Source organism: Tasmannia lanceolata, unplaced genomic scaffold (assembly GCF_043159265.1).
Source record: "Tasmannia lanceolata isolate RefF3 unplaced genomic scaffold, GAP_Taslan_0.1 ptg000008l, whole genome shotgun sequence".
In the NCBI taxonomy this organism is placed as follows: Eukaryota; Viridiplantae; Streptophyta; class Magnoliopsida; order Canellales; family Winteraceae; genus Tasmannia; species Tasmannia lanceolata.
The window spans coordinates 3,075,739-3,178,270 of record NW_027518685.1 but is presented as its reverse complement, the minus strand read 5'-3'; the positions used below and the strand labels follow the sequence as shown (position 1 = coordinate 3,178,270).

At 38.4% G+C, this 102,532-nt stretch overlaps 11 protein-coding genes, 1 long non-coding RNA gene and 1 pseudogene across 26 annotated transcripts; 8 read left to right on the top strand and 5 right to left on the bottom strand.

Moving 5' to 3' along the window:
- Positions 1–2,038: 2,038 nt before the first annotated feature.
- On the top strand, positions 2,039–5,912 carry LOC143882549 (uncharacterized). Of its 2 annotated transcripts, XR_013252263.1 has the most exons (5): positions 2,039–2,363; positions 2,466–3,100; positions 4,875–5,060; positions 5,176–5,349; positions 5,475–5,912. It is a non-coding gene; the product is annotated as an uncharacterized LOC143882549 (long non-coding RNA). The 2 variants fall into 2 exon arrangements; XR_013252262.1 differs by having other exon boundaries at positions 5,176–5,912.
- Positions 5,913–8,361: 2,449 nt separating this feature from the next.
- LOC143883951 (F-box/LRR-repeat protein At3g26922-like) lies at positions 8,362–10,600 on the bottom strand. 3 transcript variants are annotated; one of them, XM_077387284.1, is made up of 4 exons: positions 10,255–10,600; positions 9,101–10,167; positions 8,846–8,992; positions 8,362–8,753 (listed from the first exon to the last, which is right to left on the bottom strand). In XM_077387284.1, the coding sequence occupies exons 2-4, from the start codon at positions 10,058–10,060 to the stop codon at positions 8,484–8,486; spliced, it is 1,377 nt and encodes a 458-aa protein (XP_077243399.1). In that variant the 5' UTR covers positions 10,061–10,167; positions 10,255–10,600; the 3' UTR covers positions 8,362–8,483. The 3 variants fall into 3 exon arrangements, with proteins under 3 accessions (XP_077243399.1, XP_077243400.1, XP_077243401.1); XM_077387285.1 differs by having other exon boundaries at positions 9,101–10,156; XM_077387286.1 differs by having other exon boundaries at positions 8,484–8,719; positions 9,101–10,600.
- Positions 10,601–15,877: 5,277 nt separating this feature from the next.
- On the top strand, positions 15,878–28,547 carry LOC143883950 (F-box/FBD/LRR-repeat protein At5g56420-like). Of its 6 annotated transcripts, none has more exons than XM_077387281.1 (5): positions 15,878–16,051; positions 16,605–17,734; positions 18,731–18,898; positions 23,873–24,065; positions 28,314–28,547. In XM_077387281.1, exons 2-4 carry the CDS (start codon positions 16,679–16,681, stop codon positions 24,035–24,037), a joined length of 1,389 nt encoding a protein of 462 aa, XP_077243396.1. In that variant the 5' UTR covers positions 15,878–16,051; positions 16,605–16,678; the 3' UTR covers positions 24,038–24,065; positions 28,314–28,547. The 6 variants fall into 6 exon arrangements, 5 of the variants coding, with proteins under 5 accessions (XP_077243396.1, XP_077243398.1, XP_077243397.1 ...); XR_013252612.1 differs by lacking the exon at positions 28,314–28,547 and adding an exon at positions 20,027–20,486 and having other exon boundaries at positions 15,881–16,051; positions 23,873–23,891; XM_077387283.1 differs by lacking the exon at positions 23,873–24,065.
- On the top strand, positions 28,402–29,079 carry LOC143882441 (putative F-box/LRR-repeat protein At5g38386). Its single transcript, XM_077385933.1, has one exon. The coding sequence runs from the start codon at positions 28,402–28,404 to the stop codon at positions 29,077–29,079; it is 678 nt and encodes a 225-aa protein (XP_077242048.1).
- A 237-nt stretch (positions 29,080–29,316) lies between these two features.
- LOC143882440 (uncharacterized) lies at positions 29,317–31,366 on the top strand. The gene is made up of 3 exons (XM_077385932.1): positions 29,317–29,472; positions 30,534–30,701; positions 30,939–31,366. The coding sequence occupies exons 1-3, from the start codon at positions 29,317–29,319 to the stop codon at positions 31,248–31,250; spliced, it is 636 nt and encodes a 211-aa protein (XP_077242047.1). The 3' UTR covers positions 31,251–31,366.
- A 312-nt stretch (positions 31,367–31,678) lies between these two features.
- LOC143883949 (FBD-associated F-box protein At5g56370-like) lies at positions 31,679–36,833 on the top strand. 2 transcript variants are annotated; one of them, XR_013252611.1, is made up of 2 exons: positions 31,679–33,234; positions 36,379–36,833. XR_013252611.1 is itself a non-coding variant. In XM_077387277.1 (2 exons), exon 2 carries the CDS (start codon positions 34,532–34,534, stop codon positions 35,561–35,563), a length of 1,032 nt encoding a protein of 343 aa, XP_077243392.1. In that variant the 5' UTR covers positions 31,968–33,234; positions 34,446–34,531; the 3' UTR covers positions 35,564–36,371. The 2 variants fall into 2 exon arrangements, 1 of the variants encoding a protein (XP_077243392.1); XM_077387277.1 differs by lacking the exon at positions 36,379–36,833 and adding an exon at positions 34,446–36,371 and having other exon boundaries at positions 31,968–33,234.
- A 607-nt stretch (positions 36,834–37,440) lies between these two features.
- LOC143883948 (F-box/FBD/LRR-repeat protein At5g56420-like) lies at positions 37,441–41,586 on the top strand. The gene is made up of 3 exons (XM_077387276.1): positions 37,441–38,568; positions 40,933–41,106; positions 41,208–41,586. The coding sequence occupies exons 1-3, from the start codon at positions 37,666–37,668 to the stop codon at positions 41,457–41,459; spliced, it is 1,329 nt and encodes a 442-aa protein (XP_077243391.1). The 5' UTR covers positions 37,441–37,665; the 3' UTR covers positions 41,460–41,586.
- A 1,700-nt stretch (positions 41,587–43,286) lies between these two features.
- On the bottom strand, positions 43,287–48,664 carry LOC143883946 (putative F-box/LRR-repeat protein At4g15060). Of its 3 annotated transcripts, XR_013252610.1 has the most exons (5): positions 47,641–48,664; positions 45,041–45,214; positions 44,660–44,949; positions 44,322–44,435; positions 43,295–44,037 (listed from the first exon to the last, which is right to left on the bottom strand). XR_013252610.1 is itself a non-coding variant. In XM_077387274.1 (4 exons), the coding sequence occupies exons 1-3, from the start codon at positions 48,601–48,603 to the stop codon at positions 44,671–44,673; spliced, it is 1,416 nt and encodes a 471-aa protein (XP_077243389.1). In that variant the 5' UTR covers positions 48,604–48,664; the 3' UTR covers positions 43,287–44,435; positions 44,660–44,670. The 3 variants fall into 3 exon arrangements, 2 of the variants coding, with proteins under 2 accessions (XP_077243389.1, XP_077243390.1); XM_077387274.1 differs by having other exon boundaries at positions 43,287–44,435; XM_077387275.1 differs by lacking the exons at positions 43,295–44,037; positions 44,322–44,435 and adding an exon at positions 44,513–44,640 and having other exon boundaries at positions 44,685–44,949.
- A 3,247-nt stretch (positions 48,665–51,911) lies between these two features.
- LOC143885736 (5S ribosomal RNA) lies at positions 51,912–52,031 on the top strand (annotated as a pseudogene).
- A 913-nt stretch (positions 52,032–52,944) lies between these two features.
- Positions 52,945–68,279, bottom strand: LOC143883945 (F-box/LRR-repeat protein At4g14103-like). Of its 4 annotated transcripts, XR_013252609.1 has the most exons (6): positions 67,136–68,279; positions 62,897–63,181; positions 62,517–62,806; positions 61,320–61,385; positions 54,173–54,239; positions 53,283–53,355 (listed from the first exon to the last, which is right to left on the bottom strand). XR_013252609.1 is itself a non-coding variant. In XM_077387271.1 (5 exons), the coding sequence occupies exons 1-5, from the start codon at positions 68,165–68,167 to the stop codon at positions 52,960–52,962; spliced, it is 1,935 nt and encodes a 644-aa protein (XP_077243386.1). In that variant the 5' UTR covers positions 68,168–68,279; the 3' UTR covers positions 52,945–52,959. The 4 variants fall into 4 exon arrangements, 3 of the variants coding, with proteins under 3 accessions (XP_077243386.1, XP_077243388.1, XP_077243387.1); XM_077387271.1 differs by lacking the exons at positions 54,173–54,239; positions 61,320–61,385 and adding an exon at positions 52,945–53,177 and having other exon boundaries at positions 53,246–53,355; XM_077387273.1 differs by lacking the exons at positions 54,173–54,239; positions 61,320–61,385 and adding an exon at positions 52,945–53,177 and having other exon boundaries at positions 53,246–53,355; positions 62,538–62,806.
- A 3,037-nt stretch (positions 68,280–71,316) lies between these two features.
- On the top strand, positions 71,317–71,952 carry LOC143882439 (uncharacterized). Its single transcript, XM_077385931.1, has one exon. It carries the CDS (start codon positions 71,317–71,319, stop codon positions 71,950–71,952), a length of 636 nt encoding a protein of 211 aa, XP_077242046.1.
- Positions 71,953–72,172: 220 nt separating this feature from the next.
- LOC143882438 (putative F-box protein At1g49610) lies at positions 72,173–79,579 on the bottom strand. The gene is made up of 4 exons (XM_077385930.1): positions 78,614–79,579; positions 75,940–76,020; positions 72,542–72,733; positions 72,173–72,451 (listed from the first exon to the last, which is right to left on the bottom strand). The coding sequence occupies exons 1-4, from the start codon at positions 79,577–79,579 to the stop codon at positions 72,173–72,175; spliced, it is 1,518 nt and encodes a 505-aa protein (XP_077242045.1).
- A 15,771-nt stretch (positions 79,580–95,350) lies between these two features.
- Positions 95,351–101,723, bottom strand: LOC143882437 (F-box/LRR-repeat protein At3g26922-like). Its single transcript, XM_077385929.1, has 4 exons — positions 101,669–101,723; positions 100,714–101,570; positions 95,846–96,130; positions 95,351–95,755 (listed from the first exon to the last, which is right to left on the bottom strand). The coding sequence occupies exons 1-4, from the start codon at positions 101,721–101,723 to the stop codon at positions 95,537–95,539; spliced, it is 1,416 nt and encodes a 471-aa protein (XP_077242044.1). The 3' UTR covers positions 95,351–95,536.
- Between the last annotated feature and the right edge of the window lie 809 nt (positions 101,724–102,532).

Below are 102,532 nucleotides of genomic sequence, written 5' to 3'. Positions count from 1 at the left end.
TTTACAAATGGATGTTTAAAACACGAAATCACAGTAAGATGTGAAGTTTTGTTAACTTATCTTTTAAGAACTAGTTGATTTTCAAAAAAAAAAAAAAAAAAAATTTGAATTCCTAATCCACTACAATGTTAAATCATTGATTTTTCAAAATTATTCCGCAAAATGAACACAATGCTAAAATACTTATCTTATGAAAATTGGCCAAAATGTCCATATGTCATAGAAAATGCACAAAATGACTATAGATCATGAGAAAATTACCAAAGTAAACCTCTTGTTAAATGAGCAAAATACCCTCATACAATGATCAAATCACCTCGATCTCATGGGAAATAACAAAAATACAATGTCTCATAAAAACAACCAAAACACCCCTATCTCATGAAAGATGATCAAGATAATAATGTCTCATGAAAAATTACAAAATTACAAAATTACAATGTCTAATAATTTTATGACCTAAGCATGGTTTTAAATTTCGGTTTCGGGATGCGTTTCGGCCCTCATCGAAATCCGGTACACCATGAAAAAAGAATATTTTATTTAATAGAAAATTTCGACCGAAATTACTGCTGAAATTTCAAGAAAATATTAACAAATTTGAGACCATGCGTTGATATACACAGCTGACGACGACAAGGGTTTGCAACCATTTAAGAATCCCACAGCTCAAAAACATGCTCATTCTTCTCCGATGGAAACTGCGACTAGTAATCTGATTAATCTGAAATGAAGAAACCCTGCTATTAATATGAAACATATCATTGAATTCAACACAACCATTGGGTTTGGCAGGGGTTTCTTTATAAATTTGTGTAGTATTCTGTAGATTTCAGACGGAATCTTATGATGAAAATGAAATTTCGGCCGAAATCCGGTACCGTTTCGGGTATTGGCGATTTCGGTTTCGGTGTTGACCGAAATCCGAAATTTCGGCGAAATTTAAAACCATGGACCTAAGTAGTAAGTACCCCTCTCATATAAAATAACTAAAATGCATCCATCTTATATAAAATGATCAAAATATTAAAACAAGAGGAATGCTAGCAAAATCCCACGTGGGTAGTCTACTAGATCTACATGCTCTGATGGAATGATGGGACCCATCATTTTATGACATGATAAGTGTCACAGGCCTTGTATTCGGTATCTTATTTCAATTCTGCCCCGATTCCAGGTTTAAAAAATTGAACAGAATCAAGAGGTGAAATTAACAACGAGATGAATGCCGAAATCTGTTTCCTGCCATAAGATGTGGCATTCTGATTCTACCCCTGTCAAAATAGAATTTCTATTAAAAAAAATCAATTAGGGCAAAAGACGAAGTAATTACAAAAAAAATAGGATTTATGAACGGATGGAAGGCATCATACGGTTCACAAGACCATTTTACCCTCTTCTTCTTCTTATTCCTCATCTCCTAGGGTTGAATCACATGGTTTGTGGTGCAACAAATACAGCCACAAGCTGTGAAAATGAAAAAAGGAAAAATAAAATAAAAATTAAAGGGAATGAAGAGCGAAAACTAGTTTTTGGACAGTACGACACCCCTTCAGAGTAAATGGAGCTGAAATTTTCAAATTAATTTTTTTATTTCAATTTCTTCTCATTCCGTTTACAGGGAATCAGAGTCCAATTTGGCAAACCAAATCCAGCCTAAGTCCTCAAAATTTGAGACAGCCTAAATCATAGTCCAATTTATGCCATGTAAATGGATATTGACCAATGGGGGCGCCCATTTGCACCCTTAAATATCCATTTATGACAATTATGATTGTGGATATTGACCAATCGGGGCGCCCATTTACCTTTTTATTTGTGAGGGTCCCTACAAGCCTAGCACTTTAAAAAAAAAAAAGGGTGGCCAGCAAGAGGCTCTCGCCATTGCAAGGTCTGGGGAGTGCTAGATGTACACGGCCTTACCCCCTGCTTTGAAAGCTTTGGAGAGGGGCTATTTCCATGACTCGAACCCGTGACCAGCATGTCACAATGGAGCAGCAACCTTACTGTTGTGCCAAGGTAGTCCCTGCGAGTCTAGCATTACTCAATTAAAAAAAAAATACACCTTTCATTCCAAAATTTTCTTTAACTCTGGTCAGACATTTCTGGAAATTTTCGATCCTCAGCCGAATTATTTCAGAATCCATTCTTTTCTGAGTATCATACAAAGTAGGCAGCTAACTCATTTGAGAATCCAAGCGACCCCTCAGTAAGCATACGAAGGGCTCTAGACCTCTTAAAAACGCGACCTTGGTGCCCAATCGTGCCTTTTCGTGCTTACAAAAGCACGGCATCTCTCTCTCACCTCTCTTCACACTCCACAGGACAGAACATCAGCATTTTCCTGCCTTTGTTTACAAGTGGTAAAAGCTTTTTACATTTATCTAGCTTTTCTTTGTTCTTTATTACCTCTTTTTCTGATCTTTTGAATCGTTGTTATTTCTTTTCAAATCTTTGATTAACAGATAGTAATAAAATCATGGCTGGTAGAAGCAACAGTTACTCAACAGAACAAAACCGCGATCAGATGAGCGATTTACCAGACTCTTCTTTTTCACACCCTCTCATTCATGCCCACAAAAGATTCAGTCAAAACAAGCATTTTATCAACAAATTGAAAGGCCTTCTTGAGAGTATTATTCATGCTAAAGTTCTTGCCATCTGCTCTTGGTGTTTCTTGGCAGTTCCAATTGTTTACTGTATTTTTCCTTTTTTAGTAGATTAATAACTGCTTAACCCAAAAAAGATGAAAGGGTGTCTCTCGAACAAGAGCCGATATATTTTTCCTTTTTATTTTCATTGAAGCCTGTTGGCTCAAGTTTGTGGACAAAAAAGGAGGGCATTTGCAAAAGGGTGCAAATGTGTCAAGAGGGGACCACAACTCACCTCTATTTGATACATGGCAGCCATTGATAGGCCCAAGTACCCCACCTCCCTCTATAAATAGAGGAGAGGGAGGCCTTCACTTGAGCAACTTTTGATCCTTGGAAAGAAACAAGAGAAAGTGAGGGAGAAGAAGTTCCTCTAGCCTAAGGAGGTTGAAGAAGAGTTGGGAGAGCGAGAGATTCTTTTATGGTAGTAGAGGAGAAGTCTCTGGATTGTATGATCATCCTCCCCTCCTTATTTCAGCTTGAAAATTTCTCTGTTTCTGCTCTGCCCTTTTGTTTTAAGATATCTGAGAATTTCATAATGCCATTCCTTGTCTTCTTGTTAAAAGTTCTCTGTTTGTGTTTTCTTTAATTCCTGAGTTGAATACAACCGAACAGCATATTGGATGAGTATTAATATCAACCAACAGAGAGTTAAACAAGCATTATACCTTGTTGCTGTTAGTTACATTCCCAAGCTCATACTCTTGTTCACAACTTCTGTCCTGCACTGTACATTTCACCTACGACATGGTAGCGACAATGGAATGCCTTACTGTGGCCATTTTTAGTTCTTTGCTGCCATGTTGAATTCATGTAGAATCGAAGTCCTAAGTTTTCCTCTTCTTTATCTTGTTCACCACACGAGCACCAACAAAAACCTCATTAATCTAGCATGCAGATCTGAGCTGCCGTGTGCTTTATCTTTAGCATAACTTACCTCCCATTACCTAATGCTCTGAAGACATTGCATCCTATTAAAACTTAGGAATACCTTCATCAAAATCATGAGCATAGCTTATTCATTTGGATGTTAATTTCTTGTGGAAGAGTTTGATCCTCACTTAAGTAATCGTTTCTTTGCACCTAATCAACAAGATCAACATCAGATTAATTTTATGGGTTTGGAGGAAAAATTTGGAGGAAAGAAGATTAAAATGATGAAAGGCGGGCTGATCATTACTTTTTTATAATGTTCGGTGATAATTGTTGAATCAGCCCTTTACATTTGCTTGTTGCAATTCTATGCACACTATGTTTCTACAGCAAAGTCCAATGTGCATCTTTTGCCCCAAGATAATGCTACTGAATAACATATCTGCAATACTTTTTCCGTTTTAACTTTCAATTTGCACCTAGCAATTTGGATTATTATAGTTGTATAGTCAGTGTGATTCAGCTGTGCAAGATCATTTCTCATAAGAAAACCCTAATAGAAAATAGTAGTTCCTTATTTCTTGCGTAGAAGTAGGAAGACCTTGAGTGAACCTTGGTACTCATATCCATGCGACAAATCATCTCTTTCTGGACCTATACATGGACTTACATTGGCCAGATGCCTCTTATTTTTTATTTGATGTGCTTTCCATGGAATTCATGAGCTTTTGCATGGCTTTAAAAGTGTGTCATATGACATGGATGTGGCACTGATAGATGTCGTAGCTGTTTGTGTTTGGATACTTGAAGGCACTATCAATCATCTCTATGGATGCCCAATGCGTTGGTATTGGAGACTCCAACATCCTTTATCTATGTTTTATCTATGCGTTGGTATTGGAGACTCCAACATCCTTTATCTATGTTTTATCTATGCGTTGATATTGGAGACTCCAACATGCCCAATGTTAGGTTTATCTATGTTTATCTAAGTTTTAGAAAAAATAATAATTTGAATTAGTAGTTTTTATTCATTTTTAACAACAACGATAATAATATTAATAATAATAATGTGTGTGCCTGCATGGGGAATTATAAAAAATGCACTTGATTATTTATGCCACTTCATTAGTTTACCTTTCCAAAGTACTTGCTTAAAGGGCTCTTTCTAGAAAATCAATTGGAAATGCTTTCTCCTTGGTTTTTGTCATGATTTCAATAGAGACATTGATAAGAATAAATTCTGTTTTTGTATTTCACATTGTCACCAAAGCAATCACGTTACACACATGTAGAGTTTTTGAAGGGAGGAAGTTTAACACGCTTTTGGATTTTGACTTTCTACATAAGTTAAGGAGATAGGTAGTGAAGAGATACAGCTGTGGAGACATAAGAGTTGTCCACTTGATTTCCTGCAAGAGGTTTCCAAGATTGGGTTGGACCTCTAAAAGCCAAGTGCCAAGAGGTGTCCAAAGCTGGGTTGAATTCTAATAACATTACTATGGTTGAAGGACTTTTATCCTAAAGTCCAAGGAGGTGACAAATCAAGAGCTTTTAATTTTCATTTTGCTTGGAGTAGAGATCAAAATTCTCAACAAGCATGCCTTTTCTCCTTTTTTCATTTTTTCACATCTTGTTGTTCTGTGTTAAGGTGGCGTCTACATGGGAGGTAAAAAGACTGGCCGCTCCCTCCGTTAAATGTAAAAGTATGGCATTGGAGACGGAATTGCGGAAATGGGAACTCCCAGGGATTGTTAGTTTACTGAAGAGTTCACCCAATCTTGAGATCCTCATTATAAACATAACTTTGACATGCCGCGTTAGTGTGAGTACCTCTCAATCATGTGCCTGGCTCATCTTGCTTTGTATTTGACCATTAATTTACACTTCAATGATTTCAAGCTGCATATTTCCATTGAAGTCAAAACTGTAATGTACTTTCATCTTCAGTTTGATGATGAATTTACGAGGACACATGATTTTGATCAAAGTGAATACTGAGAAATGCAGAAGTCTCTTTTTCCTTGCCGGGTACACCACCTCAAGAATGTTGAGATACATGGATTTATGGGAGGTGTTCGAATTGTGAAGATTAGAAATAGAGAACTTACCAATAAGCAAGAAAGCCAGTTAAAGCTAGTGAAATTTTTGCTGAAGAATTCGATTGTCTTGGAGAACATGACTATCTGCCTCGCTGAGGGTTTGGGAAAAAAATCAGCGCCAGTAATGAAGATTGCTGAAGAAATTTCAGGCTACCCTTAAGCTTCTTCTCGTGCAGAAATAGTACTCTCATACATGTAGAACAACATCGTTTTTTTTTTCTGTTGTTTTTTCTTCTCCTTATTTGAATGGATGGCTTGTATGTCTCAAATCTTTGAGTTTATCTCATGTGCAATATCTGATACTAAATAGATTGAAGCCATTTTTATTTGTATGTGTTTAGCAGTTAATCTGACAATAAAATCCGCCTTCTCTTCCCTATTCCGAATCATCTTATTCTCTCAGTTGGTATCCCCCTTTTTTTTTTTTTTTTTTTTGAAAGGTAACAGATTCATTTCAAGGTAACAAAAATTTACAACCAAGGGGACAAGCTGTCACCAAAAGCATGATACAAATCAAAACGCCCTACACCAGACAGACAGAAAATCCAAAAGATACACAAATCCTCAAAAGAAACAATAATTAACCGGATACACCAATGAGCTACATAGTGTATCCTTAAGGTTATCCGGCACCTTCCAGTGGCACTCGCAGGATTACATCAACCGGTGCCAAATCCACACCATCCTTCGCCAATTGATCAGCGTTCTCATTGGCTTATGTGCACCAAGTCTCGAATCTCTGCAGTGTTGTTTTCAAGCTTCCAAGGTCCCATGCACTTGTTAGATGCCCGTTAACGGATTCGACGAGTCGCTGTCAATAATGAGGGGGCCCAAATTGTGCTTCGCATATCATCTTTTAGACTAAAAAGCAAAGCTTGTTTGTTTTGGATTTTGAGAATCGATTGAATAAAAAACTGATTATTGGACTGAAAATGCATTCAATTTTTTAGTCAAATAATCAGTTTTTAACTTAAAATCGATCTCAAAATCCAAAACGAACATTGCATATAAGATTTGGCATCAATCGGATCATGGTCCTATAGGCCACTTGTTGCCATCCCTTTGCTAGCTTTCAATTTGTTTCTAATCAGTGTGTAATGGTCCTCTATAACGATGGTTTTTCAATGCAAATTTTGACAAGTTACCAACTCTTGAGGAGCTATGTCCAGAGCAACAAAAGCTCACGATGCAGACATTTTTATAAACTGTGCAGCATAAGTTAAAAACTCAAAATCAAGGAGAGAATAGTGATGACTTCGTGAGTTTACATTTTCTTTTCATTTATATTCACTGTGAATGTGCACCATATTGTATGTTCAATGTGAAATCTCAGTAAAGTTTTGGGTGGGAATGATTGTTCCAACCCTTGTTTATATGGTTGACCTGAACTCTGAGATACACCCTCCTATGAAAGTCCTGAAATCCTTGCAGATTATATGTGAGAACTCTAAGTATGACATGTGATTGGAGATTTAAAGTTCACATCCTCTATCAATGGAAAAGGAAGTGGGCTTTGAAAGAGGACTGTCGTAAGAAAATTTAAGACCATGATAAGCTCCACTTCAAATTATAGATGCTGGATTCTCAGGTTATAAATTGATTTACTGCAACCAAAGGGGTGAAGGGGACTTAATTCTGAGACCCATTTCCTGAAAGACTGATTCATGCCTTAGTCATGGGTGTTTGACATAAGGTTATTGGAATACCAGTGTTTTCATGTCTGCATTTCTTCTCCAACCACAGTCCAATGATCTCAGTAGCTGCTAGGAGGTCCAGGCCTAAGAACAATTGTAAGCCCTCAGGTAGACTTCCTCCACTTTGTGGTCATCTCTTAAAAAGCATAGTGAAACCATGCACTCTGGGATCCTGAACATCACAGCATGTGTTGAAGCTTTACCCAGGCCACCATTTGCTATAAGTTAATGTAGGACTGTGAATGATAACTTTATCTGATTTTCGATCAAATGCTGTAGTCATTTCAAGGCTCTGAACATTTGAACCATGACAAAGTTCAGTTTGCACATAGCAGCAAATTATTTGCATCTTCTGTGCCAAACGGTAACCATTTCTGTTGTTGCTCACCAGTGCGTTTCACTTTTCCAGCACATATACACACGGGATTGTATAGTTGTATTTTAGGGTATTGGATTTCCTAAAAGATGAAGATTGAAACTACTACTCAAAACGAAAGTTCATACCCTGTTCAAACAGGGGATCTTATATAACAGCAAAATGTGGGATAAAGGATTATTTCCATGCCTTATTTTAAGTTTAACAGGGCATCTACAAGCTAAAAAACTGTGAAGAGTATGATCGATTCCTGAGTTGTTTAGTCTTTGATCCTTTACAAGATGAACCAAATTTGTAGTAGCTGAAAATCATGAAGAAAATCCCTATTAGTTTTATTGGCACACATCAAAATTTAAATTAAACTACATTCATCTTCTCTTCATAACTTCAAGCCTTCTAGTTTCTAGTGACCTTACAAGAGGGCAATATCCATCAGACAACAAAAAACAAAGGAAAATGATATATTAGTCCCTTTTTCTTCCATGGGACAGCCCCTTGTAGTGTAAAAGAGTAGTCATGAGGTGGCTGTCCCACGGAAAAACGGCAAATATATCACTTTCCCCAAAAATGACTTCTTATTTTGCAGTTACTCACAAACTGCACCAGAATGAAATTCACCCTAGCTGACCCTATATGCGTTCCATAAATGGATAAAACACCCTGTGGAAGATAAAAAAGATATGCCTAAACTTTTAAGATTGTCTCCTAATGTAACAGTACATAACACAGATTGAAAAAAGTTGTCAGCCCAAAATTTCAAAGCAAGAAACTAACATTGCTATCGGCTTTAGCATATCATTATAACAACACTCGAAGATGACCGTGGAAATGATACTAGTTTCCAGCAAATCTTGTTCCGCTTCTCTTCGTCAACTCGAGACAAACATCTGATAATCATTCTCTCCAATGCGGGTGTAAAATTCAAGAGAAGTCTCACAAATTCAACTTCACCCTCCCCTCCCAAAAAGCCAGTGATCTCAACTTTCTTGAGTTTATGTAAAAACCCCCAAATATCTTCCATGTCTGAATATTTTCGATTATTATTTCCGTTATGATGCTAGAATATCAAACAATATATCAGGAAAAAAGTGTTAAAGTGGCTAAATACTTAGAATGTGATATCAGAAATAGTAAGTGCTTGATGATTACCAAATGAATGACAACATTCAGTAGATTCGGACAGTTGGCAATGAAATAGCTTATCACATCCAGATGACTGAAGGTAGGCGATGCAGTCAATTCCAAATACTCGAGGTTAGGGAAATGCTGCAGCAAATCCTGTTCATCTACAAGAAACTGGACATATAAGAAGGTAAAAGAGTAAGCATCCGAGAAACTGAACACACACACGGAAAGCCAAAATTAACTATAACAAATTAAAAATAAAGAAAAATGACAGCATACATCAATGCATTGATTGCATAATGTAAGAGCTTTCGCATCACACAGCTTTTCGAAAATCTCGCTGAAACGATCTAGCAATTTTTGCCCCTCGACAGAAGCATCGTAACGACCATTCATCCGCTCCCTATGATATGAGCCTATAAACTTAATGACTGCATTGACTATAGAGGGAAGGTTCTCTATAGAGTAATCTTGTGCCATGATAAAAGTTATGTAACTGAACCGTTTGAGACTTGGCGTAGACAATTTCAGGTTGCACTCACTAAAATCAACACAAGAGTCGATAGTCAAGCTCTTAAGTGCATGAGCAGTTATATTGAAAATCTTGGGCTTGCCTAAGTTGCAATTTTTCATCTTAAACTCTTCAAGATGAGGACAGTCTGAAAATATCTGAGAAACCAGGTTAGCATCCAAAATTCTGATCCCAGTAAGATGCAAGGTTTTTAGCCTAGGAATACTCAATGAGAATTTGATTGAGGTGTTCAAACTCAATTTCAGCACCTCTAATGATTCACAATTGAAAAGGATACGAGGCAGTTTAATGCTTCTTTCATAAAGCATGTTAAGATCAAGCTCCCGAATGCCACGCGTTACTGCATAACGAATCCATGCATTTAAACGATAAATATGACAATAATTCCCAAATGAGAGACATAATTTCTCTATACTCGGCCCATGATGAAGCATTAGCACCAGATCCACAAAATCCAAAAATCTAGTATTTATCTTTTGGGTGTTATGAAGAAGGAAGAAAGTATCATCAAAGTCCAGATAAGGGATTTGAGTCCATTCATGTCTCCATCGTTTAGATAAAACACTAGTCTGAACCACATATTTCGTGGGCAGAAAAGAGAGAATGTGATGAAGAAGAGTAACATGTAAATTGCTGAGTCTGTCTCTGCTCTTGCCAGCCCTCTGTTTCTTAGCCTCCTCGTACTCGTTCGCTATTTCTACCTCCATTAGAGTGAAGAAAGCAAAAGATGAAGGAAATTTGTGAGGCCCGACCCCACTGTATAAATATTTCCCGCACTCGGTGGGGCCCACTCCTTGGAGATGCTGAAAATGGTCTTAAACAGGGAGAAGGAGAGTTCACAAATATAACCCAGGAACTAACCACAGAAACCCCATTGAATGAGAAGCAATGGTGATGTTACCTGGCTTGAAGATGGCCCCCTCTGAAAATGGTGATCAAGACCTTGACTCAGGTAGAGAGAGCTATATGAAAGACATTATCTGGGGCTGTCCAACAGAATGAATGGGAAGCATTTTCTACTTGGGCTTTTTCTATTGGCGTTTCAGTAGTTAGGGTTTTCAGTAGGAAGATGACAAGGCCTTGGACTAAGTCAGGAGACGATTTTGCCATTCTTTCATGGTAGAGCTGAGTTCAGGGATCAAGACCTCTCTGTTTTAGGATCGGGTTTCTAGGGCTTTCTTGAAGAAACGAATGTGAGGAAGGAGGGGCGAGTTTTGCCTTGGACTTTAATTTGTCAAATTATTCTAGCAACACTCTATTTAAACAGAGACGGTCGTTTCTTTTTCTATAAAACTGTGAAAAGGAATTTAATTACTCAGTTACTCTTTCCAAGAGAAGAATTTTGGTGCCCGAGCCACAGGGGTGCTACTCGGGTCGGGTCGGTCCGGGTTCGGGTTGGCACCTAACCCGAGTTCTGATCCGACCCATAGTACTCCCTTTTCCAACCCGACCCCAACCCCACCTGAGTTCAACCCAACCCAACCCTAGTCTTTTTTTTTTTTTTAAATGGTCCCAACCCTAGTCTTTATACTTAGTAAAAACAAAAATGATTAAAAATGTCCGATTTTACTCAGGTCGGGTCGGTTGCTCACGCCTTCAACCTAAACCCGACTCGAACTTAACCTGGGTTGGGAAACTCAACCCGATTCCGAACCGACCTGACCTTTTTTCGGGTTGAACCTGACCCGAGTTGCACCCTGGTGTGCGAGCGTGGGCATGTACAAGCTATAAAACTGTGAAGAGAATTTTGCCTAACCGCTGGAGTCTGTTGTGGTCGGGCTCACCTGATGGGAGTGGTTTAAGGGTGATTACAAGCATCTGTAGGAACAGTCCCGCCCTAAAAATTGTGGTGGGTAGATGGGATACCCTATGTCATAAAAAAAACAAAACAGTGGGAGTTCTAAATATTGTAACAGGATTAAGTCATCTTCATCCAAAGCATGGGAGAAGGTAAAGTGCTTTTAGAAGTAAAGGCCATGGGAATAAACTATCCGTAATCAAAGGGTGCGTTTGGAAATGTTTTTTGGGTAGGCTTTTGGAAAGAACTCTCTATCTACTATCATATGTTCCATGAACTGAAAGGGTAAATTTATGATTTTAATTTTTCAATAAATTACACTAACGGCAGTTAACGAAGGTTCAACTTTACGGAACTTTTAATTATTAGTAAGGACTTGGCAGCAAAAACCTCATTCTGTAAACGGTAGCAGAAAACCCGTTTTTAATTATTAGTAAGGACTTAGCAGCAAAAATCCTGGGAGTCTGAATACCTCCATATTTCGATAGATGATGGGTTTCGATAGCAAAAATCCCACATGGTTACTTTAGCTACAAACCTCTATATTTCATTTCGAGGAGTGATAGATGCAAGGGCTCCCACCAATCAAGGGCCCTTTTCCAGCTCTTTATGCAAGGGTGCATATATCATTGCTCATTTCCCATAAATCCCATTATTAGCTATTATTTTGATAGGGGTAGAATCAGAACCATGGTTTTAAATTTCGACCGAAATCCGAAATTTTGGTGGAGACCGACACCGAAATCAATCAAAACCGAAACGGTCATTTATTTCCGCCGAAATTTTGGAATTTCGGCCGAAATTTAGGTTTTTCCAAAATTTGACCCAAAAAATCTGTTTTTTTAATATTAATTTAATATTTCATCAAAATTTCGGGCCGAAATTTAATAATGAATAAAATATTATTTTCAGGTTTTGTACCAGATTTCGGTCAATTTCGGTTGAAATTTCAAGGTCCAAAACCGGTACCGAAACCGAAATTTTAAACCTAGATCAGAACCCCAACAACCCTAACCCAACCCGAGGCAATACCAACCCAACTCCAAAACTTAGAAACGTGCCTTTCGGGGTCATGATGTCGAACAAGATTTTAGGGATTCCTAGGGTATTTTCATTCCACGCACCTGACAATAAGGTAGAATGCATTATCACGATGGTCACCGAAACGTGTTCTTTCCAGAATTTTCTTCAACTGTTGCCCGATATTGCACGAAATTTTCGAACCTCAGCCGAATAATTTCAGAAACCAAACTTCATCATACAAAGTAGCCATACAAATCATTTGAGAACCCAAGCGACCCCTAAGTATACGGACTCTAATCATTTATTGATTTTATATGCATAGACCTCTTAGAAACACGGCCGTCGTGCGAATTGTGCCTTCTCCTACTTATAAAAGCACGAGATCTCTTTCTTAGCAACATTTTTCTCCCTTTGTTTACAAGAGGTAAAAGTTTTTTTTTTCTCTTATCTTACTTTTCTTTGTTCTTTCTTCCCTTTTTTTTTATGTTTTGAACCTTTGGTATTTGTTTTCAAATCTTTGATCATACTCTTGTAACAGAGAGAGTAGTGAAATCATGGTGGGGAGTAGCAACAGTTACTCAACAGAACAAAACCGCGATCAGATAAGCGATTTACCAGACTCGCTTCTTTTTCACATCCTCTCTTTCATGCCCACAAAAGATTCAGTCAAAACAAGCATTTTATCAACAAGATGGAGAGATTTGTGGACTTGGGTCCCAACCCTAGACTCTCATTATTATCAATTTGTGGGCATAGGAATGATGGATTTCATTAATTTCGTCGACCGATCCCTAATTCTCTACCAGGGTTCCAACATTCGGAGATTCTGTCTCTCTTTTGGGTATCACGACCGATTCACTTCTTATACAGATGCTTGGATACGTTTTGCAGTAAGAAGGGAAGTTGAAGAACTTGATTTGGACTTTTCTGGAGGAATGGATAATTATCATTATGTGTTGCCTGGTTGGCTCTATAACAATGCAACGATAAACAGTATCCAAGTAAGCAGCAGATGCTGTCTGTGGCCAACCTAAACATCATTTCAAGATTTCAATTACAGGAAGTCAGTAACTGCAGCATTTGTAGAACTTGAGCAACATTGCAGACACTGAGCACAACGGGCAGTTAATAACTATCTCCCCAGCCGAGTGAAGCAAAATGCTGTGTCCTTGTGTCAGGGTAGATGCAATATTTTAGACATGATGTATGCTCTGTAAATAAGAGCTTGGAAAAATTAAAATAAATGACAGCTGGCTCCACAGGGTGGAGACTTGCAAGTATGACACTCACGGCTTGTATTTACTATTTCACTTTGATCAACCTGAGTTGTCTACATGGTGGTCCACTCTTGGATTCCCAATGGTCCAGATGATCTTAACCATCTAAGAAATGGGTGTTTTGGCTATTGAATGTAGAATTTCGATTGCTGCTGTTATTTGATTCCTCCTTTTACCATGATGATTTAGGAGAAAGTTACTCCATTGGGTACATTTCATTGATTAGTTAATATACAAATGTAGTTTATACTTAATACTTTGTTTATTGAAGAATCCCTTTCTACATGCGATTGCTATTCATTGTCTTTTCTTATGCAAGTTTCTCACCAAGGTATCAGATTTGCTAGAATGTCTTCCTACACCACTATTTAATAATCTGAAGTGTTTAAAACTGCCGACGTGGTTCGACAAAGACGGCATCAGAGTGATTATCTGCTTGCTTCGTAGCTTTCCTGTCCTCGAATCTCTTCTCATACGTAATCTTAAGGTAATCTAAGTGTGGTTACAATGTCAGCTACTGTAACTATTACAGATTTAACTCTTACCGGTATGAAAACTCTAATAATTTGAGTTCTGATTGTCTCTTGGTTATATGGCTTTGACGACGGTTGTTTGGAAGTAGAGAAGTTTCATTTTGAGAATTGTATGGATCACCTTGTGGAAGTTCAGATCGAAGACTTTATGGGAGGTCAGAATGAACTTGAGTTTCTGAAATTTTTGTTGAACAAGGCAAGGTTCTTGCAGAGACTGATTCTTATTCCTCGCAGCAAGGCGTCAACATCTTCATACCATTTAAAGCTTAGGAAACAGCTGCTAGCGACACCGAGCTTTTACAATAAAAAAATTAGGGAGCAGCTGCTAGCATATCCACGGGCCTCTTCTAATGTTGCAATACTGTTGTAGAACTCCTCACCCTTCTATGAAAATTGAGTGTTTTGAACGAGACTTTACGCTGTATAAAAACTCCATATAAAAAATGTAGTTGCTTTATATATCATTTTCTAAGCATCTTGGTGTATTTTCTTCAAATTCCCTGTTCCTTTCAAGGAAAATCCTTCCCTAAGCAGATAGAGCGAGATTGGCTACAGATCAATCATCGGCAAATGACACAGATGGCTTGTCGTCTGTTGGATCTTGATTGGAGGGCTTATGGACAATGGCCTCTTATTGGAGGTCTTCTAATCTTCTATGACATGGAGATCAATATAAACATTGGTGAAGTATATTTTTCTAATGCGGAGGAGCAGCATAGAAAGAATCAAAATTCTGTAGATTCTCTTTATGGATGAGGGAAGTCTCCCCATCAGTACCTCGACCTCCATCTGTTCAGCTTTTGATTATCTCAAGCCGAAGGTTAAGGGCATTGATATTGGCACCACCATGTGTTTGATAACTGGCGGGCAAAAGTCATCAAAACTGTTTTGATTAGCTACCAAATCTATTACTGTAGATTTCATATTATCAAAAATTGCAATTCACACAATTGAAAAGATGCTATTTTTGGGCAACGGATATTTGCACAACAATGTTTTAATAATTGCACTATCTCATCTTGATTTTTTTTCAGTTAAACGCCTGTCAAAAGCTACTATTTGGTTCGCGAAATGCTCCTGTAAACAATTAATAAATAAAAGACAAGGCGAGCTTTGTGCAATTATTAAAACATGGTAGTGCCAATATCAGTAGCCTATATTTGGATTGAGGGAGTCGTGAATCAGTTCATATTTGAAGAATTAAAAATAAAATTTAATTCAATACAAATTTCATTCTGACCTGGGCAGAATAAAAATAGTACCTGTTTGGGTAGGAAATAGATTACAGCATTTCCCCCTTTAGATTCCTCCCTAAAGTCAATTCTTACGCTGATTCCATTAGGGCCCGTTTAGATACCTCATATATTGTATTTGGATTTGGAATTGAGTTTTGAATACAAAACGAATAAATCCGCCTGCTCATGTTGAGGGAGGGAGAGAGGGAAGGGGGGACCTTCCTACTAGAGGGGAGAGGTTGAGGAGCAAAGAGTGTAAAGGAAACTATCAAATCTATGGATTTCCAATTAGTTATTTCCATAGCATATTTGGAAATCTGATTTTTTTCACTATCACTTGCTGATTTGGAAATGTAAGGATTTGATCCGGATCCAAATCACAACACAAAAAGGGCTACAAATGTGAGAAATGCAAATAAAAATCTTCTCGGGATCCAAACGGGCCCCTAAGTTTTTTAAACAAAATGCTGGAATCAATGATTGACTCAACGAGTTATCTTTAGACTTGGCCTGGTTGAAGAAGTTTTGATTGACTCGGGCAAGTCTGAAGGGTTTTTATTAACTCGATAGAATTAAAACCGAGTTGACTCGATCAATGAGACTCAATGGTTGAATATCGATTCCGATTCCTGAATCAAGGGCATTTCCGTTATGAAAAGTGAAAACCTCTCCACATAAGAATGATGATGGGTTTTAGAGTCGGTCTTGAAAACCCAATAAGGGCATTTCCGTTTTGAAAACCCTCTATACTCTCTATTAGGATTTAGGGCATTTGCGCTTTGAAAACCTCTCTCTGTTCCTCAGCACACAGAAGAGAAAAAGGCCGCTAAAGGTAAACTTGTCTCTCTCTATCTTCATCTCACTCCATAATAGGAAACGAGCATGTTTTGATTAGGGTTCTATTCCTAGATTAGCCCAAGAAATCTGGGTGTTAGGGTTTCATGAGAATAGTAATATTCATTTGTCTAGTGGGGAGGGGATTATTCTTTGCCCCTTGGTTCGGTTGCTTCAATCAAGGGCAGTTCTTGGATGAATAGTATTTGAATAGTAATATCATTCGTAGGCCGAATGTCTCGTTGATTGGATTATCTCAGCCATTTGATCAATGTCTTGCAAAAACAAACATTGAACTAAACCAAAGTCGTCTTAATCGAGGCGTTGTGATTTCCACATTGTTGTAATGTTCGGGTTGCATCTTCATATTTTAGACCCAAAATCAACAATCTTGATCATGCCATGATAGTATGGTAGGAATGGCAATTTAAAAGAAGTCTGTGAAATGAGTGAAGCGTTGTAGTGATTTCCTTGTATTTTTTTATACTAATTGATTTCTTTTGTCTTTTTACATTTCCTTTTGATGCTCACATGACTTCCTTTATTATTAGGAAATCACAATCAAGATTGGAGTTCAAGAGAGGTCTGTTCTCTGTGCATCACTAACTCTTCCATCCTCCACCAAATGGAAGTAAGAAATGTACTAGAGCCTAGTGCTAAGAAGTACAAGTCTTCTAATGCATCGACTGCACGCGAGATTAACGATATAATTAGTGGTTTACCTGACACGATTCTTCATAACATTCTCTCTTTCCTTCCGACAGACTATGCCGTTCTCACCAGCTTTTTGTCCAAAAGATGGAGATACTTATGGACTTCTATTTCTTGTTTGGACTTTGACCATAAGCTATTTTATTCACCCTTGTATTTACAATTGGGCGACTATATATTTCCTTCTCTTCTAGCGACTACAGCTACAAATGATACTTTTATTGAATTTGTTGATACGGTGCTTATGCTCCATGACGCATCCAACATACAGAGATTTTGTCTCTCCTGTTTTTATTACTCATATAAATCTCACGTCAACACGTGGATTCGTGTTGCAATGATGCATAATGTTCGGGAGCTTGATTTTTGTATCGATCGAGAAGAAGACTATGATCCCTATGTGTCTTTGCCTGGCTTCTCTTCGGAGGAACCAGTTATGTTCCCTCATACCCTCTTCACTTGTGAATCCTTAGAGGTGCTGAAAATGAATTTAAAATGGTCTATTCTCAAAATGCCTGCTACTATGAGTTTCCGTGCGCTCAAAACCTTGGATCTTGTAGAGGTTGCGTTTTCAGAGGATAACTGGATGACGGAGCTCATTTCTAGCTGTCCGATCCTTGAAAGTTTGAGTATGGAAGGATGCACACTATATGGACACCAGAATCTCAATATTTATGGTCATAAACTTAGGAGCTTGAACATAAATGGATGTTATGGTTTGATGAAATGCAAGATCGTGCTTTCAGCGCCGGTTCTCTTATCATTCAAGTACATGCGGACCTCCATGGCACAAGACTGTTCTCTAGAAAACCTTTCCTCTGTGGTCAATGCAGACATTGATTTTATTGGCCCTTCATGGTTTGAAGATGATGACTTTAACTTTGATGAAGATGCTGGTTATCATTTGTGTAAGATTCTTAGAGGCCTTTCCAATGTAAAAGTTTTAAAATTATGCGCCTGGTGCATTCAGGTATGTTCCTTTCTTCTTATCAATCACTCTTTGGTTCTGTTGGATTTCTTGATTGTACGTTATGCTTACTGAATGGAACATGTTGTCCTTGAAAAGGTGAACATTCTTAAGGGCCTATTTGGTGGAAAAACTATCCCCAATTGGAAAATTAGCAAAACCCTCTCCTTTTTATCGATTGTGTGGATGCTACTTAGTTCATGTTGATTCTAGACTGATGTCAACACAAGATTGATGAATAAAAGGCTTTGTAAAATTTGAGTTTATGGTTTGCTTTAGCTTTTTCTCATATTCTTATCTTTTTATTCAAAATTTTTCTGAGTTTTAAAAAATTTGAACTTCTGTAAATTATTTTGCACCTTTACCAAAACAAAACACAAAACTGCAGAACGTTGAAAATTTCCCTTTCTTGAATGGAAGCAGAATCACCCACTGGAGTGTAATTGACAACCATGTTTCTAATTTTACTAAAAACAATGGCTAAATAAACATAAGGGCACATAGTTTATAATCCTCTTGCCAGAACAGCTATGGCATTGATGTGGCGTTTTATTATATGGTTTAAGGAGGGAGAACTGGCTTGCATCATGGTAGATGCAATATTTTAGACATGATGCATGCTCTCTGTAAATAAGACTTTGAAACAAAATGACAGGTTACACCACAGGGTGGTGTGACATGCAAGTATCACTATTTCACCTTTATCCATCCGAGTTGTCTACTTGGTGGGCCACTCTTGGATTCCCCATGGCCCAGATGATCCTAAGTTCCTAACCATCTAAGCAGTGGGTGTTTTGGCTATTGAATGAGGAATGTCTATTGCTGCTTATAGTTTGATTCCTCATTTTACCATGATGATTCAGTAGAAAAAATGCTCCACTGGGTACATTTCTTTGATTAGTTAATACACAACTGTAGTTTATATTTTGTAATTTGTTAAATGAACAATCAAGCCCTTTTTAACGTGCATTTTCTTTTTGTTGCCTTTTCATGTGCAAGATTCTCTTCCAGGTTCCAGATTTGCTAGAATGCCTTCCTATACCATTATTTAATAATCTGAAGTATTTGAAGCTGATGACATGGTTCGACAAAGACAACATTAAAGTGATTACCCGCTTGCTTCGTAGCTTTCCTGTCCTCGAATCTCTTCATATACATAATCTTGAGGTAATTCAGTATCTGCTTACAATTTCAGCTAGGTGATATATTCACCCATTTTTCTTACTTGGGACAGCCCCCTCTAGTGTAAAAAGAATAGTCATAAACAAGGCTTTAAACTTCGGACCAAAATTTCGGGTTTCGGTCAACCCCGAAACCGAAATTGGGTAAACTCGAAACGTTACAAAATTTTGACCGAAGAAATTTCGGTCGAAATTTCATTTTCCCTGAAATTTTGGTCCGAAATTCAAGGAAAATCTTCAAAAAAATCTGGATTTTATTCTTTATTTAACATTTTTCAAAAATTTCGGTAATTTTGTTCGAAATTTTGTACGAGATAAAATATTATTTTATTTGATTTCGGTGAGGAACGAAACGCATTCCGAAACCGAAATTTGAAACCATGGTCATAAATACACTAGAGGGGGGTCTGTCCCAAGTAAGAAAAGGTCACTTCCTTTTTATCTATTGCCTTTAGTGTAACTGTTGGTGCTGAAATCTGCTTCGCGGATAACGGCTTTGATAGAGGCTTGATCCTTGCTTGTCCTGCACTCAAAGAACACGCGTTAGGGGTCCCGTAGTTTGGACTCTGGGAGACCACTCTGACGCTCAAGTCAGAAATCGGCACATGAGCAGGAAATCAAACAGTAGAGGAGCAAAATAACAATGCTTGGGAGTGGTGTGTGATTGAAGATGCGTATAGGGGGTCTATTTATTGAGTTTGGAGTCATTGGCTGCTTAGGAAGCTTGCCATTCTCAGAGACTTTCCCATTGGCCGGTCTTCCTAAGAAGTCGGTTTCCATGTTTATCTTGGACATCTTCCGAGTTTCCTCATGGGACTCGGATACTTATTTTAAATCCTGAAAGTATAGGAAGGTTGCTGTGCGAGGATAGATTTCCCTCCTAGGGGACTTTCCTAATCACCCGGGGTTGCTATGTTTGGAGAATCGGCGACATGGCTTACTTGCCATTGTTTCATAACGGCAAGTTCAGTTTCCTAAATAGGCTAACCGCCACATGTCCAATTCTTACTGGAGGTGCAGTTTCCACCTAACAGTAACCATTTACAGATAGAACTCTCGACGGTATGAAAACTGATATAGTTTATAAATTAATTTGAGTTCTGATCGTCTCCAGGCTTTTTTTGTTCACGAAGATTGTTGGGAAGCAGAGAAGTTTCCTTTGGAGAATTGTATGATGGATCACCTCATGGAAGTTCAGATCGAACTCTTTATGGGAAGTCGGAATGAACTTGAGCTTCTGAAATTTTTGTTGAACAAGGGAAGGTTCTTGCAGAGACTGATTCTCTTACCTCCCAGTGAGGCTTCGACATCTTCATACCATCCAAAGGTTAGAGAACAGCTGCTAGCAATGACAGCATGTTCAAACAATCAAAAGATTATGGAGCAGCTGTTATCATATCCACGGGCCTCTTCTAATGTTGCAATACTGTTGTAGATCTCCGCACCCTTCTATGAATGTTGAGTGCTTTGAACTTGTGCTGGCAGTGCAAGGCTTAGTTAGCAGTTGCTAGCATATCCGCCAGCCTCTTTTAATGTTGCAATATTGTTGTAGAACTCGGAATCTTTCTATGAAAGTTGAGTATTTTGAACTTGTGATGCTAGTGGAGCTTTTTTTATATCAGAATTTCTGCTCATTTTATGGCAATTCTGTTAGTGATTGCTGTTGCTTCGCCTAATCTTTGATATCCATTATAAAAATGAATAAACACATTTTTTTTTATCAAAATGAGTTGGATAATCCATTGGTTATTTTATAGGAGATTGGAAAAATTACCAAAAAAACCTTTGGTAAAGATTTTTGTTTTTTATAGGTGAGGGAGGGAGGGCAAAAAAGTGAATATATATTTTTGTTTTCTCATATAGAGAAAACGGTTCCTACATATGTACATATGAGAAAACGGTTCCTACACATGTGTAGATAAGTTATCTACACACTAGCTTAAAATACAGTGGGGGCCACATTATTTGGGTGATCCAAACCATTCATTTTTAAGGCCCTTACATAGATAGGGTGTCCATAAAAAATCAGATCCATAGGATCATCCTAACCATTCGAACTGTGGAAGCAAAAAATGGACTAATTTGTGAAGGTTTAAAGACATCCATTTTACCTCCCCAAATCGTAGGGTTGGGATGATCCTATGGATTTGATTTTTTGTTGACACCCTATCTATGTGAGGGCCTTTAAAATGGATGGCTTGGATCACCCAAACAATGTGGGCCCCCTTCACAAATCTGTCCATTTTTGCCTCCACAGTTTGAAGGGTGGGGATGATCCTATGGAGCTGATTTTTTGGGCACACCCTATCAATGTGAGGGTCTATCAAATGAATGGTTTGGATCACCCAAACAATGTGGGCCCACTGTATTTTTAGCCGTTGGTGTAGCTAAGTTAGCTACACGTATGTGTACCTTCACTTAACTCTCTCTCTCTCTCTCTCTCTATATATATATATATATATATATATATATATATAGAGAGAGAGAGAGAGAGAGAGAGAGAGGAAAGTGAAGCTACACTACCACTTAGCTACACCGCCGGCTTAAAATACAATGGGCCCACATTGTTTTGGTGATCCAAAGAATTCATTTGATTGGCCCTCACATAGATAGGGTGTCCACCAAAAATCAGCTCCATAGGATCATCCCAACCCTACGATTTGTGGAGGAAAAAATGAACGTGTAAAAACCTTCACAAATTTGTCCATTTTTGCCTCCACAGTTTGAAGGGTTGGGATGATCCTATGGAGCTGATTTTTGGTGGACACCCTATCTATGTGAGGGCCAATCAAATGAATGGTTTGGATCACCAAAACAATGTGGGCCCATTGTATTTTAAGCCAGTGGTGTAGCTTCACTTTCCTCATATATATATATATATATATATATATATATATATATATATGAGAAAACGGTTCCTACACATATGTGAGTTATCTACACACTAGCTTAAAATACAGTGGGGGCCACATTATTTGGGTGATCCAAACCATTCATTTTTAAGGCCCTCACATAGATAGGGTGTCCACAAAAAATCAGATCCATAGGATCATCCTAACCATTCGAACTGTGGAGGCAAAAAATGGACTAATTTGTGAAGGTTTAAAGACATCCATTTTACCTCCACAAATCGTAGGGTTGGGATGATCCTATGGATCTGATTTTCTGCGGACACCCTATCTATGTGAGGGCCTTTAAAATGGATGGCTTGGATCACCCAAACAATGTGGGCCCCCACTGTATTTTAAGCTAGTGAGTAGAGAACTCTCTACACATGTGTGGGGGCCCACATTGTTTGGGTGATCCAAGCCATCCATTTTAAAGGCCCTCACATAGATAGGGTGTCCACAGAAAATCAGATCCATAGGATCATCCTAACCATTCGAACTGTGGAGGCAAAAAATGGACTAATTTGTGAAGGTTTAAAGACATCCATTTTACCTCCACAAATCGTAGGGTTGGGATGATCCTATGGATCTGATTTTTTGTAGACACCCTATCTATGTGAGGGCCTTAAAAATGGATGGCTTGGATCACCCAAACAATGTGAGGCCCCACTGTATTTTAAGCTAGTGTGTAGAGAACTCTCTACACATATGTGTATGAGAAAACGGTTCATACACGTATGTGTAGAGAGTTCTCTACACACTAGCTTAAAATACAGTGGGGGCCCACATTGTTTGGGTGATCCAAGCCATCCATTTTAAAGGCCCTCACATAGATAGGGTGTCTACAAAAAATTAGATCCATAGGATCATCCCAACCCTACGATTTGTGGAGGTAAAATGGATGTCTTTAAACCTTCACAAATTAGTCCATTTTTTGCCTCCACAGTTCCAATGGTTAGGATGATCCTATGGATCTGATTTTTTGTGGACACCCTATCTATGTGAGGGCCTTAAAAATGAATGGTTTGGATCACCCAAATAATGTGGCCCCCACTGTATTTTAAGCTAGTGTGTAGGAACCGTTTTCTTATATTTATATATATATATATATATATATATATATATATATATATATATATAGCAGAAGAGAAAATGATGAATTTTTTCATTTATTTGAAAACTCTGTGCATTTAACACGTTAAGGTGGTTGATTTTTACCGTTTTAAGGCTCTTCCCGTGTATCTATCCAGCCATTTCGTGGGGGTAGTTTTGCCCTTTCAGTAGCCTTATCCTGAAAGGAGAAAAATAATGAATGTATGTAATTTAACACATCAAGGTTGTTGCAGAGATATTTTCCTTTTCTATTCAACGTGTCAAGTCATTCTAAAGATATTTTTCATTTTTTTGTCTCTAGTAACACAAGACAAGAAAGAGGCCTTGATTTCTCCTCTCTCGATGGCTATATAGAAGGGTAAAATCGTACCTCTACTCTCTTTAATATGTGTCCTCCGTTTCTCTCTTTCTGGAAAGTCAGAGATATTTTCTCCTCAGCAACTTCTGTGCTTAACCCAACACATGTCCTTTTCTCTCTTCCATCTGTCCCCAAGAACCCTAATATCCCCACTGTCCTTACTTTCAGCCAGAAGAGGAAAGCCAAACTGTTTTCCCTATTTTTTTAGACACATCGATATTCATCGCTATTAGAGTTTTGAGAGAAGAAACCAATATATACTGGCCAAGAGATCATGGCCAATACTTGAGCTTTGAGGATGACTTCTAAACCATGTAAAGGGTTTAGAAAATAGAAATCATGTTTTCCTTTCATTCATTTACTTCCTTGATGAATGAAAGATACTATGCTATATTCTTTTTTCTTTTCTCTGTTCAATTTACGAGCTCTCTGTCTTGCTCAATAGGTTTTTTTTTGTTTAGCATTAAATTTTTTCACTTTTTTGTGACTAGTTTAGAGATTAATCATTTATTTGCTTGGCTTGTGGAGGGATTTCAAGTCGTCTATCTAACTAATTTCTTGCCTTTGTTCTTCTTTGCAACGGATAACCATATATTATCAGCTTCTTCTCCATTTCCTGCGAAGAGACGTTTTGGTTGTGCTATCACTCATAATTGTAATTTCCAAAAATCTATTGACCTGGCACTTATGGCAAGCAATTTCTTGGAGGATGAGAGCATCAGGACTGATTCGAGTTGTAGTACTGATGCTACTCTGGTTTTATTGATCTTACCCATCTAGCCAACTAAAATTTGGTCGGTACTATTTTCTATGCACTTTCTTCTTTTATGAGTTTTTGGATTAATATGTGAATTATTTATATTTCTATTTTGTGGATTTGATTTTACATTTCAGTTGTGTTTTGAGTATAGACATTTTAATTTCACCTGTGTGGATTTATCTCTGCTGCTTTTATCTTTGCTCTGTGTATAACAAAGAGATCCATGGATTATGAACCACTTATACAAAGTCCAGTTATGGATTTGCTTGCATTTTATAAGTTTGTTGGGTCGTTGATGCTTCTTCTTGGCTATCAAGAAAAATGCTCAGGCTTTAGCATCTGCTTCTTTGACAAAAAAGTGCAGATTGGTCATTATACATTTTAGTATGGATTTATTAGATGCACGCCACTGATTTGATGGAATGCCTCAAAAAAGATATTGGTTCACCGGATTCGATTATTATAGCAAATTTATTCATGCTTTGATCCATTACTTTCTTTCTTTTTTCTTTGTCATTTTTTACAAATTAATTTTTTTGTTCGTTTGGTTAAATTTGTCCCTAAGATTTAGCCCACTTAGGGACAAATTGATTTTACAAATTGCTTTTTCTTTGTTTTCTTTGCTTTAATTTTGTCCATCTTAGGGACTGTTGAGGATTATTACTTTCAAGGAAGGGATCATCTTATGGAAATGATTTTTGGGGCACAACCGTTGTGGCCCATCAAATGGATGGTTTGGATCATCATATGGTTTGCCGTACAGTACTTTTTGAAAAATACTGAACTATGCAAGGTTACACCAGATAAAAGCTCTAAAATAAGGGGGTTTGGGAGTATCATAATCCTACCCCTAAAATTCTTGGGGCACAACCTATTTACATCTGGACCATCAAATGATCCTCCATAGGATGATCCTAACCATCCTTTCTATAGTGGTTTCCATAACACCCAGTTCCTTTTTAGATCGAAAGGCTAGGATCATCTTATGGTAATGATTTGTGGGGTGCAACCTATTTATATTGTGTCCTATCAAATGGATGGTTTCGATCATCCTATGGTGTTTAATACAATACTTTTTGAAAAATACTGAGCTGCAAGCTTACACCATATAAAAACTCTAAAAATAATGGGTGTGGGAATATCATAATCCCACTCCTAAAATTCTTATATAAAGGGTAAATTTGTCATTTTAAAATTTAAAATCAAATGTGGAAAGTAGGTTACTGTTTTTAGTGCATAGTAGTTTACTGTTTTTAGCCAAAACTCCTACTTTTTTTTATTTCTTTGGTTAAATTGAGCCCATTTTAGGGTCATTGATTTTATAAATTACTTTTTTCCGCTATTTTCTTTGGTTGAATTTAGTCCATATTAGTGACTGTTGAGGATGATTACTTTCTAGGAAAGGTCATCACCTCATTTATTGTTTCCATGTAAAATTTAATTTTTAAGAAGATTTTAATTATGATTCTTTTTTTCATAGTAGTCTACCAGCCAACCTCTATATTTTCATCGCTTTTTTTACTACTGTATATATATATATATATATATATATATATATATATATATATATATATATATATATGAGAAAACGGTTCACATATGTAGGGCTGCAACTCGGGTCGGGCGGGTCGGGTTTTGGAGAACCCAACCCTACCCGAGAAATATCTCGGGTGGGGTCGGGTCGGGTTTTTTTTCGGAAAACCCACGATTCCCAAACCCGGCCCTACCCATGATAAATCTCGGGTCGGTTCGGGTCGGGTTGGGTTTTTTCACATTGACGCAAATTTTTAAGTAAAATTCTTGTTTGGCAAGGCAACTCAACTCATAGAAGCAGAAATTACACTCACATTACACTTGAATCAAACAATGATGTAATTACACTCACATCACACTTGAATCAAACAATGCTGTAATCAAACAATGTTGTAATTACAATCAAACAATGCTGAATCAAACACTTGAATCAACTCAACTAATAGAAGCAGAAATTACACTCACATACAGTAACAGTGGGTGCGTGGGTTTTCACTTTTAACTTTGGGATAATTACATTTACACCCCCTCTAGTTTCTGACACATCCACTTCCACCCCTATAGTTTAAAACGTGACAAATACACCCCTGTAGTTTCAATTTGTTTAAGGTTTGCCCCCTCAGCTGAAGGTTCGTCCATAGATTGAAGGGTTAGGATGATCCGATGGAGCTGATTTTTTGGGCACACCATATCTATGTCAGGACCCATCAAATGAACGCTTTGGATCATCCAAATAATGTGGGCCCCTACCTGAATCCAAACACTACCAAAAAATCATCCAAATAATGTGGGCCCACATTGTTTGGATGATCCAAAGCGTTCATTTGATGGGTCCTGACATAGATAGGGTGTGCCCAAAAAATCAGCTCCATCGGATCATCCTAACCCTTCAATCTATGGACGAACCTTCAGTTGAGGGGGCCTACCTTAAACAAATTGAAACTACAAGGGTGTATTTGTCACGTTTTAAACTATAGGGGTGGAAGTGGATGTGTCAGAAACTAGAGGGGGTGTAAATGTAATTATCCCTTTAACCTTTAACTAACAATAGAAAAAAATGTACATACTATAACTTATGTAACTCGGGTCGGGTTGGGTCGAGCCCCTTCAAACCCGGCTCTACCCGAGATTCATGCGGGCTTTTGAATGCTGAACCTGGCTCGACCCGAAACCCATGAAACCTGAACCCGACCCAGGCTATTTTCGGGTCGGGTCGATGCGGGTCGGGTAAAACCCGGCTCGAGTTGCAGCCCTACACATGTGTAGAGAGCATCCTAAAATATCTTAACTACTAAATATATTCCTCCCCAGCGGGACCGTCTAGGCACGTAACATATTCTTATTAACTCTCTCTTCCGCACTGTAACTTAACCCCCATCACTGAAGAGGAAGAAAAAGCCACAGATAGCAGTCAGATATAAGGTAAATTTCTGTTTATCATCTTTTTACTACATCTTAGGAAACGAGCATGCTATGATTAGGGTTCTATTCCAATATAAATAGTTTCAGTACAAGAAAGAAATCTGTGTGTTAGGGTTTCCAAGTGTAAGAATACTAATATCATTCGTCTACGGGGGATGGAAGATTATTCTCTCTCCCTTTATTTCTTTGCTTCAATAAAGGGGATCATGACAATTCCTTGCCTCTTGGATGAATAATATTTGAATATCTCTATTTTCTACTTTGTGGCTTGTTTGTAGACGCCATAGGCTGAAAAGCACTCCGAAATATCTGGCCTTTAGGTGGACAATTAAGGGAAAAAAATTGATTACCTGTCCACATTCAGTCCTCTAATCGAATGGTTGGGTTTTGTCCAATTGGAGTGATTTCATGGTATCTACGCATAAGGGCTCCAGATCGTGCCGATGTTACCTGTAGTGTTAACTTACCAACTTCTCCAAAAGCTTAAGCTGTCGGAGAAAGGTGTTATTTATCTTTTATACTTTAACACTCCCCCCCCCACGTGTGACCCACTTGGCAAACACGTGGCACATGTGGTCCCACTACATGGATTTTGCTATCCGGGAGGTTTGAACTCGAGACCTTTGGCTCTGACAACATGTTAACTTACCAACTTCTCCAAAAGCTTAAGCTGTCGGAGAAAGGCGCTATTTATCTTTTGTACTTTAACATGTAGCCCTTGGATGAAGTTTCTCATGTGCTTTTAACATGGGGAGGATATCATTGTTTCATTCCTCTTTGTTTTGTGGTGGGAGATGTGAATTGACAAATAGAGGAAAAAAAAAGGATAGGTTTTCATTTGGTTTTTCTCAATTTATACATTTACTGTTTCAATCCTAGCTGTGGAACTGCTAAACAACCAATTACTCCAAAAGCTAACATGTTTCTTGATTGAGGGCATTGATTTGCTGAGAAATCATGTGGATGAGACATAGGCCGAATGTCTCATTCGTTGGATTATCTCAGTCATTTGATCGATGACATGCAAATGGATCGTAAAAATATGAGAAAGAAAAATAAAAAGGAAGCAACAAAGATTGAACTAAACCAAAGTCATCTTGATCGAGTCGTTGGACTACCGCATTGTTGTAATGTTCGGGTTGCCCATCCATATTATAGACCCAAAATCAACAATCTTTATCATGCCATGAGTGTGGTAGGGATGCCATTTTAAAAGAACTCTGTCAAATGAATGAAGAGTGTTTTCCTTGAATCCTTTATACGAATTGATTTCTTTTGTCTTTATTACTTTTCCTTTTGATGCTCACATCATGTCCTTTATTATTAGGAAATCACAATCAAGATTGGAGTTCATGAGAGGTCTGATCTCTGCTTGCCCTTCTCCGTGGATCATTAACTCTTCCATCCTCCACCAAATGGAAGGAAGATATCTACTAGAGCCTAGTGCTAAGAAGTACAAGTCTTCTACCACATGGACCGAAGGCGAGATTAGGGACTTAATAAGTGGTTTACCTGACACAATTCTTCGTAACATTCTCTCTTTCCTTCCGACACACTATGCTGTTCTCACCAGCCTTTTGTCCAAAAGATGGAGATATTTATGGACTTCTATTCCTTGTTTGGACTTCGACCATAAGCTATTTTATTCACCCTTGTATTTACAATTGGGCGACGATATATTTCCTTCTCTTCCAGCGACTACAGCTACAAATGCTACTTTTAGTGAATTTGTCGATACAGTGCTTATGCTCCGTGATGCATCCAACATACAGAGATTTTGTCTCTCGTGTTATTATTACTCATATAAATCTTATGTCAACACGTGGATTCGCGTTGCAGTAATGCATAATGTTCGGGAGCTTGATTTTTGTATCCATCAAGACGACCCCTATCATTCCATTGAGACTTTGCCTGGCATCTTTTCGGGAGAACCTGTTAGCTTTCCTCATATCCTCTTCACTTCTGAATCACTAGAGGTGCTGAGAATGAATTTAAAATGGTCTATTCTCAACATGCCTGCTACTATGAGTTTCCGTGGGCTCAAAACCTTGGATCTTGTAGAGGTGTTACGTTTTCAGAGGACAACTCGATGAAGGAGCTCATTTCTAGCTGTCCGATCCTTGAAAGTTTGAGTATGGAAGGATGCACACTATATGGACAACAGAATCTCAATATTTCTGGTCATAAGCTTAGGAGCTTGACCATAAATAGATGTTATGGTTTGAAGAAATGCAAGATCATGCTTTCAGCTCCGTTTCTCTTATCATTCAAGTACATCCGGACCTCCATGGCACAAGACTATTCTCTAGAAAACCTTTCCTCTGTAGTCAATGCAGTCATTGAATAGCCGTTTTTGTAGCCTTTTTTGTCCATGGTTTGAAGATGATGACTTTAGCTCTGATGAAGATTGTGGTTATCGTCTGTGTAAGATTCTTAGAGGCCTTTCCAATGTAAAAGTTCTGAAATTATGCAGATGTTGCATTCAGGTATGCTTCCTTTCTTCTTTCTTTCTAGTTTCTACTTTATACCTACGCCAATAGATATGTGGAAAAGATTTACAACCATACTTATAAATTCCATTTTGTTTTGTGGGATTTCCTGATTGTACGTTATGATTACTGAACGGAACATGTTGTCCTTAAAAGTTGAATGCCCTTATGGGCCTGTTTGGTGGAAAACTGTCCCCAATTGGAAAATTAGCGAAACCTTCTCTTTTTACAGTTTATGTGGATGCTACTTAGATCATGTTGATACTAGACTGAAGTTAACGCATTATTGATGACTAGAAGGCTTTGTAAAATATAAGTTTATGTTTTGCTTTACCTTTTTCTCGTGTTCTTATCATGTTATTCGAAATTTTCTAATTAAAAAAAAAAATGAACTTCTGTAAATTTTGTTGCACCTTTACCAAAACAAAACAGAAAACTGGCAGAAAGTAAAAAATGTACCATTGTAGAATGAAAATAGAACCCCCTCTGGGGTGTAATTGACAACCATGTTTCTAATTATACTAAAAAGAATGGCTGGAAAGATAAGGGCTCATAGTTTATAATCTCTTCGTCAGAACAGCTATGGCATTGATGCGGCATTTTATATGCTGTAGTAGTAAGAACTGGCTTGTTTCATGGTAGACGCAATATTTTAGACATGATGCTTGCTCTGTGTAAATAAGAGGTTGAAAAAAAAATGATGGGGCACCACTAGGCTGTAACATGCAAGTGTAACACTCCAGGCCTGTATTTACTATTTCACCTTTTGATCGATCTGAGTTGTCTACATGGTGGGCCACTCTTGGATTCCCCATGGCCCAGATGATCCTAACCATCTAAGCAATATGCATTTTGGCTATTGAATGTGCAATGTCGATTGCTGCTTATAGTTTGATTCCTCCTTTTAGCATGATGATTGTGGAGAAAAAATTGCTCCATTGGGTATATTTCTTCGATTAGTTAATATACAACTGTGGTTTATATTTTGTAATTTGTTAAATGAGCAATCAAACCCTTTTGACATGCATTTTCTATTCGTTGCCTTTTTCATGTGCAAGTTTCTCTCCAAGGTTCCAGATTTGCTAGAATGTCTTCCTACACCATTATTTTATAATCTGAAGTATTTGAAGCTGATGGCGTTGTTCGACAAAGACAGCATGAAAGTGATAACCTTCATGCTTCATAGCTTTCCTGTCCTCGAATCTCTTCACATACATAATCTTGGGGTAATCTCAATCTACTTACAATTTCAGCTAGGGATATGATATATTCTCTACTTTTTCTTACTTGGGACAGCCGCCGTGCAAATGAATAGTCATAAATACACTAGAGGGGGCTGTCCCAAGTAAGAAAAGGTCAATTCCTTTTAGCTATTGCCTTTCTCAACCATTTACAGATTGAACTCTTAATGACATGAGAACCAATATAGTTTATCTATTAATTTTAGTTCTGATCATGTCTAGGCATGTTTTGTTCACAAAGATTGTTGGGAAGCAGAGAAGTTTCCTATTGAGACTTATAAGATGGATCATCTCATGGAAGTTCAGATCGAACTCTTTAGGGGAAGTTGGAATGAAGTTGAGTTTCTGAAATTTTTGTTGAACAAGGCAAGGTTGTTGCAGAGACTGATTCTCTTACCTCCCAATGAGGGCTCAACCTCTTCACACCATTCAAAGCTTAGTGAGCCGCTGCTAGCATGTTCAGACAATCAAAAGAATAGGGAGCAGCTGTTAGCATATCCGCAGGCCTCTTCTAATGTTGCAATACTGTTGTAGAACTCCTCACCTTTGTGTGAAAGTTTTGAGAGTTTTGAACTTGTGATTGCAGTGCACTTTTATTTTATCAGCATTTATGCTCATTTTATGGTAATTCTGGTATCCTGATTCTAGTAGATTCTCCTATTCTTTTATATCCTTTTATTTTCACTTAAAAAATGAATAAATATATTTGTTATCAAGATGAGTTTGCTAATCCATTGGCTATTTTATACGAAATTGGAAAAGTTACCAAAAAAAAAACCTTCTAAAGTTAATGGTTTTTAGGGGCCATAACGCACTTACAGTTTGCAGACGACACCTTGGTGTTTCTGAAGGAGGGTCACCTGTACATGCAGAAATTGAAGAGGTTATTCCGTTGGTTCGAAATGGCATCTGGACTCAAAATAAATTTCGCCAAGAGCATTATTGCCGGAATTAATTTGGAATCCAATGCTGTGCAGGAACACACTATGATTCTGGGATGTGCTGTGAATTCTTTCCCAATCACATATCCAGGCTTACCTCTCCCCTAAGACTGCTTTGTGGAATTCTGTGATTGAAAGTATAGAGAGGAAGCTCGCCACTTGGAAGAAGAAATATATATCTTTTGGCAGATGAATCGCGCTTATCAAAGTGGCACTTGCAAATATGCCGGTGTATTATATGTCTATATTTAAAATACCGCCGAACTTGCAGCGTGCATTGAGAAACTACAACACGATTTTCTCTGGAAGGGAAGGGAGGGGAGGGGAGGAGAAGAGATTGAAACGCCTATTGAAGTGGGAAAAGGTGAGTAAATCAAAACGGCTTGGGGGTCTTGGTATTGGAAAGATAAGATTACGAAACAAATCGTTAATGGGGAAATGGCTATGGCGATTTGGGATCGAAGAGGAGGCACTATGGCATTCTATTATCGGTGAAAAATATGGGCCGCGGAGGCGATGCGGTGATTGGGACTGTGGTGCTCCTTTCAGACGAAAGGGATCGGGTGCTTGGCGATCCATCTACTCCACTTGGGATCTATTCTGACCTCTGGTCAGATTCAAGGTGGGGATGGGTGACATGGTGCGTTTTCTGGAGAGATCTTTGGATAGGGGATTCAAACCTCGGCAACTAATTCCGGGGGATTTATCGTATTGCAATTAATCAGCAAGTAAAAATATCCGATCACCCCATTCACAATAATACTCACGGGACGCGAGTCTGGGACATTCAATTCCGTAGAAACCTCAAGGACGATGAGATTGACTGCTTCACCTCTCTCCTTAATGTTCTAAAGGGCGTCTGGCCCTCGGGCATGTCTCTCTGTCGATCAAGATCGCCATTATCTAGTGGGTCAAGTGTAGTGGGAGATTACCATACTCCGTCAGTCATACTTTCTAGAGATATCATACTCATGAACTCCATATTGATTAGTACAGAATGGTAAAAACTAAAATAAAAAAAAATAAAAATCAAAGAATTTCAATAAAAATTTCACTCTGACCGGGGCAGGATCAGAATACCACCTCTTGGGGTTAGAAAAAGATTCAACATATGCTTGACCAAGTTGATGAAGTTTTGATAGACTCAGGCAAGTTGAAAGGTTTCTGATTAAAAACTGAGTTGACTCGAAAGAGTCAATGATTTGGGCCCGCTGGATTTCCATGCCATTTCTAAACCCAAGTATTTGACAGGGGCATCCTAAAAGATATCTATGTAGATTTTATTCGCCAAGCTACCAAATATGGCTAGTCTATATAGATTTTATTCGCCAGCTGAAACCGAGTTGACTCAATCATTAACTCAATGATTCCGATTCCGATTCCGAATAAGGGTATTTCCGTTTTGAAAACCTCTACATAAGGAGTTAAGGACAGATGAGGGGGTATTAGAGAGTCAGTTTGAAAACCTAACAAGTGGATTTCTGTTTTGAAGACCTCTACTGAGTCATAATATTCTCATATCTCTCCCTTAGCTCACAGAGGAGGAAAAGGCCACTGATATCGCTGAGAAGAGGAAGGTAAACTTCTCACTCCATTCTAGGAAACGAGCATGGTATGGTTAGGTTTTATTCCCGGATAAATTGCTTCAGCACAAGAAATCTGTGTTTTAGGGTTCCCCAGTCTAGGAATACTAATATCTTTCAATCAAAGGGCCTCATGAAAAGGGGCGAATTTATCTATTCTCTGTTTGTAGATGCCCTGTTGGAGCTTAAAGGAATGAGGGCTCTTGATCATGCTGATGTTATTTGGATAGGCACTCGATGAAGTTTCTCATGTGCTTTTAACATGGGATGGTTATCATTGTATCATTCCTCTTTGTTTTGTGGTGTGAGATCTGAAGCAACAAATAGGGAAAAAAAACATAGGTCTTCATTTGGTTTTTATCAATTTATACATTTCCTTTGTGCTGCACTGATACACTATCTTAGCCATGGAACTGTGTTACGTGCTCATGTAGATGGAATAAAGTTGTTTAGATTTGTTGCTTTTAGGATTTGCTTTCTTAGTTGTTTGTTATGGCTAGGATTCTTAGGGATAAGGGTTAGCTATATGGTAGAGATTTTCTATAAATAACATGTACTTGGCATTTTTCAAATTAGTGAAGAAAAATTATTTCGAGAAACTGTCTTGTGCACAAAGGAGGACGACCCTTCCCTCGAAGTGGGTCAAGAGGCCGATCTCCGAGAAGATCAAATCCGTTGCGATCCGAAATAGGTTCGTCATAAACTGTTAAACAACCAATTACTCCAAAAGCTTATGTGCTAAGTGATTGAGACTTAAGAGCATTGATTTGCTAGAAATCATGTGGATGATCCATTAAACAACCAATTACTCCAAAAGCTTATGTGCTAAGTGATTGAGACTTTAGAGCATTGATTTGATAGAAATCATGTGGATGATCAATTCGGCGAATGGCTCATTGATTGGATTAATCTTAGTCATTTGATCAATAACTTGCGAATGGATCGTAAAAAAATGGAAAAAAGAAAGAAAGAAAGAAAACAGAAAGCAATAAGAAACATTGAACTAACCCTAAGTCATCCTGATCGGGTCTTTGGGATTATCACTTTGTTGTTATGTTGGGGTTGCCCATCCATATCGTAGACCCAAAATTGATAATCCAGATTATGCCATGAGATGGTGTTTTCCTTGTATCTTTCATACAAATTGATTTCTTTTTTCTTTTTACATCTTCTTTTGATACTTACACGATTTCCTTTGTTATTAGGAAAGCACAATCAGGATTGGAGTTCAAGAGTGGTCTGATCTCTGCGTGTCCTTCTCTATGTATCACTAGCTCTTACCCTCCTCCAAATGGAAGTAAGAAAGCTATTAGAGTCTAGTGCTAAGAAGTACAATTTTTCTACCACATGGACTGTGGGTGAGACTAGCGACAAAATTAGTGGTTTACCTGATACAATCCTTCATAACATTCTCTCTTTACTTCCCACAAAATACGCCATTCAAACCAGCATTTTGTCCAAAAGATGGAGATACTTATGGGCTTCTATCCATTGTTTGGACTTCGACCATAAGCTATTTTATTCATCTGTGTATATCCCATTGGGCTACGATGCATTTCCTTTTCTTCCAGTTCCAGAGACTAAACATACAAATGCTAGTTTTATTGAATATGTCGATACAGTGTTTATGCTCTGTGACACATCCAAAATACAGAGATTTTGTCTCTCATGTTTTTATTACTCATATAAATCTCGTGTTGACACATGGATTCGTGTTGCAATAATGTGTAATGTTCGGGAGCTTGATTTTAGTATCCAAGAACCCTACGACCCCTACGTAGAACCCTATGATCCCCATGTGGATTTTGCGGGCATCTCTTTAGAAGAACCTGTTAGGTTCCCTCATACCCTCTTCACTTGTGAATCATTAGAAGTGCTGAAAATGAATTTGAAATGGTCCATTATAAAAATGCCTACTACGATGGGTTTCCATGGGCTGAAAACCTTGCATCTTGTAGAGGTTGCATTTTCAGATGACAACTCGACGAAGAAGCTCATTTCTAGCTGTCCTATCCTTGAAATTTTGAGTATGGAAAAATGCACACTATATAAACACCAGAATCTCTTTGTTTCTGCTCATAAACTTAGGAGCTTGACCATAAGTGGGTGTGTTGGTTTGAAGGAATGCAAGATCATGATTTCAACTCCGATTCTCTTATCGTTCAAGTACATGCAGACCTCGATGGCACAAGACTATTCCCTAGATTACAGTTCCTCCATACTCAATGTAGACATTGATTTTGATGGCCCTGATTATCCATGGTGGAGAGATGATGACTTTAGAAGTGATGTAGTTATTGATTCATGGCTATCGTTTGTGTAAGATTCTTGGAGGCTTTTCCAATGTAAAAGTTCTAAAATTCTGCTGGTGGTGCATTCTGGTATGCTTCTTTCTTTTCTCTCTCTAGTTTCTACTCCCTTTAGTTCTGTGAGATTTCTTGATTGTATGTAATGGGTTACTGAACGGAACCTGTTAAAAGGTGAGTCCCCTTAAGGGCCTATTTGGTGGGAAAACCATCCTAATGGAAAATTATTAATAAAACCCTCTCTTTTAATAGATTATGTGGATGCTACAAAGGCCCTGTTTGTTTGAGATTCTGACAACCGATTGTGAGCCCCCACACCGATTATTGGATTCAAATTACATTAATTTTGAGTCCAATAATCGGTGTGGTGGCTCACGATTGGTTATCTTAACCTCAAACGAAAAAGGCTTTAGATTACATTGATCTGGATTTATGTTAACACAATATTGATGAATAAAACATGGTTTTCTTCTTTTTCACGTTCTTATCATGTTATTCAATTTTTTTTTTCTGATTTTTTAAAGAAAGCCAAACTTCTGTAAATTTTGTTGCACCATTCTTCATTGAAACTAGAACCCCGACTCGAATGTGATTGACAACCATGTTTCTAATTATACTATAAACAACGACTAAAAAAGAAGGGCGCATAGTTCTTATATGTTTTTATAATCCCCTTAGAAGAACAACTATTGCATGAATGCGACATTTTATATGCAGTAAGGAGTAAGAACTGGCTTTTGTCAGCTATTGTAACTATTTACAGATCGAACTCTTACCAGTTTGGAAAGTGAAATAGTTTTTCTATTAAAATTTGAGTTCTGATCGTCTCTAGGTATATGGCATTGGTGAAGAATGAAGATGGTTGGGAAGCAGAGAAGTTTCCTTTTGAAGATTATATGATGGATCACCTCATGGAAGTTCACATCGAACTCTTTCTGGGAAGTCTGAATGAACTTGACTTTCTGAAATTTTTGTTGAACAAGGCAAGGTTCTTGCAGAGACTGATTCTCGTCCCTCCCAATGAGGCATCAACATCTTTATACCAACCAATATCTTAGTGAGCAGCTGATAGCGACAGCACGTTCAGACAGTCAAAAGATTAGGGAGCAGCTGCTAGCCTATCCGCGGGCCTCTTCTAATGTTGCAATATTGTTGTAGAACTGCACTCTTTTATGCAACCTTATGTCTTCTTTGAGGACTATAGGAGGGTTGCAAAACTATTGTTTGTTTTCAAATAGTTTGCGATCATGTAATTTATGCTATTTAAGTTGATACGTCATTTGCTTACGTTTGGCTCTCTATTTCTTTCTATTTCCTTGTAGTTTGCATATCAATATTCACTAGAACCATTATCGTATCTCACTAACACTAATTTAATTAAATGTGGCATCGGTAAATCCTTTACCGGCGGATCTTATGATTTTTACAGTCAGTTTTGATCGCTGGTAAAAATAAGCTTTCTTGTAATGAGCATTACAATTCATATGCATGAGTATTGCAATTCATAACTTGGAAGTTGTGAGAGCTATTTGGGAAACTCTTTAATTACTAGAAGACAAGATATCAAAATATGGCTGTGAATGTTATCAGCACAACCATATTTTGATCTTTGCACAAGCCCAACTGTCTTTTCTTCTCTAATTAACTTGTGAAAAAGCTCTTTGGGAAATGTAATGACTTTTTGACAGCTCTTTAATTACTAAAAGACAAGACATAAAATTATGGTTGTGAATGTTGACAGCACAACCATATTTTGATCTTGGCACAAGCTCAGCTGTCTTTTCTTCTCTAATTGACTTGTGAAAGCTATTTTGAGAACTGTAATGACCTTTTCACAGACAAGATATCAAAATATGGTTGTGCTGATATCATTTACCTTTCTTAATAATAGGGCACTGTTTGGATTGCAAGGAAATCATTTCCGGCGGAAACTTGTTTTTCTTGGGAAAATATTTGCTTTCCACAAGGATATGATATGGGTAAAACGGGATTTCGTTTATACTTGGAAAATTTAACAGATGGAGCAAGAGTTTTTAGGTTATTTAAAATCGCAGTTTTCGCCTCATTTCGCAAGGTTTCGTAAGGCGAAGAAAACAAAGATAACTTGGATAACTTGTCCATGGAGAAATCGGAGCAAAACACCAGCATTAGCGATTTACCGGAACACCTCCTCCTCCTCATTCTCTCCTTCCTCCCTATAAAAGATGCTGTTAGCACATCATTTCTTTCAAGAAGATGGAGAGGCCTTTGGACTTTCATCCAATCTCTCGATTTCGATCACACCCTAATTCTCCCCCAAACCTCATACTCCTCCTCCTCAGAAAACCTTCGTCTCTTCTCAGAGTTCGTTGACCGAACCCTAATTCTCCACGAAGCTTCCAAAATCGAAAAATTCCGATTATCTTTCGATTACGATGAGAACCGTTACGCATCTCATGCCGATTCGTGGATCCGATTTGCTATCCGAAACAACGTTCAAGAGCTTGATCTGGACTTTCGTGGCGATCGGAGAAGCGGTAAGAGCCCTAACGAAGTGTTCTATGATTTCTCTCTTTCTGCTTTGAGTCGTGGACAAGTTAGGGTTTTGAGGCTCTGTGAAATCGATCTATACCTTCCTACAGAGTTTTGTTTCAGATCTCTCACAGATCTGTCTTTGATTGAGATCGAATTAACGGATGAGATTGTTTCTGGTCTTGTTAATGGCTGTCCTCAGCTTGAGAGTCTGGTTTTGGATTACTGTTATGGTATGCAGCATCTGAAGATCTGTTCTCCTAGTCTTAAGAGGCTCTCTCTATTACATTATATAGATGAGAATAGCTCGGTTGAGATCTGTGCTCCGAAACTCGTTTCGTTTAATTGCATACATTACAGCGCAGATGATTATATTCTAAAGGATGTTTCGTCTTTAGTTGATGCTGATATTCTTTTTATTCATTTTGATGAGTATTTTCCTCGTTGGAGGAAGATTATTGAGTTTCTTGGCCATGTCAGGAGCTTAACTGTGCAGAATTGGTGGATGAAGGTATGTATTTGGTTTTCCTTCTCATTTGCTGCTTCTTTGATCTGCTGTAATGCCTTGTTTCTTCTAATTGAATGGCAATTTATCTATATATGCAGTTCTATTTGATTTTTTTATTATTTTATCTTCAATTACCTTTGATTTCTGTATAAAGGAATATGTGCCATTTCTTTTGAACTTTATCCTGCAAGCTTTCAATGGGCTACGCAATGTTTTCGTGAATTTGCCTAACCTTTTTTTTTTCTTTTTGAATGGAAACGATATAATGCACACACACACATATGTATGTATCAAACGGGGCAAAGCCTGGAGACCAAATGTGTCTAACCTTAACAAAAGCAACTTGGTTCTTGATATCGACTCTGTGGAGAGAGAAGTAATTGTATCATCCGAAATTTCTGAAAGAAGTTTCTAACCACATCTGCTTAGGTTAATGGGTCAAAAGTCCTACACTTTGGAGATGTATTGGGTTTGAAGAACAATGGATGTTAAGGAACTTGGTGATTTCCTTTTCATATAAAATTAAACAATCCAAACATGTTTTTTTTTTATTGAATTACAGACATTCTTTGAGAACACTCAACAAAAATTCCATCGAGGTGATCGAGAGACTTTCTTCTATTTTGTTTTCCTTTTACAAAGTCTGGAATCTTTAGTTAATAGAAGTTGTCTAAGAAGCGGGCCCCGTGTCTAAATTCCATGGGGCCAGGGTCTTTGATTCAACAACAATTAAATGAAGTTCAATTTATTGAAGCTGCTTGCTCTCAAGGTTGACAAAAAAATTCTTCATTGATCTTCCTAAGTTAATAGATCAAGCCTTTACCATGTTCAGATCGAGTCCAAATTTTGATATTAGTCGTAAGTTGTTGCACTTGATCCTTTATAACATGTCCCAGAATCAATCTGATCCAATGGTTAGATCTGTCCTGATTACCTAGGCAGTTATTGCACTTGATCCTTTTTGTTTCAGTTTGTTTCCATAAGCCTATTTCCTTTATTTCAGTCGTAAGTTGTTGCACTTAATCCTTTATAACATGTCCCAGAATCAATCTGATCCAATGGTTAGATCTGTCCTGATTACCTAGGCAGTTATTGCACTTGATCCTTTTTGTTTCAGTTTGTTTCCATAAGCCTATTTCCTTTATTTCAGACCCTCTATAGCCACTTCTAACCATCCTAAACCTTACTATTTTCCTTTCATTGCCTCCTAAATTGTCCACGTCATGAGATCTACAAGTTTAGTCAGATTTGACAAGGTGAAAATTTTATCAGCCTGGGCTCAAACCAAAAAGATTAAGAACAGAAAGGGAGAAGACACGAAAACGATTTGATTTATTATTAGAAGTCACATAAGTAACTTTTATATTTTGGTCCTATCAACTGCATACGATTTTATTCGGGAGGGAGTTATTTAAGTCCTTGGGTTTCCTTTTTTTTTTTTTGAAAGATGAGTCCTTGTGTTCCTCTAAGTCTTTGGATTCCTCTAAATTGGGTCTTATTTTTGTTTATGACTTGGGTTAGTTTGGCTGTTATAGAAGCTATAATTAAGTTGTTTTAAATAGTCTTATGTAGGACCTATCTTTATAAAACGTAAATAGTATTTGGTCTTTTGATTAAGGTTTTAGAAATTAGATAAAGATCTCGGATTATATCTAGTGTATATACTAAGGTGTGCGCATGTGCGTATAGAGCATTATGAGAAGATTAGTCAAGAACTTATAGCATCCTTGAGTTTGCTGCCTCATTATTCATCAGAGTAAGATTATTTAAGGAGCTTGGCTTTTCTTATTTTTCTCCTTGGGTAAGCACATGGTATACTCAGCAATCAAAAACTCTTTTGACTTAGCCGAGTCAATAAAAAAACTTGATGTGTCAATTATTGACTCTCCCAAGTCGACATGGTTTCAGCTTTAGCGTAGGTAATTGTTTCAGAATGTGTTTTTTTTTTGGTACTGGTTCAAGTATCTGACATGATCATGATATACATTTCTCTTACTTCTTTGGGGTATCTCACACTGTTCTGATATTAATCTCTCACTCATTGGAAGTATATGAGTTCCACACATACCTACTATTCTGCTACTCATTGAAGACAAATTTTCACTTGTCTATGACTCGGAAAATTAAGTACAAAAAACCTATGGTGAGCACAGCCAAAATTGGACTTAGGGCTTGGCAGTGATCCTTTGAAGTAAGTTCCTGCTAAATAAACTCATGTATTTTGAAGTTCTTAAATGAGAATCAGATTGTTACAAACACAAGGACATCATTGGAGTGGTGATTAGCTTCTGTTTGATATATTGTTGTGGAATATTGCACATTGTTTTTGCTGACTGACCTAACAATCATTGCTTCTCATGTGCAAAGCTCATGGAGCAAAAGACTGATTTCCTTGAAAAGATTAGGCTCGATAATCTCAAGCATTTGGACTTTCTAACGGGGTCTACCAAAATAGAGCTCCTTGGTTTAGCTATCTTGATCAGGATTGCCCCCAATCTTGAAACCATGGTCTTACAAATGGTTTTCGAAACAGATGACAATGTAAGTTCCAAGAGTAGTTCCATTACTTGTATTTTGGACACCCCATTTACTTTTCTCCACATCATTGTTGGTTTACTTATTTTTCTTGTTCAACTTCTCAGAAGGCCTACCTTAACAAGTTCATAGACAAGCTGCTTTCCGGCAGTCTACTACACCTCAAGAAAGTCAAGATAGTCTTTTTTGCGGCTACCGAGAATGAACTGCAGTTGGTGAAATTTCTGCTCAAGCATGCTGTTGCCTTGGAGAAGATGATTCTAGTCCCTGGCGAAATGGAGGAAGCATCCATAGAAAGACTTAAAATAATGCAATCTTTTCATAGATCCTCTCCATGTGTTGAAATACTCTTCTCATAGAACTTTTGAGATATGTTCTGAACTTTTCCATTTTGTTTTCCTTTTCCTTAGTACTTGTTATTTGAGAACCTTTTCATGGTTCCTACTGCCATGGTTTTTAATTTAGGTTGAAATACTGAAATTTCGGGTTTCGGTCTGGACCGACACTGAAAGTACATAGATTTGGTGTCGGTCGAGTTTTGGCAATGAAAAATTTGCAGAAATTTCTGAAATTTGTTTTTTATAAAAAATAATTTCGGTTTTTCAATTCTACCTTCATATGATATGCTAATAACCATCTTTTTACCAAAACAGAAGTGGAATGGCACAACATTCCATGGCGACAAGTGGTATCTAGACTTCCAAAGCAGGTGATGATCACATTGACCGAATAATCTTGGCTCTCATTTGCAAAAGCTTACTCATGGTAGGCAATGATATGGGCAACACGATTCATCTTACTGTTTGAGCAATTTTATTTCCTTTTCACCTCCTACAATTGGCTCCCTACGTTCCTTCTCTCTCACCCCTGCTTTTCTCTTTCAATCTTTTTCCTGTAGACTTATCTCATCTCCCACCCCAACCCACTCTGAATCTCTAGCCCTCGGACGTGAAACATTCTCTTTCCTTACAGTTTGCTTTCAAGGTTTTTGATGAAATGGAGAGACGTTTGAATACACCAACTTGCAATGAGAAGACAAAAGACCCTTCGCTCTGTGGGTAAGATTGAAAAAGGCAATGGTGGTTAAGGTTTTTCACGAGGTTTTTTCATTTAACCACAGGTCCAAAAAAATGTGTTTGCTTTGGGGCTAATCCAATTTCCATCAGAAAAAACAAACAACAAGAAACACACAGAAGGCCAAAGAAAACGAAGATAAACTAGGTCAGCCATTTAATCTCTGATTCAAAGAAAAATAGAAATCTTTTCTTTTCTAATTTGTGGGTGGTGATGGAATTCGGGTGGACGGTACATATTAAAAAGAGAACTTATATGATGCCCGACCGTCAGGTTATAAAGGGCGGAGAGAGAAAACCATCTCTCCCTTGATTTTTAATCCAAGAGAAAGCCCTTTTTTTGACTTTTCCTTGGTTCAAAAACTAAGGTAGCAGGTTTTGTCTCTACCCGCCCTTTACATTCTTACGGTCTGGCATCATATAATTTCTCTTTAAAAAAACCCAAATCCTATATATTAATGGCATCATATAATTTCTCTTTAAAAAAACCCAAATCCTATATATTTGAGTTCTCTTTTAAGACGTGAGAAGAGTCTTAGCATCTATAACTAACCATACCCCTTCAATTTGGTGGACAAAGCTACAAAAAGTTGAGACTTACTCGAACTAACTATACCAAAAAGAACCCACCTATGTTAAAAGGGATTTGCTAAGCTCCATCACAAAAGGCTTTTCCCGGCTGGTCTGTCGCAATTCAGACCAGCCACCAGCTTGTTGTCTCCATTCACGAGGTGGCTGGTCTGAATTGCGACAGACCAGCCGCGAAAAGCCTTTTGCGATGGACGCTAGCAATTTCCATATTAAAATAACAGATATTCTATTCAGGTTCATACTTGTGCGTTAAAAGAAAGACCCACCTAAGTTAAAAAAAAATATATGACATATAATCCATTCAGGTTCATACCGGTGTTAGGTAATATGCTCACACCATACAAAATATGAGGAGGGATAGTAAAATATTGAAAATCCTCTCAATTTGTTTGCCTGTAAAGGATGCTACTAAGCATCCTATTCTCTGCATAACCAACATGAAGCTCACTAACAAAGATACAAAGCAGATAGAGAGTCACATACTAAACTACTGATTGCTAACCTACTTTTAATGTAACAAATCAATCTAAGAACTGTGCACAAAATTTTTAAAATGCTGAACATAACTCTATCTATGTCTATAGAATTTCTTGGATAATCTTATCTGGTATGTGTACAATTTCATCTAACAGTAGCATGCCTGTCACAACATAGGCAATTTCCTTCATTTCAGTGGATCCCTAGGTCCTTTTCGCCGCTTAAAAAGTGGCTTCCATCTCTTTATCTATAACACTATTCTGATGGTACCTGAAGAAGTCGCGGTAAGTGCTGATCTACGCTCCCTGTCACGCACCGGCCCCACTGTAATTATTGTCCAGTTCTAGGTCTCCTACCCTCCCCTTTTTTGTTCTTCAACAGAACTACTGTCCTCGACCCACCCCACAGGGCCGGACCCTTAGGGATGCTGAAAACGCATCTAGAGAGAGAGAGAGAGAGGGATAACTCACATATATAGCCCACAAACTTTCTCTCCCTTTCTAGTGTGAGATCTCACACTGATCCCACACTTCGCAAGGCAAAAATGAGAGAAGCCTTCAAGAGAATGGTTGCTGAACACTCCCATAGGGAATGATATGGACAACACGAACCATCTTACTGTCTGAGGCCATTTTATTTCCTTTTCACCTTCTACCATTGGTTCTCAGCAAATTCTGTCTCACTAAAACAGATAGTTTACTCCTAATTTCCTTCTCTCACCACTGCCTCTCTTTCAAACTTTCTCCAATAGCCTTCTCCCATTATCCATCTCAACCCACTCTCAAGTATCTTGCCCCTGAGGTGTACGCAAAAAATCAGCTCCATTACAGTCTTACTCTCTACTGATATCGACAACAAAAGCTATTTGTCGGTAGCTATACATAGCTTATATTACATGGCCTTTGCTGGTATCTAACAAATTTCTTATGACAATGTCTAGGTGACTTTCAAAATAATAGACATGGTCAGACCCAACTGTTGTGTTCAATTCATGACCATTAACATTGGAATCATTTGGATCCATCGGACTTAGACCGACCCCAATAAGATACTTCAAGAATTCAATAAAAAAAAATATACCTCACATTGAACAAAGGTCAAATGAGTTGTTGCGAAGACTCCCATTCATGGTCACCCCACTCTCTTCAATCCACTACTCCCCTTGGTAAATCACTTCAAAGTGAATTTGATTTTCTGCGAAGTTTAATTCTAAGTTTGAAAGTATATTTTGGGTTCTTAAATAATACCTCCATTTCCAAACAAGACCAATAAATTACTTGGAAAATTGCAACCCAAGCATGCATGACATTAAAATTTTAACAATGGAAAATCCCCATTTCTAAGAGAAATTTGAGACATTAGTTTGATAAAGTAGAAGAAAAATATTAAAACGAAAATAAATAAATAAATTCTTACACCTGTAAAAATTTTAAAATAACAATATTTCGGCACTCTGAGAGGATCTTGGAAAAGCTTGCAATTCTTGAAATCTTTCTGCAAAATGTTGAGGTGGAACAGATGCTAATCCTGTTTTACTAGGAACGAGAATTATCTTTTCCAAGGTCAATCCATACTTGAGCAGATATTTCAAAAGCTCTAGCTCATTATCCGTCGCCATAAATGATGTTATCTTCAGTTTCTTCAGGCAAATGGGACTGCCGGTAAGTAGCTTTTCTAGAAAGTCTGTGGTGTATATCTCTTGGGAAACCTAGAAAAGAATCAGAGAACCGTGTTAATGAAAGCGGAGAGTAAGCAGAATGGCCAGAAGTGAAAGAGCTTCAAACACAGCTGATGCTTACATTGTCGTCTGTCTTTACAACCATTTGCAGAACCATGATTTCAAGATTTGGAGAAAGCCTGAGTATTCTGGCTATACCTAGGAGCTCCATTTCACTCAACCCCGTGACCAACTCCAAATATCTGAATTTAGAGGGGCATATCTTTTCAGAGCATTCACCGTTTTGTTGTGGATGCTATGCATATAAAAAACAACAATGTAAGTTGGTAATTTGATTGCTAGGAAAGATTGAATAGCAAGCATTTCAGACCCATTCTTAGATTAGTCAGGAAATCAATGATCAATACAGAGCTATCAATATATCGAATGCGTTGAGATGGAAAAAATGATATTTTAATGTTTCTGTACAAATTCATTTGATTAGATGGTTGAAAATTGCAACGTTCAAAATCCATGATATTTTAAGGGAAATGATAAATGCACCGCTTTTCATCACTAGGGACACCCAGCAGCAGTGTATCAATGACTGCAGACGGGCTGATGTACTTCACGTTGGAAGGATTCAACGGATTTGATTGCCACGTACACTGCAGTTGGGTGTCCCATGTGATGAGAAGGGGCGCATTTATCATTTCCCTATTTTAATGTGATTTTAGCATTGTGTACACTGTTTCTGTTCCATTTTGGCTCGTAAGCACTCAGTTTCTAATGTTGACAATGAAGCAAAAAGTCTGTCTCAAATTTAGTAGCAGAAACTACTGAATTCAGTTTCTATGATACCCAGATTCCAACGAAATAATTGATATCCACACACATACATTAACCGCGCAAATATAGTTACCCGGACACATCATAATGAGTGACAGGTCCATATTATACATGTTTCGATATTTCATGTTAAATATAAATTCTATATCATGTTTAAGTCAGATACTTCAATACCAGTTATAAAATATGGACCCATCCATATCCAAGCCACATCTGGAAACTATAAGCTAACTTCTAGTGATGGAAAAGGTTGTAGAAGTATAATAGAAGAGAGCTTTCTTTCAGCACAGAAAAAAGTTATCAAAAAGAGTTCCAAGTTAGCCAGTTATAAGTGCCTCAACTTATTCATCATACTTATTTCATTGTACCTTGCAGGGCAATGTTGCCATGATAATCATATCCTAGAGAAGCGGCACAGATGACTAATGAAATGTTAATCATGGTTAAAAAATCCAGGAGTCGGGAGCTGAATTGCATGGAGCCAATTTTTGAATTTTAAGAGCTAATGCGATGAATCGGTTGGATAATTGCATCTTTAATAAATCAGCAAACCAAATTCTACAAATATGAATATTGAATGAAAGAATTCAAAATTACCAAAAACAAAAGGAATTTGAAAAGATTTTAACTTAATCTTTTGGGTATTTTCATTTAGTTATAATAAAATAAAGAAATAAACTAGAATATTAAGAAAAATACATTGACACTGCTTTAAAGAGTTGAAATTAGTTAAAGCAACTCTTCCCATCTCATAGTCCGTTTGGATGCAAGGACTTTAGAAGCAAAGGAAAGTAGAAGAAAAGTACAAATAAAGTAGTAAAAGTAAAGTTTACGTCGTATAGAGTGTTTGGTTGTCATGGGAAAGAATTCAGAAAATTAGAATTGGGTGTTTGGTAGGTAGGAAGGATAAGGAAATTGAATAGAAAGTGTAAATCATCCAAAAAAATGTGGGCCATGAAATAGATAGTCCCCACATGGACAGTGAGTCATTAAACCCAAGCAAATAGAACAATCTTTATTTTCTTGGTATTTCACCACGGCCCAGTGGGTCCACCCGTAGTTACCAGGGTGGGAGACGAATTCGGAAAATGAAACGTGAAACGGAAACGGAAACGGGAAACGCATGAAAAAAAAATATAGGGGAAACGAGAAACAAGTAACAATAGAAAGTCACACGAGAAATGTCTTAGGAAATAATGTGTTTTTTCCAAAATGATTTTCGTAAGTTCCACACATGTTTCCTCCACGTTTCATATGCGTTTTCTACGAGTGTTGCATACGTTTATCATGCGTTTACACATTATTTACATAAGTTTTCCATATGTTTCCAATGTGTTTCAGAAACATTTCACCAAATTTGTATCATATTTTGGAAACGTTTCCGAAACGTGACGAGTTTCTCAACCGCGAGAAACGCGTTTTAGGGGACTCCCACCCGCCCAAGGAGTTTCCGGCAACTATGGGTCCACCATTGCTCCCATTGCTCGTTGCATTCGACTGCCCAAGGCAGAGAATTCTGAAAGTAGTTTTTGACGAGGATGGTTTGTGGCACATCTAACAAAATAATAACAGTACAACAAGAAAATTGCAGAAAACTCTGTACTTAGTTCGTGAGGTTGGAACTTGGAACAGATCCAAGATGATCGTAAGGGTTGAAATGGGAAGCCAACGACCTTACATGAAAATAATGTCAAGATTCACAGCTCGTTTGGAAATTATACAGCAAGAGGGCATAGAAGAACTGATTGGAATCATTTTCGAAGTAAGAAACTAAAATCTGAAGAAAACTAGTTACCGTGATCAAATAAGATAGGAAGATAGAATGTTGGAGTTGCACCAAAAAAAAAAAACAACATCAGGCTCAAACCAATGAAGCATCAAACAGAAACATACCTGCATCCCCCACAAATTCTGCACCTTGAGACTACGAACATGACCAAGAAACTTAATAATCTTACTCCAATGTGGAAAAAACTTATCATCCTGTTGCGGAAAAAGAACAACAGCTTCTTCAAGAGACGAAACATCCTTAAGAGTATACTCATCCGCGATGTAATTTATACAGCTAAAAGACACAAGATTCGGAGCAAGAATATCCACCGAAGTAATTTCACCATCTCGCTCGTAATTCATAATCGAGAGAGTCTTAAGCTTAGCCGAGCAAATCTTAAGATGAAGCATCTCACCAAAAACAGAGTCGAGAACCAGATTCTCTAACTGAGGACAGAAGGTGAAAAGATCTGGAATAGTATGATCCATCAAAGCATATTGTTTCAGATGAACGGTCGTGATCGAGGGGAATCGATAATACGGCGGTGGATAAAGACCCCCAAAACAGACCTTCAAAACCCTAACCGAACCACGAATCAAACTAGCCTCGTTGAGAAAGTAAGGAGTAGTGTAGGAAAATTCAGGATCTCTCATGTCTCCAGATAAGTCCAAATCAAGCTCTATAACATTTCGTCGGATCTCGAATCGGATCCATGAATCGATGTGAGATTCGAACAGATCGGGGTCGAAATCGAACCATATTCGGAGTCTTTGGATTGAGGATCCTTGGTAGAGGAGTAAGGCTCGATCGATGAAATTTGCGAAGAGTTTACGACTTTCTGAGAAGGAAGGGTTTTGGGGGATTATGAGACGCTGATCAAAGTCTAGATTTGGGGTAAGAGTCCAGAGGAATCTCCATTTTTTTGAGAGGAGGCTTGTATTTATAGCGTCTTTGATGGGGAGAAATGAGATTATGTTGAGGAGAAGGTGGTCTGGTAATTTGGTGATGAGATTTTCTTCCCTTGTAGGTTTCCAATCCATGGTTTCTTTAACTCCTTTGTTCATTATTTCTTCTTCTACTTCCATGGGAAAAAGGAAAAAGTTCGGGAACGAAGATACAGAGACACCCTACCAAGATTCTCTCACCCTATTAAAGGATTCGAGGGGAGAGTGGTGGGCCCACTTAGGGGTAGAGATGGTAGGCTCCACTGTATCTAAGCCATAGTTACCAAAGCTTCTTTTTAAACAGTTTATTTAAAAAAATGGGAATGCTAAAGTTAAGGGCATCCGTGCAAGAACGAGATGAAAGGGTGCACCCAACTCAGCTCAATTCAACTAAGCCTTTGTCCTAAACTAGTTGAGGTCCGCTAATGAATCCTTTAGAAAATTTTCAAGAAGAAGGTGAAAGGATCTACCCGGCTCAAAATGACTAAGTCTACTCCTGACATTAGTTAGGTTTGTTTACATGGATTATTATTTTCTTTCATTCTATTCTCTCCAAGGTCATGTTCTCTGTTATGTTCCTTGCACCAAGTCTTTCCTCACTATTTCTACCCAAGTTGTTTTCGGTCTGCACCGACCTCTCTTCACTCCATCAACTTGGCGCAAGTCACTTCTTCTCTCTAGAACATCCAAAGGCGTACGTTGGATATGCCCTAACCATCTTAAGCAGAGCTCTCTCACCTACTCCTCTATTGGTGCCACCCCTACATTTTTATGGATGTCTTTCATTTTTACGAATGAAAGGGCGCACCCATTGGTTGCAATTCACCAAAGTGCATTTATAATATGTAAAAGCCAAAGAACGTTAATTACACTGGTGCAACAAATGGGGGCCCCTTTCATCCCATTTTTTTGCAACGACCTTTAAAAACATGTGGTTTGCCTAGGTTTAAAAATTTTGCATTGGTTTTACTGGGGGGAAAACATTTAAAAGGCTTTTTAAACGTTTTAAATGCATTTTTTCATATTTTCATTTATTTGACCATTTTCTACTGAGGAAGTCTAAAGTGAAGGGAGCCCTTGCATATATATGAGATGAAAGGGCGCCCCATTGGTTGAAAGTTGCCAAAGTGCATTTAATCCTTTGACTTTTACATTTTCAGTGATATTATAAATAGTTTCAACCAATGGGGGCTCCCTTTCATCTTATTTATGCAAGGGCGCTCTTCACTTCAGACTTCCTCTTTTTTACTACATTTTTTTTACCAATACCATATTAAACTTGAATTTTCCCGTCCCATTCTTCTTCCTTTTTCCATTTCAGGTTTTTGTAACTACTATGACCAAAACATTAGGTGTAAAATGGTGGCCCCCACCCATGCTGCTATGCATGGGTGTAAAATGACGGGCCTCATGACGTCAAAAGGTGATATGCATGGATTTGGGTGGAGATGGTAGGCCCATCCATAGGCGTAAAATGGTGGGCCTGGGTAGAGATGATGGGCCCTACCACCCATCAAAACATGGTAAAAGTGATGCGCCCTATCATTTCAAAAGAATCTGGTATAAAATGTTGGGGCCCCAGATGTAAAAATATCCACCAGAGAAAAAAGTCCAATAAAAATTCTCATTAAAAAAGCTTTTCAATAAAATTTCCTTATATGCTTGTTACCTAAAAGTAACACTTCATTTATATTGGCTCATATACTATGGTTAATGGGGCCCATAATTATGCTACTAGTGGAGCTTACATAGAGGGTCTAATGACAAAAAAAAAAAAAAAAAAAAAAAAAAAAAGTATCTGAGATTTTAATATTGACAAATTTAAGATTTTCACTAATTTTGAATGAATTACAATGCGACTAACGACTGTTTAAATAAAGAGGAAGTCTAAACTAGGGGTGGCCAACCGGTTCGGTTCTTGGTTCATTTTTTTTCGGTTCTCGGTTCCATGAACCGTAAGAACCGAACCGAACCGTAGTACACAGTAGGACCGAACTGAACCGGACCGAACATAATCAGTTCGGTCCAGTTCGGTTCTTCGGTTCTAATGGCTAATTATTAATTATAATTTATAAAAACTTTTAATTAAAGTTATAATATAAGTTACTTTCTTATTATAAGAATAGTATTAACTATTACTCATTAATATTATAAGTAATTTATATTATTAAGTATATGTATAATAGAAATATAAAAATATTATATATATATATATATATATATATATATATATATTCAAAGTTCACTTCCGGAACCGAACCGAGAACATTAGACCCGGAACCGAACCGAATAAGTTCGGTTCTTCATCAGTGGAACCGAACCGGACCAAAAATATTTTTTTACAGTTCGGTTCCGGTTCGGTTCTTCGGTTCTGGTTCGGTTCTGGCCACCCCTAGTCTAAACTGAAGGGAGCCCCTGCAAAAAAGAGGTGAAAGGGCTCCCCCATTGGCTGCACATCACCATCATGTTTGACTTTTCAACCGTTATTAATGCATGATGGTGATTTGTAGCCAATAGGAGAGCCCTTTCACCACTTTTTTTGCAAGGGCTACCTTCAGTCTAGAATTCCACTTAAATAAAACACTCAAATGATAAAGATGGAAATAGTTTAAAATAATAAAGGAAAGAGATAATATTAATCAAACTAGCTGCCTAACCAAACCAACTTACCTCAATTTACGCTCAAATCAAATCTAATCTAATTTCCCAATTTATGTAGCTTGCGCCATCTAACCTCTTTCCTAATCTACTACCAAGATGATCCAATGGTGAGATCTACACCCAATCCAACAGTTTATCTCACATATTCTAACAAATATAGAAAATTTTAAGACAAAAAATGAGTATTTTCCTTTCCACACGGATATCATTCTTTTTGGTAGGTTACATGGATATTCCTTTCTACATTGGAAAGCCTTTCCTTGTAGAACCAAACAAAGGAAAGAGGCAAAAATTAAGAAAAGGTTTTCCTTTCCACTAGTTTCACCACTCTGTTGCTAACCAAATAGGCCCTCAGGGAAGACGCACCGCCTAACTTTTGGGGTTGTGTTTATTTTAACCCAAATGCCAAGCAAAATCCCTAAGCCATCCCTGCTTTTGAGGGATCAAACAGACCTAGGGAGAGGGCGTGGTCCCAGCCACTATGGAGGCACCTTCACTAGTGAAGCACCATCCACACCGTGAACTCTCCCCTCCAAAGATTGCCACCTATTGTTTTAGGGATTTGCTAGGGACCATAGCAGAAGGCATTTCGCGGAACGGCAGTTGCATGAGAGTGCAGCCATGTCAGAAGAATTAAATAAATAAGACAAAATCTGAGCCTATGTGGCTGCACTCATGCAACAATGTTCCGCGAAATGCCTTATTATGTGATGGTCCCTAGCAAATCCCTTGCTTTTAAAATACATTTTGGTAATTTTAATGAAAGCATCTCTAAAGAAGAAGAAGAAGGGTGCTATCATACTAATACAAATGCACTAGATCCCAACTAAACTCTCGAAGTTAACTGTGCTAAGGTAAGACTAGAACTGGAATGGGTGACCACCCGGGAAATTCTAGTGTTGCACCCCTTGCTCTTTGCCTTAAATAAAATCATCCACATATAAGCATTCCACCAAAACCAGGGGTGGCATCTTTTGCACCTCAAGTATGTATAAACGATATTGTCATACTAAAACACTTGTATTCGCCCATCACCAACCAGTCAACGGTTTCTAATCACATTTATAGACACCAAAATGTTTGGTCCATCGATATAAGGTCTAGCTTTCTAAATCGGGAGGAGAACAGGTATTTTCTTGGATAAAAGTTGAAAATAGGTTGGGAACAGTCATGGCACTCCAAGCAAGCTTCATGAATCTTCATTCCCGCCATTCGAAAAAAAATAAAATAGCTTGATTCACATCAATGAAAGACACCTATGAGATGAGTGGAACTCGAATTGAATCTGTACTTGACGAGAACAGCCTTAAGAAAGTGCCAATTGAAGTGATCAAAATCTTTAGCCATGTCTATATTTATGCAAATGGCTCCTCCATAGGCCAGACACGACCCTTGATAAAAGTGGGTTGGCTTGAGTAATACGGATTGGGAGCATTTAGAAATTCTTGAAGTTATGATTTTATTAACAATTTTGTAGGAGAAATTGCAAAGGCTAATGGGCGTCTGAGCATCAGCATGGGAGTGCAGCCGGAGATTTGAGAATGGAGCTCCAAGATGCATGAATACTTTCACTTCAGAAAATAGACTGGACAGAAGCAGTAAGGCTAAGCTGGATAATATTGCAACAGTCCGGATAGAAACTAGCAGAAAAGCCATAAGGATTTCGCAAAATGTCCAGCTTGAAGCTGAAATCAAGGCATTCTACAACAAATCAAGGCTTTATTTGTCTATGCAAGATCCAATAAAGACAATTATACTATCAGAGTTGGAGATACCTCCAACATCCATAACATGGATTTCGATGCTTCACCCATTATGATAACAGGTGTAAATACACTAGAGATTGTCAATCAATGGATTTTCTTTGCAATGAAGACCAACGTCAAGGAACAGAGTTATACTGACACTTGCACCTAAATTAGAAACTTGAAAAACAATGCCTGGTGATAAAAAAAACCTCATTCGACTCTCAGATGACTGATTCCAGTCAGTCACCCAGCCACATGGTGACTTCATGTCCAAGTTTGAGTTCTTGAAAAATGGTAGAGAGGACACTGCAAGTAATGAACCTAAGACTTTAAGAGTTAAGAGAACTGCAAGTATTAGAAAAACTGAAAAATACCTGCAAGTGGGTTCTTTGTAGGCGTGGCATTGACAAATTGATTTAGGAATCGCGAATCAGCCAACTGATAGGAGAGAAGGGAAGAAAATGATCCATGTAGACGAACCCAACTAGTGTCAGGATTAGACCAAGTCAATTTAAGCAGTAACTTTCTATCATCATACATACACTCCATATAATATAAGATAAAATCAAACTCAATCACATCTCATTTTCAAAACGAAAAGTAACATTATTAACTGTGAAAACTAAAATTACAACACAAAACAATCACAAAGTCGCAATGCATTTCAAGTTTTCAACTAGTCTCACCAAATTTAGGGAAAAGAAAGAAGAGCTAAGGTCGTGTTTGGATTGCAGGAATTTTCTATAAGTTCGGGAAAGATATTTTTTCCCAAAATTTTGTGCTTTTCCATTATTTGATTACACTTGAAAAAACAACTAATTTGAACCATGCCAGTTCAAGTTTTATTTTCAGGGATCTTCAATTTATAATGATATCCCTAAAACTTATCATTTCCCTCTAAATTGTGGAAACAAAAAAAAATTGCTAGAAAAATTTCTTTCCGGAAGAAATGTTTTTCCTGCAATCCAAACAGCGCCTAAGTGCTTGATCAAATGTGCTACCATTGAAATAATCAAAATTAGGATCCTGCGAAATGAGCCATTATTAGTTTCTACAGGCCAATTGAAGGGTTTCCAAGGTCATGCTTTTGGTCTGACCAAAAAACTGCTCGAGCAATTCTGTTGTAAAGAAAACATGCTTCTATAAAGAAAATGCTTTAAGATTCAGCACAAAAAACTTCTTGATTATTTACATCATTCTCCGGCCTACCTTCATGGGAATATGTTAGGGAACCAATCTAATGTTCATGAAAGATTATCATTGTGCACCACAACCAAAACAGTAATATATTTGTAATCTACCTCAATCAACGTCAAAAAAGCATGGTTCCAGTGTCATTCCATGCATCTATAATGATCTCGATCTTATCTGGAAAAAAAAAGTTAAAAGGAAAAGAAGAAAAATGGTGAAATATTAAAATATATATATATGAGGAAACTGTTGGTGAGCTGCGCACCAAACTTATGGTGCGCTTAAGCTCCCCAATCACATGGGTCCTACATTTTCTGTGGTGATCCAAACCATTCATTTGCAAGGCCTTATGATAGATAGGGGGTGTACCAAAAATCAGCTCCATAGGATCATCCTAACCCCTCCATTTGTGGAGGACAAAAAATGGGCAGATTTGTGTCTGTCCATTTTTGTCCTTCACAAATGGAGGGGTTAGGATGATCCTATGGAGCTGATTTTTGGTACACCCCCCATCTATGTAAGGGACTTTCAAATGAATGCTTTGGATCATCCTAACAAAGTGGGCCCCCATGTGATTGGGCGGTTAAGCTCACCATAAGTTTGGTGAGCTTAAGCGCACCAACAGTTTCCTCTATATATATATATATATATATATATATATATATATATATATATATATATATATGAGGAAAGTGAAGCTACACCGCCGGCTTAAAATACAATGGGCCCACATTGTTTTGGTGATCCAAAGAATTCATTTGATTGGCCCTCACATAGATAGGGTGTCCACCAAAAATCAGCTCCATAGGATCATCCCAACCCTACGATTTGTGGAGGCAAAAATGAACGTGTAAAAACCTTCACAAATTTGTCCATTTTTTGCCTCCACAGTTTGAAGGGTTGGGATGATCCTATGGAGCTGATTTTTGGTGGACACCCTATCTATGTGAGGGCCAATCAAATGAATGGTTTGGATCACCAAAACAATGTGGGCCCATTGTATTTTAAGCCGGCGGTGTAGCTAAGTTAGCTACACCAGCGATGTAGCTTCACTTTCCCCCCCCCCTCTCTCTCTCTCTATATATATATATATATATATATATATATATATATATATGAGGAAAGTGAAGCTACACCGCCGGCTTAAAATACAATGGGCCCACATTGTTTTGGTGATCCAAACCATTCATTTGATTGGCCCTCACATAGATAGGGTGTCCACCAAAAATCAGCTCCATAGGATCATCCCAACCCTTCAAACTGTGGAGGCAAAAATGGACAAATTTGTGAAGGTTTTTACACGTTCATTTTTGCCTCCACAAATCGTAGGGTTGGGATGATCCTATGGAGCTGATTTTTGGTGGACACCCTATCTATGTAAGGGCCAATCAAATGAATTCTTTGGATCACCAAAACAATGTGGGCCCATTGTATTTTAAGCCGGCGGTGTAGCTAAGTTAGCTACACCGGCGGTGTAGCTTCACTTTCCTCTATATATATATATATATATATATATATATATATATATATATATATATAGAGAGAGAGAGAGAGAGAGAGAGAGAGAGAGAGAGAGAGAGAGAACGGTTCCTACGCATATGTGTAGATAAGTTATCTATACACTAGCATAAAATACAGTGGGGGCCACATTATTTGGGTGATCCAAACCTTTCATTTTTAAGGCCCTCACATAGATAGGGTGTCCACAAAAAATCAGATCCATAGGATCATCCTAACGATTCAAACTGTGGAGGCAAAAAATGGACTAATTTGTGAAGGATTAAAGACATTCATTTTACCTCCACAAATCGTAGGGTTGGGATGATCCTATGGATCTGATTTTTTGTAGACACCCTATCTATGTGAGGGCCTTTAAAATGGATGGCTTGGATCACCCAAACAATGTGGGCCCCCACTGTATTTTAAGCTAGTGTGTAGAGAACTCTCTACACATATGTGTAGGAACCGTTTTCTCATATATATATATATATATATATATATATATGAGGAAAGTGTTTCTACTCGGCCGAGTAGAAAAGCTTATCTACTCCTCCCTTTAAAAAGTACAGTGGGCCCACACATTGTGGATGATCCAAAGCATTCATTTGATAGGTCTTAACATAGATAGGGTGTGCCCAAAAAATCAGCACCAAAGGGTCATCCTAGCCCTTCGTTTTGTTGGGCCTTGTAGAAACAGAATGGACGCACTGTGTAAGATGCGTAAGATGCGTCCATTCTGTTTCTACAAGGCCCAACAAAACGAAGGGCTAGGATGACCCTTTGGTGCTGATTTTTTGGGCACACCCTATCTATGATAAGACCTATCAAATGAATGCTTTGGATCATCCACAATGTGTGGGCCCACTGTACTTTTTAAAGGGAGGAGTAGATAAGCTTTTCTACTCGGCCGAGTAGAAACACTTTCCTCATATGTATATATATATATATAACAAGATGAATGCTAGACTCGCGGGAGCCCTTGCAGAAAAGGGGCAAAGGGCTCCATCATTGGTCAAATTCCGTTGAAGAAAATGGGCCAAACTTCAAAGTGATATGTTACTAGAATTATAATAATTGGGAAATGATAAATGCGCCTCTTTTCATCAAATGGGACACCCAACTGCAATGCATGTGGCAATCAAATCCGTTGAACCCTTCCGATGTGAAGTACATCAGCCCCTCTGCAGCCGTTGATACACTGAGGAATGTGTTAAGGGAGATGTACTCAAATTTTTCAGAGAATTCCATGACGGTCTGGATTTGGATTGTGGTATAGGAGCTTTTTTTATTGCTTTGATACCTAAAGTAAAAGGAGCCTCGTCAACATCCGAATTTCGCCCCATTAGTCTAGTTGGTAGTTTGTACAAGGTGATCGCCAAAGTGCTAGCAGAGCGGGTGAAAAAAGTCCTTCCATTATTTCTGGTAGCCAAAGTGCCTTCGTGAGCGAAAGGCAAATTCTAGACTGCTCTTTGGTAGCTAATGAGTTGGTGGACTATTACTAAAGACCGGGTGGAGAGGTATAGTGTGCAAACTGGACATGGAAAAAACCTACGATAGAGTTGAATGGAAATATATGGACTATGTTATGGGCAGGATGGGGTTTGGTACGAGATGGAGATCTTGGATAGCAAAATGCATTTCCTCATCACGGTTCACAGTTATCAATAATGGGGCGCCTAAAGGCTTCTTCAAGTCTTCGCAAGGGAAGGGGATCCACTTTCTACCTTTCTGTTTGTCATTGTTGCAGAAACTTTGAGTGGGTTAATTCAAAAAGGGAAATCGCGTGGTTTGATCGAGGGCTTTAAGATTGGTGAGGCTGACAATGAAATCGAAGTCTCTCAGTTACAATTTGCAGATGATAGCCTCCTTTTCAGTTCACCTAATCTTTGTGATACAATGAACTTGAAAGCAGTTTTAAGATATTACGAGGTAGTAATGGGTTAAAGATCTAATTTTCATAATCAGAGAGTATGGAATTCACTTGGAAGAGGAGGAACTGAAGGGCATTGCTGGAATTCAGCGTGGCTAACCGTATTGAATCCAGACTATGTTGCAAGGATTCTTTGCCCCCCCTAGGCCGAATCCGTGTCGACACGTCTCCGCATCCGAATCGGACATGGATTCACGTGGGACACCCCCGGATTCTTGTCGTAGCCGTGTCCCGCACGAATCCTTTTTTTTCGGGTGAATCCGATTCTTCTTTGTCTCTTTTGAAATGTGAATCCTGTATATTTTCCTTTTAAACGTATTTTCTTAACTTTTTTTATATGAAAGCACAACCCGTACTTCTTTTAATAAAAACCCTAGCGCCTCGACCCTTGAACATGACCCCCTTCCTCCTTCAACTCTCTTAATACAAAACCCACCTCAACCCTCTACTCTCAATTTTTTCATGAATATATACGCATAGAAAATATATATATATATATATATATATTTTTTTTTTTTAATTTTGAAAATTTTATTTTATTTAAAAATTACCGAATCCGAATCCTACTTTTGGGGGTTTGCCGAATCCAACACCTCGAATCCGTGTCGGATCCCGACACATGAATTCGAATCCATGCAACACTGAATCCAGAGGAGATTTCTTTTTTCCTTTTTCTTTTCTTTCTTTCTTTCTTTCTTTTTTTTTTTTTTTGGGGGGTGGGGGGGGTGGGGGAGGGGGAGGCGACAAACGTGGCATACCTTTGGTTAAGTGGTAAGAGGTGTGCATGCCAATCAAAAGCGGAGGTTTAGGAATTAGAAGAGTTAAAAAGATGAATTATGCTTTATTAGGAAAGTGGCTTTGGAGATTTGGCAAAGAAGAAGAGCATCCATGGGCGAGAGCAATAGAGGGCAAATAAGGTATTGGGCCGGGTCATTGGCAATCTGAAGATAATTTTAAAGCTCCAAGAATGACAATTTGGAAATATATCATGCGATACAATCCCGAGTTCACTCTCGGCAGAAGGTATAGAGTATATTTAGGGGATATGATTCGGTTTTAGATGGACAAATGGTGTTCTGATCAGCCTCTTCGGGAGTTGTTTCTGGACTTATTTGCCATTGCTTTGTCAAATAATTGTTTTGTCAAAGAAAACATGGGAAGAGAAAACGGAAGTGTGGTATGGATGCCTCAGTTTTACACAAATTTCTTTGAAAGGGAATTTGCATATGTTGCCAGCTTGATGCAATTGTTGACAGAGGTTTATATTAGTCAAAACAGAACAAACAAAAGGGTATGGATTTGGGATTCTCCAGGTGAGTTCTTCGTCAAATCTTTTTACCACAATCTAGTGGCTAGCCCTGCATCTTCCAAGGTAGCTAGAGTGTGGTCATTCCAAGCTCTTCAAAGAGCGAGTATTTTCTCTTGGGCGGCTTTGTTGGGAAGGATTCAAACTGTGTATTCCTTGAGAGAATGAAAGATTCTCATAGTAGATCATTGCGCATTATGTATTGAGGATGGGGAATTAGTAGATCACTTGTTTTTGCATTCCAAAACCACAAGGGTCGTTTGGGGTATGCTTTTATGTAGATTTGGGATAGAATGGGTGTTTTCACCTAGCCTCATGGATTTTTTCCAAGCATGGTCTCATGTTCCATGGAAGAAAAAAGGAAGAATTCTTTGGAATATGTCCTTTGTTACAATCTTGCGGGTTCATTGGAAAGAAACATAAGAATTTTCAAAGGGGTGTCTAAAAGCCCATCATCTCTCTTCATCAAAGCAATAGCGTTAACTATAGTATGGGTTAACTCAAAATTCAGAAAGGAAAAGGTATTGGATTTTCTTTGTACTGTATCTGAAATGAATCCTGATTTAAATAAGGAATCGCGGGGCATTTCCAGATATATTACTCAAAAGAATCGACACAATACACCTAGTCGATTGGAATTGAGAAAATTATGTCCTTATTGTTACAAGCATACGATTCATGGGAAGATAAAGAAATGGATCAAACAGAATAGAATGTCTGTTCCACCCTTCCAAGGAACAGGGCGAAATTACATACAGATAGATATATAAAATATAAACAAATCAAGTACTATTACTATTTCGGTCGGATCCGAAACCGAAATGAATGTACCCATGTCCTAGCTCTTTGGAGAGCTAGATTCGCATCAATTTCTTGCTTCTTGCCTTCCGTTCTACTCAAGCTAGCTTCGGCTATTTCAAGAGTTACCTTTCGCGAAGTATGTGCCCGGATAGTCCAAAGTCTCGATAGTTTACCTCTGGATCTTCCGATTGATAAACAACATCAATGAAGATGTATAGGTGCACTATTACGTTGTGGGGATTGTAATTTTCCATGAATTTCCCATTTGTCACTCAACGATGAAACTTTGCTTATTTCTTTTTTGAGGATCGACGAATCAAATGATATTACTGTTCCAATTTCTGCCTCTTACTCTCCCTCTGAATCAAATTTTTCCATGCCATAATGGTTCAGTTCCTATTATTATCAATGATACGGGTCAGATCTTAGATGTAGAAATATAAGAAATATAAGAAGGGGGATCCTCCCCCTTCTCAATCGAATCAAATTTGATTGTCGCTGATGTCCATTTGTACGTAGATCGTATCTATCACAAGACTTGTGATAAGAGAGAGATTTCTGGTCGGATCCATTTGTGAAAGAATAGAGTGAGTGAGAAACATAGCTAAGCTCATTTTGAACCACCGACGAAAAAAGAGGATAAATGGCTAGGCGGGGCCAAGCCAATAAAGAAACAAATCGATTCAATGAGCAAAAGGAGAGAGAGGGATTTGAACCCTCGATAGTTCTGAACCCGGTTTTCAAGACCGGGGCTATCAACCACTCGGCCATCTCTTCGAGAGACAATCTCTATTTTATTCCCCCAAATAAAACATGGCCATATGAGCGGATCTGTAGAAACATCCCAGGTGTAAATCTATATTTCGATGTATCTAAATGTCTATCGAGATATATGACATATGCATGATGCAGCATGCCCATTTGTTAAGTAAATAAAAATTTCCCCTCAACTCCCTGTCCGAATAAAAATAAAATAAAGTAGGGTCAGGTCCACTTACTTTTTATTTTCTTGATTTTTTATACTTCCCTGCTTTAGATTTGTATCCACTTATGATCTTTGAGAAAGGTGGAGAGAAGTTTGTTTCAGTGTGGAGGCTAAACAAAAGGTGGTTCAAGTATGGGGGCCTCCTCCTTCGGGCTTCCTTAAACTGAACTTTGATGGTTCTAGTTTGGGAAATCCAGGTCCGGACGGCATTGGAGGAGTCTTGAGAAATGACTTGGGGGAGGGATTATGGGCCTATGCTGGACCCATTGGGGTAGCAGACGCATCGGAAGCGAAAATTCGCGCAGTTTACCAAGGGATAAAACTAGTTGATCAACATCATTTGGCTTCCTTGGTTGTAGAAGGTGACTCCTTAAATGTGATCTGATGGTTCAAAAGATCGCAAAATTGCCCCTGGAGAATCAACAGTATTTTTTATCAAATTTTTTATAGGATTGGTTCATCACCCATGCCATTTTTGCATGTGAGACGATCTGTGAATTCGGCGGCGGATGGATTAGCGAGGGAGGGCGTATCCAAAGATTCTTTAGCATTATTTGATTCCCTCCCTCCTTGATTTGTTGTTTTTTGGAATAGTTGTTTTTCTTTATTTCCTCCTTTATAATCTGACCATCTCGGTCCTCTTTTTTTAATATATTCTTGGCTACCATTCAAAAAAAAATCAATGATAGAGCTTAAAAAATTCAACACACAGCCTTAATTGTCTAAAAAACATACCTCAAATTGAAAACTCCTAAAACGGGTTGTTGATGAAGGCTCCCATTCAGCAATCCACTCTCCATTCTGCATTTCCCCTTGTTTAATGGTTTTTATATTTAAAATTGAAGTGAGTTTGAAAACAAGAATGATTTTTGATTGAAGATAATGGGAAAGCCCCAAAAATGGGTCTCCTTGTAAGAAACGTCCCATGTGATCCTCATGAGTGTTTTGACTGAAATGGTAATGTTGCCGAATGTTTCAACCATTGTCCATTTACTTAAGATTTACATGTAAATAACGGAATACCCCCCTTTTGGATTTATTAAAAATAGTTTCAACACCCAAATCTAAAAGGAAAAAAAGTCAACTCTCCAGTTCTAGTACAAAATTCAAAGAAAAATGGTCGGGTCAAAATTTTAACTTTCTTAACTTCCAAACGGTGGGGTATTTTTCAAATTTTAAAAATTCATAAAATCTATTTTGTCCAAACATTATTAAATCCCAAAAGTCCGGTAAAAAAAATCTCATTATTTGGTCTCTAAAAATTATTCATCTTGTCAGGCACTGGTCAACACATTGGTAACAGACTTTTTTTTTCTAATGAATGATGTATTGATACCTCATGTTATGAAATATGGAACTTGATCACGTACCCACGTACCCGTGTCGTGTCGTACCCGCACCCTGACACATATTTTGGACTATTTATTAGTTTTTCATCTTTTTCTATTGATTTTTTATTTTTTTGAATTTTTCTCATATTTTTTAATATATTTTTTGTGTGAACGAAAAGTTTCGACCGAAATGCACCGAAATGACCGAAATCCCACCGAAATTTCGTTTCGGTGGCTAAAACGAAATGGCGACCGAAACGGAATTTACAACTATGGTTTCAACCCAAATAAGCAAAAGATTCCCGAAGCATACCAAAGCGAGCGAGAAGCATTACAAAATTGCATGCTAGTTTCGTAGCGAGGTATGCCAAAATGACTAGGTTTTGGGAAAATTTAATTCTGTGTCTAAAAGTAAATTCAGTCGTCTCAAATGATGCATTGATCTTCAAACAAAACAAATACTTGGAAAATTGCAACCCAAGCATGTGTACCATGAAAATTTTAATAATGGAAAATCCCCAAATTCTAAAAGAAATGCTCATTGCAGTCGTTGGTTTAATAACTTAAAAGAAAATTAATAAAATGGAAAAATTACTGAGACCTGTCAAAGTTTTGAACTAACAGTATTTCGGCATCCCGAGAGGATCTTGGAAAAGCCTGCAGTTCTTGAAATCGTTCCGCTAAATGTTGAGGTGGAACTGATACTAAACCTGTTTTATCAGGGACAAGAATAATCTTTTCTAAGGCCACCCCATACATGAGCAGATATTTCACCAGCTCTAACTCATTATCTGTCGCCAAAAATGATGTTATCTTTAATTTCTTGAGGTATAGTGGACTTCCAGTAAATACTTTTTCTAAATCGTCCCCCGTGTAGCTCTCCTCGGAAGCCTAACAAAAGAATCACAGAACCAGTTGTAAAGGAGGATACTAAGCAGAATCACATGAAGTATAAGAGCTTTAATCACTATTGATGCTTACAACATTGCCGAGAGTCTGGTTGATGCTAGCATTGTTGTCGAGAGTCTGGTTGATGCTTGCATCGTTGCCGAGAGTCTGGTTGATGCTTGCATCGTTGCGGCGAATCTTGTTATATATCATGTAAACCATTCGGTTCTCTAGAACCAAGGTTTCAAGATTGGGAGAAAACTCGAGCATTTTAGCTAGACCAGGAAGCTCCATCTTTCTCAACACCATTGCCAACTCCAAATACCTGAATTTATAGGGGAGGATCTCTTCAGAGAATTCACCCGTTTGTTGCTGATGCTTTGACATAAAAAACAACAACATTAGTTTGTAATTAGATTTCTATAAAGGAAGGGACAGAAGGAATTTCAGTCTCATTCATAGATTAGTCTGTAAATCAACAATAAATGCTAAGCTGTCATTGTATCAAACATGTTGAGAGAGATAACCAAGATATCTTCCATTCCATCAACGTCATTGTGTTCCTCACGTATGTGCGTGTCTGCTCATTCAATCTCTTTTGTTCACCAAAATGTGGTTGTTATCTTGTAAAAAATCATTTGATTGGCGGTTGCAAATTGCAATTTCAAAATACATTATATTTTAATGTGATTTTGGCATTGGGTCCACTTTTTTCTCTTCTGTCTTGACTTGTGAGCACTGAATTTTTATCTTGACAGTGAAGCACAAATTTGTCTTAAAGATATTTATGAAATAGCATATAAGTGTTGCATCCAAAAAAATATATAGAATGCAAGTGTCAGACACTTAAAAGAATCAGTTAAAATATCCATACCTACAAATATCCATGAAGCATACATGCCATATCCAAACAAATATAGTTAACAAGACACAACAAAATGAGTGATAGATCCATCCAATACATGATTGGCATTTTGAAACTTGACCATGAAGAGTTTTTGTGTGCTCTGTTTACAACCATAGCAATTTTTAAGTAACATATCAATGTGGCAAAAAAAATGTGATTTTTTGTCACATCGACGTCATCAATAATACAATTCAAGAAATTGTGAACCTCGCTGATTGTAGACAATTCAAGAAATTGTGAACCTCGCTGATGCCATTCAAAAAAAAAAAAATCCCATGGATATACATATTTCCTCCAAAAATAGGAAGTTTGCATGAATAGGTTACTACATGTCTATTTCTAAAGTTCTTGAGGTAGTGGCAGACAATTTCAAAAAGCTTTAAAGGACATGCTATGGAGAGGGATGCCACTCCTAGATGGTCATGATATTACTTGGAAAGAACTGTTGGCGAATTTTCAACATCAAATTGTAGAATTTGCTCCGTTTTTTGACATCCTTAAATCCAAATGAGAAAATGTGTTATCCCCTAACCCTTCAAATGCTGGATAAAAAACATAGGAGTCGGTGGTGGAATAGCTGGAGACATGACCGAATTTCCTTAATAATGTTAGTTTCTAATTTGTCAATGGTTTAAAAAAAAATTCTTGGAATGATATACGACATGCAGGTGATACTGCTGCACCACTTTCCAATTCAGTTCTAGAAGCCAATACCAAAACACCGTTGGTGGGACTTTCTTGAGAATAGTCATCTCCAATAATTGCCTCATTTGGGCCCTCGTGCTAGTATAGGTCCTTTTTCCATTAACGAGAGAAATTTTAGCCCACTAACGCATGCTGGAAGACACTTGCATTCCATAATCACAGGATTCGGATGAGAAAAACTAAAAAATCCTTACTCCAAGAAATTAGGAGATATGGCTCCTCATGTCCTACAAAAAAACACTCCGAGTCCTTCTCCCCAACTTATGCTTTGGCGCTTCCATGGCTTGCTACCAGGAACAAAGCACTCATCATTAATCAATTTTGAGGAAATTAACATTGCAGTCAGAAAAACAATGTCCTTGTATCATATGTGAAACTTCTAATAACACCAGGCGTCATCTATTCATCCAATCTGCATAATCCAAACAAGAAAGTTTTCCTTCTTCGCATTATCTAATCAATTTAAATCGGGCTGATTCTGTCTCTACTTTTTCAGTATGTAGAATATTTCCTTCTTCACTGAGAGGATGGGATGTTTGTACTTTGCGGCACATTTTATCCCCATTGTGATTAGGTTACCTTTAAATGAGAAGAAACTTGAAGATCCTCACAAGCATAGTCTCCTCGGCATCGAATATCACAAAAGGAATCATTATTGAGAATATTAACCAAGCCAGGTCTCCAGCTTCGCTTTAGCATCTTTTTGAGGGGTGCTCTGATTGAATCCTGTATTATTGCTGAAATGCCCCCAAAAAAGAGGACAGCCCAGTGCACGAGGCTCCCGCCATTGCGGGCTCTGGGGAGGGCTAGATGTAAGCAGCCTTACCCCGAGAGGCTGTTTCCGTGACTCGAACCCGTGACCACCAGGTCACAATGGAGCAACCTTATCACTGCGCTAAGGCTTGCCCTCTATCGCTGAAATACCCCAAAACGCCCAATAAATCCGAATGTAAAATTCGACTAAGTGGGGGGTATTTTTGTCATCTTTAGGGCTGAGATTAGGACTCCTTGATGAGGTGTATAAATACTAATAATAAGTTTTATTTCCCCATAAAAAAATCCTAATTTGGAGAGTGTGGAGGTTGCGGAGGATTTCGAGAGAGGAGAGCCGATTTCCAGAGGTAAGAGACTCGATTTTGATTTTGTTCTCAGTTTTCGATCTCCATACTCCATAAGAAATAAGACATTAAGATCCAAACTAGGGTTTGTGTGCTGTTTTGTTAGCCAAAGTCCGTCCAAAAAGTTTTGAAACGAAAATGGAAGTTTGGGAGCAAGAAATCACGACCCTCGAACGGATCTTGAGGATCTGGTGAAAGGATAGTTGTTTTGTTTCAGATTAGGGAAGATTCCAGTTTGTTGGAGTCGTTTACTTCCAATTACCTCCAACGAACTTTGTGTTGGGAAATTCAATCAAAGCACAGATCCGAGATGATCAAACACTAGTGTGTTGGAATGATTTTCATATGAGGAAAGAGTGAAGTTTTGAGGTAAAAGAATCACCAAAAAGAAAGATCCCGCAATCGGGAAAAAAAACCCAAATCACATGTTCGGTCGACCGAACCCGATAAGAGTGGTTTTATAAAATAAAACTAGTACCTGCTGTCTAGTCGACCGAAGATCAGTTCGGTCGATCGAGCTGGTTTGTTTGACCGATTCTTGGAATTGGCTCCTGGAGTGTTTTGTGGGTGTAGTTCACCCCGAAAGACTTTTTTTCTATCCTAAGATATTAACCTAGGGTTAATAATTGTTGTAGGATAAAGTTCACAGAAACTCAGAGGTCTTGCCTGTCAAAGAGACTTCGGATAATAACGAGGTGATTAGACTTGTTCTTATATTAGTTGCTCTTCGTCTAATTGATGATCTTTATGCAAGGGGATGTATGAGTTAAAGTATGTTTGGTAAAACAGTAAAGTATGTCTGTCAAAGAGACTTCAGATAGCAACGGGGTGATTAGACTTGTTCTTATTATTTATTTACAGATGCTGAACAGTAGGAAATCGTATCTCGCAGGATTTGGGAGCCAGCAGGATAGACTCTAGGACTCATGTTTTTTATTTATTTAGAGGCAATAACAAACTTAAGATGTATAGGATTCTGCTTTCTATATATATATATATATATATATATATATATATATATATATATATATATATATATATAGGATTAATTGTAGTCCAGGTTGAACAGATGAGTTTCCATAGTAGACTCCTATTGATGACAGATCATTTAACTTGATTATTTCTTTTAGTTTTTTTTTCTCCGTATATTGCATGATTGTAGGAATTCCTTGTATGTCTGTAGACCGAGGTTCTTGGACATATAACGCTGTTGCATGCTTGGACTGAGTCCTTGGTTCGGGGCGTGACAATCACTTTAGCATCCTTTTGAGGGGTGCTCTGATTGAACCCTGTATTATAGTGTCTTCGAGCGAAACATTGAAGATATTTGTTTCAAGTGTATCTATCTACCAAACAAGATAGCGTTGGAAATTTGGAATTAAATATAGACCAAAAATAGGATTACAGATGCTGATTCAGTTTCATTTCAGTAAATAAGAATCCTCCAGTGAATCCAGACTTGTGCTAGGTTTTATTTTATGTTCCTAATCATAATACCGGATATTTTCATTGAATTTAAAACATGATTGCAGTTAGTTTAGAGAAGAGAAAAAGAAAAAAAGTAATCACACCAGCAAATAGAGAACGCAAATAGAAACATACCTCCATCCACCACAAATTATCGATCTTGAGCCTACGGACATGAGTAAGACCATTCAGAGTCTTCCTCCAAATTTGGAAATTGTTCCCCAACAAAAAAATAATAACAGCTTCGACCAGAGACGACACATCCTTGAGAATATAATCATCCGCAACATAATTGTTAAGGGTTAGAGATAAAAGATTGGGAGCATCAATCTCAACACATCCATCCATTTGCAAAGTATTCATGATCGAGAGAGTCTTAAGCTTCACCGATGAGATTATGAGATCAGTCATCAAACAAACATGATCCAGAACCAAATTCTCGAGATTCGGACAGAAGGTAATCAGATTCGGTATGGTGGAGTAATTTAATCCGATTCGTTCCAAATAAAGAGTCGTAATTGAGCCAAATCGCAGATCCGGAGTCGGATCGAGACCAGGCAAGCAGAGTTTCAAAACCCTAACCGAACCACGATTGAAAACGTAGTCATTAAAAAGGTAGGGCATGGAGTACTGTGGAAAACCATTGTCTTTCCAGTCCCCCCTCTCGAGTTCTAAATCGAGATCTTTAACGTTACGAAGGATAGCAAAACGGATCCATGAGGATAAGTGTGATTCGTAGAGTTTGTGATCGAAATAGAACCAGATCCGGAGTCTGTTGATTTCGGATCCTTCGTGGAGGAGTAGCGCCCGGTCCACGAAGCCCGCGAAGATGCGACGGCTTTCTGATTTGTCTTCGGTTTCAGAAACTATGAGGCGTTGATCGAAATCGAGATTTGGAGTAAGAGTCCAGAGGTATCTCCATCTTCTAGAGAGAAAGCTTGTATTTATAGCGTCTAGGATGGGGAGAAAGGAGAGGATTTGGATGAGAAGATTATCTGGTAAATTGGTGATGAAGCAATGTTCAGGGTTAGGCTCCCAATCACTGTTTTCCTCCTCCTCCTCTTCTTCTTCTTCTTCCTCGGAACTCGAACCGTTGTTTTGTTCTTCTTCTTCTACTTCCATGTTTTCTTCTTCTACTTCCATGTTTTCTTCTTCGTCTACTTCCATAGAAAAAAGAGAGAGACTACTCTGAAAGCAATGCAAATAGAATAAGATTTTACGAACGACTCTTTTGTTCTCGTGTAGAATCCTCTGACGTGATCAAGAGCAACGGGCCCGCCTCGTTTTGAGTTTTTATACGGTGTAAGCCCTTATGAGATTTTATATGGGGGTAAGGGCTTACAACAGTACGGTAAGGGTACCGCCCTTGATATTTGATCCAACAGCAGCTCACTTTCCGAGGAGCTGCTGTTGGATCAGATATCAAGGATGGTACTTTCACCGTACAAAGGCTTATTGTCCTAAGCCCTTACACCATATAATTTTCAGCTCTTATATAAGCTTATTTTTAAAAAAGTACTGTACGGACCACAGTATAGGATGATCCAAACTAGGGGTGCAAGTTTGGCCCTATCAGCCCTGACCTACCCCTAAGCCCAAACAGAGTTAGGGCTGGATTTTCCAACTCTGAGGGCGGGTCAGGGTTCATTTTGTTAGACCCTGTCTCAGGTTGGGTCGGATTCTAGGTTAATGCCTCGGGTACCGTGACCCGGCCCGACCCTAAGTTTTCTATTATAGAATTGAATCATCTGTGCATGTTTCTTTTGCTAATGTTTTCTATTATCTTGGATTGATGTTTCTTTAGATTATTACTATTAATTGTCTATGTTGCCCGTGATGTTGTTGAATTCATATTGTTTTATTTTGTTCCCTTTCTCTGTTTATTGATCATTTTGTTCTATATGATAAGTGGTTGCTTTATTTTTGGCACTCTTAACAGGTATTGCACTAGGGTCAATTAGGGCCGGGCCAGGGCTAGCATTGAGCCCTGTAGAGCGAGCAATGGGTTGAGGTTTTTCGGCCCTGACTCAGGGTCAAGGCTGGTTAGGGCAGAGATAATGGGATCCAGGGTTGGGCTAGGGTTTTGAAAAACCTGACTCAACCCGACCCTGTTGCTGCCCTAATCCAAACCGTCCATGTAATGGGCCACAACGTAAATAGGTTGTGCTCAAAAATCATTTCTATAGGATGATCCCAACACTCCGATCTATTGAGGAACTGCATATTATAGAACTTCTATAGATCGGAGGGCCAGGATCATCCTATGGAAATGGTTTTTGGGCCACAACCTATTTACATTGTGGCCCATCACATGGACGATTTAGATCATGCTATAGCGTGGTCCGTATAGTACTTTTTGGGAAATAAGGGACTATATGGGCTTACACCATATAAAATCTCGTTTTTGGGTGATTAAACTAGTAGTAAAAGCCCAATGTTCATCTCTTTTCAGTTTTTAATCTCAGCCATTAATAGAAAAGTGAATGAGCTGATTTGGAGAAACACATTTAGTCCGGAGGGAGGTGAAATGCTTTCCTTTAGAAGTTACGGGGAACAACTTTTATGAGAAATTATGTGATACCAGATCGGGCATGACCTTGAAAAAAGCGCCACCCTTGATATTTGATCCAAGAGCAGCCCCTTTAAAAGACGAAATTTAGGCCTTCTGAGAACTTGATTTTTTTTTTAAATATAGAATTATTCCGAAATTTTGGTAATTTTGGCCAAATTTTGGTAAATAATTAAATAATATTTTTGTCATTACTGGATTTCGGCTGAAATGCAACTACCGAAATTTAAACAGAAACCGAAATTTAAAACCATGGTTTCAACAGTATTTTCCCATCTTGAGCTTTGTTCCATATCAGTTTGCAGGTTGTGGATTGCAACGGGAGGGTTAAAAGAGCACGTTCAATGATTATGTTTCTAAAAACTTCCAGCAGACAGTTGGGGATGTTTCATTCCTTGATTTCAAAATTAATGAGAGCTAACAGGGACAATGGGAGAGGAACCTCATCAGGGAGAGGCTCCTTCAGCCAATTGCCATACTAAAACGCTTATATTTGCCTTTTTTTTATATTGATACACGAGGATGACCATACAAGCACGGAAACAAGGCGTCCGCACCGTCTTTAGTTTAGCTTGTCTGGTTCTTCGTTGGCCAATCGCCTGCTATGCTGAATCGTAGGCTTAATATGCTCAACAAGGTCCCTTGTTTCCTCAATGATATCCATTAGCTGCTATGTGCCCTTTGCTTTGTTGCTGGCCCAAGCTAGTAAGTTTCCTGAGTCACCTATAATAAGGGAACCCAAACCATGCTCCGTGAACTATTTCAACACCATAGGGGGGACACTCTTGCCTTCGCTTCATTGACATCACAGACCCCATCAGGACTTGAAAAGGATAGAATTGCAAAGCCAACTGAATTCCGAAACAAGCTTCCAATGTCCACCCGCACCGGGTTTCCCTTTGTGCTTCCATCAAAGTTTAACTTAATCAAACCAACGGGTTGTGGTGCCCACTTTGGTAGTATTTTAGCTTCTTTTCTTTTTTCCATCACTATCATCGACTCCCTGGTGCTATATATTTGAGAATCATTTCCATTCCTACACCAATGAATACAATCTGCTTTGATGTCAAACTCAACTTTTCCACAGTTGGGAGAGGAATTGATTTTTAGATCCAACCATGGCATCTAAATGGCCACATGCGAAATCAATACACTGAAGGAAAAGACTTACGAGCTATTCATCTTTGCACGTCAGTTGATCAACTATTCCACAATGGAAAATGGGATACTGAAAATCTCCTAGGCCACACAACAATCAACAGCGTCCTTGACAAAACTCTTTCAATCCCAGTAGCCTCAAACGAAATTATTTGGAAGCCTATATCTGATGGAAGATTCACTCTGGAGAGCCCTTGGAATTGTCTTCGGACAAAGAAGCCAAAGATTCAATGGGCTTCCTCCATCTGGTTTAGAGGCCATATCCCAAGCAGAGCTTCATTCTTGGCAAGCTCTTCATCAAAAACTCTCCATCCGAGACAAACTCCTGGGTCTGGGCTCCTGAGACTCACTGTCTGTTGTTTTGTGGCGTTTCTCCCACAGAAGAAAGGCACTCGAATCCTTATTAAAAGAAGAGGAAGGGATTAGAACCTCTCACCCTGGAAAAAAACCAACTTGCAATGCCCATAAGGACAGCCTTCACTGCTTCTATCTATCACATCTGGACAGAGAGAAATAACAGAGTCCATAACAAGAAATTCAGACATAAACAGGAGATCCTCAAGGATATTTTATCCATCGTAAGAGCTAGATGCATTTTCCTTCAGACTTGATGGTCAATCTAGCCAGTGGAACAAGACTTTTGCCGAAATCTTCAACATTCCATGCATCACAAGTCAGAAAGCTCCCAGATACTGCTCATGGATCCCTCCAAAAGTGGCTTTGCAATGCATCCTTAGCCGATGATAACGCAACGATAGGAGGCCTCATCCGAGACTCCAAAGGTACCATCATGGCTGCTTTCTCTCTCCCAATCCAAACAGACCAATTTCAAGAGCTGGAACTTGAAGCTATTCATCACGCCATCATCCTTGTAACTGATCTAAATGTCCAGCACCTTTGGATCGAATCAGATTCCCTTCTGGCTGTTAACATTATAAAAGGTATCATTGCTTGTCCCTGGAAGAAGAAACCGCTCCTTGCCGATATCGTCAAGAACCTCATGAACTTCTCATGGTTCATCTCTCACATATGGCGAGAAGCTAATCGAGCTGCTGATTTCCTCTCAAAAACCGACTGTCCTGGCAAGGGTTCAGCCATCTTTGGCAATCACTTTCCGATCACCCTTATTGACATTGTAAAGGAGGACCTTGAAGGCAACCTTTACTCCCGGATGTATAATTTCTCTTTATTTTCTGTGTTGTTCTCTGGTCAGGGTCTTGCCTAACCCCAGTTACCAAAAATAAAAAATAAAAATAAATAAAATAAGAACTTTTCCAGAGTCTTTAAATATATTACTTGGAAAATTGCAACCCAAGCATGCATGCCATAAAAAAATTAATAATGGAAAATCCCCAAATTCTAAAAGAAATTCTCATTGCAATCATTGGTTTAATAACATAGAAGAAAACTACTAAAAGGAAAAACCACTTACACCAGTCAAAGTTCTACAATAACAATATTTCAGCATCCTTAGAGGATCTTGGAAAAGCCTGCAGTTCTTGAAATCGTTCTGCTAAATGTTCAGGCGAAACTGATACTAAACCTGTTTTATAAGGGACAAGAATAATCTTTTCTAAGGCCACCCCATACTTGAGCAGATATTTCACCAGCTCTATCTCATTATCTGTTGCCAAAAATGATGTTATCTTTAGTTTCTTGAGGTATAGTGGACTTCCGGTAAATACCTTTTCTAAATAGTCTCCCGTGTAGCTCTCCTCGGAAGCCTAACAAAAGAATCATAGAACCAGTTGTAATAAAGGAGAGTAAGCAGAATCACATGAAGTGTAAGAGCTTTAATCATGGTTGATGCTTACATTGTTATCTGCCATGTAAGCCATTTGGTCAACCATGTCGCTCTCAAGAACCATGGTTTCAAGATTGGGAGAAATCCTGAGTATTCTAGCTATACCTGGAAGCTCCATTTTACTCAACACCGTTTCCAACTCCAAATACCTGAATTTATGGGGGAGGATCTCTTCAGAGTATTCACCTGTTTGTTGAAGATGCTTTGACATAAAAAAAAACAACAATGTAAGTTGGTAATTAGATTCCTAGAAAGGAAGGGATAGCAAGCATTTCAGTCTCGAACTCTCATTTTTAGAAATCAATGACAAAAAACAAACACGTTGAGAGAGATAACCATGATATGTTCCTTCAACGTCATTGTGACTGTATTTCTCACATATGTGCGTGTCTGTTCATTCAATCTCTTTTGTTCAACAAAATGTGGCTGTTATCCTCTAAAAAATCATTTCATTGGACAGTTGTGAATTGCTATATCCATGCAAACCTAGAGAAATCAAAATGAGCGATAGATCGATATTATACCTGTTTCAAATATTGCACGTTAATTATAAATTCCATATCACACAAATGTCAGATAATTCAATACAAGTTATAAAATCTGGACCTATCAATATCCACGCCAAGTCTGCTCATTTATTTGGATACAGATTTGGTTATCACATATTGTGAGGATCTGGAATGAGGATCCTCCAAACTCAAAATTCTTAGGATACGGCAAGGATCTGTTATTTGAGTCTAGAATATGGGTATGGATAGCCATTAAAAAACAAAGAATATGGGTAAGAATCCTCTAAGAAATTTTTTTGTTTAAATCAAGTGTGGTTTCAACTTTGAAAAGCACATATCTCTCCAGTACAATAAAGCAATCCTTTCTTAGTGTTAAAGTATAAAAGATAAATTACGCCTTTCTCTAAAAGCTTAAGTTAACATGGTATCAGAGCCAAAAGGTCTTGAGTTCAAGCCTCCCGGATAGCAAAAATCCACATGCGATGATCGGCCCAGTGGGACCCATGTGCCACGTGTTAGCCAAGTGGACCGCATGTGCGGGGGAGTGTTAAAAGTATAAAAGATAAATAACGCATTTCTCCAAAAGCTTAAATTTTTGGAGAAGTTGGTAATTTAACACTTAGAAATGTCTCTCTCTATGATAGGATTCTCATTTCCTTCATGATGAAGAATATAAAATAAATAGTAAGCCTTTCCAGCTTAGGACTATTAGGATTCTCATTTCCTTTATGATGAGTATACAAAGAACAAAGAAGTTCTGTGCTCAAAAGGTCATCTTTCTTTAAAATTCAATTCTCCGAATTACAGATCGACTTGATCTTAAATCCAACATATGAGTCGGAATGATTTTGATCTTGGACTCAAGTGCTTGATATTATTTTTGAATTCATCGGTTATATCTGATTGTAATTGTGAAATTCATTCAAACCCCTCAATTGATTGATATTATCTTTGAATTCTACATCAGTTTGGTATCAAAGTTACGAGATCTAGTTTTCTTCCCTATTGGTCTCACATCAAGCCTATGATGGCTAGCAGGCAAGATAGAGAAAATGAGGTAGACCACAACGCGTACATAATCATGCTTGGTTCACTTCAATACTTAGACCTTCATACGCCCTGACATTACCTATGCTACAAATCAAGTGTGTCAGTTTATGCATAATCTATCTGAGATAAGAACACCTACAAGTTGCTAAGAGAATCATGAGGTGTCTTAAAGGAACCTTGACACATGGTTTATAATACAACTCGAGCCAAAAGAAAGATGTAAAGTTGGCCAGATTTTAAGATGCCGAGGGCAATGGTTTCCCTTTCTTTCCACCAATTTCAATAACCTAACAGCTACATCTTCAAGAGAATGACCACATGTAGCTCTCTAAGAGGAATAGATCTAGAAACAGTAATCGAATTATCTTTCATTTCCAATACAAAATTGGCATTTTTAAACTTGGCATGCAGAGTTTTTTTGTGCACTGTTTACAACCATAGAAATTTCCTAGTAACATATCAATGTGGCCAAAATATGAGAATTTTTTTTTTGTCACATCGATGTCCGTAATAATAGAATTCAAGGAATTGCGAATCTCACTGATTGTAGACAGTTCAATTTTCCCAAAAGATAAACAGATTTCCTCTATGAGGTTTGCATGAATAGGTAACTACATGTCCATTTCTGAAGTTCTTGATGTGTTATAGGTTCTGCACCTATCAATTGGCAACTACCCCACAGAGAGGGAAAGGGGACACTCCTAGAAAATCGAATTTCAACCAAAATGCAGTGATTCCTTTATTACTCCAATTATGAGAATAAATACAAATAAACTTTCCTCCCTCCATCTTGAGAAAGATGGCAACTATCCCACAATTGGTATCTACTAAATAAGAAAGTTTATTAACTTGGTAACAAACATAAAGGAAATAAAATCAAATCACGAGAAACTAAATCAAATCCTAAAAGGTAATGTTATCAGATGTTTAACATTGCCACCCCCTAAGCCACAACATTTCCTCATGGCGTGAAGGAAGGAAACTGTGTAACTTCCACCACTCCATCGTTTGTTTTCGGTTTCATCCAATCGCATATTAGGTTCCTCCAAATCTTCAATCATAAAAATTTGCATGCTCTTACATCAATGACTGGGTGTGAAGCGCTCATCACAATAATAACAAAGACCTTGTGCGCACCTACTACACATCTCCTCTATTGAGCACCTACTACGCATCTCCTCTTGTGAGATCTGTTTTACCGGGGCGGTAATCGTTCCGGATCCACTCTTTGTGTTGGGTGGGCTGGTTGTAACTCTCAAACCCAACATTTGTTGATCCTCTTGAGCCCGTATGATTCGTCGTAGAGCTAGTTGGAAATGCGACACGACTAAGGCCTGGGCGCATTGACTTCTGCAAACTATCTAACTTCTCTTCTTGGCTTCGAGCTAGACTCATCGCATGCTTTAAGGAAAAAAGGTTGGAACATTAATACCTCTTGCCTGATCTCGTCTCGCTAGCCTTGTATGAATGTTCCCATGAGCACCTTGTCCGTCGACCCCTAACCCTATTTGCAATCCATTCAAATTCCTCTTGATAACCTTGGACAGCAACCCATCCAAGTTCTCATGATCAGTCGGACCAAAGCGTGATAAGAGTGCTTCTGTAAGTTCTTTCCAAGAATGAATAGATGTGGTTTTGTGCATCCATTGGAACCATGTGGAAGCCACCCTGTCCATGTGAAATGACACTAGTAGAACCCTTTCATGATCCATTGTCCTGTGACAACTAAAAAATTGTCCTTGTATATAAATTCAAGGGGATCGTGTCTATCAAATCTAGGAAAGTTTATTTGTGCAAAGCGCGTTTTGATCCGCCCATCTCCTTGCACATTTTGAACATGACTACTGACAATTGATCCGCCTTCACTCGCAACATTCAACTCGTCGTCACCGGCAACAGTTAGCATCCGTGATGACAATCGTTCCATTGCCTGTGGACGGATATTAAACTTGTCATCAAGTTGCTCCTTCACCTCAGTCTCTTATGCTTCAATGCAATCGACACGAGCCTCCATCTCTGATACCAAATGATAGGTTATGGACCTATCAATTGGCAATTACCCTCAGGGAGAGGAACACTGTGTCCTCTTGGAAAAACAGATTTCAACCAGAATGAAGTGATTCCTTTATTCCTCCAATAATGAGAATAAATACAAATAAACTTTCCTCCCTCCATCTTGAAAAAGATGGCAACTCTCCCATAATTGCTATCAGGGGCGGAGCCAGGAATTTGGTCTAGAGGGGGCAAAGAATGGTTGTTGTAGTATGTTGGGCCCACACCTTTTACACTTCTTGTTTTGATAGGTGGGGTCCACAATCTCCCCCTATCACATGCATTATGTGGAACCCACAATTTAAACCTCGAATTTTGATGTATTGGTGCCCACTATGTTTTGTTGGGTGGGGCCAAATATTTACATCATGGTCCAACAATGCCAGAGATTTCACTATTTACATTGTGGCCTAGCAAATGAACAGTTTGGATCATCATATGAAGTGGGACCTAGTCTTTTTTCGAAGAGGGATCTAGTTTTTTTTTTGAAAAATATTATAGTTGAAAAATACTACATCCTATTCACACTGTGGTGTGGACCAACAAATCCCGGATTTCAGGGAGGCAAGTGCCCCCATTCGCCCACGGGCTACGTCCCTGATTAAAGGGGTACGTGCAACCTATTTACATTGTGGCTCAACAAATGAACAGTTTGAATCGTCCTATGAAGTTGGCCACAAGGTAGGTTTTGAAAAACACTGGACTTCACGTGCGGACAACATATAAAATCTCATAATTACCTATATCAATCATGAGTTTTTATATGGTGTGTGGCTGTTCACCATTTTACCAAAAGGAATGTGTACAGCCCACTTCACGGGTTGATCCAAACCGGTCATTTATTTGGCCACAATATAGATAGGTTTTGCCTCAAAACTCATTTCCAATCGATGATCCTAACCTATAGAGGTTGTCCCTTTATTGATCGGAGGGTTAGATCATCCTATGAAAATGATTTTTGGGGCACAACTTATTTACATTGTGGCCCATAACAAATGAACGATTTGGATCATCCCATGAAATGGTCTCAGTCATTTTTGAAAAATACGTGGATCTTTTTTTTGTCATTGCTCATGTAGAAATTGAAACTTTAGTGGTGAGAGAGAGAGAGAGTAAATCACATTAATTGAGAGAGAGAGAGAGAGAGACAAATGCTATAAACAAGGGATTTACGAAAATTTAGCATTAACTTCAGTTGCTTTTTGAGGGGATTAAGAAACAAATGCTATAATACAGGGACATAATCTGAGAAATATTTTCGATTTTCAAGTGGGTCTTTACTAGAAAACTGAATAAACCTATCACATAGCGAAAATTTCCCCATTTTCATTGGGGGCAATTGCCCCCATCGTGCCCTGTTGGCTCCATCCCTGATGGCTATCTACTAAATAAGAAAGTCTATTAACTTGGTAACAAACATAAAGGAAATAAAATCAAATCACAAAGCTGCATGAGAAACCAAATCAAACCCTAAAAGGTAATGTTGCCAGATATGTAACAATGTGGTGGCAGACAATTTTAAAAATCTTTAATCGCCATGCGATGGAGAGGGATGCCACTCCTAAATGGTCATGATATTACTTGGAGAGAAGTGTTGACGAATTTCCAACACCAAGTTGTAGATTTTGCTCATTGTTTTGGTATCCTTATATCCGAACTTGTGCTAAGCTTTAATTTCTTCAATTTTTATGTTCATAATCGCTGTTGTCCTTATAGAATCTATTTAGAAGAAGAAAAAGGTACCGCTCATGATAAAATTAAAGATTTCCCACTAATCTTGAGTGAATTACAATGAGCCGAATGAGGGTTTATAAAGAACACTAAAAAAGAATAACATAGAAAGATAAGCACTGATTGTGGAAAGAGATAAAGATAGAAACATACTGATATAACCTAATTGCTACTCTAATCTGGTTACCTAGGATATCTAGGTTACCTCATCTGTCCAACTTGCTTAATCTACCACCAAGATAATCCAACGGTTGGATGTCACATATTCTAACCAAGGTTTTAAATTTCGGTTTTGGTGCCGGTTTCCGCCACCATCGAAAACGAAATGTTCCGGTTTCGGGCAAAAAATTCGGCCAAAATCATGTCAAAATATAATTGAGATTTCGTTTATTTTTTTAATTTCGACTGAAATGTCGAAAAATTCAGTGTCAATTTTGGCAATTTCAATTGAAATTTTTACTATTTCGGTGGAAATTATAACATTTAAGTGTACATTTTTAAAATTTCGGTGGAAATTTTGTAAAAAAAGTATAAAAATATTTCGGTGACATTTTGGTAAAATTTCGGCGAAATCTTGTCAACAATGACTTCATATGAATTTCGTTTCAGTTTGTGCCGAAACTGAAATATTTCAATTTTGGGAAATATTTCAATTTTGGTTCGGCGGAAATTTAAAACCATGATTCTAACAACTCAAACTAATGCGTAGCAACAAACATAGAACACAAATAGAAACATACCTGCATCCACCACCAACTCTGGACCTTGAGACTACGGACATGAGTTAGAGCGTTAACAATCTTTCTCCAATTCTGGAAAAAAGCGTTGGACAAGCTAAAAATAATGACAGCTTCAACCAGAGACGACACGTCCTTGATCAAATAATCATCCGCTAAATAACGGATACAGGTAAAAGATAAAAGATTAGGAGCATCAATCTCAACAGATCCATTCATTTGAATAGAATTGACGATGGAGAGAGTTTTAAGCTTCACCGAGTAGATCTTGAGAGGAGCCATGTACAAACCAACATGATCCAGAACCAAATTCTCGAGATGCGGACAAAAGTTAAGAAGATCCGGTATCGTGCGTTCTGTCAATCCGATTTGTTTCAGATGAAGAGTCGTGATTGAGCCAAAGCGCATATCCGGGGTCGGATCAAGGCCGGGCAAGCAGAGTTTCAAAACCCTAACCGAATCACGAATGAAGACAGATGGGTTGAAAAGGAAGGGCATGTCCCAGAAGTAAAAATCATTGTCTTCCCATTCCCTCTCAAGTTGTAAATCGAGCTCTTTCACGTTACGAAGGATTACGAAACGGATCCATGAGGATAGATGTGATTCGTAGAGTTCGTGGTCGTAATTGAACCAGATCCGGAGTCTGTTGATTTCAGATCCTTCGTGGAGGAGTAGGGCCCGGTCCACGAAGCTCGCGAAGAGGCGACGGCTTTTTGAGAAGTCTTCGGTTGGGGAGACTATGAGGCGTTGATCAAAATCAAGATTGGTGGTGAGAGTCCAGAGATATCTCCATCTAGTAGAGAGGAAGCTTGTATTTATAGCGTCGAGGATGGGGAGAAAGGAGAGGATGAGGAGGAGGAGTTGATCTGGTAAATTGGTGATGAAGCAATGATTGGGGTTAGGCTCCCAATCACTGTCTTCTTCTTCCTCGGAAATCGAATCGTTGTTTTCTTCTTCCTCTACTTCCATGGAAAGAGTTAAGAGTGTGCTTTTTCTGAGAGCAATACTCTTTTATTCTCAGTGTTAGGGTTCCGACACAGAAAGAAACGGAAACTTTTGACTGCACGTGGCTTATGTCATCCGTGACAGTGACGTCAAGGCCAGCCAACAAATATGACAAAATCTGCCGTAAAGTGACCATGTGTGGTTGTTCTCTAATGCAAAGGTCCCAAATTGCCTAGCAAATCCCTTTACGCTGATATTGAGGCTCCCACTAACTATAAAGCACGTTTCTTACCTTCTTACCGGCTTTTATGATAAAATCACCCCTCTACAACACTACTATCAAGGAAGGTAGGCCCCACCACAAAATGATCCAAACCATCCATTTGATGGCCTACAACGTAAATAGGTTGCATCCCAAACTGTTATGGAAACCTTAAAGATCGGAGGGTTGTGATCATCCCGTGGAAATGATTTTGGGGCACAACCTATTTACCTCACGGCCCACCAAATGGACGGCTTGGATCATCCTATTGTGTGGACCGTACACTTTATTTCAGAAAAATATAAGTGGGGCCTACAATTGGGCTTTAATGTTACTGTACGACCTGAACCATAGGATGATGCAAACCATCCATTCGATGAGCCACAATGTTAATAGGTTGTGCCCCAAAAATCATTTCGATGCGATGATCACAACCCTCCAATCTATAGAGGTTTCTATAACTTGCAGTTTCTCTTTAGATTGGAGGGCTAGGATCATCCTTTGGAAATGATATTTTGGGGTGCAACCTATTTACACTGTGGGCCATCGAATGGATGGCTACCTTGCTCACAGATTAAAACAAATTAATTGTTGGGCCCACCAACCGTTCATGCATGTTGGGAGAGAGAGAGAGAGAGAGAGAGAGAGAGAGAGAGAGAGAGAGACCGCATTGGAGTAGCGTTGTACCGGTAAAAATTAGTTGGGAAAAGTGCTTTATGGGTTACGTGACTTACGTCTCACTTTTCCCGTTAGTGGGCCGCCGAGGGGATATCAGCGCCCATCCCTTTTTAAGAATCAATAAGACCAAAGCAAGGACTATTGGTTTTTCTCCTATATTTTGGGGTGCAACCTATTTACGTTGCGGGCCATTGAATGGATGCCTACCTTGCTCACATATTAAAACAAATTAATTGTTGGGACCACCAACCGTTCATGCATGTTGGGGAGAGAGAGAGAGAGAGAGAGTAAAAAGTAGATTGGAAACATGCTTTATGGGTTATGTAACTTACGTCTCACTTTTCCCGTTAGTGGGCCACCGGGGGTGGGGGTATCATTGCCCATCCCTTTTTAAGAATCAACAAGACCAAAGCAAGGACTATTGCTACAGAGAAACATCAGAATTCCAGGAATAATAAGACTTACTTCCAAAAACAGAGTAGGTGAGGTGACATACTTGTCATACCTATACGAAACAAAGATGCAGTTGTAAAATCTATACATGTCGATCTAAGGATTTCTCTTCGGTAAACAAGTCGACCAACCTTTACCATGTTTGGCAACCATGAATTTTTTTTCCATGTAATATTAGCTTACAACTGTTGAGGGAGGGTTAGGGAGAGTGGGAAAAGGACAGAATTGAGAGGGCATGGTAGGTTAAATCTTCTAGCGTTAATAGACATCCGTGAGAGTATTTTATACAAAACCCTTCAACAAAAAAAAAAAAAAAAAACACAATTTTGGTTGGAGTGAATTTGCTTCATAATGGTACAATCATTCCTACACAAATGCACTGCATCCCATCCAAACTCCGAAGATAAGTGTGCTTCTGGGCGCAACTAGTACCTTCAACAACAAAAAAACAATTTTGGTTGGTGTGAATTTGCTTCAGAATGCATCCCATCCAAACTTCGAAGTTAAGTGTGCTTCTGGGTGCGACTAGTACAAGAATGGGTGACCGCCTGGGAAATTCTCGTGTTGCACCCCTTGTTCTTTGCCTTAAAAAAATAGTCCACATATCAGCATTCCACCAAAACCAGGGGTGGTATTTATTGCATCTCAAGTATGCTTCAACGATATCTTCCCATCTTGAGTTTTGTTCTATATCAGTTTCAGGTTGTAGATTACAAGGGGAAGGGTACAAGAGCACGGTCGATGATGATGTTTCTCTGAACTTCAGGTAGATCGGTAGGGATGATTCATTCCTTGGCTGCAGAATTAATGAGAGCTAACAGCGACAATGGGAGCAGATCCTCAGCAAGGAGAATGGGAGAGACTCCTTCAGCCAATTGCCATTCTAAAATGCTTATAGAACAATTACCGATGGGGGACAAAAATTAGGCGGAATTATCAATAGGACCCATGCTTTTCAGAAATTATCAACGAGGGACAAAAGAGGTCTTGTCATTAAAAGTTGGACGAAAATGCCCTTTTCTTAAGCAACACGTTTTGCTTTTCCACTTTACCCTGTTCTCTCTTCTTTCCCTATTTTTTTTTACCATACCGGTCATCTTCTTCATCATTTAGCCAACATTGGAGGCGGGAAAGCTCGAAAACTTGAAACGTGAGTTCATTCCCATCATTAGTTTTAGGGTTTTGCATTTCTCCTTCTCCCTTTCAATGGAGGATGAGGAAGACGAATCGTAGGGTAGAAAGAAAAAAAATGGTGAAAATAAACGAGTGAAAAAAACATGAAGTAAAAATGTGTTCATAAGGGACTTGATAAGCCCATTCGGAATTTGGTAACCCCATTTTGATACTGGATAACCCCAACCCCAGAGACTTGAAAACCCCCTTCCAAAACTCCAGTACCCTCGGCCAATTTTAATGGACTTGATAAGCTCATTCGTAAATTGGTAACCCCATTTTGATACCAAATAACCCCAATCCCAAATACTTGAAAACCCCCTTCCAAAACTCTAGTACCCTCGGCCAATTTTCAGGGACTTGATAAACCCATTCGGAAATTGGTAACCCCATTTTGATACTTGATAACCCCAATCCCAGATACTTGAAAACCCCCTTCCAAAACTCCAGTACCCTCGGCCAATTTTCAAGGACTTGATAAGCCCATTCGGAAATTGGTAACCCCATTATTGATACTAGATAACCCCAATTCCAGAGACTTGAAAACCTCCTTCCAAAACTCCAGTACCCTTGGCTAATTTTCAGGGACTTGATCACCCCATTTTTTATACTAGATAACCCCAATCCTAGAGACTTGAAAACCCCCTTCCAAAACTCCAGTACCCTCGGCCAATTTTCAAGCACTTGACAAGCCCATTTGAAAATTGGTAACCCTACTTTTGAGAGTTACTAACTCCCTTCCATAGAGTTGATAAACCCCTTCTGCTACAAAACCCTCTGCCTATAGCAACTCTTCTAATGGCATTACAATTCTGCTCATGATAGAAATAACAAAAGAAATGGATGTTGTTTTCATTAAATGTGCTTCATGTATTACATCCCAATTTGTGCATTACAAAAAAAAAATTAAGTAAATAAAAAAATGTGTAGCCATCCATTCATGTATTACATCAATTTTTTCTTATACAACTACTTATCTTCCAAAAAGTGAGTGAAGCCATCCATGCATTATCTCCAGAACACACCCTAAAATACAAATCGCTTAAACCCTAAACAAGATAAATAAGAAACAGAGGAAGGAAAAATAGTGCAACACCCTAAAAAAAAGAAAAACAAAACCTAGATATAGAGAGATAGATGGTAAGAACTCAACATTCAAGTTTTCAAGATTTGCCAGCAACAATGGTGGCTGAACAAGGAGGAAGATGACTAGTAGGGTAAAAAAAATCAAAAAGGTGATAATGGAAAAGTAAAAGAAGAGAGAAGAAGGAAAAAACAAGGTCAAAATGTGTTGTAAATGCCAAATGGCATTTTCGTCCAGCTTTTACTGACAAGACCTCTTTTGTCCCTCGTTGATAATTTTTGAAAAGCATGGGTTCTGGTGATAATTTCGCCTAATGTTTATCCCCCATTGGTAATTGTTCCAATGCTTATATTGATATATGAGGAAGACCATACAAGCACGGCGACAAAGTGTCCACACCATCTTTAATACGCTCAACAGGGTCCCTTATTTCCTCGATGATATCCATTAGCGGCCAAGTGCCCTTCGCTTTGTTGCCATGTGCGTGTCCTTTGTTTTTTTGCCATGTGCCCTTCCCATTGTTGCTGGCCCAAGCTAGTACGTTTCTGAGTCACCTTCAATGTGCGGGGGTGGCTCGGATAGTAGTGGAATAAGAGGTCAAAAGTCAAAAGGAAGGAGAAGTATTTTGATTTGTCTAGAATTACCTCGGAGAATAGTAAGTAGTGTTTGGTTGCGCGGCATGTACTCGGAGAGTAGGAGAATAAGAGGGATGTCATTACCAATACTGGGAGACTATGAGGCGTTGATCAAAATCAAGATCGGGGGTGAGAGAGATATCTCCATCTACTAGAGAGGAAGCTTGTATTTATAGCGTCTAGGATGGGGAGAAAGGAGAGGATGAGGATGAGGATGAATAATTTCCATTCCTACACCAATAAATACAATCCTAGTGGTTCAAATCGAGAGGAACCATGACTCTCCAAGAAACTTACGTCTCTTTGCTAGAAATTTCTCTTCCTTTCATTTCATTAGATTGCTATTACATAAATACAAGCAAGAGAGATTGCCACATCACAAGCACACTTACCCACTAACAAGACACCTCATAAATAACTAACTCCCACTACCCTACAACACATAGCTATATAACTAACACCCATAAACACACATCCATCCACTAACTAACCCCATTTACACCACCACTATCATGCACACATTTGACCAGTTTTTTCTGACGAAAGGAAACTTTAACACTTTTTTACGTCAAATCACGTTATGGGGGGGGGGGGGGGGGGGGCGTAATAGGGAGATGATATTTTTACTGAAAAGCAACAACCAAGTTTTCGGGTTCCCTTTTCCCAACCCGACCCTAGCAGTTGCCAACCCTACTCAGGTTGAACCCGTCAGGTTTGGGTTGACCCCGACCCAAGTTGCACCCCTACTTTTTTGTGCTAAATCTCAACCATTCATCAAAAAGTGAATGGGATGATTTGGGGCAACGCACTTAGGTCCTGGCGGAGGTGAAATCCACTCCTTTAGATTATGCGAAACATCTTTTACAACCATTTTAAAAGGGAAATGATTTCTGCGCTCCAATGTTTTGATAAACACACGCTCCAAATTTTGTTTGTGTAGTATTTAAAGGGCTGTCAGATGAATATTGCGGTTCTCAAAAAGCTCTTGAAGCCCTTAAATACTACACGACAAACATCTGAAGAGCATGTTTATCAAAACATTAGAGCGCAAAAATCAACTCCCTTTCTAAAATGGGGAAATGATATATTTGCCCGTTTTTCTTACTTGGGACAGCCCTTTTTTGTGTAAGAGAGTTGTCATAAACATGGTTTCAAATTTCGGTTTTGGAAAGTGTTTCGGTCCTCACCGAAACTGAATTTTTTGGTCAAAATTTCAGGCAAAATCCATGAAACCAAATAAAATAATAATTTATTTCATAGAAAATTAGCTGAGATTTCGGGAAAGTATTAAATAATTAAAAAATCTAGACTTTTCAGTGAAATTCCTTAAATATCGGCAAAAAATTCAAGGAAAACAAAATTTCGTTTCGAAATTTTTAACAAAATATTATAACGTTTCAAGCATCTACAATTTCGGTTTTGGGGTTGACGGAAACCAAAATTTTCAGATTATGGTCGAAATTTAAAACCTTGGTCATAAATACACCGGAAGGGGCTGTCTCAAGTAAGAAAAGCAAGCTAATATATCACTTCCCAAAAAAAAAAAAAAAAAAAAGGTGCAAAAGTTGTTTTAAGCCCATTTTAGTCTTAAAAGATGTCACTTTCGAAATATAAACCTCATTATCACCAGGGAAAAAAAACACATCAACAGCCCCATCCTCATCAGGAAATTAAAAAAAAAAAAAAGTAATCCCAAATTAAAGTAAACCCTAAGATCCTTAGAAATAAATCAAGAGAGAGTTATGATTTTAGGGTTTGGATGGTAAAGGAAAACTGTCTCCTTCGGCAAACCACATCAAAGATTGAGCTTCACTGTTTTGTAATGTCAAAATTATATAATACAAAAGATATTATGAGCCTCTTACGTGTAGAGATTACCTGTATCTTGTAAACTGAAGTATCTGCCAACTAATACTGATCACTCCATTTGTTGTCCTGTACATGTGACCACGCTCAATGTATAATACACACACCCATATGTCTACCCTTATTAAGTGCTTGTACATGCACTTGATAAGAGTAGAGAGTCCATAGAATAGGCCTTTGATTAGAAAGTAGAACCCCTTTCTGTAGATCAATATTCAAGTCAGCTCAACAAAGCTTCCCTATATTAGCTGGAGTTGAAATGCTGGAACTGATGAATAACCAATACCAATATTAGTGTCTATTAGGGTTGAATTGCAATCTAATGGAAGATGGTGGGGAAGAAGTGATGGATTAGGAATTGGGTTGCGGGTGGGATTCTCAGTTGACGCCCAGACCATATAAAAATGAATAAGATGTTCAATTTCATTATTAGCTGAGAAATTTTTCTGTAAGTCTATCAAGAAATTGAAACACCATATCTCCTGCCATAGATATCTTAATCGTAGGGAGAATGTCTTTAGAATATTGACGAGGGAATCTTATGTATCATCACACATATAACATTAAAATTGGACAGCACTAGGGCTGTGAACAAGGACTAGTCCTTATGGGTGGAATGGGTGCCTTATCATTTTTAGATTGTGTAGCCTCAAGCCTCAACCAACATAACTAGATTAACCAATTTAAAATTTTATAAGGCCAAACCAATGCCACATTGAGTGTTTCTCCATTCACAAACATTGCTTGAGTTGCAAAATAGATCCTTCAAAATTCTAGTAATAACAGAACTACCAAAAACAGAGTAGGTAACATACTTGTCTTACCTATACGAAACATAGCTAAAATTGGGAGACGTGGTTTGATCTCATTCCATTTGAAACCCATGCAATCCTTCAACATTATACCCATCTGCCATATGAAGTGGGGATTGAAACATTTAGACCCACTTTGAGAAAAATAGAGTTGGCACTTCGAGAAGGTCTTCAACACTTTGCCAGGAATTAATCCATGCTTTCATTGGTTTGTTCAATCAGTCCTGAATTCATGCTGGGCAAACATATCTGAAAGATTATTTAAACTCTAATGAAAATTTTACTTTGCAGACCTTTTGCTATCTTTCGGAAGGATTTAAGATATTGGTCAAAGTTCTGTAATTCATTTATTAAAGTAATAGTATTTCGGTCGGCATAAATGTAACTAAAATCTATACATGTTGATCTAAGGATTTTGTTTTGGTGCGCCCGTTATGTAACTATTCTAGCTGACATTTAGAAACATGAAGAGCCCAGATTATCCGAAACGGGTGGCACACGAAGAACTCCTTGCACCTGTTTTGGCAATCTATCTAGGCAGTAATGGAAGCAATCGTCCCTACCGTCGTAAAATAAGAGCATGACCTTGTAAACCCATCGACATCCTTTGCTTCCCTTCAGGAAGAGGAACAAAGGTACTCGCCCTATAGAATGAGAATGAAGTTAAGGAGAGGAACTAGCTGATTTTTTATGAGAGCTTTGAGTTCTTCCTGCATGGCTTCTTTCCAACATGACTGAGATGCAGCTTCAGAATCAGATTTAGGCTCAACAATGGAATGAACAGAAGACAAGGAAGACGGGAAGAGGAAAATCTTCATATGTGAGACGATCAGGAGTCTCTCGTCTCTCTCTCTCTCTCTCTCTATTGTCTTTCTTCCTCCACTACCCGACATCCACATCATCCAGTCACCCCTCTTTCTCAATCCTGTCATCATCCCACCCAAATCCCGACAAACCCATCTCTCATTCCCGCCCCAATAAACCACTCTTCTCACCACCCAACAAACGCCACTGCCATTAAAACCATCATCAGTGACCATATGTGACTTCAATTTGGAGTCATCAATACTGGGAAACAAAACCATGACGAAAATGACAGAATAACCTTCTCTAAGGGTTAGCTTTTCAAACAAATGCCACTACCATTAAAACCATCATCAGTTACCAGATGTGACTTACTTCAACTGGAAGTCTGCCCAACGAGTCTTCCCAGCAAATGCTGGTCCATCAGCAATCAGAAAACCAATCCATAGTTTCCATAAATTTTGAATCCATCTTCCTAGTTATATACATACTTTTTTTTTTTTTTTTTAAAAGCGACTATTATATTCATACCATGGAATATACATGGGGACCAGTAGTCCCACCAGAAATTACATAGTATGAGGGTCCAGAAGCATACTCCGGGACCAAAAAGTAAAAAAGCGTAACAGACTCCCACAACAACTAACAAACTTCCACCATCATCCAAACTTCCTCCTGTGTCGACCCTTCCCAGCAACCTTCTACAATACCTTTCAAAACTTCCAACAACAGAAACACCTCATAGCCCAAACATCATCCACATAATTGAAGAAAACCAACGAGTTAATATGCCTCGAAATGCATCAAGGATCTAAAGCATTTTGTCACCCACCTTGGTAACTAAGAAAACAACCATCATGGGGAGGAGTGGTTATCCGGCGGAGAAAAACTCCCCCGAGCGGCGAAGGACAGTGTCCCTAAGCACGCTCAGATAGACCAAAGTGACCTTCCATAATTCTACACAGGAAAAAACTTTTAGCGTTGGGCTTCCAGCCCCACACAACATTCCCAGCCCTTGCACCATCCAGGGACTACCGTAGGCAACCACAAATGACCAAAAATTCCGAAAACTCCCTACCATCCAAAAAAAAAAACGTTCGACGAGCATATTTACACAAAAAGAGCCCCCCTTCATTTCCTAAGAGCTTTAAGCTCTCAACTCCTGCGACCAGGGGTCGTACCTTTCTTCTCTTCCACATCCCTTTTCTCGATGTCAAAAAACATCTTTTTGTTTCTTCCACATCTCCCTTGTAATCTATACCCAGTACGTCCCTCGTTTTATCTTCCTAGTTATATATAAGCTTGCAACTTAAGCTTATCAAATATCAATAACACTGCTAAATTTCAATCAAATTACAGTCAGCACCAGTCACGAAGAGTCAAGTGTAGTATAAAAAATCAATTAACATCATGCAAGAGCAATAAAGTTGAAACTTTCTACCATCAAACATACATTCCAAGCAATATAAAACAAAGTATCATATTCTATGAATCACGAAATATGAATTATAAATATATAATACACATAATCTCTTAAAAGTGGTGCACAATTTAGAGTAATGCCACAACTTTGTCAGATAAAAATTAAATTTGTCAGCTAAAAATTAAACATAATAGGATGAAGCTTGGAAACTAAAAATAGTCCAAAACCCGCTAAGTAAGATCCTTAGAAAGTTCTCATCATATCCATGTATGACCTCCTCTTCTATCATGGCTCAATCATAGTCCTTATTCGTGGTGTTATCTGAATCATTGCAATTAGTCTCAACAAAAGTGAAGGTTGAGGGCATGTCTGACAACCATGAAAAAAATATTCCATGGAATATTAGTGGGGCCAGTTGTGAGAGATTGGCAGGGAGGGAGAGATTTGAGAGGGTGGGACTGACGGAAGCATAAAAACTCAATTTGAAGTAGGGTGCTTTTTTCCATTGTTTTTAGGGATTTCTCATCCTGTCTCTACTCCTTTGCTATTCATGGTTGCCAAACATGCCTACAAGTTTATCAGTAAGAGATAGTTGAAGATAAAAAAGTGGTTTATAAAGAAGGAGTCAAAAGGAAAAAATAACGAAAAACTAATAAAATATTATTAATGATAGGCCAAAAAATGTCAATGATGCATTCATTCAGTGTCAAATTGAAAAGTGTACACTCAACCTCGTTACCAATTCCAAAGAGCAGAGTTTAGAGGGGCGGATCTTTTCAGAGCATTCACCCTTTTGTTGCAAATGCTTTGCACATAAAAATAATAATAATGTAAATTGGCAATTTGATTGCTAGGAAGGATGAGATAGCAAACATTTCAGTCTCATTTCTTAGATTAGTCAGAAATTCAATGATCAATATTATGCTATCAATATTCCGGACATATTGAGATAACCATGATATGGTCCTTCAACAAGTGTTCGTGTTTTTCATATTTGTGTGTCTCTTCTCATTTATCCCTCTCATTTTACAAAACAAGGTTGTTATGTTATAGAAATTCATTTGATTGGAAGGTTACAAATTGCAATATTCAAAATCCATGATAATCTAATGCGATTTTGGTATCGTGTCTATTTCTGCTCTGTTTTTTACTTGTGAGTATCAGCTTTTACATTGATAGTGAAGCAAAAAGATGTCTTAGATTAAGTAACAGAAACTGAAGTCAATTTCTTTGATACCCAGATAGGAAGCAAAGTCTTAGATTAAGTAGCAGAAACTGAAGTCAATTTCTATGATACCCAGATAGGAAGCAAAAAGTTGACTTAAATTTAGTAGCAGAAACTAAAGTCAATTTCTATGACAACCAGATACCTATGAAATAAGTGCTATCCATATTACAAGCGTCATATACTTCAGAATAAGTTAAATATCATACACAAACATATCCATGATGCACATGCCATATCTGAGCAAATATAGTTACCCAGACACATCAAAATAAGTGAGAATCAACAAAAGAAACTTCCAAACACATGCACAGTTATCAAGTATTTTGCCAAATCCATCATAGTTATTTCGCTGCACCTTGCAGGGCAGTGTTGACATCATAATCTTAACAACTGTTGATTCATGAGAAAGGTCATTCTAGGAGGAGGCAGAGATGGCTAATCAAAGGTTAATCTTGGTTAAAATTTGTGGGAGTTGGAACGGAATTTCATGGAACCAATTTTTTAAAATTGAACGGTTTATGCGATGAATTGGTTGAATAATTATACTTTTAAACTAGCAAACCAAATTCAAGAAATATGAAAACTGAGCCTAAGAATTCAAAATAAGGAAAAAGATGGAAAAGGAATTTGAAAAGACTTTAACTTTATTTTGGGTATTTTTATTTAGGTATAATAAAAGAAAGAAAGAAAAAAAAAATTAGAATATTAAGAAAATTAAATAAAAATACATTGGCATTGCCTGAAAGAGTTGAAATTAGATAAATGTGGTACAACACCTCTTCTCATCTCATAGCATCCATAAGAAATATACAATCCCAGTGTATGTCAAACAATACTCAAAAAGTCAAATTTTGGTTTAAACTATCACATCCAACCCATGATATCCAGCAGAGAGTAATATCTTAAGTTCTTAGTTCTCACTTTAGACACTAAACATTCATACAGTAAAAAATGTTAGACACTAAGGGTGTGTTCGACAACCATTATAAAAATGGTTTCCCTCGGTTTTTTTGGCGCCATGGTTTTAAATTTCGATCGAAATCTGAAATTTCAGATTTCGGTGGAGACCGACACCGAAATCATATAAACCCGAAATGGTATTTTATTTCATCCGAAATTTCGGAATTTCAGTCGAAATTTCACCCAAAAACCTGTTTTTTATTAATTAATTTAATATTTTACTGAAATTTCGACCCAAATTACCGAAATTTGGCCGAAATTTTGTATTGAATAAAATAGTGTTTTGCTTGGTTTGCCGGATTTCGGCAGAAATTTCGGTCGAAATTTCGATTTTGGTGGGGTCCAAAACCAGTACCGAAATCGAAATTTAAAACCATGGTTGGCGCAGAAACAAGAAAAGCATGAAAATCCGGAAAAGCACATTCTGGAGCAAGGGCCCTCAGAGTCCGTTTCCCCTATTTCTACTTTTTCGGCGACAGGTAGGTGAGATTTTGTGGAGCGACTAGGAGTCGCTTCCACTCATTCTTATTAGTCCGATATTGCATGAATCTTCTAGCAAGAATGAGAAGCGCTCCCGAACATGCCCTGAACATGAATCTCAATTAAAATAAATAAGTTAGAAAAAGTGAAATCATTTTTCCTCTCTTCTTCTTTAATTTTGATCCCTCTCCCCTTCTTTTCTCTATACATGCTCCCCAAATGCCAAAAGCAGAAGTTTTTCTACTTTACAGATTTGAAGCTTTGATGCTGGGAACCAATAGAATACTTTATTTTTGTATTCGAACTCCCAAAACTCCCCTTGAAACTTGTTGGGAGTATGTGGGTAATTTTGTCTCTCAAAGTTAGCATATGTATATATTTTAACACACCTTGAAAACCCTAATAGACCTTCTCTCTCTCTCTCTCTCTCTCTCTCTCACACACACACACACACACACACACAAACAACATGGTATCAAAGCTACGGTCTATACTACATGTGAGATGATGTCAGTTAAATTTCTAAAAATGATAAATTCCTAAAACAAACTTATTTTCATTCACAATCTAATTCAATCATGGAAATCGTTTTACAAAGGTGCCTGTTTATAAGAGTTTGCATGACTTTTCCTAATCCTACTCAAAGAAGGATAAAAGCTCTTCTCATTGTTGGACATCCAAACACAACTATCCTAAAACTTCTAAGATTCCAAAAATATCTCCCCTAAAGCAACTCAAACTTTTCCTAAACATTAGCCAACTTTGGACGAACAATTCCTAATCCAAACTTTAAGCAAAATAACTCCTAACACAACTAAAACAAGGGCTAATTTTCGCCAATAGGAAATTCCAAATAAAAATAAAACTAATTTTCGCCAATAGAAAATTCCAAATAAAAATAAAATTAAATGAATTAATTTGCGGATCCTTTGTGAACAAGGACCGTTGATTGTAGCGTCCTCCGATATCTAGATGATCTCGGGGCGATCGGCCGTCGGGTAATATGATCCGGCATCATCTCGGGCTTGATCATCGATCTGTGTCATCCGATGGTTGATCTGAGTATCCTGATTAGTCTGATCATTGATTTGAAGATCTCGGCCTTCGAATGGCTGGGATGCACCTGCATCACCCTCCAAATCTAACAACTATTACTCCAATCATCTCTCCTAGCCAACACATCAATAACATTTTGAAACTATGTCAGGAAGAGTTCTCACTTGCTTTGTTTATCACTACAGCAGTCAAGAAGTAACATATCAACGACCAAAAACATGTGAGATTAATGTACACAATGATAGAATTCAAGAGATTGTGAACCTCACTGGTTATAGACAATTAAACTTTCGCATAAGATATACATATTCCCTCTAAAACTGGGAACGTTGCATGACTTGGTTATTGCATGTCTATTTCTAATATATCATATGTAGTGGCAGGCAATATGGAAAGGTTTGAGAGGCCATAATGTGAAGAGGGATGCCACTCCAAAATGATCATGATATTACTTGGAAAGAAGTGTTAGGGAATTGCCAAATACCATCTGCCAGATTTAGCACGGTGTTTTGACATCCTTAAAGCCAAATATGAGAAAATGGGATAACCCATCCACATGGTGAGTGGAAAAGATATGGCTAGACAAGGTGGAATAGCTAGAAATCCCCCTTAGTTACTTTCCTTCACAATATGAATTTCAAAATTGTCAATTGCTGATAAGTTTCATTTGGAATGATATAAAGGCGATACCGGGGTTGAGACTGTAGCTCAACGGTCAAGGCTTTGTTCTTAGACCTAAAGGTAGGGGTTCAATCCCAGCTTACGTACCAAAAAAAAAGGCAATACCTCGCCCCATTTCGCAATGCATTTTCTAGAGTCCAATGCCCACACACCCTCAATGGGGCTTTCTTGAGCTTTCCAATAGTTGCCTCATTTGGGCTCTTGTGTGCTGGGATGAGTCCTTTTCCCATGGTGAAGGGGAATTTCTTCCCTTTAATGTATGTATGAACTATGAAGATACTTTCATTCCATAATTAGAGGACTTGGATGAGGGAACCTAAGAATCCTTAATCTAAGAAATTAGGGGTTATGGCCCTTGTGGGGACTACAAACACATCCAGTGACGTCCCCGAATTAAGTTTGGCTCTTTCTTGGCTTGCTATTAGAACAAAGTCAGGAAAGTAACATTCCAGATTGAAACAAAATACCCAATGCATCTTATATGTAACTTTTAATAAGAGCAGCCTTTCTTATACTCATCCAATGATATGGTTCAAACCAAGGTTGCCAGAGTGGGAAGAGGGAAGCGAGAAGCGAAGGCTCCTAGGATGGTGGGAAGCAGGAGGCGTAAAGAGTCGGGGGAAACGCCGGGGTGAAGCGCCGGGGAAGCGCATTCCCGTTTTGGGGAAGCGCGATTCCTGTTGTTGGGGAAGCGCGATTCCCATTTTGGAGAAGCGTGATTCCCACTTTTTGAGGAAGCGTCAAGATTCCCGATTCGGAACTGGGTTCCGGGAAACGTGAGTCCCCGATGCAGGGGAAGATTCATGCTTCCTTAGTTCAAACAACTGTTTGAAAACACGGACGCGGCGCGTAACGCGGCCAAAGGAAATCCTAGTCGACTCAGCACGACACGATCGAGTATTCTATGACGCAGCTAAGTACTATGACATATGCATGATGCAGCATGCCCATTTGTTAAGTTAATAAAAATTTCCCCTCAACTCCATGTCCGAATAAAAATAAAATGAAGTAGGGTCAGGTCCACTTACTTTTTATTTTCTTGATTTTTTATACTTCCCTGCTTTAGATTTGTATCCACTTATGATCTTTGAGAAAGGTGGAGAGAAGTTTGTTTCAGTGTGGAGGCTAAACAAAAGGTGGTTCAAGTATGGGGGCCTCCTCCTCCGGGCTTCCTTAAACTGAACTTTGATGGTTCTAGTTTGGGAAATCCAGGTCCGGACGACATTGGAGGAGTCTTGAGAAATGACTTGGGGGAGGCATTATGGGCCTATGCTGGACCCATTGGGGTAGCAGACGCATCGGAAGCGGAAATTCGCGCAGTTTACCAAGGGATAAAACTAGTTGATCAACATCATTTGGCTTCCTTGGTTGTAGAAGGTGACTCCTTAAATGTGATCTGATGGTTCAAAAGATCGCAAAATTGCCCCTGGAGAATCGACAGTATTTTTGATCAAATTTTTTATAGGATTGGTTCATCACCCATGCCATTTTTGCATGTGAGACGATCTGTGAATTCGGCGGCGGATGGATTAGCTGAGGGAGGGCGTATCCAAAGATTCTTTAGCATTATTTGATTCCCTCCCTCCTTGATTTGTTGTTTTTTGGAATAGTTGTTTTTCTTTATTTCCTCCTTTATAATCTGACCATCTCGGTCCTCTTTTTTTAATATATTCTTGGCTACCATTCAAAAAAAAAATCAATGATAGAGCTTAAAAAATTCAACACACAGCCTTAATTGTCTAAAAAACATACCTCAAATTGAAAACTCCTAAAACAGGTTGTTGATGAAGGCTCCCATTCAGCAATCCACTCTCCATTCTGCATTTCCCCTTGTTTAATGGTTTTTATATTTAAAATTGAAGTGAGTTTGAAAACAAGAATGATTTTTGATTGAAGATAATGGGAAAGCCCCAAAAATGGGTCTCCTTGTAAGAAACGTCCCATGTGATCCTCATGAGTGTTTTGACTGAAATGGTAATGTTGCCGAATGTTTCAACCCAAATAAGCAAAAGATTCCCGAAGCATACCAAAGCGAGTGAGAAGCATTACAAAATTGCATGCTAGTTTCGTAGCGAGGTATGCCAAAAAGACTAGGTTTTGGGAAATTTTAATTCCGTGTCTAAAAGTAAATTCAGTCGTCTTAAATGATGCATTGATCTTCAAACAAAACAAATACTTGGAAAATTGCAACCCAAGCATGTGTACCATGAAAATTTTAATAATGGAAAATCCCCAAATTCTAAAAGAAATGCTCATTGCAGTCGTTGGTTTAATAACTTAAAAGAAAATTAATAAAATGGAAAAATTACTGAGACCTGTCAAAGTTCTGAACTAACAGTATTTCGGCATCCCGAGAGGATCTTGGAAAAGCCTGCAGTTCTTGAAATCATTCCGCTAAATGTTGAGGTGGAACTGATACTAAACCTGTTTTATCAGGGACAAGAATAATCTTTTCTAAGGCCACCCCATACATGAGCAGATATTTCACCAGCTCTAACTCATTATCTGTCGCCAAAAATGATGTTATCTTTAATTTCTTGAGGTATAGTGGACTTCCAGTAAATACTTTTTCTAAATCGTCCCCCGTGTAGCTCTCCTCGGAAGCCTAACAAAAGAATCACAGAACCAGTTGTAAAGGAGGATACTAAGCAGAATCACATGAAGTATAAGAGCTTTAATCACTATTGATGCTTACAACGTTGCCGAGAGTCTGGTTGATGCTAGCATCGTTGTCGAGAGTCTGGTTGATGCTTGCATCGTTGCCGAGAGTCTGGTTGATGCTTGCATCGTTGCGGCGAATCTTGTTATATATCATGTAAACCATTCGGTTCTCTAGAACCAAGGTTTCAAGATTGGGAGAAAACTCGAGCATTTTAGCTAGACCAGGAAGCTCCATCTTTCTCAACACCATTGCCAACTCCAAATACCTGAATTTATAGGGGAGGATCTCTTCAGAGAATTCACCCGTTTGTTGCTGATGCTTTGACATAAAAAACAACAACATTAGTTTGTAATTAGATTTCTATAAAGGAAGGGACAGAAGGAATTTCAGTCTCATGCATAGATTAGTCTGTAAATCAACAATAAATACTAAGCTGTCATTGTATCAAACATGTTGAGAGAGATAGCCAAGATATCTTCCATTCCATCACCGTCATTGTGTTCCTCACGTATGTGCGTGTCTGCTCATTCAATCTCTTTTGTTCACCAAAATGTGGTTGTTATCTTGTAAAAAATCATTTGATTGGCGGTTGCAAATTGCAATTTCAAAATACATTATATTTTAATGTGATTTTGGCATTGGGTCCACTTTTTTCTCTTCTGTCTTGACTTGTGAGCACTGAATCTTTATCTTGACAGTGAAGCACAAATTTGTCTTAAAGATATTTATGAAATAAATGATAACTAGCATATAAGTGTTGCATCCAAAAAAATATATAGAATGCAAGTGTCAGACACTTAAAAGAATCAGTTAAAATATCCATACCTACAAATATCCATGAAGCATACATGCCATATCCAAACAAATATACAACAAAATGAGTGATAGATCCACCAATACATAATTGGCATTTTGAAACTTGACCATGAAGAGTTTTTGTGTGCTCTGTTTACAACCATAGCAATTTTTAAGTAACATATCAATGTGGCAAAAAAATGTGATTTTTTGTCACATCGACGTCCGCAATAATACAATTCAAGAAATTGTGAACCTCGCTGATTGTAGACAATTCAGCTTCTCCATATGATGCCATTAAAAAAATATACATATTTCCCATGGATATACATATTTCCTCCAAAAATAGGAAGTTTGCATGAATAGGTTACTACATGTCTATTTCTAAAGTTCTTGATGTAGTGGCAGACAATTTCAAAAAGCTTTAAAGGACATGCTATGGAGAGGGATGCCACTCCTAGATGGTCATGATATTACTTGGAAAGAACTGTTGGCGAATTTTTTTTTTGAAAACGAAAATCTGGCTGTTGGCGAATTTTCAACATCAAATTGTAGAATTTGCTCCGTTTTTTGACATCCTTAAATCCAAATGGGAAAATGTGTTATCCCCTAACCCTTCAAATGCTGGATAAAAAACATATGAGTCGGTGGTGGAATAGCTGGAGACATGACCGAATTTCCTTAATAATGTTAGTTTCTAATTTGTCAATTGTTTAAAAAAAAATTCTTGGAATGATATACGACATGCAGGTGATACTGCTGCACCACTTTCCAATTCAGTTCTAGAAGCCAATACCGAAACACCCTTGGTGGGACTTTCTTGAGAATAGTCATCTCCAATAATTGCCTCATTTGGGCCCTCGTGCTAGTATATGTCCTTTTTCCATTAACGAGAGAAATTTTAGCCCACTAACGCATGCTGGAAGACACTTGCATTCCATAATCACAGGATTCGGATGAGGAAAACCAAAAAAATCCTTACTCCAAGAAATTAGGAGATATGGCTCCTCATGTCCTACAAAAAACACTCCGAGTCCTTCTCTCCAACTTATGCTTTGGCGCTTCCTTGGCTTGCTACCAGGAACAAAGCACTCATCAGTAATCAATTTTGAGGAAATTAACATTGCAGTCAGAAAAACAATGTCCTTGTATCATATGTGAAACTTCTAATAACACCAGGCGTCATCTATTCATCCAATCTGCATAATCCAAACAATAAAGTTTTCCTTCTTTGCATTATCTAATCAATTTAAATCGGGCTGATTCTGTCTCTACTTTTTCAGTATGTAGAATATTTCCTTCTTCACTGAGAGGATGGGATGTTTGTACTTTGCGGCACATTTTATCCCCATTGTGATTAGGTTACCTTTAAATGAGAAGAAACTTGAAGATCCTCACAAGCATAGTCTCCTCGGCATCGAATATCACAAAAGGAATCATTATTGAGAATATTAACCAAGCCAGGTCTCCAGCTTCGCTTTAGCATCTTTTTGAGGGGTGCTCAGATTGAATCCTGTATTATTGCTGAAATGCCCCCAAAAAAGAGGACAGCCCAGTGCACGAGGCTCCCGCGGTCTCCAGCTTCGCTTTAGCATCTTTTTGAGGGGTGCTCTGATTGAATCCTGTATTATTGCTGAAATGCCCCCAAAAAAGAGGACAACCCAGTGCACGAGGCTCCCGCCATTGTGGGCTCTGGTGAGGGCTAGATGTACGCAGCCTTACCCCGAGAGGCTGTTTCCGTGACTCGAACCCGTGACCACCAGGTCACAATGGAGCAACCTTATCGCTGCGCTAAGGCTCGCCCTCTATCGCTGAAATACCCCAAAACGCCCAATAAATCCGAATGTAAAATTCGACTAAGTGGGGGGTATTTTTGTCATCTTTAGGGCTGAGATTAGGACTCCTTGATGAGGTGTATAAATCAGAGAAGCAGGATTCGTACTTGGAGTTGGGGATTCGCGAATCCCCGAATCGCGAATCCGAACCGTGATTCGATTCGAATCCCCGATTCTGGGGAACCCCGATTCCCAATTTATGAAAACCCCGATTCCCACTTTATAGGAACCCCGATTCCTTGCGAATCCCCAGCGAATCTCCAGCGAATCCCAACTCCCCAAGACTCTCAGCGATTCCCCGGTGAATCCCCGTCGACTCTCTGGCAAACCCACGATTCCCGCTTCCCACCATCCCAAGAGCCTTCGATTCCCGCTTTCGAATCCCGAATCGAATCCCGCTTTCGATTCCCGCCTTGGCAACCTTGGTATAAATACTAATAATAAGTTTTATTTCCCCATAAAAAAACCCTAATTTGGAGAGTGTGGAGGTTGCGGAGGATTTCGAGAGAGGAGAGCCGATTTCCAGAGGTAAGAGACTCGATTTTGATTTTGTTCTCAGTTTTCGATCTCCATACTCCATAAGAAATAAGACATTAAGATCCAAACTAGGGTTTGTGTGCTGTTTCGTTAGCCAAACTCCGTCCAAAAAGTTTTGAAACGAAAATGGAAGTTTGGGAGCAAGAAATCACGACCCTCGAACGGATCTTGAGGATCTGGTGAAAGGATAGTTGTTTTGTTTCAGATTAGGGAAGATTCGAGTTTGTTGGAGTCGTTTACTTCCAATTACCTCCAATGAACTTTGTGTTGGGAAATTCAATCAAAGCACAGATCTGAGATGATCAAACACTAGAGTGTTGGAATGATTTTCATATGAGGAAAGAGTGAAGTTTTCAGGTAAAAGAATCACCAAAAGGAAAGATCCCGCAATCGGGAAAAAAACTCAAATCACATGTTCGGTCGACCGAACCCGATAAGAGTGATTTTATAAAATAAAACTAGTACCTGCTGTCTGGTCGACCGAAGATCGGTTCGGTCGATCGAGCTGGTTTGTTTGACCGATTCTTGGAATTGGTTCCCGGTGTGTTTTGTGGGTGTAGTTCACCCCGAAGGACTTTTTTTCTATCCTAAGATATTAACCTAGGGTTAATAATTGTTGTAGGATAAAGTTCACAGAAACTCAGAGGTCTTGCCTGTCAAAGAAACTTCGGATAATAACGAGGTGATTAGACTTGTTCTTATATTAGTTGCTCTTCGTCTAATTGATGATCTTTATGCAAGGGGATGTATGAGTTAAAGTATGTTTGGTAAAACAGTAAAGTATGTCTGTCAAAGAGACTTCAGATAGCAACGGGGTGATTAGACTTGTTCTTATTATTTATTTACAGATGCTGAACAGTAGGAAATCGTATCTCGCAGGATTTGGGAGCCAGCAGGATAGACTCTAGGACTCATGTTTTTTATTTATTTAGAGGCAGTAGCAAACTTAAGATGTATAGGATTCTGCTTTCTATATATATATATATATATATATATATAGGATTAATTGTAGTCCAGGTTGAACAGATGAGTTTCCATAGTAGACTCCTATTGATGACAGATCATTTAACTTGATTATTTCTTTTAGTTTTTTTTTCTCCGTATATTGCATGATTGTAGGAATTCCTTGTATGTCTGTAGACCGAGGTTCTTGGACATATAACGCTGTTGCATGCTTGGACTGAGTCCTTGGTTCGGGGCGTGACAATCGCTTTAGCATCCTTTTGAGGGGTGCTCTAATTGAACCCTGTATTATAGTGTCTTCGAGCGAAACAGTGAAGATATTTGTTTCAAGTGTATCTTTTTTTTTGAAATGGTGAAAAATATCATAAAAAGAACAGGGGGGGACCGAGATGGACCACACCCGAGAATACAGGAAACAAGAAAAAGAAAGAAAAATTACAAAATAATACTCACGGAGGGAGAAAATCAAACCATTCCAATTCCGAACGACTAAGTGTATCTATCTACCAAACAAGATAGTGTTGGAAATTTGGAATTAAATATAGACCAAAAATAGGATTACAGATGCTGATTCAGTTTCATTTCAGTACATAAGAATCCTCCAGTGAATCAAGACTTGTGCTAGGTTTTATTTTATGTTTGAATTTTATGTTCCTAATCATAATACCGGATATTTTCATTGAATTTAAAACATGATTGCAGTTAGTTTAGAAAAAGAAAAAGAAAAAAAGAAATCACACCAGCAAATAGAGAACGCAAATAGAAACATACCTCCATCCACCACAAATTATCGATCTTGAGCCTACGGACATGAGTAAGACCATTCAGAGTCTTCCTCCAAATTTGGAAATTGTTCCCCAACAAAAAAATAATAACAGCTTCGACCAGAGACGACACATCCTTGAGAATATAATCATCCGCAACATAATTGTTAAGGGTTAGAGATAAAAGATTGGGAGCATCAATCTCAACACATCCATCCATTTGCAAAGTATTCATGATCGAGAGAGTCTTAAGCTTCACCGATGAGATTATGAGATCAGTCATCAAACAAACATGTTCCAGAACCAAATTCTCGAGATTCGGACAGAACGTAATCAGATTCGGTATGGTGGAGTAATTTAATCCGATTCGTTCCAAATAAAGAGTCGTAATTGAGCCAAATCGCAGATCCGGAGTCGGATCGAGACCAGGCAAGCAGAGTTTCAAAACCCTAACCGAACCACGACTGAAAACATAGTCATTAAAAATGTAGGGCATGGAGTACTGTGGAAAACCATTGTCTTTCCAGTCCCTCTCGAGTTTTAAATCGAGATCTTTGACGTTACGAAGGATAGCAAAACGGATCCATGAGGATAAGTGTGATTCGTAGAGTTTGTGATCGAAATAGAACCAGATCCGGAGTCTGTTGATTTCGGATCCTTCGTGGAGGAGTAGCGCCCGGTCCACGAAGCCCGCAAAGATGCGACGGCTTTCTGATTTGTCTTCGGTTTCAGAAACTATGAGGCGTTGATCGAAATCGAGATTTGGAGTAAGAGTCCAGAGGTATCTCCATCTTTTAGAGAGAAAGCTTGTATTTATAGCGTCTAGGATGGGGAGAAAGGAGAGGATTTGGATGAGAAGATTATCTGGTAAATTGGTGATGAAGCAATGTTCAAGGTTAGGCTCCCAATCACTGTTTTCCTCCTCCTCCTCTTCTTTTCTTCTTCTTCCTCGGAACTAGAACCGTTGTTTTGTTCTTCTTCTTCTACTTCCATGTTTTCTTCTTCGTCTACTTCCATAGAAAAAAAAGAAAGACTACTCTGAAAGCAATGCAAATAGAATAAGATTTTACGAACGACTCTTTTGTTCTCGTGTTAGGGGTCCTTAGGGCTAGGGCTCCGACGGAGAAAGAAACGGAAACGTTTAAAGCCACGTGGCTTATGTAGAATCCTCTGACGTGATCAAGAGCAACGGGCCCGCCTCGTTTTGAGTTTTTATACGGTGTAAGCCCTTATGAGATTTTATATGGGGGTAAGGGCTTACAACAATACGGTAAGGGTACCGCCCTTGATATCTGATCCAACAGCAGCTCAATCAAGGATGGTACTTCCACCGTACAAAGGCCTTATTGTCCTAAGCACTTACACCATATAATTTTCAGCCCTTATATAAGCTTATTTTTAAAAAAGTACTGTACGGACCACAATATAGGATGATCCAAACTAGGGGTGCAAGTTTGGCCCTATCAGCCCTGACCTGCCCCTAAGCCCAAACAGAGTTAGGGCTGGATTTTCCAACCCTGAGGGCGGGTCAGGGTTCATTTTTTTAGACCCTGTCTCAGGTTGGGTCGGATTCTGGGTTAATGCCTCGGGTACCGTGACCCGGCCCGACCCTAAGTTTTCTATTATAGAATCGAATCATCTGTGCATGTTTCTTTTGCTAATGTTTTCTATTATCTTGGATTGATGTTTCTTTAGATTATTATTATTAATTGTCTATGTTGCCCGTGATGTTGTTGAATTCATATTGTTTTATTTTGTTCCCTTCCTCTGTTTATTGATCATTTTGTTCTATATGATAAGTAGTTGCTTTATTTTTGGCACTCTTA

What these genes read in the sequence shown, in the direction of transcription:
- LOC143882441 (XM_077385933.1), top strand. Translation starts at nt 28,402, where the DNA reads ATGGAAGGAAGATATCTACTAGAGCCTAGTGCTAAGAAGTACAAGTCT.
- LOC143882437 (XM_077385929.1), bottom strand. Translation starts at nt 101,723, where the DNA reads ATGGAAGTAGACGAAGAAGAAAACATGGAAGTAGAAGAAGAAGAACAA. An exon ending in AGAAGAAGAACAAAACAACG is followed by an intron (nt 101,571 to 101,668) that starts GTTCTAGTTCCG and finishes CCAATTTACCAG; the next exon opens with ATAATCTTCTCATCCAAATC. An exon ending in ACCAGACTCTCGGCAACGTT is followed by an intron (nt 95,756 to 95,845) that starts GTAAGCATCAAT and finishes TTCTTTTGTTAG; the next exon opens with GCTTCCGAGGAGAGCTACAC.
- LOC143882438 (XM_077385930.1), bottom strand. Translation starts at nt 79,579, where the DNA reads ATGGAAGTAGAGGAAGAAGAAAACAACGATTCGATTTCCGAGGAAGAA. An exon ending in CGAGTGAAGGCGGATCAATT is followed by an intron (nt 72,734 to 75,939) that starts GTCAGTAGTCAT and finishes TTTATGTCAAAG; the next exon opens with CATCTTCAACAAACAGGTGA. An exon ending in CTTACATGGCAGATAACAAT is followed by an intron (nt 72,452 to 72,541) that starts GTAAGCATCAAC and finishes TTCTTTTGTTAG; the next exon opens with GCTTCCGAGGAGAGCTACAC.
- LOC143883945 (XM_077387271.1), bottom strand. Translation starts at nt 68,167, where the DNA reads ATGGAAGTAGACGAAGAAGAAAACATGGAAGTAGAAGAAGAAAACATG. An exon ending in ATAATTTGTGGTGGATGGAG is followed by an intron (nt 63,182 to 67,135) that starts GTATGTTTCTAT and finishes TTTATGTCAAAG; the next exon opens with CATCAGCAACAAACGGGTGA. An exon ending in TACAAAGAACCCACTTGCAG is followed by an intron (nt 53,178 to 53,245) that starts GTATTTTTCAGT and finishes CATTACTTGCAG; the next exon opens with TGTCCTCTCTACCATTTTTC.
- LOC143882439 (XM_077385931.1), top strand. Translation starts at nt 71,317, where the DNA reads ATGCATTTTCCTTCAGACTTGATGGTCAATCTAGCCAGTGGAACAAGA.
- LOC143883948 (XM_077387276.1), top strand. Translation starts at nt 37,666, where the DNA reads ATGGAGAAATCGGAGCAAAACACCAGCATTAGCGATTTACCGGAACAC. An exon ending in TGCAGAATTGGTGGATGAAG is followed by an intron (nt 38,569 to 40,932) that starts GTATGTATTTGG and finishes TCATGTGCAAAG; the next exon opens with CTCATGGAGCAAAAGACTGA. An exon ending in TTTTCGAAACAGATGACAAT is followed by an intron (nt 41,107 to 41,207) that starts GTAAGTTCCAAG and finishes TCAACTTCTCAG; the next exon opens with AAGGCCTACCTTAACAAGTT.
- LOC143883949 (XM_077387277.1), top strand. Translation starts at nt 34,532, where the DNA reads ATGGAAGTAAGAAAGCTATTAGAGTCTAGTGCTAAGAAGTACAATTTT.
- LOC143882440 (XM_077385932.1), top strand. Translation starts at nt 29,317, where the DNA reads ATGCAGTCATTGAATAGCCGTTTTTGTAGCCTTTTTTGTCCATGGTTT. An exon ending in TATGCAGATGTTGCATTCAG is followed by an intron (nt 29,473 to 30,533) that starts GTATGCTTCCTT and finishes TTCATGTGCAAG; the next exon opens with TTTCTCTCCAAGGTTCCAGA. An exon ending in TTCACATACATAATCTTGGG is followed by an intron (nt 30,702 to 30,938) that starts GTAATCTCAATC and finishes GATCATGTCTAG; the next exon opens with GCATGTTTTGTTCACAAAGA.
- LOC143883946 (XM_077387274.1), bottom strand. Translation starts at nt 48,603, where the DNA reads ATGGAAGTAGAAGAAGAAATAATGAACAAAGGAGTTAAAGAAACCATG. An exon ending in AGAATTTGTGGGGGATGCAG is followed by an intron (nt 45,215 to 47,640) that starts GTATGTTTCTGT and finishes TTATATGCATAG; the next exon opens with CATCCACAACAAAACGGTGA. An exon ending in TTGTAAAGACAGACGACAAT is followed by an intron (nt 44,950 to 45,040) that starts GTAAGCATCAGC and finishes ATTCTTTTCTAG; the next exon opens with GTTTCCCAAGAGATATACAC.
- LOC143883950 (XM_077387278.1), top strand. Translation starts at nt 16,679, where the DNA reads ATGGAAGTAAGAAATGTACTAGAGCCTAGTGCTAAGAAGTACAAGTCT. An exon ending in TATGCGCCTGGTGCATTCAG is followed by an intron (nt 17,735 to 18,730) that starts GTATGTTCCTTT and finishes TTCATGTGCAAG; the next exon opens with ATTCTCTTCCAGGTTCCAGA. An exon ending in TTCATATACATAATCTTGAG is followed by an intron (nt 18,899 to 20,026) that starts GTAATTCAGTAT and finishes GATCGTCTCCAG; the next exon opens with GCTTTTTTTGTTCACGAAGA.
- LOC143883951 (XM_077387284.1), bottom strand. Translation starts at nt 10,060, where the DNA reads ATGGAGGTAGAAATAGCGAACGAGTACGAGGAGGCTAAGAAACAGAGG. An exon ending in TATGCAATCAATGCATTGAT is followed by an intron (nt 8,993 to 9,100) that starts GTATGCTGTCAT and finishes TTATATGTCCAG; the next exon opens with TTTCTTGTAGATGAACAGGA. An exon ending in TGAATGTTGTCATTCATTTG is followed by an intron (nt 8,754 to 8,845) that starts GTAATCATCAAG and finishes TTGATATTCTAG; the next exon opens with CATCATAACGGAAATAATAA.